This window comes from Pinus tabuliformis, chromosome 6, assembly GCF_031772625.1.
Source record: "Pinus tabuliformis cultivar Carrire ecotype Pingquan chromosome 6, CPIR1, whole genome shotgun sequence".
Classification (NCBI taxonomy): Eukaryota; Viridiplantae; Streptophyta; class Pinopsida; order Pinales; family Pinaceae; genus Pinus; species Pinus tabuliformis.
In genome coordinates, this window is record NC_142292.1 from 1,624,344,266 (window position 1) to 1,624,488,444 (window position 144,179).

Consider the following 144,179-nt stretch of genomic DNA (forward strand, 5'->3'; position numbering starts at 1 on the left):
GTTACTCATAGCGGCAGTCCAAATCCAAACTTATCGAAATAACTTAGCACTGGGGAGAATTGAACAAACACTGCAGGATATGAAGAGGAGAGAGATGCTGGGTTCGATTGCCAAAGCGCCAGCCCCAGTGATATCCTCGGACGAGGAGTAAAACCGAGTTCCAGCTACATTTTGCTGAATTTCCATGACGAATAGTTTTTACTTGTTAAAATTGAATTGCAGTGTAGATAGTATAGATAACGTTGTTAGGCTGATAGAGAAAGACTTATTTAAATTTTTGGACAGCTTTTAATGCTGATAGGGGGCCACTTGGTTTCCTTCGGGCAGGTTGAGGCCACGAAACAAATAGAAAAGTTGAATTTGGACAGATAATATAAATAGTGAAAGTACTACCAAGTTTACAATTTTTTTTGACAATTACCATCCTCTTAAGTTTTAGAAAATTAACAGGATAAGATATGCACACTTCGCTCTATCAAAAAAAAGAGAGATATTAAATACCCAACTAAAATCTGACTTCTAATCTTAAAACCCATATTCCTCAAATTTAACTTTGCGAATTTCATACATGACAGGATGGTCATTCAAGAAGGAGAGGCATTCGAATCCCATGCGGCCTGGGAACTGTTCGCCGAAATCAGAAAGGGTTTGCCCACGAAAGTTGAATTTAAAGTCACAGATAATACCATCATAGAGACGATAGGTTACGAGGTCGAGTTGCATCCTCGACCTCCTTCACATTCCCAAATTTTCACAGCCTACAAACCCCGTAAGTAGTCGATCCATCAGATTGTGGTTCGGTGTTATATTTTCAAAGCCCAAGAGGAAATGTATGAGAATGGATGTAAAAGAGATTTTATAATGGATGTATGTGTGCCATCTATGCTCATAGAAAAATGACACAATTCTATGATGGATCAATGAATTTATGTGAACCCCTAACAAAAGTGCTTGGAAATTTCCAAACACCAGTGTGCCCATCCCATCAAGTATCGACGTTCTGGAGTTTTTGGAATTTTCCATACATTACATTCTTTAGATGAAGATGGGAGCCTGACTCCTTCTTAAAGGTGATAGTGAAAAATCCCTTTGGTACTATATGTTCCATCATCTCTAAGTTATATGTGTAATTGCAAGTCCTTCTCCTCCAAGTTTCCCTTGAACTCCTTACTTTCTGTCATATGATATGAGGCACCAAAGTCTAAGTACCACTCACTCCCTCTTACTGTGCTTTCCATGCAAGCAATGAGGGTGAATTCCAACTTGAATTGTGATGTGAGAGCATCTCCTCCTACTCCCGCTGCATGCTCCTTACTGGATTTCGTGTGTGGACACTTGGTTGCATAGTGTCCATACTCATGGAAGTGAAAGCATTTAATTTTACTGAGGTCTTTCTTCTTGCTATGGTTCTGGATGAATTATGCCTTGCCTAAGGACTTCATGCCTTTAACATTCTTTCCTTTGCCAACTAGAGCACAATATTCTTCCTCATCATATATGGATGTGACACAATCTCTATTGTTTCTTCTAATCTCCTCCTACACCAAATCAGACCAAATTATCTCCTAATATGGTAGCTTGTCTCTTCCATTAAATGAATCCTGATAGTTGTGCCAGGATTTCAGAAGGCCAAGGATTGTTGAGCTCACAAGTTCAAATGATGGCACATTTTCTCTTACTCCTCCAAGTTCATCTCAAACATGAGTGAATCTGGATGGGTATTTAGGAGTGGTTTCATTTTCTGCATTCGAATGTTTATGAGTTTATCTCTTAATCCATTTTGTTGGCATCATTGCTTCAATCTATGTGGATTATAATAACCGAGGTGAAAATTACATGTAATAAATGTTAATAAAGGCCAAATAATAAACATGATTATGGGACACTTATTCCAAGCTGATAGTTGGGTTAAACATCCTAGTGTGTGTGTTCATTTAGTTTATTATGGCTAAGGAAATTGGTAAAGGCAATGGCAAAGACATTTGAAAGGGAAAAATGGCATTTTATTTATGAAAATAATGGAAATTAGGAGAAAAGGAAGGTGAAAAGTCACAAGTTACATGTGAGGAGGAAAATGAAGGAAAATAATGGAAAATTGAAGAAAATAGAGACCTGATTAATAAAAAGGCTTGTGAGGATCAGTTGGTACCTTTTGTCAGTTCTGTTTTGGAGCTCTCTCTCTATTCTCTCTCTCTCTCTCACATTGTTGGACACTTAGAGTTTTCTTGGAGCACTTCAACATTGGATCAAGAAAATAAAAGAATGAAAAGAGGAAGCAAAGATAAAGAAAGGAAGAGTAGGATCAAGCGGCTACAATAGGATTATTTGCAGGTATCGAGTTGCATGTATGATTTCCTTGCTAGTTTTGGCATGCATGGTTATGCATGTGTGTTCTTGGTTCTCTTGCTATCATTGGCATGGGTATTTCCAGATGTGATAGTGTTTTTTAGCCTTGCCTTGCCATTTTCGGATAGCCATGGTGTGGTGGGTTCTCTTGTCTTTGGTTGAGATGGATTTCTGGATGAACTCGAAGCTGAGTGGGGTGGTCTCAGGATTATTCACAAGGCATAGGAATCTCAAGATGGGATACACAGTAAATCATGGATGTGAACACCTCGATCGAGCCTAGAAATCCCTTGATCAGAGAATTTCAGGATACATGATAAAGCTCAGTGGTGAGTACCCTTGATTGGGCCTAGGAATCCCGGGATGGGATACACAATAAATTACAGAGGGTAGAGACCTCGTAGGCCTAGGAATGCCTTGAAAAGTAATGGCGGGATACATAGTAAAGCCGAGAGGTTGAGACAAACAAATACCTCATGGTTTATGTGGAGATATTCGGAGGCATCCATGCTTGTTTAGGGCATAGTAATCTGGTTTGGATTGTGGTAAAGCTTGGTTCTATTGATGAGGGTGAGGTGGTGTAGCCTAGGGAAGCCTTAGTTGATTTTTGGTTATCAATCCCATATTCATGCTTGGAATATGGCACAGGGGTGATTCACTAAAGAGAGATTTGGGTCAACCAATCTATGGTTGGGTGGAATGTGGAAGTCTCGAATATGGTTGGCCTAATCATTCATTAGTAAGAGTTTATTCTCCTTGGTATTTTATGTGCAAATGTACTGGTTCATATGTGGTATTTATGACTGTCATATCCATGTTATTTTTGTTGTTTATATGTTGGTTAAGAGTATCTTTTATGACAATGATGATGTATGGATCTCATCATGTTTTGATTCGTAAATGAATGAGCAATGAATATATGACCTAATAGCTGATAATGCAGCTAATGTGATAAGGCATCAATGCCTCCTAGTGAATCTTAGATAAGTATGAGACCCATATAATCAGATCTGTTGTTATAACCTGTAGGATGCATATTTGTGATGTGTTTGATGAAATTTCTGTCATGGCTAGTAGGGGTCCAGTCAATTCCTTGATCAAGTTTGTTATCAAAAGCATTGTCTTCATGTCCTTTATGAATTCTGGAAGTTTCATAAGTTTCTAGACAATGATTGGGTCCTATCCCTGGAGAATAGCCTTAAATTTTTCAGTCACTAGCATAACACAAGAATAAAAAGGCTACAATTAGACCCAGTCATGCTCATGGGAGTGGCTAGGGCTCTCAGTCACTTGGAGGGCTTGGAAAGGGAGTGACTTGGGCTCCAGGTCAGTAAAAATGTTGATTTACCTCATGAGTTGGTCACCTGGAAGGGTGGGTTGGCTCCTGAAGGTTTTGTTGCATGTGTAGAAGGTTAGTTTGGTTCGGTTCTGTCTGTTCCACTTCCACAACTATACATGGGGAGTCAAATCACATCATAGTAGCCTCTCGTCACATGTTTACCCCAATGGACTAGGTAGCTTGGGTAAATGTGGGAGGAGAGTGTTGCAGGGTGGTATCATAGCATGATTCACCCCTTGGACTGGATGGGTGGTGTGTTGGTCATGCATTCATGTTGATTGCATATGTGTTACTTATACTTTTGGTCTATGTGCTTGTTGCATATGCATGGTGTTGGTCATGATTGTAGTTGTGTCACCATGTGAAAGTTGATGGTGTTGTTGTTGAATGTGTCAGCATGAGTGTATGTCAGTTAAGCATTGTTTATGCATGACAATGTTTACATGTTGTTAAGCATACATTGATATGGTTGTAGTTGGCATGCCTGAGGTCATGATGTGTGGTTGGTATGGTCATGCATTGATGACTGGAATATGGTTAGGATGATATCTATATGTTGCTATGATTATGATTATACATGTATCATGCTAATATGGTTGATCTCTCAAATGGGATATCCTCCCTAAACTATACTAAGCCATGTTGGTTATGCTTATGTTTTTTTTTAGCTGATATGGTATACTTGAAAGAAAGAGATCAAAGATGACTATCAAGGTGGTAGACTATAGATCATGAGATTCACCTTATGGATCAGACAAGAAACATGGTGTTAAGAATTCTTCTGAATTAATAGAAACATTGATAATTTTGAAGGTAGAAATATGAAGTTGCAAAGAAGACAATGATAGAATCATGTAGGAATAGGCGAAACAAGCAGAAGTACAGTAATCCTTTAGAGTTTTTCAGAATTGCAGTGACAGGGGCCACTTCAGATCAACCATGGGTTGGAAGATAAGACTAATGGGGCATTTTGCAGTAGGTCTCATGGCGGTCACAGGTTAGATAGAGATGCCACAATTAGAGATGGGAGGCTCTTGGATACTCTGGATAGGAGAGGTGATGGACACAAGTACTATTCTAGTTCTAGTTCTGACAGACACTATTATCATCATCATTATCACCCTTATAGGAGTGACAGGGGATACTTTCCAAATGATTTTAAGAAAGCTAAGCCACCTACCTTTGAAGGATATTTGAAGAAGGCAAAGGATGCAAAGGCTTTGTTACTTGGTATGAAGAAATTATTTGAGTTGCATAATTACATAGATAATATGAAGGCCAATGTATCTATATTCATCCTGAAAGGTAAAGAAAATATCTGGTGGGAAGATGTAAATTGGTCCAAAGACATCAGGACAGAAGAGTTGATTTGGCATGAATTCAAGAGAATTTTCAAGATGAAGTACTTTTTAGAGAGGTACTATGACAACAAAGCTAAGGAAATCTATGAACTAAAAATGGGATCAATGATAGATGAGGAGTATACGACCAAGTTCCTGGGGTTGTTGAGGTATGTACTATACCTTAAAGATGAAAAGACTAAAGTTTATTGTTTTTTTTAGTGGATTTCCATTAGCATTTAGAGATCGGATTAAGTATGATGATCCTCAGTCACTTGAGGATGTCATTGGGAAATTGAAGCACTGTTATGAGCATTCAAAATGAAAGACAAAATATCAACAAGGTTGGAAAGGGAAAGACAAAGATAAAAGTAAATGGTAGCTGAAAAGAAAAAGGCCTCAGAATGTAGAGGAGAAAGAAAATATTACACCTTACAAGAAGTTCAATGTAGCTAGATAGGGACATGGGTCACAACCTAGAGGGCAACAGAATAGAGGTGATGGTACCCGATGGTTGGAGTGTTGGATATGTAGTAAGGAGCATATCAAGAGAGATTGCCCACAATATTAGGGTGGTAGGCCTCATATTTATGGTGCATAGGAGGCGCATACTATTGGAGATTTCAGGTAGAGAATTCCTCGTTTCTATGCAACACCGCATAACATGCACTCATATCACAAAACATCTATCATTGAGATGGACGTTAAGATTTGTGATCAAGTTGTTTCTATTTTGATTGACCCTGGATATAATTATAGTTATGTTAGTCCTAACTTGGTGGATAAGTGTGGTTTGAATAAAGAAGTGCATGCATAATCTTGGTTAGTATAGTTGGCTACAGGTACAAACAAGAGAGTTCATCATTAGGCAAGATCTTGTGCATTTGAACTGAATGGTATGCCTACATCAACACATTTGAATGTATTGTCATTGGGATCATACAATATTTTGTTGGGAATAGACTGGTTGTATATTTATAGGACTAAGGAACTGATGTCAGCTAGACTGATAAGAATGTGTGCTGCAACAAATGTATGGCTCAGAAGGATTCCTATGGTAGTTGCAGGATTCATGTGGAGGATCATCATGGTGGGTGTGATTTCATTTGTACAAAAACTTAATGAGCAGAGAAGTTTGTAGTCATATTCTAGAAAGTGGTATGACTCAAAGCCTACATTGGACCCTCTCCATAGTAAAGTGCTCAAAACAAGCTTTCCAATGATATGTGGAAGTCCAAAAATGGACTCCTGGATCAAAAGATATGGTCTGTTGAAGTTTCAAGTATTTGAAGCCTTAGGAAGGAAGGAATATCAGAGATCGCAATATCAAAGGTCCATAATATCAAAGATTGCAATATCAAAGGTCCAACGCATTTTACATCACAATATTGGAGGTCCAATACATCGAAGCAGGCAATATCGAAGGCTGGAGGAGCATCGACACATCAGAACATCGACGTATCACATAATCAAAGCTTCTTAAAGTGAGAACCTTTAAAAAGTTGCGATATCATAAAGTGTTGATAGTATTAGTGAGTGTCAAGGAATGTCAATAAAGTATTAATGAAGGATTTCATTGCAAAACCAAAGGTTGACAGGCCATTTTCTCTCTCCTCTAGTGGGACACATGGTAGCATATGATTGGCTTCGATAAAGATACATGGCAACATATGATTGGTCCTGATAAAGCTACAGTGGCATCTGCCGTCAGTATGACGTGGCGATATGATAGGACACATGGTAGGAAGTTTTGTTATTTTGAGGGGCCTAAGGGAACAAATCTGGATGACACATGTCACCACTTATGAGGTGACACGTGGAGTGAAGACATCATATCAGGGGTCGACATATCGGAGGTTGAGGATGCTGGAACTTTAGAACAATTGGTATTTTAAAAAAATTTGATGAGATGGGTTATGATATTGGGCTAGCACATGGCATCTCGAACACCACTAAGGCTACCCCAGTTGATCGCTCCCAACTCTAGAAAGTGGGGAATTCAAGTGGTTAAGGGGAAAGTGACAGGCGAATCGACCGAGTACCTAAAGAGGAACATTGTGGTTAAAGATGTGGCATGAATGGAGGCACTCACTGGCATGGCATGGAGATATTTTTCTTGACCATCATTCAATTGTTCCAATTTGTTATTTTTTTGTATTTTAAAGAAAGGAATCAAATTTGTTGCAATGATTTGGATAGTAGAGCCTTTGGACGTAGAGACAGATGGAGCTCAGCTGAGATATTTTGTAACTGTTTCTCAAGCTCCCCCTCCTCGTAAAAAGAGGGAAAAAACACTTAAATAAGGTTCAAAATGTTTGGAAAGAACTCTTCGAAAGGACCTTTTCTTGGTTTCATGAAGACAATGTTGTGAATATCGATGTATGTATGTTTCTCAGAAAATTAATGCAATATTTTTGGTCATTTAAACTTATTGGATTGTAGTATGTTCATCTCCATTTGTGTTTTCATATATGTTGAATATTATTCTCAGATTGCATGTCAAGTAGCTTCCAGATATATTTCTTATTAGATGCAGATTCATTTCAGTCAAGTTATTGATAGATAATGCCTAGATAAGATTCATTTCGATCAAGTTATTAATGGATAATGCATGTACGGATGTGGAAATTAAGTTTTTAAAAATAGCTCCATGTATCTTAGGATTCCATAAACATTTACTTTCTCTCATTTCTCTCTAAATCCAAATATACAAAATTCTTAAGGTTTAAGATTTGGATGATGGATTTCTCCTTTACTTTCTTCTACAATTACATGTATCTTAAGAACTGATTTGCTACAAGCTCTCAATTTGATTTGGCCACCACTGATAGAGGATCATTTCCTGTGTATTCTTGTGTGTGTGTGTTGGTTCATACATTGTATCTTTATGAATGGTTTTGAATCAAGCTTATTTGAATTACATGAAAAACTATGGTGCTACAAGTCCTTAAGAAAAATTTGACAACACTAATTAGGATGTCCTAGGCATCGGTCTCCTATCAACCCAGAGATTGTCTCTAGGAGTGACAATAGACTAGTTGTATATTCATAGGACTAAGGTGGATTGTTATGAAAAATCCATTGAGTTCTTGGATGACAATGGGGAATAAAGACTTTTATAGAGTAAGAAGAAAGAAACATTAGTTAGAATGGTGACAACTATGAAGGAAAAGTACAGTAGCAGAAAATGATGTGTGCTATTTGTAGTGCATGCTTCTAGCGATAAAGCTAAGGAGGATGAGAATGCAGAGATATTAAGTAGGTACCTAATTTTATAGTAGTTTTAGGATGTGTTTCCAATAGAGATTTCAGAGTTTCTACCTCACAGATAAGTGGAATTTTATATTGAATTAGTAATAGGGGTAGCACTAGCATCAAAGGCAGCGTACAGGATGAGCACTCCAAAGTCGGTAAAGCTGAAGTTTCAGTTGAAGTAAATGCTTGACAAGGGATACATTAGGCCAAGTGTATCACCATGGGGTGCATCAGTATTTTTTTTGAAGAAGAAGGATGGGACTCTAAGGTTGTGCACTGGTTACATGCATTGAACAAGGTGACCATCAAGAACATGTATCCATTGCCGAGGATTGATGATTTTTTCCTTCAGTTGAAGGGAGCAACAATGTTCTTGAAGATTGATTTGAGATCAAGATATCATTAGGTACACATCAAGGAAGAGGAAATTTACAAGACAAATTTCCAGACTAGGTATGAGCATTATGAGTTTGTTGTAGTTCCATTTGGTTTGATTAATTCTCCAACTAACTTTATGTCCTTGATGAATAATGTGTTGCATCCTTATCTGTACAAGTTTGTTATTGTGTTCATATATGAAATCTTGATATATTCTAATAATGAGGAAGAACATGTCAAGCATTTAGCAACAGTGTTGAGACTAGTAAGGGAGCATCATTTGTATGCCAAGCTTAGCAAATGCAGTTTCTTTGAGACAGGGGTACATTACTTGAGACATGTGATCTCCAAGGAAGGTATAACAATGGATCCAGAGAAGATAAGGGATATCATGGAGTGGGAAACTCCTATAAATGTTGATGAGGTAAGATAATTTATGGTGCTAGCAGGTTAATATAGGAGGTTCATCAAGAACTTCTCTCATATTTCATATCCTATTACGTCACTACAGAGGAAAGGTAAGAAATTTGAATGGACAAAGGAATGTGCAGTGAGTTTTGAATAGTTGAAGTAGTTGTTGACAAATGCTCCAATGCTAAATATTGTAGATCCAAACAAAGAGTTTGTGGTGTGTACAGATACATCTAAGAGAGGACTTGGCAAATGCCTTATGCAGGAAGGACATGTAGTATCCTATGAGTCACAGGAAATGAATGAGCATGAGTAGACTTATATGACACATTATCTTGAGTTGGCAGCAATCATCCATGCATTAAAGATGCGGAGGAACTATCTTCTTGGCAGGAGGTTTGTACTGATGAGTGGCCATAGTGGATTGAGGTATCTATTTGACCAGTTGAATCTGAATTCCAAACAGACTAGATGGTTGGCTATGACTAGTGAGTTTGACTTTGATATCAGGTACATCAAAGGTAAAGAGAATAGGGTTACATATTCTCTTAGCAGGAAGATATAGGTGAATCATATAGTAGATGTTGTAACATGCATTTTTGTTGCTTGTAGTATTCATTTTTCATACAAGAACTTGAAAATATTTTAAAAATAGATAAAAGCAAAAGGAAGGAGTAATAATGGTATATCGGGTATGCTTTCTTTGTAAAGGAACAAGTAAAAATAAAAGAATCAACCCCGGTATAGCCAAGGATTAAGCCAATGGTTATATGAATGTATACGTATATATATATATATATATATATATATATATATATATATATATATATATATATATCGCAAAGCATATTGTGTATCAGAATCGCAAAAGAAACAAGTTATAAAGTGTCAAGGATCCGGACCCAAAATATATATATTATATTTAAAAGCCCGGCGGGTCCGTAAAGCGCCGAATGCATATGTATTGGTTCATTCACCGATTGTCGATTGCGATTCACGATAGCCGGACCTGAAAAGATATATATTGCGTTTATAATGCCGGCGGGTCCAAAATAACATAGAGCACTTATTATATATGTATGTGATCCTGCCGATTGCGATCCGCGATAAGGGCACCCGAAATATATATATATATATATATATATATTTGTAAAGTCCTAGCGGGTCCGCTATATCGAAAAGCCCTGCATTTTTATATGTATTTATATTATAAAGGATTGTAATAGAAATAAGCACTGAACAGGCCGGATCAAGGCATATATATATTATGTTTTATAAGCCCCAACGGGTCTGCGAGGCGTACGAAAAGGCGGATTTAAAGTTACAAGTGGGATTTTGGGTGGAGAAAAAATGGTAAGTGGTTTTTATTGGAGCTCACCCGATCCCACTTATCATTCGACATGTAGCAGCCGGGTGGAGAGAGAAAACCGCCCATTTCGGGCGGGTATTCTCTGGGCTTATGTCCCACCCGAAATCTTTATAGACCGTCTGATCCGAAAAGCACAGATCTACAATGGGGATATATCGGTGGAAAAGGTATGCCTCGATAGTTGTGCGGAGCCCATATTAAAAGCGGAAAAAGCATGTTTTATGGCATATTTCTATTATAAAAGGTATATAATGGAAAAAGCACAAATATGAAGGATTTATGCATAAGTCCAATATTACCATAGTTATGCGGCTTAAGGGTGCGTAAAGTTAAGTTTTGCAGTGATATATCGGGCTGATTGCGATTTGCGATGGAAGTCAACGGAGCGCTAAACAGGCAGATTTGACAGATTTATAAAGCAAGATTAACTCTTTTGAGTTCCGTATTAATCAAAGGTTCGCGTTAATTTCACTGTGTAAAGTGGAAAATCAGGGTTAGAGCCGAATCTGAAGAGGAAGACAATCAGGTATGTTTTCTTTGTATTTTGGCCAATCAAAATGCCCATGTAAGCCCAAGATTACACAAGCTAAACGCATTTCATTACGGCTAAAACGAATTAAGCATCATTAGGGCATTTACAGAGGAATTCGGCAGTGGATTAACAGAGCAAGCCAACAGTTATCGTCCCCTTCTGAATTCAGTTATGTTCCTGTTATTTCATGTTCTTTGAGGTGTCTTTTACCCTCTGTAAAATCCTGTAATAGTTTTTACTTCATATAGTTAGAGAAGCAGTTAAATAATTTTGGCAGTTTCAAAAATCAACAACCGTTCCACAATGTATAAAAAGAGGAAAATTTACAAAGAAAGGGTTCGAATTTTGGAGAACCTGGAGACTAAGCCACTGTATTTGTGATATAGCTGTTGATTAATGAAAGAATCAGAAGTTTCCATGAATTGTTGGGTATAATTTTGTAACTTCTCTATTATGTGTCATCTAATATTTTCTTCTTTCAAGTATAGTAATGAAGCTGCAGGTCTTTATTTGCTTATGTAGATAAAGTTAAAATTCCTTAAAAGAGCGCTCCTATACTTGAATTTTTCACCTTCCTTTCTAAGTTATATAGAATAGTTTCTATGAAATACCAGCATATTATCTTTAACTTCTCCAAGAGTCACAGATAGTAGTATCTGTGTTAAACAACATATTGTCTATGATTCAGTTCTCAGTTTCATAATTCTTCTAAGTTATAGATAGTAGTTTATGTGAAAGATGAGCATATTATCTTTAACTTCTCCTTCAAGAATTCTTCATTCATCATTTATATCTAGCAACAAATGGCATTCTGATATGTTCTGGTCATACATGTATTAAGGGTTCAAGACCAAGTTCTCCAGGTCCTTCATTTGAGGACACGACAAACAATAAAGTGACAAATAAGTGACAGTAAAATAATATTTATTAATGTCTTAAGCACAATTTCTCCACAGTTAGGAAATTGGTTTCTTAAGGTAAAAATTAATTGGCGCCATTGTCGGGGAGAGAAGACAAGAATACTTTTCCCTGGGTTTTCAATATTTTCCTCTGGTTGTTCAGTGAGGAGGAAATATTTGGCTGTTTTGAATCAAAATAATAACTCTGGCTTTAGGAAGACCGCATACAAGATCAGAAACTTCATAACAGAAGGTTCAAGCTCTTTCAAATCCTAAAAGGCTAGTTTCTAGGAGGGTTGGAGGTCTAAGATTCCAAGTACACCAATTCCTATATTTTCTACATCAGGCAGCAATTCACCTGGACATTCATATGATAAAGAGTCATATTTTTCATCATCTTCATTTCAGGAACCTAACTGTCAAGGCAAATCTTTAGAATCTGTTTCTTTTCATTTATCTACTATAGTCATTCAACCTCAACCAACAGCTACATTACCACCTCTACACATTCCATCTACTTCTCAGTCTGGTTCCACATCTATTGGTAATCAAAGTTCAATAAACATGGTAGTACCTGCAATCGTGATGAATAGGTATGCACCCCTTCAACTGCCACAACTGTTTAATCAAATGCCATAGGATTACCTCAAAATTCTTCCTCATTTTACAGGGGAAGATGAACAAACTGTAGAGAATCATGTGTCAGTATTTTGCAATTTTGCAGATAGCCTAAACGTTGAACATTTAGATGTTATTCTAAGACTTTTTGTTCAGTCCTTGGATGGAGAAGCAAGGAAATGGTTTAAAGGACTTCCTAATAATTCTATTCCTTCTTGGGAAGAGATGGAACGTTTATTCATCCAGAAATGGGGAGAAAAAAGAGACCATGGGTATTCATTAACAGAGTTTAATGCCATAAAGAAGAAGTCTGATGAAACTGTGGCCAAATTTGTCAGAAGATTTAACAAATTGTACAATAGACTCCCAGTGGAGATTAAGCCTCCTCCTGCTGGTGCAAAAATAACTTTTGTAGGGGCTTTTGAATCAAATTTTGGATTCACATTAAGGGAAAGAAGATCTCCAACCCTTGATCAGATCCAAACAGATGCATTAGAGATAGAAGCAAATCTGGTGGCTGCAGGAAAAGCACCAGAGACACAACCTACCCAAGACAAGGGAAAGGAAAAGATAGAATCCTCTCAAAGTCAAGCATTGGAGGATATGTTTAAAACTTTTTCAGATAAGTTAAATAAATTAGAGTTAGAAAATAAGAATTTGCAGAAGAAAACACAGTATAATAAGAACTTTAATCCCCAATACAGAAGACAACCTTTGCAAATCCTGCAAAGGGAAAGAAAAGATCAAAATCAGATTCAAGCACCATTATATATAGAAGCAGATCCTGGTGAAGAACAACCTGAAGATCAAATTTCTACGTTATATGCAGTAGATGAAGATGAACTTGGTATCAAAGGAGAAGAATATGTATATGATGAAATAGATGCCATTCATGATGAAAATGAAATTGATGAATATTGGAAACAATTTTCTGATTTTATGCAGGCTGAACTACATAAGAAGTATGACTTGAGATCGAGGAAAAGATCAAGAAATCAAGAAAATGAAAGTGAGTAGCAAGTTTCAACTTCCTCACCAAAGGCGACTCCACAAGAATCTCAGCCTGCAAAACAAGTAAATAAAGGAAAGCAACAACAGAACGCAAATGGCAAGACACAGATACTTCAAGGTGAGTCTTCTCAAGATCAAACTGAAAAAATTCCTTTGGAGAAACTTGTTTCAATTCCTCAAGTAATTCCAGTCATGAAGAAAGGTGAAGATGAGAACGAAAGGACTACTAAATAGGGTCACTTGTTTAGTCTTACTAAGGAGTTGGAAAAGGTAAGAATACAAGTTCCCCTTACAGAGTTGGAAAAAACACCTATTTATCAAAAGGAGATTGCTGAGTTTATTAATTTAAAAGAAAATGAGAGTATAAATGACATTGTAAATCTGCAAGAGGATAAACCAGTAGTGGTTTTTGGTCCACATGTAGAGGAAGTAGATTCTTCAATACCTCCTTTTTATATTTCCTTATTGGTTCATGATTTCCTCCTACATAATTGTATGTTTGATTCGGGAGCTTCACATAATCTTATGCCTTTGTCAGTGATGAAGCAACTAAATCTACAAGTGACCAAACCTTATATGGATTTGTATTCTTTTGATTCGAACAAATTCAAGTGTTTGGGGGTTATTAAGGATATGGCAGTGTCACTAGCCCAAATTCCAGCTAGAAGCTTGGTCATGGATGTTTTAGTAGCAGATATCCGTACTAGATTTGGAATGCTTCTATCTAGGTCCCGGGGGGCTAAATTGGGAGGTGTTTTGAAGCTAGATTTTACATATGCTGTTATACTGATTTTTGGTGGGGAGGAGAGGAGATTGTACAGAGAAACTAGGTTTGTAAAAACAATTACAAAAAATGGAGCAAGAAATTCACCTGTATATAGTCAGGAGAAGGATGACTTTGCTTGTTTCACATTGCATGATAATGCAGAGCTGGCTGAAGATAATCAGAAGCAGCTTGCTTCAGCCAATGTAATTACAGAGCTGCAAACTGAAGAAGTGTGGAAATGTTTCTTTGATGGAGCTTATTCCAAGGAAGGAACAGGTGCTGGTTTTCTTCTAATTGCACCTGGAGGTAATATGTTCCCTTTTTCTTTTAAATTAGAGTTCGAGGCAACAAACAATGTGGCAGAATATGAGTCCTTGATTATTTCTCTACAAACAGCTAAACAGATGGGAGTTAAGTCAATTTCTGCTTTTGGAGATTCGGAGCTAATTATTAAGCAAATAAAATATCACTACCAAACAAAGCATCCTAGGCTCAGGGCATACAGAAATGAGGTATGGGATTTGATTGAGAACTTTTTTGAAGCTTTTAACATTCAATTCATTCCAAGAGATGAGAATAGATTAGCAGATTCATTGGCTATGGATGCCTATACTTTCAAGCCTCCTATTAATCCAAGACTAAGATATGAGGTAGAAATGAGACACAGACCTTCTATTCCTCATAATGTTAAGAACTGGCAAGTTTTTGAGGATGACCAGCAGATTAAGGAGTTTTTGACTATGGTGGAAGAGTTCTAGGGCATAAAAATTGATCAGGATGAAGAAGAGACAATAGAAATTGCAGAAGTCAGTGGTTTAAAAGATTCAATAGCAAATCAGAAGATCTTTCAATTGAAAGATAATATTCTTCCAAAGGGACTTGTTCCTCTTGAAAGGATTTTTAATTCCAATGATGTGGCTATGGACTTAGGGAAAATTTCACAGGATGAACATATTCACGATCACAACATTGGAACTAAGGAGAATCCCAGGTTAGTCAAATTATATGGTGGAGTTTCACCTAATTTTCAAGAAAGATATATTAAACTTTTCAAGAATTATGTTGATGTCTTTGCATGGTCCTATGAAGATCTCAAAACCTATGATGTAAATATTATTCAGCATAAGATTCCTTTGAAGGAGGGAATTAAACCCTACAAACAAAAGCTTAGACAGATAAATCCTCTGCTTCTACCATCAATTGAAAAGGAGGTCAAGAAGTTGCTTGATGCCAAAATAATAGTCCCACTCAGGGATTCTAATTGGGTGGCTAATTTAGTACTTGTGAGAAAGAAAAATGGAGAAATAAGGTTATGTGTGGACTTCAGAAATCTCAAAAGGGCTTCTTTGAAATATAACTATCCATTGCCTAAGATGGATCATGTGTTGCAAAAGGTAACATGATCTTTTAGAATGTCAATGCTAGATGGATTTTCTAGTTATAACCAGGTGGCTATGGATAAGGAGGATCAGAAGAAAACAACGTTCAAAACTCCATGGGGAACACTTATGTATGGCAGAATGCCTTTCGGATCGATGAATGGAGGTGCTACATTTCAAAGGGCTATGGACATTGCTTTTGTTGGAGATAAGTTTGTAGTAATATATTTGGATGATATTACTATTTTCTCAAAGTCTGATGAAGAACATTTGGACCATTTGAAAAGGACTTTTGATAAATGTAGAAGATTTGGACTTTCCTTAAATCCCAAGAAATCCATTTTTGCTCTAGAGGAAGGAAAACTATTGGGACACATTGTTTCCAGAGATGGAGTGAAGATAGATCCAGCCAAAGTACAAGCTATGCAAAAAATACCATTGCCTAGGAGTAAAAAGGATATTCAAAAGTTTCTGGGAAAGATAAACTTCTTGAGAAGATTTGTATCCAACTATGCAGAAATTGTAAAAGAAATTACTAATATGATAAAGAAGGAGAATGAAGTGAATTGGACCAAAGAAGCTAGAGAATCATTTTCTAGGATTAAAGAGGCATTATAGGCAGCTCCAGTCTTAATCAACCCTGATTACCAAAAGCCTTTCCAAGTTTTTTCATTCGCATCATCAAGTTCAATAGCTGTTGTCTTACTGCAAAAGAATGATGAAGAGAAAGAGCAGCCAGTTGCATTCTTCAGTAAGATTCTTAGGGATTCTGAGCTGAAATATAATATTCTTGAGAAACAGGTGTATGCTTTGGTAAAAGCCCTAAAAGCTTTTAGAACTTATGTGCTGCAGTCACAAATCATTGCTTATGTGCCAAACGCTGCAACGAAAGATGTATTATTGCAGGGAGATGTAAAAGGCAGAAGAGGAAAGTGGATAGCCAATATCCAAGAATATGATTTGGACATAAAATCCACAAAGTTGGTGAAAGGACAAGGATTGGAAAAAATGTTGACAGAATCAAACTTTCAGGCATTGGGAATTAACTTGTTGGCACCTGTGGATGAAAAAGCAGCTGAAGAAAATGAAGGAGAGCAAGATCTAGGTATGAAGATCAGGTATAAATTTTTGTGTTCAGAATGGTATAAGCATATAATTCATTATTTGTGTTTTCTTTCTTGTCCCCAATCCTTATATAGAACAAAGTATAGGGCACTAAAGATCAAGGTACAACCATATGTGATTGTGGAAGGCAGATTGTACTGGAAGGATCCTTCTAGAATTTTATTGCCATGTTTAATAGAGGATGAATTTATAGAAACAATCAAATATTATCATGAGGGGTTTTGTGGAGGACATTACAGTTGGAAAGTAGCTGCACATAAGATCCTTCAGGCAAGATTTTATTGGCCGACTTTATTTGGTGATACATATAAGTATGTTAGAAGTTGTCAGAAGTGTTAGATTTTTGCTAAGAAAAAGAGATTAGCCCCTTTACCTTTGATTCTAGTTTTCATAGAGGAGCCATTTAGACAATGGGGATTGGACTTTGTTGGAGAAATCAATCCACCTTCAAGTAGACAACACAGGTGGGTTCTCACAGCAACTGATTACTTCACCAAATGGGTAGAGGCAATTCCTACTAAGAGAGCAAATGATTAGATAATAATGAAGTTCCTGGAGGAAAATATTTTCAGCAGATTTGGATGCCCCATTAAAATTATAACAGACAATGCTCAAGTCTTCAATTCAAGTAAGTTCATTGCTTTTTGTCACAAGTATAATGTTATTTTGTCCCATTCAACAGCTTACCATCCTCAGGGAAATGGATTAGCTGAATCTACTAACAAAACTTTGATGAAGATCCTTAAGAAAACCATTGCAGAAAATCAAAGAGATTGGGATTCTAAGTTAAAGTTTGCTCTGTGGGCTGCTAGAGTAACTACAAGAAGATCTATAGGGAAATCACCTTTTGAATTAGTATATGGAACTCAGGCTCTGTTTCCAAGTCAACTTGTGAAGCCGGTGATTGCAATGATTCAGGAGGCAAAAGAAGAACCAAATGCTTTGATAAGAAGAATGAACAAAGTGGTGGAGCTAAATGAGAACAGGGACAAGGTAAGAGACAACTTGATTATGTATCAATCCAAGATGAAAAATATTTTTGACAGAAAAGCCAAGGAAATTGATTTTAAAGTTGCAGATTTAGTATTGAGATGGGATACCAGAAGAGAAGATAAGGGTAAACATGGGAAGTTTTATCCTCTCTGGTATGGCCCTTTTAGATTTCTGAAGTAAGATCCAATAATACCTTCATTCTTGAGAATCTTGATGGTGAAACTCTACAACTGCCTGTCAATGGGAAATACTTAGAGCATTACTTCGAGTTTTGAAGAATAAGAATCATTTCATTGTAAATACCAGAGTGAAAACAGTGTACAAATGCCATAGCATTTCAATTTATGCAAAGAAATATATGACTCCATGCCCAAGGTGAAGGCACTACTCTGCAGTTCTTAGTGCTTCTGTGGCAAAAGCACTATCCCCTGGTGGAGCCAGATGTTGTGACATGCATTTTTGTTGCTTGTAGTATTCATTCTTCATACAAGAACTTGAAAATATTTCAAAAATAGATAAAAGAAAAAGGAAGGATTAATAATGGTATATCGGGTATGTTTTCTTTGTAAAGTAACAAGTAAAAATAAAAGAAACGGCCCCGGTATAGCCAAGGATTAAGCCAATGGTTATATGAATGTATACGTATATATATATATCGCAAAGCATATTGTATATCAAAATCGCAAAAGAAACAAGTTATAAAGTGTCAAGGGTCTGGACTCGAAATATATATATTATATTTAAAAGCCCGACAGGTCCGTAAAGCACCGAATGCATATGTATTGGTTCATTCACCAATTTCCGATTGTGATTCACCATAGCCGGACCCAAAAAGATATATATTGCGTTTATAATGCCGGCGAGTCCGAAATAACACAGAGTGCTTATTATATATGTATGTGATCCCGCTGATTGCGATCCGCGATAAGGGCCAGACCCGAAATATATATATATTTTGGTGTAAAGTCCTGGTGGGTCCGCTATATTGAAAATCCCTGCATTTTTATTTCTATTATAAAGGATTGTAATAGAAATAAGCATTGAACAGGCCAGACCCAAGGCGTATATATATTATGTTTTATAAGCCCCGGCGGGTCCGTGAGGCGTACGAAAAGGCAGATTTAATGTTACAAGTGGGATTTCAGGCGAAGCAAAAATGGTAAGTGGTTTTTATTGGAGCTCACCCGATCCCACTTATCATTTGACACGTAGCAGCCAGGTGGAGAGAGAAAACCGCCCATTTCGGGCAAGTATTCTCCAGGCTTATGTCCCACCCGAAATATTTATAGACTGTCTGATTCGAAAAGCGCAGATCTATGGTGGGGATATATCAGCGGAAAAGGTATGCCTTGATAGTTGTGCAGAGCCTGTATTAAAAGCAGAAAAAGCATGTTTTATGGCATATTTCTATTATAAAGGTATATAATGGAAAAAGTGCAAATATGAAGGATTTATGCATAAGTCCAATATTACCATAGTTATGCGGCTTAAGGGTGCGTAAAGTTAAGTTTTGCAGTGATATATCGGGCCGATTGCGATTTGCGATGGAAGTCAACGGAGCGTTGAGCGGGTGGATTTGACAGATTTATAAAGCAAGATTAACTCTTTTGAGTTCCATATTAATGAAAGGTTCACATTAATTTCGCTGTGTAAAGTGGAAAATCAGGGTTAGAGCCGAATTTGAAGAGGAAGACAATCGAGTATGTTTTCTTTGTATTTTGGCCAATCAAAATGCCCATGTAAGCCTAGGATTACACAAGCTAAATGCATTTCATTACGGCTAAAACGAATTAAGCATCATTAGGGCATTTACAGAGGAATTCGGCAGTGGATTAACAAAGCAAGCCAGCAGTTATCATCCCCTTCTAAATTCAGTTATGTTCCTATTATTTCATGTTCTTTGAGGTGTCTTTTACCCTCTGTAAAATTCTGTAATAGTTTTTACTTCATATAGTTAGAGAAGTAGTTAAATAATTTGGGCAGTTTCAGAAATCAACAACTATTCCACAATGTATAAAAAGAGGAAAATTTACAAAGAAAGGGTTCGAATTTTGGAGAACCTGGAGACTAAGCCTCTGTATTCCTGATATAGCTATTGATTAATGAAAGAATCAGAAGTTTCCATGAATTGTTGGGTACAATTTTGTAACTTCTCTGTTATGTATCATCTTATGTTTTCTTCTTTCAAGTATAGTAATGAAGCTGTAGGTTTTTATTTGCTTATGTAGATAAAGTTAAAATTCCTTAAAAGAGCGCTCATATACTTGAAGTTTTCAATAGTTTCTGTGAAAGATCAGCATATTATATTTAACTTCTCCAAGAGTCACATATAGTAGTTTCTGTGTTAAACAACATATTGTCTATGATTCAGTTCTCAGTTTCATAATTCTTCTAAGTTACAGATAGTAGTTTCTGTGAAAGATCAACATATTATCTTTAACTTCTCCTTCAAGCATTCTTCATTCATCATTTATATCTAGCAACAAATGGCATTCTGAGATGTTCTGGTCATACATGTATTAAGGGTTAAAGACCAAGTTCTCCAGGTCCTTCATTTGAGGACACAACAAACAAATAAGTGATAGTAAAATAATATTTATTAATGTCTTAAGCACAATTTCTCCACAGCCAAGAAATTGGTTTCTTAAGGTACAACAGTAGCTATGAGTTCCTATGGGATAGAATTACAGGATCAGATCTTACAAGTAGGAAGACGAGATAGTAGTATATGGAGGTTATGCACAGGTTGCAAGAAGGTACATGTGCTCGGGATGTGGATTGTCATCTTACAACAGATGGTTTGATCAGATTTAGGGAAACAATATATGTACTAGACAATAGTGAGCTCAAGAATACTATCTTGAGGGAATTTCACACGAAACTGTAATCAAGTCACCCAAGATACAAAAAGACATTGACATTAGTGAAGAAGTTTTATCATTTGCTGAATCTGAAGAAGGACATGGCAGATTTTGTGGCTAGATGTTTGGATTGTCAGTAGTGAAAGGTAGAGTGTAAATATCCAAGTGTATTGCTATAATTGATTATGATTCCAAAGTTGAAATGGGAGGTCATTTCCATGGATTTCATCACAGGTTTGCTCAGGACATCTAGATAGCATGATTCCATCATGGCTGTAGTAGACAGGTTGATAAAGGTAGTGAAATTCATTGCAATGAAGCCTACATATTCAACTAATGATGTAGCACATGTATTCATCAGAGACGTAGTGAGGTTGCATGGTATCCTAAGGAAGATTGTATCAGACAACGTTGCTAAGTTCACTTCCAAGTATTGGAAGGAGATGTTTTCAGGTTTGGAGATAGAGTTGGCCTTCAGTGAAACATATCATATGTAGAAAGAATGACAGACATAGAGAGTTAATAGGATATTGGAGGACATGTTGAGGATGTATGTGAAGCATCAAAAATATAGGTGGGAAGAGTATCTTCGACTGGTTGAGTTTGCTTACAACAATGGTTACTAGGAGTCACCGAGGATGAGTCCGTTCAACGCATTGTATGGGTGGAGTTGTAATACTCCCATTAGTTGGAGTGATCTAGTGAATATGGTGTTAATAGGACCATATATGCTGGTAGAGGTGGAACATGAAATGTAGTTAATAAAGAAGAATATAAAGGCAACATAGGATAGAAAAAAAATCTATGCAGATTAGAACAGGTTGTTTAAGGAGTTTCGGGTTGGAGGATAGGTGTACTTGTGCATCAAGCACAAGAAGAGATCCTTGAGGATTGGATCATGTGCCAAGTTGGCACCTCAGTTTTGTGGACCTTTCAAGATTCTTGAATGGATTGGACCAGTATTCTATCAACTTACACTGCCTCCAACAGTGAAATTCCATGATGTTTTCCATGTGTCATTGCTTAAGAAGTATGTTAAAGATGTTGATCATGTGATTGATAGATTTGTATTGCAGATGGAGCTCGAAGGAGAATTTCAGCTAGAACCACAATGTATATTGCAGAGAAATATTCTCATGCTCAAGAATCGAGCAAATGAGCAGGTTAAAGTGCAGCGGAAGCACTTTGGGCCTGATGAAGCTACATGGGATATGGCGGATAAAATGTGGGATATGTATCCTTCTCTATTCATTGGTTGAGAAATGCCCTTCATATATGTTTTGTTATATGCTTTGGTATATGTACAAATGTATATGGATGTAAATTCTACCACGAGTTGTGTTATAAAGCATAAGCAGTATGGGTGTCATGTCATTATGGTTATCATGTCAGTTTTCTTCTCAACCGGTTGATCATTGTAAATAATGCAACGAGCTAAGTTATAAAGCTCCATGGGCAATGTGTTTTTCTTTCAGCAGTATTTTTGGTTGTAGGTATCATTAAACACCGAGGACGGTGTTCCCCCAAGGGGGAGGGTTCTGTAACAACCCTGGTGAAAATTCCATGTAATCATAAAGTTAATAAATGTAAAATAATAACCATAATTATGGGACACTTACTCCAAGCTTAATGTTGGGAAAAACATCCTAGTGTGGGTGTTCATTTGGTTTATTATGGCTAAGGAAATTGGCAAAGGCAATGGAAAAGGAATTTGAAAAGGGAAAATGGAATTAATTGGCATTTTATTTATGAAAATAATGGAAATTAGAAGAAAAGGAAGGTGAAAGGTCACAGGTTGCATGTGAGGAGGAAAATGAAGGAAAATAGTGGAAAATTGAAGAAAGTAGAGGCCTCATTAATAAAAAGGCTTTTGAGGATTAGTTGGTACATTTTGTTAGTTCAGTTTTGGAGTTCTCTCTCTATTCACTCTCTCTCACACTCTTAGACACTTAGAGTTTTCTTGTAGCACTTCAACATTGGATAAAAAAAAGAAAAGAAGGAAAAGAGGAAGCAAAGATCAAGTAAGGAAGATTAGGATCAAGCGACTACAACAAGATTATTTGCAGGTATCGAGTTGCATTTATGGTTTCCTTGCTAGTTTTGGCATGCATGGTTATACATGTGTGTTCTTGGTTCTCTTGTTGTCATTGGCATGGGTTTTTCTTGGTGTGACATTGTTTTTCAGCCTTGCCTTGTCATTCATGGATAGCCATGGTGTGGTGGGTTCTCTTATATTTGGTTGAGCTGGATTGAGAAATGGACTCAAAGCCGAGTGGGATGCTCTCAAGATTATTCACAAGGACTATGAATCCTAGGATGGGATACATGGTAAATATTAGATGTGAACACCTCGATTGAGCCTAGGAATCCCTTGACCGGTGAATAACGAGATACAAGGTAAAGCTCAATTATGGGTACCCTTGATTGGGCCTAGGAATCCCAGAATGGTATATACGATAAAGTCCAGAGGGTGGATAGTTTGTATGCTTAGGAATCCCTTGACCGGTAATGGTGGGATACACGATAAAACCAAGAGGTTGATACCGAAAAATTCCTCATGATTTAGGTGGAGAGGTCCGGAGGCATCCATTCTTGTTTAGGGCCTAGTGATCTAATGTGGATTGTGGAAAATCCTGGTTCTATTGACAAGGGTGAGGTGGTGTAGCCTCAGGAATCCCTGGTCGATTTTTGGTTATGAGTCCCACATTCATGATTGGAATATGACACGAGGGTGATTGGCTGAAGAGATATTTGGTTCATCCAATCCTCGGTTGGGTGGAACATGGAAGTCTCGAACCTGGTTGGCCTAAGCATTCATTAATAAGAGTTTCTTCTCCTTCATATTTTATGTGAAATTACATTGGTTCATATGTGGTATTTATGGTTGTCATATCCATGTTATTTTTGTTGTTTATATGCTGGTTGAGAGTATATTTTATGATAATGATGATGTGTTTCTCTCGTCATGTTTTATTTCATAAATGAATGGACAATGAATATATGACCTAATATATGATAATGTAGCTAATGTGATAATGCGTCAATGCTTCCTAGAAAATCTTATTTAAGTATGAGACCTCTATACTCAGATTTGTTGTCATAACCTATAGGATTCATATTTGTGATATGTTTAACGAAAAGTATTTCATCGCTAGTAGGGGCCTAGTCAATTCCTTGATAAAGTTTGTTATCAAAATAATTTTCTTCATTTCCTTTATGAATTATGGAAGTTTCATAAGTTTCTAGGAAATGCCTAGGTCTTAGCCCTAGAAAATAGCCTTAAATCTCACATTCACTAGCAGAAAAAGGCTACAGTTGCACTTAGGCAGGCTCATGGGAGAAACTGGGGCTCTTAGTCACTTGGAGAGCTTGGCAAGGGAGCGACTGGGGCTCTAGGTCAGTAAAAATTTTGAGTTCCCTCAGGGGTTGGTCATCTGGAAGGGTGGGTTGGCTCCTAAAGGTTTTGTAGCATGTGAAGAAGTTTAGTTTGATTCAGTTTTGTTGGTTCCACTTCCTTAACTGTACATGGGGAGTCAAATCAAATAATAGTAGCCTCTCGTCACATGTTTACCCTAGTGGATAGGGTAGCTTGGGTAAATGTGGGAGGAGGGTGTTACAACCACTTCTTTAATATAGCCACTTATTTAATGTGGAAGGATTACTACATTGAATTCTGGTTGTTTCTCCTATGATTGTATGATTCTGTCATTGTCTGCTTTGAAACTTCTTATTTCTACCTTCAAATTTCTCTATTTGTCTGCTAAGTAGGAATAATGGCCAACAATATGATACTCATATGATCCATAAGGAGAATCTCGTGAAATTTAGTCTAGCATCTTGAAAGTCATATTTGATCATTTTCCCACAAGTATACCATACCAGCTAAAACAAAACTAAAATATAACCAACATACCTCAATATAGTTTAAGGGTGGATATCTCATTTGCAAGATCAACCATATTAGCACGATATATGTATAATCATAATCATAACAACATATAGATATCATCCTAACCATAGTCCACTCATCAATGCATGAACATACCAACCACACATCATGACCTCAGGCATGATGTTATGCTCTTGACCTGCGAGAAATTCTAGAATAGTAGAAATGTGAAGATATATAGCCTAGAACATAGAATAAAATGAGAAAAACAACAAGTATTTTATTATTCAGAAATAGATTCAATGTTCACTTGCCTCTTCGAGGGGGCAACCTCCAGCAAAATAGATCTCGATTAAAATAAGACTCGATGATATTTCCTTTACTAACAAAGAATATTTATAGGTAAATGACATCCAAAACCCTAACTACTAGTGGTCCCTTGCATAATACAGGTTAACCACTTTATTGATTAACTGTGGTTTGTTTACAACTAACTGTTGTCCCTTTTCTCTAATGCGGGTCAACCACTTACAATTATTAATGCGGGCTTTATTTACTCTCTAACTAACTATGACTATGACTCGTCCCATTGGGCTTATTACATAAATAAAGGGGTTAGAGTTGGACCCTAACATGCCCTCCCCCTTGAAAAGAAGCCTTGTCCTCAAGGATGAAGCTACGAAAACCATTGAATAATAGTGGTTGGTTCCTAGGTCACATCTTCTGGAGATGTGTCTTTCCACTTGACAAGGAATTCCTTGATCGTGCGGTCACGGATATGTCTTTCACGAGTATCGAGAGCCTGTTATGGTTGGAGCTAGAGTGAGCCTTCCTCATCCAATTCAGGTAGACTGGTTTGAATTCTGCAATTTTTCCCCACCACTTTCTCGAGGCATGATACATGGAAGACCAAATGGATTTTTGAAGTTGGTGGAAAGGCCAGTTTGTAAGCGACTGATCCTATGTGCTAAAGTATTTGATAAGGTTCATAGAATTTTGGTGCTAGTTTCTGGAAGCCCTTTTCTTTGAGATATGTTTTCTTATATGGTTTCAGTCACATGCATACTTGATCGCCTTCTTGAAATGTGTGCTCAGAATGATGCTGATCTGCCTGTTGCTTCACTCGATTATGAGCTTGATGTAGATTATATTTGAGATGAGCTAGCATGGTGGCATGGTTCCAGAGGAGTTGATCATCTACCTACACCTTAGAACATCCAAGGATATAAGAAATAGGTGACGGTGGGAGTTGTCCATACACTTCCTTGTATGGAGTCATCTTGGTGGCTTTATGATAGTTAGTATTATAACACCATTCATCTAAAGGTAGCCACTGTACCCATTGATTGCTTTCATTTGATCATCGGTTTGGGGTTGATAGGCAGTACTTAGTTGGAGTTGTGTGCCTTGTAGCTTGAAAATTTCTTGCCAAAATTTGTTGGTGAAAGTGGGGTTGCAATCAGACACAATGGACGTCAGCATGGCATGCAGTTTGAAGATCTGGTCCATGAAAGCTTGAGCCACCAAAGTGGGGGTAAATGGGTGGGGTAGAGTGCAAAAATGAGCATATTTAGAAATTCTATCCACAATCACCATGATGACGGATTTTTTGCCCGAGTTTGGGAGACTAGTGATGAAATCCATGGAAACATCCATCTAGAGAGAGGCAGGGAGTGGAAATGGATGTCAGGTTTCCGATAACTTGATGTTTCTCCTTTGTTGCATTGACACACATCACATTCACCTACAAAAGTAAGAATGTCATTTTCCATGCCAGTCCAAAAGAAAGAATGACGAGCACAGGCATAAGTCTTCTGAAAGCTTGAATGCCTTGCGGTTGGAGATGAGTGCCAATCTTCCAAAATGCAGGTTTTTAGGGTGGATGTTGGTGATATAACTACTCGATCCTTGCAGCAAAGAATATCATCCTTCCAAGAGTAGTTGGATGAGGAATTAGGATCTTCTCTCAATTTATTAATAAGTTGGGGGAGAGAGGGGTGTGAGAGCCATTCCCTACGAGCCTCTTCAATCCAATCTGGTACGGGAAGAGAGATTGATAGTAGGGTTCTTTCATCCTCAAATTGGTGCAATAAAGCATCAATTACTACATTGTCATATCCTAGCATTTTGGCCAGCCATTTATTTTGTTGTGGCGATGATAGACATTGCTCCAAAAAATATTTTAGGCTTTGATGGTCCGTGCGGATTTGGAAACGTCACCCCAACAAGTATGGTTGCCAGGTGTCTACTGCATGTAAGATGGCCATCATTTATTTCTCATCAGTAGATTGACCCAGATGTTTTCCACTCAATTGTTGGTTGGTGAAGGAAAATATTGCTCGACCTTCATACATTAATACAACACTAATACTAGTACCAGAAGCATCACATTCACATCCATTTGTTCTACCTCAAAATCAAAAGCAGTAACAACAGATAAAAGTAATCTAGCAGAAGTTACCTTGGCAAGAGGAGAAAAAATATCACCAAATTCAATTCCCAACACCTGGGAATAACCTTTTGCTACCAACCGAGCTTTGTATTTCTCCACCTTTCCTTCTGCATTTGTCTTCTTCTTGAACACCCATTTTTTGCCAATGGGTTTCCTTCTAGCTGGCAACTCCACCAGATCCCAAGCCTCATTTTTGTGCAAAGATACCATTTCATCAACCATGGCCTCTTTCGAGAGTTTTCCATCCTCTGAATCTACTACTTCCTTCACAGTTCTGGGATCATCATTAGTAACAGATAAAGAAAAATTTGAACAAAAAGCAGATGGAATATACCTTTCTGGCTGGCTTCTTTCTTGAACTGATCTTCTCACACCCAGAGTTTGTGGCTCTTCATCTTCTGATTCCTCCTCTGTTGTAGAGTTCAATTCTTCCTCCTTCAGCTTAAACTCTATCTTCTCAGGTTCCTTTGGTTGGACTTCATGTTTAATAACATATTTTACCTCTCTGAACACCACATCTATATTGTACACAACCTTCCTTGTTATGGGGTTCCAAAGCTTATAACCCTTTAAACCATCCTTATACCCAATAAAGATGCACTTTTTAGATTTACTATCCAACTTGGTTCATTTCTCCTTTGGAACATGTACATATGCATCACATCCAAATACCCTCAGATGTGAAAGAGAGGGTTTCTTACCAGTCCATACCTCTTGTGGAGTCTTATCCTCCAACGCTGATGAAGGTGATCTATTGACCAGGTAACATTCTGTCTCCATCGCCTTTGCCTAGAATTCCTGTCCTAACCCGGCACCACTGAGCATGCTTCTTGCCCTTTCCATCAATGTCTTGCTCATTCTTTCTGCAACTCCATTTTGCTCAGGCATGTATGGAGTAGTCTTCTGCTGTGCTATACCACACTTCATACAAAATTCTTCAAATTCCTTACTGCAAAACTCTACACCATTATCTGTCCTCAACACCTTTATCTTCTTCTCTGTCTGGTTTTCCACCAGAGCCTTAAATTCTTTAAACCTGTAAAATACTTGAGATTTCTTCTTAAGGAAATATATCCATGTATTCCTTGAGAAGTCATCTATAAATGATACATAGTACACAGACTTACCCAGTGATGGAACCTTCACAGGTCTAAACACATCACTATGCACATGTTCTAATATCCGTTTCACCCTCTTACCACTAGAGGGGAAGCTCACCTGATTCTACTTTCCATATACACAATTTTCATAGAAATCAAAATCCAGAGAGTTATTACTCATACCTTATACCATACCTTTACCATGAAGTATTTGAAGGCCCTTCTCTCCAATATGTCCAAGCCTTTGCCACAGCATGGTCTTCTCTCCAGAGACCACTATATTTTCTGCTCCACTTTTAGAAACCACAGAACTGTTGCACCCATCAACAACAGTGCTACCTTGCAGCTTGTACAGAGTTCCAGATTGCTTACAGAACTGTTGCACCCATCCCCAAACCATCTTGTAGGTATCCTTCTCAAACATTGTTTTTACACCTGCATCATCCAGCTTGCTTATAGAAATCAGATTTCTGGCCAATGCAGGAATATGTAGAACACCCTGAAGTGTTCTAACCCTTCCACCTTGCAACTTCAACTTTACTTTTCCACGACCAACAATTATAGCCTTCCTATGATCCCCTAAGAATACATCACCACCATCATATTTCTCATACTCACAGAACCACTCTCTATGGGGAGTGAAGTAAAAGGATGCACCTGAGTCAATCAACCATGCCTCATGATCTACATGTGTACTTGAAGAAGCCAAGTACACATCCCCACCTTCATCTGAGGTGGTTTTCGCCTTTGTAGAAGGAGCATCATCAGATCCCTTTCCTTTTTCAGGAGCTTTAGATTTACAGTCCCTTTTATAATGACCTTCCTTTTCGCATTTCTAGCACACCACCTTTACAGGTTTTCTTGGAGATTTATATCTCCCTCTAGATTTAGATCTCCCACTCGATGACTTATTTTTGTTTCTATTCTGGGACCATCCTCGTACGGACAAGGCATCACCATTATGGCTCTCCATATTTTTCCGTCTCATCTCCTCCGTCAGCAAGGATGAGACTATTTCATCAAACTGCAAGGTAGTTGCATTGCTACCTATTGCAATAACCAGACTATCCCGTGAATCTGGTAGAGAACACAACAAACTGATGCACTTATCTTCATCTGAAATTTTAATATCAACAGACGATAACTGACTTACCACAGTATTAAATGCGTTCAGATTCTCTGTCACCGAGTCTCCATCTTTCATCCTCAGGTTATACAACTTTTTCCGTAGGAACAGTTTATTCACCAGAGACTTAGATTGGTATAAAGTCTCTAACTTGTCCCACAAAGCCTTTGTCGCAGCTTCCCCTGATACATTCAGCAATACTGAATCTGAGGCACACAATCGTATTGTGCTCTTTGCCTTCTGATCCAACTTCTTCCATTCTTCATTAGACACTCCCATTGGTTTAGTATTTGGATCTACAGCGATCCACTGATCTTTATCCACCAACAGATCCTGCATCTTGAGTTTCCATAACTCAAAACTCTGATCATTAAATTTCTTGATCTCTATCTTTCCATTGCTTGCCATATTCTTTCACTACCAGAATCGATCTTGCATATCTCCCATTAAACAAGGTCTACCACAGGCCTGAGCGAAACCCATCAGCAACAAAGGCATCCCCTTGAAGCCAAAATAACTTTGATACCAAATGTAGGTTTTAACCCTGTATAGAAATTACCTGCATACGAATTCTAAAACAGAGAAAATAAACAATGCGAGAGCATAACACATAAAAAACATATACACAGAGATTATCCCCTGGATCCCAAAACCTGGACTACCAGCTTTATTTTTCATTATATTCCTTTCAATGTTACAATACATATTTATACATGTCGAAGCATCCAATACCATGGACCGAAAACCATAGTGTCCAAAACCATGGATCGAAAACTATCGCGTCCAAAACCATGTATGAAAATCATGCACAAAACCACAGGTAGGTCCGTCCAACCTAACATAGGGTCTAAAACCAAAATTTTCCGCGGCGCTGCCCTGGACCCCATAGAGTGGGGTTACCTGCACCCCTCAAACCCCCTGTGACCCCCTCCGCTACACAATCAGTGCAGCGAAGGGGGGGCTCCGCCCCCCTTCTAACCCCCCGGTTAACTACGTGGGCTAGTCTTGGAAAGAATATAACACAACCCAACACCTGAATCTTTTTTGGATCAACCCTCACTCCTTCATGACCCACAATGTGTCCCAAATCCTTAAATTCATCCACGCCAAAAGAGAACTTGGACAATTTGACAAACAATTTGTGATTCCGGAGAAATTTCAAGATTAGGCCTACATGCTGAAGATGTTTGTCCTAGGTTAGGTTGTAGATGAGAATTTCATCAAAGAAGACGAGGAAAAATTTTCGAAGATTGGTTTCAGCAGGTGGTTCATGAGGCTTTGAAAAGTAGATGGAGAATTGCAGAGACCAAATGACATGACCAAGAATTTATAATGGCCTTCATGAGTTCGGAAGGCAGTCTTGGGAATTTCTACTTCCTTCATGTGTATTTGGTGATATCCGAAGTGAAGATCTAGCTTGGTAAAGAATTGAGCACCATGTAATTCATCAAGAAGATCATCAACAACCAGAATAGGAATTTTTTCTTTGATAGTTAGCTTGTTGATGGCCTGAAATTTAGGATACATGCATCATTCTCCATCTTTCTTTAGCACCATGACCACTGGTGATGAATAAGGATTGATGTTGGGACGAATAACACCAGCTTTGAGGAGTTCCTTGATGATTTTTTCAATTTCATTCTTTTGGGCGAAAGGATATCGGTATGGGTGCACATTAGGTGGTTGGGCCCCCGGGACCAAAGGGATGTTATGATCATGTTCACCCCTAGAGGGTGGAAGCTCTTTAGGTTTGTCAAATACCTACTGGTGGCAGTTTAAGACATGTTGCATCTCAAGATGAATATGAGTAGTGGATCAATGGCCTGGATGACATTAAATTGGGCAATGACTACGTGATGGCCCTTTTTCAAAATATTTTCCATTTGATGTGAGTTGATGATAGTAGGAGCACCTTCCTGGAGTCCACGTAATGTATGAATGTGGTCATTCTACTTAAATCTCATATATAACTCCTGGAAATCCATTGTGATCAGGCTAGTGTGCGAATCCATTCAGCACCCAAGACAATGTCACAACCACCCATTTCAATAACAAACATGTGGGTCTTTCGGTGGTACTCTCCCATCTGAAGTTTAATATTTTCACAATGGCCTTCACATTTCATGGTCCCCCCATTAGCGATAAGGACTTGGAAATTAGAGACTGCTCGCACAAAACAATGAAAAGCTTCGGTGACTTGCTTATATATAAAGTTATGGGTGCTTCCACTATAAATCAATACCACTACTGTTTGATGTTTAAGAAATCCTCGGATTTTGAGAGTTTGAGGTGAAGAAATGCCTGCCAAAGCATGTAGTGAGATAAATGGTTCCTCTGGCGTAGCTGTGAGATCATTGTCAGGCTGGGTTTCCTCAACTTCATCCTCAAGCCCCCCAAGGGGTGGGGCTTCCTCAGATGAGATGTTATCAATAACATCAATTTGAAAGAATTTTTGTTCCTTGCATTTATGCCCCGAGGAGTATTTTTCATCATAGTAGTAGCACAATCCTTGTTTTCTTCGTTCAGCCATTTCTACTGGAGACGGCTTTTGAACCTTAAGTGTATGGGTAGGGCCCTGACCCTGGGTGGGGGACACCCCTTGGCTATGAAATTTGGACGAATGGACTCAACAGCTTAGGCGAGTTCTACCTCGATGACCTTTTTGCAGGCATCCATCCACGTAGTTGGGTGGTGCATCCAGACATGGGCTTGGATGGCTTCTTTGAGACCACTGATGAAACACTCTAAGTAGAAGTCATCTCCTAGACCATTAGTTCTGATGGCCAATGTCTCAAAGGATACAATTTAGTCTTTTACTGTGCCTATCTATCGAAGCTTAGTGTGACGACCCAAAATATTAGATTCCTTGTCAAAGCGGTCATATAGGGATTTTGAGAACATGTGGCAAGTTATGTTCCTGGGATAACATTTCTGATGCCATTGCCACCATTTCCATCTCTCTTGATCTAAGTAAATGGCTCCAACACGTAGTTTAGTTTGATCTTTGGAGATATCATTAAGGGGGAAATATTGTTCCATTTGTGCTACCCATACTACAAGATTAGAGCGTTCAAATTTGTACATGTCCAGCTTGGGTGGCCGAGGGTGGGAATGTTGGTGATTTCCATGGAAGTGAATGTGATGGCTAGATTATCCTTCAAGGTGTTCATCAACACTATGCTCCTCCCGATGGGACCTCTACATCTTATTGGTGAGCTGTGAAAGTTGTGAGGTAATTCAGTCCATATTGCCCTGGAACTCATCCAACCTTTTTTCAAGGCTCTCAATATTCTCATAGGCCATGACTTGAGATCTAATACCATACACAAACCCTGGTCAATTACTTAAGAGTAGTATTCTTGGAAAGAAGGCGAGCTCAAGAATCTATTGGCAAGGGTCACTTGAAGTCACTTCAGAAAAATTTGGGACCGCTGGAAAATTGAGGCTGACAAGTGAATGGTACCACTATGATCAGCTCGTCGTCTTGAAGCTTATGGGCTAATTATCTTGCAAGCGTGTTTTTTTTTACTCTGTAAGGAGTTTTACTCCCCGCTAATCAATACTGCAATGGCCAAATTTCAGAAAACTTGATCCTGGCCAATTTCTGGTGAAAATAGGGTATGGATTGTAGTCGCAGCAAGCTTCACTGCACAAAGAGTCAAATAGGCAATGTGAAACTCCAACTGCTGAATGTGAGTTGCACGGCAGTGGCAGAACCCCAACTATTGGATCTAATTTGTATGGCGGAGTAAAAACCCCAATTGTTGGATCTGATTTGTACTGCGGCGATAAAACCCCAAATGATGGATTTGATCTGGAAGATAAGGTAGTGGGCAATCTTCATATAGCAGAGGGAACTATGATCACAAAAGCATGTTAGGTGCTACAGATCACAATATACACAGGGTTCCAACAATAGTACTCGTCCCAATATTTTATGCCACTAACTAAGGAGGATTGACGGCACCCTTAGCCATAATACTCGACTACCCTATCATACAAGTGAGTAATCTCCTTGAGTATTGTTCTTAGTGTATTGTAGTAACAAGACGGTCAACGACTTATCTAAGGCTAGGTTTCAGGTGAGCTTTGGGGGCTTCCGATATACCCAAAGGTATGTGGAAGTGCATTCTATGCACGGTTCTTTCTAATGCGCTATTACTTGAAGGGGTACCCATAGGGGTTACAAGGGAGTCCAACAAGTGTGACCACCTCTTGTAGTTCCTACATGCATGCCTCCCTAAATCCGCAGGTTTATGTGCTCAATGACAGATCCCAGGGTTTAAAGATTTTAGAACACGTCGCTAGCCTAAAACAAATTCTGTGAAAATTGGAGGTATAACCAACCATGGAAAATGCTCTGATACCACTTGTTACGCTCTTGACCTGGGAGAAATTCCATAATACCATAAATGAAAAGATATATAGCCCATAACACAAAATAAAATGAGAAAAACAACAAGTATTTTATTTTTAGATAGAGGAGGAATGACTTGTTATAAAGTTTTATGAACCCAAAAAACTCTATAACAGGTCATTCCTCCTCTATCTAAAAGTATTTTATTATTTAGAAATAGATTCAATGTTAACTTGCCTCTTCGAGGGGGCAACCTCTATCAGAGAAGAACACGATTACAATAAGACTCGAAGATATTTCCTTTACTAACTAAGACTATTTATAGCTAAATGACATTCAAAACCCTAACTACTAGTGGTCCCTTACATAACATGGGTTAACCACTTTATTTGTTAACTATGGCTCATTTACAACTAACTGTGGTCCCTTTTCTCTAATGCGGGTCAACCACTTACATTTATTAATGCGGGCTTTATTTACTCTCTAACTAACTACAACTATGACTCGACCCATTGGGTTTATTACATAAATAAAGGGGTTAGGGTTGGACCCTAACACATGACAACTACAACCATATCAATGTATGTTTAACAACATGTAAAAACTATAATAAATAAACAATGCTTAACTGACATACACTCATGAAAACGTTCAACAACAACACCATCAACTTTTACATGGCGACACAACTGCAACCATGACCAACACCATGCATTGCAAGAAGCTCATAGACCACAAGTATAAGTAACACATATTCAACTGACATGAATGAATAACAAACACAGTGCCCATCTAGTCCAAGGGGTGAAACACGCTCTGATACGACCTTGTATGACCCTCCTCACACATTTACCCAAGCTACCCGGTCAACTGGGGTAAACATGTGATGAGAGGCTACTATGATGTGATTTGATTCCCCATGTATAGTTAAGGAAGTGGAACCGATGGAACTGAACCAAACTGACCTTCTACACATGCTATAGAACCTTCAAGAGCCAACCCACCCTTCCAGGTGACCAACCCCTGAGGGAACTCAACATTTTTACTAAAGTGGCTCTATTAACTATTGAAAATAACTTTATTTGTATTAGGGGTCAAGGGATAGACAGGCGGGGGAGGGCGAGGCCACTATCCCATCAAGAATAAATGATGGATATGTGACCATCCATCCCCCCATTTCATTAACATAGAAGATTGTATGTGAGATGGTAGAGGATTTCAATCTATGTGGACCCAATGATTATGCACTATTAAGGATTAATATTGTATGCAACTGAAGATGTCCTAGAAAATCGAGTATTGCATTAATGCAAATGTGGTGGCTTCTATGGCTTGTTGGGTTCTTAATACCAACCACACCCATCACTGAAAAAACCAATACTTACACACTATTGAATTATATTGGCATATAAAAATGCTATTTGGAAAAGTCATCCATGTGAGGAATTAGGATAAGAGAGTTTCTCCTTCAGCTTAATGACCTCTAAGCATATCATAGCAACATGTCTCTGGAACACCATGATATGGCTCTAAAACTAACTTGCATTGAGGTCATCCTTACACGTGGGAAGGCCCCAGTGTATCTTCGCACTTCGATGGGTCCAATTCAAGTCTCTACCTCCTTTTGATTTTCTTTGATATGACTACATGTTATTGTTTGAATAGTTATCTTTCCTCTAATGTTCTCACTATTTCTAAATTTTGTGTAGGTCAAAAATTCCTTAAGTTGCTCTATAATGGCGTTATCAGTGAATTTTATTTTATATTAACAATAGTACTAAAGACTAAGTAAATTTTATTTTGTATTAAGAATAGTACTAAAGATTAACGAATTAGATGGTTTAGGTTCATTATATTTTCGACTAAAATACTTTGTTTTTGTTGTTGGTCTGATTTCTCTATTTACAAATTGCAACAAAATCAAAATTTAGACTTTATACATTAATAGAAAGTTCTATAAACTTAAAAAAAAATTAATTAAAAAAAAGAATTTAATAATAAATTACTTAAAAAAAGATTATTATAATAAATTAATATTTAAAATCGATAGTATCAAAGTTTCCATTATAATTATTCTAGTATCTGATTCTACTAATGGTTATAGTAGTATAATTTAATCCACGTTGATGGTGACTTGTTAATATATATTATTACATCATATTTCTTATAATATATAAAATTACATTTCATTTCTATTGATGTGAATGGTATATATTTAATTTTTGTTTATAAATAATAAGTTTAAGAGTTGGTTGACATAAGAATATAAGTAAATAAGACTGAAACATCGGGGAGCGCGGGCTAGGGTTTTGCCGTTTCGGCTCTGGTTGCTGTAAGCGCCTGCGGCGGCAGGGCTTCCTTGGGTTTCAGGCCGCCCCCCTACCGAATTTGCTTGGTGCTCCGACGGGCTCGCTGCACCTGGTGGGGTATCAAAGTTTCTGCGGCTCCAGTATCTTGTGACGAGGTTTCAACTTCGGTCACCGCTACCCTCTTTCCTGCAGATCTTCCTCAGCGCATCTCTGGTTACGGTTTTGCCTTGAGCAGTGCATTTGGGCGGCGGCGGAGTGAGACCAATCTCGGCGGCTTTCGGCTCATCTTCTGCGATTCTGCTTTTGCATATTATAAAACAGAGTTCTGGTTTTAGTGCTCTGTTTTTGGGCGGCGGCGGAGCTGCTTTCATCCTCTTCTGGTCTTCGGGGTTTTCGGCTCTCTTCGGACCCTCTATTTTGCGGGTTCCTCCTAACCAGTGTTGATCCTTGGAGCGGGAGCGGGGGCTTGTTTGGCCTTATGGGGGCGAGGTGGCTGCCCCAGCCGCCTCTGCCCCCAGATCCGAATCACCATAGCTCCTGATGGGCCCTGATGGGTTCACTTGCTGAGCTATGGGGTACTATTTTTGGTTTTTCGCTGGCTTACCTGGACAGTTATTGGAAGCGTTGAGGGATTGTGGTGTGGATCTGTCTCTACACCGATTCGTGCTGTCTCTTCAATGGCTTGTGCTGGATGGCCATGTGTTATGGCTTCTTTGGACATGGGCGGTATCTTCCTCTGGCTACCTCACAGCAGGAGAGTTGAGGGGGTGGGGGGTGTGGCTATCCTGGCTGCCCTTTTTCCATTTCGTGCCTCTCCTCTTTGTCTTGGCGGTCATTCGAATTTTCTGCTCTATATACAGGAGCCTTTGTTATTTTTTTTGTTTTTAGAATGAGATGGGTTGTGGTATCCTCCTGTTGAGGTTTACAGATCCATTCTTCTTGCTGCCCTGTTTTGAGGGTTTTTGAGTCAACGTTTATTTATTGTTATTATTAGTTATTAGCTTGTTGGGTAGGCGTACACTCTTGTTGGGGTTTACATAACCTGTTTCTGGATGCCCTGTCTGAGGGCTTTATCTGCATACTTCCCTGAAGTATTGGTTATTGTAAGTGGTTTTCCCACACTACAGCATATGCGTTTCAGCATCTACAACATGTAATTTTCTGAAATTAATGGAAATTACGCGCTCTTTTCTTCGGAAAAAAAAAGTTTAAGAGTTGGTTTGGTAGATAATATAATATCACTAATCATTTATATAATGATTGATATTATTAAACTGGGGAAGTTGCAAAGTAGTGAGTCTCTACTACTGAGTTGGGCGTAGATTCCAAGCTCATATATACATGATTTTTCAAGTGCCACGCATAGATTCCAAGCTCATATATACATGATTTTGCAAGTGCCAATTTGAAAATTATACTGTTGAGATTGTTGTAATGGTTGTTGTTGTAATTGAGATATTTATTATGGAAGCACATGTAAACATTGTTGATGCTATTGTAGAATACATTACATAATATGTTGTTAATTCATATGTGTTTCTTGCAGTTGTATTTATTTATATGATTTCTTTGAGAAACAATGGATTGCAGAGTATGAATTATGGTGGATTGTTGTCTCATTTTGTTACTAATTTTGGTGATCTCATCCTTTGGCCTTGGCCTTGTGGAAAGGGAGAAGGGGAGAGATGAGATTAAACCTAAAAGTGAGCCATGGGAATAGAGAATATCTATGGCCTTAGCCTTGTGGTAATGTAGCAGGAGAGAAAAGAGATTGAAGTTGAAAGTACGATTACATTTTTGCATGACAACACTATCATGACCTGAAACAGATATCAATGAACAACCCAAAAGAACCATCCAAAAAGGAAGAAATTGCAACCATTGTGTTAGGTGAATAACATAATCCATTTAGCTGGATAGATTTACAATCAACACCTGCTCCACATGCATAGTTTATAACCTGATGATGTAGAGGGTGTGCTGGGAGGATAAGGTGAGTAGGGAGTTGTTGGGTGTGGAGCCTGATTATCTTCTGTATTCAAAGGTTTCAGCCAGATGTATACCCCAGGAAGACTGTACACCCCTCCACGCAGGGGGGACTTGTCCCCCCCACGGGGGTCCAGCGGGGCTACGCCCCCCGGCTGGGGGGTCCGGGGGCCAGCGGTCCCCTGGCGGGGGTTCGGTGGCAGCGCCCCCGAAGCCAAAAATAGATGTAAAATTTCCTTGTAAAAGTCTAGTAATTTCTAGTCAATCTGGGCTGTTCATTAGGCGGATGATCTGACGGTAGATGTTATGTTTAATTTAAGGTTTTTTTTCCCTAGAAGGCAACCCCTCACTATATATGAGGGAATTGTACTGCGTCTATGTAGATTTGTATTTTGAGTGAGGAAGAGAGAGGAGATTGAGAGCAAAGAGGGTGTTAAATCGGATTTGTTGTAGGTTGTATCTCTTCAGTTTGCTGGATAATATAAAAGGAAGGATTGGTTGTTTCTCTGTGGATGTAGCCCAAACTGGGTGAACCGCGTATATCTGTGTCTCTCTTGTTTTATGCATTTTCTATGTTTATATTTCTGCAATATTTTATGTGTTCCATTGCTCCGTAATATATAATTTTCTAACAGGAGTAGTTTATGGGGAATTGGGAGTGTATGGAACTGTGGGATTTGAAGGTGGATATGGCATAAATGGAAGCGTAGTAATAGGTTTTTTAGGAAAAAGCATATAGGGTGCATGTTTAGGAGGATAGGACATACAGGGGGTGGATAGTTTACAATAGGGAGAGGAAACATAGGAGGGCTTGTAGAAACAGGATATGGTGAGTATGGTGGCATGGGGGAAGTTAGATGAGGATTAGAATGTACATAAGGTTTTGGAGAACTGAAAGGTATATTATCATCACCAGGTAAAGCCACTGGATAATTGACTAATGTAGGGGAATTAGAGTAATATGAGGGAACATGACTTGGATAAATTCTAGTTAAAGGGGAAGGCCTATTAATAGATGAGCTGATAAGAGTTAATTGGGTAGGGAAAGGCCTAATGGACTTGAGGGATTCAAATTTCAAATCAGTAAGTTTTCCAATCATGTCTACAGAGATACCTGAGACCCATTTGGGTACAACAAACCCCAGTTTCTTGTTGTGCCATGTTTATTATTATCTGCATTAGACATAGAAAAGAGATAAGTGGGTACAAAAGTTCTAGGCCTTTTAGGAGTACGCAAAGGTGGATTTTCAAGCATTCTTTCAATTATCATTCTATTATATGTGGATTCCAAATCAACATTTGCTCCAAGACCTCCTAATGTAGTGTTGTAGCGGCTACAACCACCCTCCAAAATTTTTCCTTAGCTTTGTTTTGGAGCCTTCCTACCGCCCATCCTCAACAACATGTCTTGCACTGTCAAGCACATCAGCTTCAACTGTTTCACAGAGTCTTGTCAGCCTATGCATGTAAGTTTGTTCCACCCCCTTCACAGGCAACTTTCCGGACTTAATTTCAGTTGCTGGCTGAGCAGCTCCCTCTGGGAATTACGCAATTCTAGAGGGGAACCAGCCTTCCCTCCAGAAATTGCGCAAACCTAGCTGGGCTTCAGAATTGCACAATTCTTCCTAACAGTGTTCCTCTCAAAAATTGCACAATTCATCCCAAGAAAGTTACTCAACCCAGAAATTGTGTAATTCTAGGTAGCAGTCAACTGCCACTCCCAGAAATTGCGCAATCCCTCTAGGACAACCAGCTTAGCAGCTAGTAGAAATTGCACAAATCTAGCTGGGCAACCTGCTAGGCTCAGAAATTGCATAACACGGTCAGACAGGATTCCTTGAGAAAATTGCGAGGTCTAACCCAGGGCAGCTGCTCAGCCCAGAAATTGCGTAATCTTGGGAGACAGTCACCTGTTCCTCCCAGAAATTGCGCAATCCCTCTAGGGCAACCATCTCTGCTTAGCCCAGAATTTGCACTGATTTTCATCCCAGGCTCGCAAACCAATGGATCTGCCTTCAGGTTGATTGGTTCCCTTCGGGACCGAGCAAAACTAATTTTCATGCATGGATTGTTTCTCCCAAGGAAGCATGCAAAGACATCCCTCAATTCAGGGATCTATTTTTAACAGCTGGAGGTTATATGCAAGGATTGTTTTAGAAACCTCCCGCTAAGTGTCGCTTTTCCTGGATTTGTGGCATGCACATCACAACCTTGATTTTATCAAAACTCATCAACTAGACACTGTGGAAATCTGTTATGAAACCAGCTCAAAAAAAGATAGAAAAGAGAGATTCACACCTTAGAATTCAGCCTCTTCGAGGGGGCAACCTCCTTTACATTACATAAATGAACAATTCTTCGATGATACAAATGAAAATACCTCCTTTCTATATATAGGAGTCTAAGTGGTCCCAATACAATCAAAGCCTACATAACAATAATATTGTAGGGCACAACAGTAACAATGGTGGGCTTCTATGTGGCATAATAGTAACAATATGGGCACTACATGGGTACATCAATATAATAAGTGGGTTATACTAATAACAATAAGGGGTTACACTAGTAGTATAGGGGCCTAACATGCCCCTCTCCTTCAAAAAGCGTTGTCCTCAACGCTTGAGTAGTTCTTGATGCTTCTATATAAAATTCTTGTCCTCCCATGTGGAATATTCAGCGGGTAAGTTCTTCCACTTGATGAGATACTCTGAAATTGATCGATTCCGTAGCTGTCGGGTTCTTGTTTCTGTGACTGCTCCAGGTTCCAATATGATTTTTCCTTCCTCTTCAATTTCTGGCAATATTGCTTGAATTGGGATCTTTTGCAACTTTTGAATAAGTGGCCATACTTCTTCGTTCTTCTTCCATTCATCCGTTGCTTCGTTTATCCAATTTGGTTGGATAATATAAATAGCACAAAACAATGCTTCCACATCCTCATCCTTGAAACATCTTCCCATTCGGTAAGGTCGCCATTTTTTAAGTGCATGTAGTATTGCCAACATTTCCTTCTCATAAATAGCTTGCTTGAGATGTAGCAGTAAAAATATCCAATCACTCACATCAAAACATTTTTCACTACGATGTTGATCTACCTGTTGTTTCATTTGATTTTGCACCGAAGTGGCGTTATCCTTTAAAAGTTGGAGAACTTGCTGTTGATGCTCGATATGATCTTTCTCTACTTGAACCTTTTTCTTCTTGATATGTCCTTCTATCTTTTGAGGAGCGGTAATTTCTTCCAGTCCTTTACAAGATATGGTCGGATTCATTTCTTGATGCTCGATGTGATCTTTCACTTCTTGAACATTTTTCTTCTTGATGTGTCCTTCTATCTTGATAGTTTGAGGAGTGGTAATTTCATCCATTGAATTACAAGATATGGTTGGATTCATTTCTTCTTTCTCGATGTGATCTCTCACTTCTTGCACCTTTTTCTTCTTGATATGTCCTTCTATCTTGAGAGTTTGAGGAGTGGTAATTCTTGCCAATGCTTTACAACATATGGTCTGATTCATTTCTTCTTTCTCTGGGGTGGTGTCCTGACGTATATCCTCTTCTTTTGATGTTTCTTGATCCTTTTCTTCCTCCTCTTCATATTCTATGTAAAATAATTTCTTCTCAGCACACCTATGACCTTTAGTGCATTTGCTATCACAATTGTAACAAAGCCCTTTTTCTCTTTTTTCTTCCAATTGTTGTGGTGTAACCCTTGTAGGTTGTGGAAGGCTGGGAGAAACAACACTTCCATCTTTATAGTTGTGAGGGGTATGCTTCCTGGTTTCCATAATTTTGCTTTCCATTATGTCACAAAGCCCTTTTACTCTTTCCAATTGTTGTGGTGTTGCTCTAAAGAAGGTGTTGCTCTTTATATCCTCATAATGTGCTATCATTTCCTCCGTGAAAATTGACCACGTAACAAGTTTTTTACGAGAACAAAGCCCTTTGTACCATAAAAAATGATCTGGTTCTAAATATGAAGATGCAATACATACCTTTTGTAACAGTTGTACACCATGTATATCAAAATATTGCTCCATCTGAAGTATCCAATTTACCGGATCCTTGCCATCAAACTTCCTCATCTTGGTTTTTCTTGATTTTAGGAGCTCTACCTTGAAACGACTGTAACTCTGTACTTTTGGATCTTTAAGTTCTGAACTTGTGACCTATAGTAGCCCTCTGTGTCCTCTTTCGAATGCCACAAGTATGATCCAAATTGGATTCTCCAAGAAAAAGTTATTCACAATCTCCCGCAGTGACCTGATTATAGACTAGTTCAATAGAGAAAACTTGTATGAAGTGACACGTGTCACTGTTTCAACCTTTGACTCTGAAAAATATATAAACCGAAACTAAAGTCCGTCCTCTTTCTGTACCTTCTTACGAAATTTCAATCCGATGCTCAGAAAGAAAGTTATGACGATTTTCCCCAGGTCACCTGTTTTGAGTGTAATTCAGGAGTCTGCAAAAAGACCAACTTCCGCAGATAATATCTCCAAAAATATCACGCGAAAAGATCTGAAATTCAGACCCAAGGTTCAGCGCCAATTATTCTCAAATGGGTTTCTTTCGCGACTTCTGAAACGTCACAAAAAAAACGTTATAGCGAAAATTCCACGATGACCTGTTTGGAGCAGCTAAACCCTAGAATCCAAAGCTCTGATACCAAATGTTATGAAACCAGCTCAAAAAAAGATAGAAAAGAGAGATTCACGCCTTAGAATTCAGCCTCTTCGAGGGGGCAACCTCCTTTACATTACATAAATGAACAATTCTTCGATGATACAAATGAAAATACCTCCTTTCTATATATAGGAGTCTAAGTGGTCCCAATACAATCAAAGCCTACATAACAATAATATTGTAGGGCACAACAGTAACAATGGTGGGCTTCTATGTGGCATAATAGTAACAATATGGGCACTACATGGGTACATCAATATAATAAGTGGGTTATACTAATAACAATAAGGGGTTACACTAGTAGTATAGGGGCCTAACAAAATCATTCCTCACATCGAACTTACATCTCTGACATCTCACATTTCATCTAGGAGTCGTCGGCACATTCAACTCAGCTGTCTTGGGGTAAGCCTAATTCTCATGTCTCGCGTTGCGTTTCTCTCCCTTTTTGTGTTTCGCTTTATGTGAGTGCTATTTTCTTGATTTCAGTGAACACATTTTATCGTTTTAATGTATGTTAGCTTGTAGAAGCACCGTTTTAGTTTTCGTCCACATCTCACTATTGTCGCGTGCATGACACTTTTATTCACAGACGATCGTTGTTGCGGCAACTCGCTTCACACACATGAATGCTTTCCCATTTTTTGAATCTTTCACTTGTTGTTTGCATGTATGATCAGTCACTCTTGTTTGAACTCATCGCATCATGCATTCAGACTTCTCATGTTTTCAGTCGCCCGTCGGCCATTCTAGGTTGCCTTGGCTCGGACCATGCCTTTCCCGCCTAGCATTGCGCATTTTTGAAAGCAAAGGCTCTGCCTTCCCTGCAAAAATTGCACAAGTCTAGCCTAGTACTGACCTCCAGGCTTGCATTACACAATTCTTGGAGGCAGTGTCCTGCTAGCCCTATAAACTTTGCAATGCAGTTTGCTGGTTGCATGTCATTGCTGACTGAAATTGTGCATTGCACAGTTTCAGTCCTCAGCAGGCCAGGATGGACTATACTTTGCGTAGTTCTAGTAGTCAGTCATCCTCCTGATAGCCCGAACTGGGCCATGCATAGTTTTGGCAGTAAATCTCCCGACCTCCCGACACAAATTGTGCAACCTTCACGATTAATCACACAGGTATGTTGCAAGTTAGTCCTCAAGTTTGTTTTGGTTTTCGACTGACGGATTTCTTTCCATGAGTGTTTCTATGTTTCTAGGCATCATAGGTTTTTGTCTATCTCTCAGTAGCACAAGTAAAATGACTTCCAGAAGAGGAGAGTCAAAGACACTTTTAGGAACGCAACTGGGAATGCAGTCGATCAAGTGTCTATGAACTTGCCTTTCCACAAATACATCAAGTTGTTCATGGACAAGGATATCAAGATCAATGGCAACAACATCACAATGAGCAGCAACAGAAGGCAACACACTCATGCACGACAAATGGAAGAGGAAGGTTGTTGACAGCATAAAGGCAGAGCAAAGCTGCAAGTTGAAAGAAGATCCAGTCATGAAGAAAGCAACTTTGGAGATTGAGGCTATGAGGTGACAATGTGACATGAAGATTACACAACGGCAAAGAATGGAACAAAGAAGGAGTTTCATGCATTGAAGCAACAACTCAAGGAAGAACAGGAGCTACATAGATGAGATAATGAGTTGCAGCAGGAATAGGTACAACAAGGCACGCAACATGGATAGGCGGATGAAATTATGGCCATACAAGTTATAGATCCATCCCAGCAACTGGCACGAAGCAGACAAGGTGAGCAGTGTTGTTGATCTCATGCAAGGGAATTCAGCAACATGCATGTCATTTTGCATATGCATGCGATCCCACCCATCTAGCATACTCACCAAGGCGAAGACACGAAGCAAGTCCGACTGGAGCTGAACATGTATTTTGACAAGTTGATGTGCATGGTCACCAGAACACACTTGGAGATCAGCACAGACACTATGCATTAGTATGTTATTGGTCCAGCTGCACTCAAGACAACCATGCACATGTTATCAAATGAGTTGGACAGAGGGACCATATCAGTGTACCCGGATGCAACAGAGGCAAGAGTTTGCTTTCAGCAGGATGTCACCATTGAGCACACAGACACCATCACAGATGACCAAGCTTGGCATCAGTTCACCACCATTGACCATCACAAGGATGTCAAAGAGTTGGTCTCACCACAACAGTCCGAGTGTTAGTGATGTCTTACATGGCTTGCTCAAGCCATTTTGTCTCACATGGGTACATGTGCAGATTGTATGTACGTCTTGTCAAGTGGAAGTTCAAGTGTCGATAGTTGAATGTAACAGTCATAGAGTAGTTGAAGAGTCATGAGGATAGATGAATGGTCACAAAGGGTAATGTCAAGGGTCACCCCACCCTTTGTTATAAATAGTCCCTCATAACTCATTGTAGAGGATTTTGGTAAGCCAAGCTTCCAATAGGAGTATCTTATAGAAAGCTTGGACAGTATTGTAATGAGCCTTGGCTTCTCCACTGCGCAGAACTAGTATATCTCTTTGGAGGAGCAGGTGGTAGTGACTGTAACGTTCCGATGTCAGAACTAGTGGTTGGTCATGGTTGTATTGTATGATTGGAACTTACACTTATTAATATAACAAAGCCAACACATTTGATGCATATGTCATATCATATTCTAGCTATCTTGTGTACTCTAAATGATATATGTATCTATTTTATTGCGCATGCATGTGTAGCTATTTTCTGTATATGTATGTATGAATCTCACTGAAATGTGTTGTTGGTTTAACCATCACTTTGGATTGTTAGATAACTTTCCTTCCATGTTGTGATGCATCTTTGTTCGTGTCTTCCCTTCTTAACTCCGTGATATCACATGTTTCCAAGGGGCGCACTCACCTCACCCTCCATGTGTTAGAACCGCTCATGCACCTTCCTTGACTTGCCACAATTGTCACATCCTTGCTACCAATAGGGACATCTTACTTGCCTTTGTGCGGAACCGCAATCAAGGCGATACTGTACGACCCACTGCTGGGACTCCTACACCAAACTGTCTAAGGTCTTGTTGGGACATCTTACCGGGGAGATCCCCTGATATGTTGGCGGGTCTAGAAATGTCAACATTTTGGTGCTACAAGGAGGGCCAAATGAAAAGCTGAGTCCTCACATCTGTTTTGATTCTTTGCAAGTCCATCAAGACTAACTACAGAGTTTCTCTTCCGGAGTGTATGTCTTGTGGAGACGACTTTGAAATCTTGGAAGAGCTCTCAGATAACTTGTCACACAAAACATATGATGGTGGAGGCTACGTAGCCTTGGTTAGGCATGCGGTCGGAATTGTAGGCTCATGTGAAAGACATGGAATATTTGAAGATTACATGGGTTGTGTGCTGTTCGTCTACATGCTTCGAAGGCACCCAATGCACTGGTGTGCCATGCTGCCCAAAAAATATATTCATTCTCTTGCTCATCTGGTCGCAAAGATATTCCATGCTTTCAATCACTTTAACCGTAAAGCACTCAATAATTTTTTTTTGAAATTATGAAAAGCACCTGATGAATCCATTGAGTAGTTTTACATATGCTTTTGTAATCTTGCATAATGATTTCCTGAAGATGAAATTGATTTGCAATTTATTTATGGAAGATTTGAGTATCTTCTTCACATATCCGAAAATCCACAATTCTTGAAATCATTCGAACCCCGCTCAACACACTTCGGGTATGGAGCTACGCAATCACAAGAAGGCACAGTTATTGTCACAAGTGGTTGTCTGCCTTCACCTCATCAAACAGCTCCACCACTGCAGAGTGATGTGGGATATTATGCACACACATCTGTTGAACTTTCACATTCTCCCACCCCACCTGCTCTTGATATCTGTGTAGATTTGGCTTGCAAGCTTGTTGGTTGTCATGTGGATTCATTCCCTCAACCTCCATCCCCACGTTCTTTTGATCCTCCAGATTGTACTGTCTTGTGTTCTTCCATTCTGGACTCCTCACCTGTTGTGAATGAGGATCAAGTTGTTGACGAAGTTAGTGTTGTGCAACCAACCTGCACCATCATTCATGATGACTGCGTGTGGGAATATAAAGAATAAACCATGGTGAAGGATGAATCCCTTCTAGTCGTGCCTCATCTGCTTTATCTTGAAATCCCTTGTGATTCTACCACTGTTGATTTCCCCTGTGAAAACTCATTTCCAAATGTTTCTACTTCCGATCGTTCACAGGACACATTGGATGACAGTATATCATTACATTGCGGAGAGGGCATGTCTTCCTCCAAAAATCTGTCCAATCTATCATCGATCATTTCTGAAAACACAGAGGGTAAACATCCTTGCTTCTCATCTACCCCTCTGCACGATTCATCAAATCATGATGATGCTGACAAACATCCTAAATTTTCTGATCTTGGTTGTCGTGATCTCTCCACTTCTTCATTTGATCACGTTGTCGATTCAATTGTTGTTAATATATCTAGGACGCTAGTCTACGATGATCTATCTATCGATGAAGTCAAAACCCCCGAGACTATCAAGGCACTTCAACCTGAGATGATGGTTATGTCAGGACCTCACTGTCCTGAGGTTGGTTTGACTTCATCAGGAAATTATTGAAACATGTAAGGCTCCTCATCACTCTCTTCTTTGCGTTGAAGATCAACTAAACACCTAGATTTTGCTTCCTCCACTCGAACTACACGATCCCATCACTCATGCATTGGAGGAATATTACACAACAAGAACACTTGCACAATGTAAGTGGTCTACCTTTCTCACATTTTCTTGCATGTCACAGTCAAGGGAATGCATACACTCATCATATGCACGTAGTGTAGCACAACACCATGGAAATTCCACCATGTGCATGTCATGCGCTTTCACTCATTTTTGTTATGTGGATGCTTGTAAGCTCATATTGTGTATGTCTTCATTGTTGTATCTTTCACATCTGCTAGCTCGCACAACTATGTTTTTCACGAACCATTCCTTCACCAACATGGGTCAACCAATGTGTCAGTGGCTGCATTGGAAATATCACTTCATGTAAGACGACCCATGCACGGTTAGTTTAGGAGTAGGAGTAGTGTTTTCTTTTTGAGTTGTTTGATTGCATGCATGTTTCCTTCTTCCTTTGTGTGTTTTTTTGTTTTCTTACTCACTTTTCTTTCGCATTTTCTTCTACTTCTTGCTTTTTGGTTTGTTTTCCTATTATTGCCCGTAGGTTAGTTTCACCTGGACTATGTGCGACTCTTGAAACAAGTTGGGTAAAGTACAAGAGGACTTGTACAACTATCAACATTTGGTTATTTGTTGTCTACTCTCTTATGTAAGAACTTATTGTTTTCATTCCATGATACATCAATGGAAAATACATATTGTTCGAAGTGAACCTTGGTGAAAACACAACGCTTGCATGCTAACTAGTATCGTCTATTCTAGTCGGTTGTTTTTGGGTTTCCTTGTCAGCTCAATCAAGTAGAGTAAGTTGAGGGGGGAAACCTTAATAAGCACGTCAGAGGTATATATAAACTACTTCTCTTAAAGAACAATTTCTTATGCTCTCAGTAAGTCAGGATCCCTCTTCTGCCTCTGAAATGAATAAGTGTTCTGCACAGTTAGGAAAATCAAAATTGAAAAAATGAAAAAGTGAAATTTTCGAAAAAAATGAAAAATGAATAAGGTGAAAGAAGAGAAAGGCTTCCTACATAGAGAGGTGATGCAGGTAACTCTGCCAGGGTACTGACCAGGGTCGCTAGTAGTGAAGAGATACTTGTGTTCCTGTGTGACTCCACCGGGGTACTATCTAGGCCTGCTAGCAGTGGAGCAACACCAAAGATGAAACTAAAACTCAGACAACTATACTGCTTGTACAACAATATACCCCTCATCCCCAATCGAAAAAATTGCGTCGACTTGGATTGGAATGTGTGTCGACCGACCAAGGGCTTGGCAGATGCTGCATCTTACAATCAAGAAAGTGTGGAAACCAATATGAATAGAGAACTAAACAATACTTCCAGAGGTGTTAGACTTGCTTTTCATGAACAAGGTCCATTCGGAGAGCTAGAGTTCTACCAGTGTGTCGCCAAGTGTTGTAGCAGCTACAAACACCCTCCAAAATTTTTCCTTAGCTTAATTTTGGAGCCTCCCTACCGACCATCCTCCGTAGCATGTTTTGCACTGTCAAGCACATCAGCTTCAATTATTTCACAGAGTCTTGTTAGCCTGTGCATGCAAGTTTGTTCAACCCCCTTCACAAGATTCTTTCCAGACTTAATGTCAATTGCTAGCTGAGCAGCTCCCTCTGGGAGTTATGCAATTCTGGAGGGGAACCAGGCTTCCCTCTAGAAATTGTGAAAACCTAGCTGGACACCCAGTTGGGCTCCAAAATTGCGCAATTCTTTCTGACAGTCTTCCTCTCAAAAATTACCCAATTCATCCCAAGGCAGCTGCTCAGCCCAGAAATTACGCAATTCTGAGCAACAATCACCTACTACTCCTAGAATTTGTGCAATCCCTCTGGGACAGCCAGTCTAGCAACTATCAGAAATTGCGCAAATGTAGCCAGGAAGCCTGCTGGGCTCAGAAATTGCACATCACAGTCAGACATGATTCCTTGAGAAAATTTTGAGGTCTGACCCAGGGCAACTGCTCACCACAGAAATTGTGAAATCTCGGGAGATAGTCACCTGTTCCTCCTAGAAATTGCACAATTCCTCTGGGACAACCATCCCTGCTCAGCCCAGAAACTACGCATATTTTCATCCTAGGCTCACAGACCGATGCATGTGCCTTCAGGTTGACCGATTCCCTCCAGGACCGAGTAAAACTAATTTGCATGCATGGAATATTTCTCCCAAGGCAGCATGCAAAGGCATCCCTCAATTCAGGGATCTATTTTTAGCAGCTAGAGGTTACATGCAAGGATCATTTTAGAAACCTCCCGCCAAGTGTCGCTTTTCCTAGGTTTGTGGCATGCACTTCACAACCTAGATTTTATCAAAACTCATCAAGCGCACAATTTAGAGCTCATTCCTCACATCAACCTTGCAGCTCTAATATCCCACATTGCATCTAGAATTCATCGACACATTCAACTTAGATGTCTCGGGGTAAGCCCACTTCTCATGTCTCACACTGCATTTCTGTCGCTTTTTGTCTTTCACTTTGTGTGAGTGTTGTCTACTTGATTTCAGTGAACGCTTGTTGTCATTTTGATGTATGTTAGCTTGTCGAAGCACCATTTCAATTTTCGTCTGCATCTCACTTGTAGGTTTTAACCTTGTACAAAAATTACCTGCATATGAATTCTAAAATAGAAAATAAACAAAGGCGAGAGCATAACGCATAAAACAAATTATACATAGAGATTTTACCCTAGATCCCAAAACTGGGACTACCAGATTGATTTTTCATTATGTTCATTTCAATGTTACAATGCATATATATAAATGTCGAAGCATCCACAAACCCTAATCCATTAACCCTAGATTAGAACATAACTATAGTTCCCTCGACCAAATCTACATAATACCATCGACCGAAAACCATCGTGCCCAAAACCATGTAAGAAATTCATGCACAAAACCATAGGTAATGTAGGGTATTATTTTTTTTTCCCCAGGGCGCTGTCACCTAGAGCCTATGCAAGGGGGACCCCTGCATACCCCTTGACAAGGGGGCTGCCAACCCCCTATAAGCCCCCACTAGTTGTGGAAATAATATAACAAAACCCAACATTCTCCCACTTATCTTTTTTCTTTCCATAGGGGGCCACAAGAGAGCTTAGTCATTTATCCAACCTTGCAATGCCCATTGTTTCTCTACACCAAGAGAAGTTGTCAGAGCTCAAATATTTTGTCAATGCATCTACAGTATTCTTCAAAGTGTCCACCTTTACCAGCAACACCTTTTTGTCTTCTATCATATCCCTCACAAAGTGATACTAAACATCAATGTTCTTTGTCTTTCAATGATAAGCAGGGTTCTTTGCCAAGAAAAATCCACTTTGGCTATCACAATCTATCCTTATATCTCGTTGTACTAACCCCATACTTGAACACAATCTCTGCAACCAAACTGATTCCTTTCTTGCATGAGTGGCTGCAATGTATTCTACCTTTGTAGTTGAAAGTGCCACTACAAATTGTCTCTTACTCATCCAACTGACTGCACCTCCAAATAGGTTAAACACATATCCACTTGTAGGTCTTCTCTGATCCATATCTCCAACCCAGTCTACATCAACAAAGCCATGGATATCCAAAACTCTGTCCAATTCTAGTCTTCCTTGGTAGCACAAACCATAATCACTAGTGCCATGCAAATACCTAAAAACCTGCTTCACTGATGTCCAATGCTCCTTCTCTAGTTTTGACATAATCCTGCTCAATACTCCCACTACACGTGCAATGTATGGTCTAGTACAGATCATCACATACATCAAGCTACCGACTACACTTGCATATGGAACACGGGACATTTCCTCTTCCTCTTCTTGTGTCTTGGGACACTATTCAATGGATAAATGTACACCTACGAGAATAAGAACCTTCATCAGTTTACTATCCTGCATATTAAACCTTTGCAGTATTGTCTGGACATACTTCCTCTAGTTTAACTAGAGCTTCCTCTTTACCCGATCTCTTTTAATTTCCATGCCCAAAATATAGTTTGCAACACCAAGATCTTCCATGTTGAATTTGGAGGACAATTGGGTCTTCAAATCTTGGATAATTTCTTTGTCATTTCCAACCAGCAATATATCATCCACATACAAGAACAGATAAATAACACGGTCACCAATTAATTTAAAATACACACAGTGATCTCCCTTGCTTCTGGTGAAGCCAAGTACCCGTATAAATGTATCAAATTTATGATACCACATCCTTGGTGACTGTTTTAACCCATACAGAGACTTTTTTAACTTTCGTACTAGTTCTTTCTTACCCTTCACCGCAAAGCCTTCAGGTTGCTTCATGTAGATCTCTTCTTCAGGATCCCCATGAACAAATGTTGTCTTCACATCCATCTGATCTACCTCAAACTAAAAATCAACGACAACAGATACAAGTAATCTAATAGAAGCTACCTTGGCAACAGGAGAAAAAATATCACCAAAATCAATTCTCGACACATGGAAATAACCTTTTGCTACCAACCGAGATTTGTATTTCTCCACCTTTTCTTCTGCATTCATCTTCTTCTTGAAAACCCATTTGCTGCCAATGGGTTTCCTTCCAGCCGACAACTCCACTAGATCCCAAGCCTCATTTTTGTGCAAAGATGTCATTTCATCAGCCATGGCCTCTTTTGAGAGTTTTCCATCCTCTGAATTTACTGCTTCCTTCACAGTTCTGGGATCATCATCAGTAATAGAAGAAAAATTTGAACAGAAATCAGATGGACTATACCTTTCTAGCTGCCTTCTTTCTCGAACTGATCATCTCACAACCGGAGTTTGTGGTTCTCCATCTTCTGATTCCTCTTCTACTGTAGAGTCTGATTCTTCCTCCTTAAGCTCAAACTTTATATTCTCAGGTTCCATTGGTTGGACTTCATGTTTAATAACATCTTTCACCTCTCTAAACACCACACCTCAGCCGTACACAACCTTCCTTGTCACTGGGTTCCAAAACTTATATCCTTTTAAACCATCCTTATATCCAACAGAGATGCACTTTTCAGATTTACTATCCAACTTTGTTCTTTTCTCCTTTGGAACATGTACATATGCATCACATCAGATTTGAAAGATAGGGTTTTTTTCCAATCCATACCTCTTGTGGAGTCTTATCCTTCAACACTGATGAAGGTGGTCTATTAACTGGGTAACATGCAATCTCCACCGCCTCTACCCAGAATTCTTGTCCTAACCCAGCACCACTAAGCATGCTTCTTGCCCTGTCCATCAACGTCTTGTTCATTATTTCTGCAACTCAATTTTTCTTAGGTGTGTACGGAGTAGTCTTCTACCATGCTATACCACACTTCTTACAGAATTCTTCAAATTCATTCTTGAAAAACTCTCCACCGTTATCTGTCCTCAGCATCTTTATCTTCTTCTCCATCTGGTTTTCCACCAGAACCTTAAATTCTTTAAACCTGTCAAAGACTTCAGATTTTTTCTTGAGGAAATATATCCATGTATTCCTTGATAAATCATCTATAAATGATACATATTACACAGAATTACTCGGTGATGGAACCTTCACAGGTCCAACCACATCATTGTGCACAAACTCTAATATTTGTTTCACCCTCTTACCACCAGAGGGGAAACTCACCTGATTTTGCTTCCCATATACACAATTTTCACAGAAATCAAAATCCAGAGAGCTATTGCGCATACCTTCTACCATACCTTTACCATGAAATATTTGAAGGCCCTCCTCTCCAATATGTCCAAGCCTTTGATTCCATAGCATGGTCTTTTCTCGAGAGACCACCAGATTTTCTGCTCCACTTTCAGGAACTACATAACTGTTTCACCCATCAATAACATTGCTACCTTGTAGCTTGCACAGAGTTCCAATCTGAACTCCCCGCATCAATACCAGTGTTCCCTGAACCAACTTGCAGGTATATTTCTCGAACACTATTTTTACACCTACATCATCCATCTTTCTTACAGAAATCAAATTTATGGCCAATGCGGGAATATGCAGAACACCCAAAAGTGTTCTAATCCTTTCACCTTGCAACTTCAACTTTACTTTTCCACGACCAATGATTCTAGCCTTCCTATCATCGCCTAAGAAGACATCACCACCATCATATTTCTCATACTCGTGGAACCACTCTCTATGGGGAGTGAAGTGAAAGGATGCACTTAAGTCAATCAACCATGCCTCATGATCTACATGTGCACTTGAAGAAGAAGCCAAGTACACATCCCCACCTTCATCTAAGGTGGTTTTTTCCTCTGCAAAAGGAGCATCATCAGATTTTTTTCCTTTGTCAAGAGCTTTAGATTTATAGTCCCTTTTGTAGTTCCCTTCCTTTCCGTATTTCTAGCACACCTTTACAAATTTTCCTGGAGATTTAGATCTCCCTCTAGATTTAGATCTTCCTCTCGATGACTTATTTTTGTTTCTATTTTGGGACCATCCTCGTATAGACAAGGCATCACCATTTTGGCACTCCATATTTTTCCGTCTCATCTTCTTCGTTAGCAAGGATGAGACTATTTCATCAAACTGCAACGCAATTGTATTGCTACCTATTGCAATAACCAGACTATCCCACGAATCTGGTAGAGAACACAAAAAACTAATGTACTTATCTTCATCTGAAATTTTAATATCAATAGATAATAACTGGATTACCACAATATTAAATTAATTCAGATGCTCTGTCACCAACTCTCCATCTTTCATCCTCAGGTTATACAACTTTTTCCGTAGGAACAATTTATTCACCAGAGACTTAGATTGGTACAAAGTCCCTAACTTGTCCCATAAAGCCTTTGCCGTAGCTTCCCCTGATACATTCAACAATACTTAATCTAAGACACACAATCCTATTGTGCATTTTCCCCTTTCGATCTAACTTCTTCCATTCTTCATTGGACACTCCTATTGGTTTAGTAACCGGATCTACTCTGATCCAATGATCTTTATCCACCAACAGATCCTTCATCTTGAGTTTCCACAACTCAAAACTCTGACCATTAAATTTCTTGATCTCTATCTTTCCACTACTTTTCATCTTCTTTCACCACTAGACTCAATCCCGCAAATCTCCCACTGAACAGGGTCTACCACAGGCCCGAGTGAAACCCCTCAGCAACAAAGGCGTCCACTTGAAGCCAAAACAGCTCTGATTCCAAATGTAGGTCTTAACCACATACATAAATTACCCACATACGAATTCTAAAATAGAAAATAAATAAAGGCAAGAGCATAACACAACCCAACATTATTGATGTCGCATGCATGACATTGTTTTTGCACGGACGGTTGTTGTTGCGGCGAATCACTTCACACACATGCATGATTTCCTATTTTCTGAATCCTGCACTTGATGTTTGCATGTATGATCATTCACTCTTGTTTGCACTCATCTCATCATGCATTTATACTTCTCATTTTTCCAGTCGCTCATCTGTCGATCTAGGATGCCTTGGCCCAGACCATGCATTGCCTAGCTAGCACTGCGCATTTCTGGAAGCGAAGGCTCTGCCTTCCCTCCAGAAATTGTGAAATTCTTGGCCAACACTATCCTCCAGTCTTTCATTGCGCAATTCTTTCCCAACACTATCCTCCAGTCTTGCATTGTGTAATTCTTGGAGGAAGTGTCCTGCTGGCCCCAAAAACTACGCAATGCAGTTTGTTGGTTGCATGTCACTGCTGACTGAAATTGCGCACTGCGCAGTTTCAGTCCTCAGCAGGCTAAGCTGAACTGTGCATTGTGTAGTTCTAGTAGTCAATTAGCGTCTTGAAAACCCAAACTGGGCTTTGCGTAGTTTTGGCAGTCAGTCTCTCGACCTCCGGGTGGAATTGCGTAACCTTCATGATCAATCACACAAGTATGTTGCAAGTCAGTCCTCAAGTTTGTTTTGGTTTCTGACTAACAGATTACTTTCCATGAGTGTTGCTATGTCTCCAAGCATCATAAGTGTTTGTCTATCCCTCAGCAGCACAAGTACAATGACTTCCAAAAGAGCAGAGTCAAAGGCATTGTTAGGAGATCAACTAGGGATGCAGTGGCTCAAGTATCTATGAACTTGCCTTTCCAAAAAGACATCAAGTTGTTCATGGACAAGGATATCAAGATTAATGGAAATGACATCACAATGAGAAGCACCATCAGCATCAACAGAAGGCAGCACACCCGCGCGCAACGAATGGAAGAGGAAGGTTGTTGACAACACAGAGGCAGAGCAAAGCTGTAAGTTCAATGCAGATCCACTCATGACGAAAGTAGCTTTGGAGATTGAGGCTATGAGGTGATGGCATGAGATGCAGATCGCGCAAAGGCAAAGAACAGAATAGAGAAGGAGTTGCATGTGTTGAAGTAGCAACTCAAGGAAGAACAGGAGGTGCATAAATGAGAGAATGAGTTGCAGCAGGAACAGGTACAACAAGGGGCGGAACATTCACAGACAGATGAAACTACACCCATACAGGTTATAGATCCATCCCATCAGCTGGCACGGAGCAGATCAGCTAAGTAGCATTGTTGATCGTGTCAAAGGGAATTCAACAACGTGCATGTCATTATGCGCACACATGCAATCCCACCCATCTGTCACACACACTGAGGCGAAGACAAGAAGCAAGTTCGGCTAGAGATGAGCATGTATTTTGACAAGTTGACGCGCATGGTCACTAGCACACACTTGGAGATCGACGCAGACACTATGCATCAGTATGTTGTTGGTCCAGCTGCACTCAAGACAACCATGTGCATAATATCAAATGAGTTGCATCAATTTCGCAGACAGTGCTTGTGTCTATATTTTTTCTAGCAAATTCTTCTTTTAAAGTCAAGAAATTATAGATTTGAGTGTTTTTATCAAAATATTTCCAATTTTTTACATTGTCTGGAACAGTTGGTCTGTGTTTAATTTCAGCAGTAAAATGATAGTTAGTCTCAAATGGCAGCTTACAAGTGCTGGAAAATGTTGCCAAACTGTGAGCATGCAAATTGTGGTTCCGAGGAATTTTGGTAAGCTATGATTCTAGAAAGATATTGAGTATTTCAATTGCCGCCCCTCTATAAGCTTTTAACTTGAGGTCATTTGTGACAAATTTGCCTTTCATTGGTTGAATAACCAAATCAGAGTCTCCCAAAGTTGATATCCAAACTGCCCCTAGACTTTCGATCAATTTGAGTCCTAGTAGGAAGGCTTCATATTCAGCCATGTTGTTTGTACATCTAAAATTCAACTTGTATGCATGTCCTTCAGCATGATCATTTTGCATATTATGTATCCAAATCCCTGCCCCAGCTCCTAGTTTATTAACTGATCCATCAAACTCTAAGTACCATAGGATTTCTTGACTACAGCTAGCATCAGGAGTTTTAGAAACTTGCTTGGTGGGCAGATTTGGATTTACAAACTCATATGGTTTCCCTTGTGTGTCTGTTGTATCAATTATTTCAACAATTTCTAGATCTTGAGCAATGGATTCTTCATTTATGCTTCTTCCTTGTGCTGATTCTAGAACCCTGTCATCAGTTTTGGGGCAAATTTCAGCATTGTATAGGATGAAAGAGTCCATATCAGAATGTATGGAATAGATAGGGAAGTTTTGGGGTTTCTCTTGACTGCTGACCACATATTTCATTAATGTTTCTTGGTACAATCTCTTTGGCTAGCCAAAGACTGAGATGGTAGCATAAGACATGTCCAACTGCAAAGATCCCTGGAGCTTTGCACCCCAAGATCTGGACAAAAGCATTCCATACTTTGGTGGGATATCAGCTACCACTACATCCATTAAAATTGTCTTGGCAGGGTATTGGACTAATGATACACACAAATCTTTAATTAGGCCTAGACACTTGACCTCGCTAGAATTAAAAGAGAACAAGTCTTTGTATGGCCTTGTGATATCTAGGTCCAATTTTTCCATCACCGACTTAGGCATTAGATTATGGGAAGCTCCCGAATCAAACATTGCATTGTGAGGTCCTTTGTCATGAATGTTCAGACTCACATAGAATGGAGGAATGCTTCCATCTACTGATTTACCATTTACTTCAGGGCCAAAAATTAATTCTGCTTGGTCATCTAGGACATTCACTGCATCTCTGTTTTCTGAAATTTGGAGTAACCTGCTGATTTGTTTTCTATAGACCTCATGTTTATCCAATTCGGACAGTGGAATGGCTATTTTTAACTTGCTTATTTTGGTTTCAAGATTGAAAGGTTTTTCTATTTGAATTCTTGCATTTTGGGCAACAAGCTTTTCTTTTTTTGCTGCATTTTCAATGTTTTTTCCTTTATCAAGAGTGCTGTTAATAACTGAATCTATTTTAAAATTAATTTTAGGAGATTGCTTTGCATTTTCTTTGGGAGGAAAGGAGGTGGAAGGCTGACTGTTTAGTGGTGGGGCATCTGATATGTCCTCAACTGTGGTTTCTTTTGGGTTAGGGTATGTTCTAGCAGGGAGTTCTATAGGGGAAGTTTTATCCTTTGCTTTTTTTGGCTGCTTGGTATCTTTCTTCTTGTTGGTTTCAAGGACATCTATTGTTCTGCTCCTCAATTTGTATTGTTTATGAACCTCATAGACAGCTGCATCATATCCTTCTCTAAAATCTAATGATTCTCCGGATTTGGTTTGAAATTGGTTAAAGGTATGAGCTTCTTGATCATCTTGGGTCAAAAAGATTTGTTGTTCACTGTTTAGACCCATTAGGTTGATTTGAGTATCCTCGGTTGGCTCGCTAGAAGTTGAAGCTTCAGCATAGTTTTCCTGGAATGGAGGTCTAATGTTTTGGTCAGGACCAGCCTTTCCAGCATTGGGATTCTGATTTTTCCTGAAGTTTGGATTTCTTGCGGTGTTACTTGGTTGACCATCCCAAGAGGATTTCCTTTCAATTGTTTCTACTCTATCACCCAATCTATCAATTCCTTTGATAATTGCATCCAGTTTTTGCTAAAATGCAGAAGGCTCTTCTTTGAACGGAATCCTTCTTTCAGCTCTAGCTCTAGCTCGTTTAGAGATCAGATTGGCCTCTACACTGACAGCTATGCTCTGCATGTCTTCTAAGCTTGGAGGAGCTCTTTCCTTGAGCTGGTAAGCCATGTCAGAATCAAATCCATCAGGGAATTTGATCAAGGCCAAGTCTGGTGGAGGTCTAAGGTTCTGAGGAATAGCATTGTACACATTATTGAATCTGGCACAGTAATCTTGAATAGTTTCTTGTGGGCCCCTTTTCAAGCTCTCATATTCTGATAGGATATGTAATGGGTCCTTCTTCTTTTCCCATCTATTTAAAAAAGTTTGATAAAGGGCATCTGGGTCAGCAATAGTGTTTACAGGAAGTGCCCTAAATCAGGTCCTTACATCACCGGTTAAGCTTTGGACAAAATTTTCATTCTGACATCATTATCATCAATTTCATAGTTCTCAAAATAATCCATCATTTTCTTAGTATGTTGTTGTGTTGTGTAGGTGCCAATACCATCAAAATAAGTAATTTTGCTTTGATAATCTTGAGGCATAGCCCCTGGATTTGCAGGTAACTGTAGGGGAGCATATCAATTTGCCATATTTATAGGTATAAATGGGACAGCTGGAAGAACAGGGATAACAGTGGAAATATGTGATGTGGATGGTGGAGTGGAAAATATGCTTTCAAGTGATGATGGTGAACTGGAAGAAGCTGCAGCAATGGTAGAAAGGACTGCTGCTTTCTGGGAGTAAGCTCAGATTAGGTAAAGTTCTGCTACTGTGTGTCAAGGTTTAAATCAGTAGGATTTTCTTGATTTTCTTAGCTTCTAAGGTTCTTAGGGATCAAATTGGGATTTTGAAAGATAGCTGGAGGATTTGGATCTAGATTTGATCTAGTGTAACAGATTTTCTTCTTTGTAGCCAGCTTTTAAGTATATTTTTGGTATTTTCTGGAAGTATCTGAAGAACACAGCTTTTGACAATATCTTTCTAGGAAATTTTGAATTGTGAGAATCTTGAATTTTCCTAAAGATCCTTTGAATAAAAAAGGAAACTGATCAAATTTTTGAGACAGTCGTTCAAAGCCTAAAACTAAACTGGAGATAGACTGAAGTAGCATTTATTTACTACTGTAATTGCATAGCAAAAACAGTTTCAAAGGCTACCTGGCTAACTTCAGGCTCCATCTGTAGCTTTATGTTATAGACAATTTTGTGCCTTACAGCAACAAGCATGAATTGTCAATAATCCAAGGGATCCAAAGTTCCCTAAACATGATGTTCCTACCCCTAGAGGAACAAGGTCAGCAAACCAACAGCTCTCAGATCAGTTCTCCACCTGAAAACACTCAAAAACAAGCAATCCTGAAATCAAAGCAGGTGCTCCACTAGGCTTCTGCGCTGAAACTCAGATCCTCCATGGTGTACCTGCGTTGCAAAGCAAGTGGAACAAAGGCCACCTACGCTGAGCGAGATGGGACAAGTGGCACACTGAGTCATTGCTCCAAAAATGACACTTGGATCAGGGATTTCGCCTTGTGATGAGTCAGAGGCTCTGTTTCTCCAAGTGGAAGCAAGGTTCTCCAAGTGGACTCAAGAATTGAAGATCAACTAAAGATTAACTGAAGAGAGAGAGGACACAAGGCAGCTACACATCAGTTGCAAGCTGACTCATCCTTTCTCAATTCATCTATATATTGAGCTCTCTCCTATGAGTTCAGGAGGCTGGAATTTTGTGCAAAGTAATGATATGTTGTTGGTTTCACTATAGAGCTATTGGGTGATTTCTTGAGAGAGGTGAAGAGGAGAAATTCTTTCTGCTGGGAAGTGTTGCTGGATTGGAGCCTTCAATGGTTGTAACACTCTCAGAACCTTTACTTCTTCATTAATAAAAGCTATTGAGGTTCTTCTATATGCTCTTGTTTCAATAATATATTGTGATGATTGTATATTTGGTTTACACTAATCCTTGAACCAGTTATGATTGCATGCTCCTTGTAGTTTCCTTCTTTGTTATTTTGCAGGATCTCACTGTAGCTGGGCCAGCAAAAGAGCAAGGAGCTGGGATCAAGCAGCCAAAGAGAAGAGTCTGGATTCGACATTAAGCGCAAGGCAAAGGTTAGTGCATTTCTCCATTCTCTTTTGCTTTCATAAAGAAGTAAACCTTAAGTAGTTTGTTTTACAGTTGTTGCTGAGGTACTATCACCCTTAGAGTGGGATAGGGTCATCCGAATCGGATACTTTTCCCTACAACAAACTGGTGACTCCACTGGGGATCGTATCTGTTTGATTGTGTTTGTAGTATTTTTCTATTCATTTCCTGAACAAAAGAGTACCAAATCGAAAAGCTTTTGACTATATCAAAAGCGAAGTAGAGGGCAGCTACTCTAGCTCATTTCTGAGCAAGTTCATGATATGAAGAGCTGATCTACAAGGATCCTTGTAAGCTCTTAGTGATATCTTTTCACCTTCCTTATCATCCCTTTGAGTGTGCTTGACTGATTGCTTCTGATTTGAGCAAAAACTGTGCATTTTTGAGAAAATTATGACCCGGAAACTGTGAAAACACAACTTTCGTTTTCCAAAGCAGGTAGTACACAGGCTACCTGCTTTGCAACGCAGGTCCTGAAGGGGCTACCTGCGCTGAGAGCCAGAGTGGCTGTGCAGCACCTGCGTTGGCCCAAATTTGCCTAGTGCATTTGGGGTTTCCTCCCTTTCTCTTGCCTGTTTTCACTTAGATTTTGCTGCTAGGTGTCAGTCTTGTGCCTATTCTGAAACCAACATTACTTGCCATCATTCTGCCTCTATTATATAACGAAATTGTACTTTTTCTTTTGTATTTCTTAATCATTTACAATTTCCCATAACGAAGAGTAAACTAGTCTTGCTTTTGGCCTCTTAGATCTGAACCTGTGTTAGGCATTTTGCTGGTCTAAAGAGTTAGCTTGTTTGTTGTCCATAGCTGATTAGTCATTTTACTTTCGTCATTATGGTTTGATTTCATGCATTTCCAGTGATTAAACAAGTGAATCTTAAGGTGTCTTTTGATTTTGGACAAGCTTGTTTTTTTTCACTTTAAATCGAAATCAAAGTTATATAACAACTTTCTTTTTGTAACCCATCTACATTAAGAAAGGGAAAAGAAAATACATGCATTGTGCATTTTGCATTTGACTGTTTGCTTGGCGATTTAGGAAAAATTTGCATTTAGTGTGTGCTCTATGATCTGTGTGAAAAGATTTGCCTTTCTTTTCCCTCAGTAGTTAAGATTTTCAAAGTTGAAAGATTGAAAAGTTTGCTTCTCATCTTAGACTGCATTCAGGAATTTGTTACATACATCTCGTGGTGATCCTTAAAGGCAAATTGCTAAGCAAGATCAACATTAAAATAAATCCAATTTACATAACAACGCTTTGTAACATAACGCAAACACATAGAGGTCTAGGTAGAGACGTGTTCCGGCGTCGTTAAACATAGTGACTGTCGATCTCTACGAAGGTGGGTGATTCCTCCTGAGAGTCGGTGGCACTAATACGGACTTGTGCTCCCACGTACCGTCGCGTATATATTGGGAGACCCCTATAGGCAATTATCCTTTATCCATAGGAAGCCGTGTCGGCCGCCCTACTGATCGCGATGCAGTGAACACAGCATTCACGAAGATCAACCACCCGTACCGTAAAATGTATTCTGTGGTTTCACGAAAAGTTTGGCACACCCTCTGCCTAGAACTCCAGAGAAGTTTCTTTTGGCCTTTTTCAAACTCTATAACTGAAAAATTCCATCCGAGCATTTGTCACTTCGGGCTCGTTAAAACATCGAAGGCGACTAGAGTCATCTTTAGCTTTTTCTCGACTCTTAAAACATGAAAAAGCAAGTTTGTGTCTAAAAGCGTCGTTAATAAAATTTATTTTAAACGGAACATAATCACCTGTTATTCCCACGTTGATCTTTCAGTTGAAAAGTATGGAGCCCACCAACCAAGGAAGTAACCTTGGTGGAAGTCCAAATCCCTTCTCCTCTTGGGGAGATGTTGGTGCGCCTCATATGGCCACATTGTCACTTCCAGGATTGACAATTGGCCTACCTGTATGGCTCTTTTCAACTAATGTAGTTCAGATCGCCACTAATCCTGAACAGTCGAATCAACAGTCAGAACAGTCTAGAACTACCCACCAGCCTTCCACTTCTTACAATTCTTCCTCTGATCCTTCATCTTCACAAGGTAGAGCCGGCAAAAGTCAGCCTCCCATGGAGAAGAAGGAAAAGAAGAAAAGAGAAAAGAAGCAGAAGGGGCCTATGGCGAAGGCGACTGGGGGCAAGCAAAAGACAGCTGACAAAAATCCACACACTGCACTGGCCGGGCCTAAATCGCCATGTGTCATTTGTAAAGGGGCCCACTTCCATCGTGATTGTCCTTGTATTCCCCGGATACTAAGGGACTGGTCCCCAAGGTTGCACAATCCGGTAGCATCAACCTCTGGTAGTCATGTTGATTGCAGTCCGTCAACTAGCGAGAGTGAAGGACGAAGAGGGAGACCAAGATCACCCTGTATGTTGTGTGAAGGTGATCATGCCATCCACCGATGTCCATTCTTAGATGAGGCAAAGAGAGTTTTAGAAGATCGTCCGGTTTCACCGTTACGACTTCCTCCTGGATACCAAAAACTCGCGCCTAATCCCTCGATAGTTGAAAATCCGGCTGACCCGCTCAAGTGGTCGGCTGAAGTGTCGGTCATTGAGAATGAACCTATTGAATCCAGACCAGACGAAAGTCTAAAGGTCGAAACGGCAGTTGACCCGGTTCTTCCTTCAGAGGTTTCATCCTCTAATGACTCCGTCATTGAAGACCCATCTTCAAATGACACCCTCACTGAAGAGGATAAGGATGACACCGTCCATATTCTTTTCATCAACACAGACTCTGATGAGCATCAGGGCAATGCCCCCATTCCTTTATCGCAGGAAGGAACATCGTCAGGGTCGTATCCGGCCGTATATTCGGTCCCACCACCAAGCAACCTAGTTGTATCCTTTGATTGGAATCAACTAGGCAGACCCCGGTTACCGGCCAGTATCCCATTCAGAATCATAGTCCAAATTTACAGAATGGTGATGGCTGGAACTATCATGAATGAAGGGGCATCTGTGAGTATCCTTTCCTCTATTGCTTGGAAAGCACTGGGTTGCCCGGCGCTTTTACCTGAGATGAGAAATCTATCAGGTTTTGATAAAGGAACCAGTCACCCGTTAGGGATTCTCCCCAATGTTCCAATTACATTGAAAGGGAAGACAGTTCATATGAACATCATGGTCGTCCAGGGACCCTTGGTTTATAACTTACTCCTTGGACGAGACTATATATATTGCATGGAGGCAATAGTGTCCTCGCTCTTTAGAGTCATGTGTTTTCCGCACGAAGGAAGAATGGTCAAGCTCGTAGACCAACTTTCATTTCCAGGATCACGCATCGCAAATAGTCAAATACCATACCTTAACGGTTTATTCACTCAAGGAATGCCACCACCCCCGGTTCTACTTCCCGATGAATGTGAGTAATTCGGAAAGAAAGAATTGGGACCCAGGGGGCATGCACCCTGGCCTGCCTTGGGTAGAGAAAACCTTGGGTATAAAGTTAATTTCCGCAGAAGAATGGACTAGTCCGTACCCCGTCCGAAAAAGGAAGAGAGGGTTGTTCTAGGATAAAATTCTTTTGTCAAAGTTATGTGAGCGAAAAGATCGTCTCCCTTTGTCTAAAAAAGTAGGCTCTCCTAAGGAGGAGATCCATTTGTGGCAGCAAGTAGCCACCATCTTTGAATGTCAAGCCTCACCCATTAAAACAATATGTTTTGAAGGATAAGTAGGGGCAGTCTTCAAAGAAAGAGATGAAATTGCTGCCACAAGTAGTCACCATCCTTAGCAACCTGATGATAGACATCGTCGAAAAGAGAAGTTTAGTTTGCGGCAGCAAACAAAACCATTTTTCGGATAATAAGTAAGAGGACAGAATCTCGAAATTATACTTTATACCTGGGGGCATGCGAACCTTTTGGAGTGCAAGCACGGGACGACTATTTATTGTTTTAAATTTTTAGGTCCTCCCTTTAAACCTGTAGGTCTAACCCGTTAAACTCGTAGGATTAGCCGTTTCCAGCCTGCATAAAGAAAGGATGAAAGGCAAAAGTTAAAACCTGCCAAAATGGAGTAATTAGTGAGGTATCGCTCCTTAAATAAGATTACCTCACCTAAGGCATTCCTTGTATTAAGACTGGTATAATCGAGCAGTTTTAGCAATGTTCATGCTCGTTAAAAAATAAACGCAGGAATCGAGCAGTTTTTGTACAGAGTTCATGCTCGTTAAAAAATAAACATAAATTGTGCGCAATCTTTCCCTACAGTTCAAGCTCATCCAGAAAAAATGAACCGGTAAATAACCTTGAGAAATGACAGCCATATTAAAAGCCCTTGGTCGTGTTTATATACCATCACCTCCATCCGTTCATTTGGCCAATCGTTCATCTCCATATGTTTGTTTACCCATTTTGAGGAACAGCTGCGAAGAGTGATTTCACTTAGCCATCCTTGTGACACTGCCGTGATTGGAAAATTCCAACCTGTACCTGGAATCTGCTGCTATCCCTGTTTATCACTCGTTCCTCAAAAGACGAGTCTTCTCTGAGCTCTTTTCACTGACTCGTAAAATATGAAAAGTTTGCCGAGTTTTGGCCTTCCAGCTCGTTAAAAGGACCGGAAGAGCTATCCCTCCTCTAGATTTTAATCTTTTTGGACCTGAGGGATTATTGCACAAAAAGATCGAGCGCTTGTTTTGTTCGGCTCGTTAAAGAAATCGAAAATTCATCCCTTCTGTATTATTTTATACTTTTTCGGACTTAAGGGATTAGATGACGAAAAAGGAATTTTGGAGTTAACTTTCCGTACCTTTTCAGACTCTCTAAAAATGAAAAGGACCAAGTTTTCCTTGTCGTTAGACTCGTTAAAATGATTAAATAGCGACAAACTTGTCTTTAGACGAGAACGAGTTTCCCTGTCGCTAGGCTCGTTAAAACATAGCGATGGGCTTGCCCGAAGGGTAGGTTATAGAACAAGCATATGTTATCCTCCTCAAGCTTGACAAAAATAAAGAGGTACTGGTCAGCAATGACTGGGGAAAAATTGGGAGAACCTCACAGCATTAATGGTAGCAAGTCGCTCTTGAACATGACACTTTGTCCTCCATGTCACATCGGGTTGGGTTGTTTCATTCACCGGTCTCATAACCATGGTCCTCGCCACACCATCCACAATTGGGGTAATGCTACCAATCCATCACATCAGTGTCGTTATATGTTCAAGAGATGTGGTTCTGCAAAGAGTCAACCGTGTCCCATCCACTGCCATACATTATCCTTCATCCACTTCATGGCCGCCACCCTGAATCATACATCACAGTTTGTTTTCAACTCATCACAATCACTAGCTCCGTTCCGTGTCACTGATGTGGGATTCATTAAGGCCCTCCTTTGACGGATCACTCCTTGTCGACATCAGCTCATTATCCAAGGAGTTGATCTAGGAACACCCCCTTCAGTACTTTGAAGCTTGCATGCATCAATGGCAAGTTTCTCACTTCCGGCGACAGGTATACATCAATGACCTTCGACCAGAAGATTTTTCATGGTGGTCGACGACAAGTCCTTTATTCCCACCATGTGAATTGTACTGCCGTACCTTGAGGGTCATCATCCTTATCAGTGATTCCTCTCGCGCTTGTTAACGGTTTACATCATTGACCGGTAATCAAGCGATGTCTTTCCATGTTCGACTTCAAGAAATTCTCACATGGATCGACTTGTACATCGAGTGAAGATCGGAAGAGATTGAAGACCCCGGATCTAGTTTCATCCATCCGGGCTGCGATATATATTCAGGATATAAAGACATTTGATATGTACATCATTACAGCAGATGATCATCCTTCTCAAAGGATGATAATTTCAGCAGAGAATTATCGGTCTACAATCAGACGATCGTCTGTTCTATGTACCAAAATGTATTTATAAAGTTGAGCATGGGAATGCCCGCCTCAGCTAGATCATGAAAATGTATGAAAAATAATGTATTGTATTGTATCTTATTACAGGACACTTCTCAGCAGATTGAATGAACTTCGGATCCTCTCAATAAAGCATTTCACCCGATAAACGACCTCATACTTTAGGGGGCATCTGTTATAGACAATTTTGTGCCTTACAGCAACAAGCATGAATTGTCAATAATCCAAGGGATCCAAAGTTCCCTAAACATGATGTTCCTACCCCTAGAGGAACAAGGTCAGCAAACCAACAGCTCTCAGATCAGTTCTCCACCTGAAAACACTCAAAAACAAGCAATCCTGAAATCAAAGCAGGTGCTCCACTAGGCTTCTGCGCTGAAACTCAGATCCTCCATGGTGTACCTGCGTTGCAAAGCAAGTGGAACAAAGGCCACCTGCGCTGAGCGAGATGGGACAAGTGGCACACTGAGTCATTGCTCCAAAAATGACACTTGGATCAGGGATTTCGCCTTGTGATGAGTCAGGGGCTCTGTTTCTCCAAGTGGAAGCAAGGTTCTCCAAGTGGACTCAAGAACTAAAGATCAACTAAAGATTAACTGAAGAGAGAGAGGACACAAGGCAGCTACACATCAGTTGCAAGCTAACTCATCCTTTCTCAATTCATCTATATATTGAGCTCTCTCCTATGAGTTCAGGAGGCTGGAATTTTGTGCAAAGTAATGATATGCTGTTGGTTTCACTATAGAGCTATTGGGTGATTGCTTGAGAGAGGTGAAGAGGAGAAATTCTTTCTGCTGGGAAGTGTTGCTGGATTGGAGCCTTCAATGGTTGTAACACTCTCAGAACCTTTACTTCTTCATTAATAAAAGCTATTGAGGTTCTTCTATATGCTCTTGTTTCAATAATATATTGTGATGATTGTATATTTGGTTTACACTAATCCTTGAACCAGTTATGATTGCATGCTCCTTGTAGTTTCCTTCTTTGTTATTTTGCAGGATTTCACTGTAGCTGGGCCAGCAAAAGAGCAAGGAGCTGGGATCAAGCAGCCAAAGAGAAGAGTTTGGATTCGACATTAAGCGCAAGGCAACAGTTAGTGCATTTCTCCATTCTCTTTTGCTTTCATAAAGAAGTAAACCTTAAGTAGTTTGTTTTACAGTTGTTGCTGAGGTACTATCACCCTTAGAGTGGGATAGGGTCATCCGAATCGGATACTTTTCCCTACAACACTTTAGAAAATAGATAGCAATAATAAACACAAACACAGTCATTCAGATCCCCATTGGAGTCGCCAATGATGTTATCACTCAGGTTGTTCCCCAAAAGTGGTAAGAAAAGAGAATACGGCCGAGGTAACCACTAACCAATCTTTTAGATGCAGATTCTAGCCAATCTGCATCTAGAGAGGGCTCTCTCTTTATGATTTAGCTTGGTTTTTGTTGGTATATTAGGCTAGTTATGAAGTACAGATATTTGTTTGATTTTTGGATTGTAATATTCTACAGAACAGGGATGTGAGCATGAGAAGTTCAGTCCATTGGGCTAATGGAGTCTATGAGGATGAACTGCTGGATATGGTTTCTTTTACAGTGGGGGGTACTGCAGAGCAAGGTAATTAATCATGAAACAATTTGTAAGCTGGAATCAGGTGAAATGGGGTTAGGGGGTGAAGGGAAATCAAGAATCCTTCATCATGTTGACAGAGGGAAAGTGGATGAATATTGCCAGGGAGCAGTTAAGGATTCCTCAGCTATATTCAATATGTAAGAACCAAGGGAAACAAGAGCAGTTAAGAATTCCTGCTTATGCTAATTCTGAAGAAAACATAAAAAATAACAGAGATTGAACACAAAGTACAGTTAAGTAAGTTCTGGGTTATTCTTTTTCCTTGTTATTCAGATAATGAACATAGATGATATATAAAAACATAGAAACTGTAAAACATGAGTTAAAAATACTTATTGATCCATGAAATAATTCGAGAATTCTGCAACATAGTCCTCTGCCATTAAATCCACAACCAGAGAGTTCAGCAACAACACATTCCAGCAACCTTTTATTCAGAAGAGTTCTCAGAGTTACAGCGCAGTTCCAGAAATGTATCACCAACCCATAATACTTTACTTGGGGAGGTATTTGTACAAAAATGTTTACAAAATATCTCAAAGAGATAATATCTAGCAATAACTTTTTCTACCTACTCTACAGGAGAAGTAAATGATTTTGGGAACAGGAAGAAATAAATGCAAAAGTGAATGTTGATGTGCTAGCCGCTCAGTTGGAGAGATTCATTAACTGTTTGCTCGGTGAGTCGGCTGGTGGGTATTTCAGCTGATATTGCGCATTGTTGTTCCGGCTCTCTCGGCTGCATCTGGACCGTCTTTACTACACTGTTACTCCAGCTTGATTCTCGTCCCTTCCTGTTTTCCAGTTTATGGAGTGTGATATGAACTTTTGATTTCCCAAAGATATAAAGAAATCAGAGATACGCCTACAGGATCTTTAACACGCTTTGCCACCATTGGTCATCTGGTAATTGGTGTCTACGCATTTTTATTAGAGTTTCATCAGCATCCGTGTACCTGAAGAAAGTAGGCTAGACTGTGAAAATATGTCTCACTTCATGCTCAATAAAAAATAGATTTTCTAAATTGTCATACAGGCTCTGTCCAGATGGGAGTGCCTTCTCTCCTGCAGAACTGGATGACGTTGTGACTTGATTATCCACATATGTATTCAACTTGTGAGCATAGTCTGCATGTTTCATCAGTCTATAGTCATTGGTTAATAAACTGGGCATCCCGTTTTCCTCCAAAGTTGTAAACTTCTATGTGAAAGCATTTATCTCCACTTGCATGTCCTGGCACTTCCTCTCCATATTTTGTGTGAAGTTCCTTATGGTCAGAACTCTTTTGACTGTTAGAATGGTGTCTGTCCTATCTCTGATATCCATTGTTGCCAGCTCTTCCTTGGTGTGGGTGTTCAAAAACTGTATTAGCCTATTGGCCTGTTCGGGCATGTGTCCCAATAAATCCCTGGCCTTTTGAATTTCCCCTTGGGCTGCTGTCACCAAATCAATCTGCTCATGAATTATCTGTATTGATTTCCATACATCAGTGAGGGATTGGCCAATGTTGGTCCATAAAATTGTTTTGATTTCTACCAAGGGTTTATGCAGGGAGAGATCCTTCTCTAAGGCTCTTACTTTATTTTCCAATGCTTTTACCTCCCTTGATTTTTCTGCCACAGTCATTTTAGATTTGTCATAACTTATTTCTAACTTGGCCAATTTCTCTTTAGCCTCTTTTAATTCTGATACTTGGAGTTTTAAATCCTCCATAGCCTTTATCAATTCCTCAGTGGTCATGGTAGTGTTGTTGCCTGTTGCTGTTGTTGCCAGGACATCGGAAGGGACTGCTGTTGTAACTGTGGTAGGAGCAGTTGTAACTGTTGGAGCTGTTTGAGATGGCTGGTTGGTCGACACTACCTGTTTTTCCTGTAATGCCTTCTCCAATTCCTGCTCCGTCTCATTTAGTCTTTGATTCATTTTCATTAGCAGGTCCATCATGTCTTCTTCTGCTTTCTCTTGCACAACCTCTGTGGTTTGTGGATGCATAGTAATTGAAAATTTCAATTGTTTCCTGAGGGCAACTATGTCATCCTCCTTTTCCTTCATTAATGCCTTTATTCCCTTGGCATGCTTGGGATCATGTCCCAGCTCAATGATAATTTCCTCCAAGGACTTTATCCTGCTGTCCTTGGCCAAAGAGGATGCCTTTTCCAACTCTAGTTGGGCAGATGTGTTGTTCAATGAATTCTGCAATTGTTGAGCTAGTATGGCTTTGTCTGCCAATGTGGAGTAGACCATTTCACCAGTTTGCTTGTGCAACTCAATCTAGTCCATAGGGTGAATGTCTTTGGCAAGAGCCTCCAGATTTGTTCTAATATAATCAGCAGCTGACTATGGTTGTTGCACTTTAGGCTTGAAGTGGGTTAAGATCATTTTCCCTTCTTTAATATCATATGCAGACATCAACCTTTGCTATTTGGTGGGGGTCATTTTGAGAAATTGATCATAAAGCTGCAGTCTTATTGGCTCATTCTGTGCCTTGATGTCTGTGAATGTTCTTTTAATATCAGAACCTTGCTTGCTCTGTGGCCTTGCTGAGGAAATTTCCACACTATGTTGTTTCCCCAATTGCTGCCCATGAGAACTGGTGGATGTTTCTACTACTGGAGATGTCTGTGGGCTGGTTGCCCTCTCACTTATTGGACTTTCTATGATCTCCTCTATAACTTCCTCTTCAGGTAGAGGATCCACTCTCTGCCTCTTTGCCTCTGGTTGCTCTGCTGGCCCACTTACAGGTGTGGTCTCTTCTCGGTCCCTTTTTCTGCCCTTTTCCTCATTGAGAGGAGTCTGCAATGCTGGTATCTCTGGTGCTTTGGTCTGGGTAGGAGGAATTTCCCCTTGGCCTTGTTGTTTTGATGATGTTGGCTGATCTGTCATTATGTGTTGTTCTGAATCCAACACTTCTTTGCCCTTTGATGTCCCTGCAGCTGGTGTAGTGCTTTCTTGGGCTGGTTGTTGTGAAGTTGTAGCAGATGATGTGCCCACTCCGGTTTGCTGAGGCAATTTGAAAGAGACCTATCCAAAAGAGTCCAGGTCAAGAGTCTTTTCAAGATTTTTCATTGCTTGTTCCATCTTTTCTTCCTCAGTAATCTGTTCTACCAATGTGCCCTCTACCCACTCATCTTGATTAGCATACTTCTCTAATTCAGGGATTCTACGATGATCATAGCCTAATAGCCTATTTTTTACCTTTCTATCGCAGATAAATCCATTTGGGTCATAGGGTACCCACCAAAAGCTACTTTTTAATTTGAGTTTTTCACCCAATTTTATAGCTTTTGGAGAGCTGTAAAATTTTCTGCATGTCACCAGAGAGTCTGGGAGGAGTAGTTCTCATTAGCAGAGAGGAGACAGGGTGTATGCACAAATAAACGAATTCACAGTAAGTGTAAGGAGAATTATGAACTTAATGGAAGATTAAGGTCCAAAATATCACAGGCCTCCTTTCTCCTTTAGCATCCAATTTCCTGATAGGGACCTGAAAACTATCTGTTTGATAGTATAAGAACAGATGATATATATATATGATGTGTACTTGAAGACTCCTTCTCTGTTTAGACTTATGAATTGTTCATGGATTTTGTTGGTGATGAAAGTAGAAAAGTCAAATTTGACAGTAGGAGGATGTCCTGGAATAAATATGGACATCAGAGCTAAAATGGTTTCATCAACATACTCACTTGTGTTAAATCCCAGGACATAGGATATCATATCAATAACAAATCTTCCAGCTTTATTGAACAAGACATGGTGAAAAGGAGGTGAATCTCTGGGCTCGCAATCTGGTTCCATAAACAACTTGGCAATTCGGCCTATTTCTGCATTGGATAATTTAGAGCCTTGGTCCAACAAATATTTCATGGACAGAGGAGCCAGAGGCTGAGTGGGTTTAAAGTGCAACATTTCATTTATGGACCCAAGAGTTACATGAAAAAGGACAGTTCCAGATGGAGTCATGACTGCTCTTTGAGTAGGCTCATAGTTGTCACAGCACAGACAGATTATGTCTAGGAATACATTTACTAATGGGAGATAGTATATGGGCAAATTGGATTCCCGTATCCCCTAGAGATCAATTTTGTTTAGGTAACTGTTCCTAATCTCACAAAATGCTTGCAGATGGTCTTTGTCGCAAATTAAATCTTGTATTTGGAAGTCCCTATCAGCTAAGGGCAACCACTCTAACTCCTTGTTAGGTGCATTAAGGGGAGCAACATTGAGGGCCACTGGAGCCTCCATTACTCAATCTTTTGTGATTTTTCAATTGAAATTTGGGCTTTTTCAAAAACAGTAGGTAAAATAACACTTTTGGGTCCTTTCTGTGGAAATTGGAGACTGAGGCCAACTTGAATTTAGCTCAGTGGGTGAAATTTGCAAAGGAATACAAAGTTTACGGGATTTTTTGGTAAAAAATGAGCACAAACAGTGGTTCTGGTGCCCAGGTTTGAAGGCAGAACGGGGTTTTTAATTCAAATTTGGGTTCTCCGGGCAATTTTTGCAGAGAAAACTAAAAAAATGGGGTTTGGGAGTGAAATTCGGGTAAATACCTATTTTAATGAGCGCCCTGTGCGAAATGCAGGTGGCGGACCGAGCTAGAAGACCAGTTTGCGGGCTTGATTTGGCCTGGTGGCGGATGGTGTGTTTAAACACTGCTTTGGACGTGAAACAACATGCAGAGGTCGCATAGAGACAATAAGTAGAAATGAACAAAAATGTCGTTTTTATGCCTTTTTGACAAAAAATTTGATTTTGGCGGGTTTTGGCGCGCTTCGGTCGGGTGACGTCAGCATGACGCAACATTTGTCGTGTAGCGGGGGTACGGAGGCTGACTTGGCGGTGACGTGGCGGATGACATGGCGGATGATGCAGAGGTGAGGTGGCGGACGACGTGTTGGATGACGTCAGCAAGGGGGAGCATGGGCGGTAAGCGGTTTGGCCCTCGCACCGCTTTTGGACGGGAGTGGTATTGGAGGGGGGGCAGGGATCATACCGGGCGGGTGCCACATGTTTTCTGTATGGCGGAAATACCGCCCATTCCCCGGACGCTAATCATCAGACGCAGGAGGGCTTGCGATATGGATTGGAGCCGTTGGATGGGCGGGCCCCGATCCAACGGTTGGCGGCGAACGCGAAATGGTGGAGGCTACGGCGCGGGGACCCACCATAATATTTAACGAATTTGTAATGTTTCGCAGTGTATTTGTTTTAGGTTTGTCGGGCGGGTTGGTTATTTATTTAACCAAATGTTAAATAAATCCCATGGTATGCGCACGCAGGGTTATTAATGGCCCCGGATGAGCCATTAACCCCATAAACATTGGTATATGGCTATATTTAGCCGAGGGTCGGGATATTAAAGTTTTGTTGGGGTTTTCATATATAAATATAGTACGGGGGGGAATTTTATGTAGGAACTATATAATAGAGTTAATATGTTAAAATGAGAAACATGCCTTTTAACCAAAGCGCTAAGTTATAAAGTTAAACTTAGGCTTAGAGGAGTGAAAGGTATCCAAGTTATGAATTTGGAAAACCTAGTAAAATGGAAGAAAAGCATTTTTACACAAGAAATGTGGCTTTATTATCCTAAGTAAACACAGAGTTTCACTTAGTCTTTTCATGAAATGAAGTGTTTAGGAGCACTGAGCAGATCTCAATGTCCTTGTGGGGAGGTTAGTGAATGTTCTTGGAGAAATGAGGAGGGGAGTTAGTCATGCTTCATCTGTTTTATAGCCACCTTGCCATGGCACTTGTGATATCCATGAGATAAATCATCTTCAAAAGACAAAATTGCTCGCAAACCTGCTTTTGCAACATCAAAACTGCCTACCCAGCCTATCACACCTAACATTTTTTCTTCCTTTTTGATTGGGTGCATTTGAACTAGCAAACCCTTACTCTCTTATTTTCTTTTAGCTGCAATCCTATCTAAGTCTACCCTTATTTTTTCCAGGGGCTCAGATTTAACTGTTGAGCATCCTTGCTTCTCTACCTGACTGTTGGCATTATGAGACAAGTGTTGTCCTTGATGGCAAATCACACTGATGACAAATCATAGTGCAGAAGGACAACAGCAAGGAATTGATGATTAGTCTACAAGTATGAAGAAAAATATATACACGTTGGTTCACTATATACCAAGTCGCGTATACAAGCAGGTTCACTATATACCAAGTCGCGTATACACAGGTTCGCTATATACCAAGTCGCGTATACAAGCAGGTTCACTATATACCAAGTCGCGTATACGCAGGTTCGCTATATACCAAGTCGCGTGTACACGCTGGTTGGCTTCAGTAAAAGCGCGTGTATGTGGAAAACTTATCTTTGGTCCACGACGGTTATTCCTTGGAAGTTGTGCCTATGGTTTTGGACCTTGGTGTCTCGACGAACGTGTTGATCCCTAGTTTTGAAAATGATGGTATTGGATTTTTATGGTTTTGGCCCTTGGTATTGAACAAGGCCTAAGGCTATATAAGGAGAAGGAAATCATTAGGCAAGTGTATCTGAAAAAGTCTTGAATATCTGATGAAGTATTAGATCCAGTATGCAGGTTATGGGTTGATGATGCATTGCTTGATCTGAGCTAAGGAGAGATCTCACCAGTTGATAGAGAACAAGATCTAAGGAGAGATCGGGATCAAATGGTTTGAAATGAACTATCTTCATATGGTTGATTATGCTTATTCTAGATCTGCATACTGACGCAAATAATGTTCTATAAGTGTTATAGTATGATTGATGTCTGGTACGGCTGCAAAGTTATAAGGAAATATTTTTAGATCTGTACGCGGGTTGACCTTGGAAAAAGAGCGTATACACGCAGATTGGGTTCATCCAAGTAGCGTGTACATTGTAAAGCTTGATATTTGAAGTTGCAGATGGGTCTGATGGTTATTGCATAGTTTTGTGTCTGCTCTGTGTTCTGGTGACTGTGTTGTTGACAGTGTTTTAGTGTTTCAGTGATCAATGATGCAGGTTGTACTACAATGATGATTTTCTTATGGATCTAGTATGAAAATGTATGAAACGTGGTCCCGGGTAGATCGTAGGCCAGCACCTACGTACTGGTAATCATATCAGCCAGTACAAGAGCAAGGGGAGTAAAGATTGGAGCATTCTGTAGGTAGGCACCTACGTACTAGTAAATGGATCAGCTAGTACAAGAGCTAAGAGGGTTGTAGCCCTCTGCAGGTTGTAGCCTGCGTGCTGGTAAAGGACTGCACCAGTACATTGTAAAAGAAGTTTCTTATTAAAGAAGAAAGAGACGAATTGCAGCAGGTGGTTTTCACCCACATTGGGTTTCCACCTTATATCATGGTGTTCATGTGTGTGGCTCTTGTGTGATGATCTGTTCTGGTATACTGCACCTGTTTACGGTTAATATGGTTAATAATGTTCTGCTGCATTTACTTAAGATAAGCTAACTAAATCATAAGATCTCTTGATATATGCTAGTTGCAATAAACACAGTAGCGTGTACACGCGGGTTCACTTAACTGAAGTAGCGTATATGTTTCTAAGTATGAAATTGAAAAGTTTTATCTGATCTGATAATAATGATTCACCCCCCATCTCAGTATTATTTCCAACAATTGGTATCAGAGCAGGTCCTTTGGTAGAAGCTTGATCGCTTGAAGGAGATCCGTGGAACAATGGGAAAGAAGCTTAAGAAGAAAGCTCATAAGAAGAAGAAGACATCTCAGAAGATCTATGACAGTGGGAGAGTCAATTGGGGATTAGGTATAAGAAGTTCTTCAGATTCAGAATCATTATCAGGTATGAATGTGTTATCCTCTGATGTTCCTGCTATATTTCCTTGTGAAAGTGATGGAAGTGATAGTGAAACTATTGAACATGCTTTTATGGGTGAGCAGGAAAAGTATCAAATAGAGGCAGTATTTAGAAGGCTTACAGACAAAGTTAAAGATCAACAAGATCTATTGAACAAAAGGGAATGTGCTTTCAAAGAAGAAGTTACCAAACTAAAAGCTCAATCAGAGGAAGGAAACAAGGTAAGAAAGTTACTCAAGGACAAAGAAAATCAATGTCAAAAGTTGCAGGGTGAAGTGACATCATTAAGAGATGAAGTCAATGAAAGAAGCACAACCATCAAGAAACTCAAAGATAGATCCAGCTACTATGAAAATCTTGAAGTTGCAATCCTCTCACTAAAGGGAGATCTTGAAGAATCAAGGAAGCAGAATGAAGATCTACATCAAGCAACTGAAAAACAAGAAAATGAAGTCATCAGCTTAAAATCCCAGCTGGAATGTGCTTTCCGAGTTCGAAAAATGCAGTAGGATCTGAATGAAGAACAAGAAAAGGATATTCTCAAACTAAGGGAGAAAATGGAAGAAGGAAGAAAAGCTGAAGAAAATTGGAAAAAGCAATCTCTTGAAAAGGAAGAACAGCTTCAGGTTGAGGTAAATATCTTGAAAGGTAAAATAGAAGAAAAGGATAAGATGTTACGATTTCAAGATAGCTCTAAAGTCTTGGATGATATTCTTAGTAGTCAAAGGTCTCCTGCTATCAAGACTGGTCTTGGTTTTCATGAATCTGTTGAATGTGAATCTAGTTCACAAGGTGAGGCAAGGAACTCTAAAGAGAAATCTAAAATGATCAACAAGGAGATGAAAGGTCAACCCCATCAACAATCAAGGAAAGAGATTCCTCAAAGAAGATCTTTTACTCCTCCTATGAATAATGTTGAATGTTATGTATGTCATAATCTTGGACATGTTGCAGCTAGATGTAGAAGAAGAAGGGTTCAAGACCATCATGCAGAAAGATCATCACACTCAAGGTACTTTAATGGATATTGCTTTGCTTGCAATATGTTTGGTCACAAAGCTGCTGATTGCTACAGGAGGAATATGAAACATGTAAGATGTTATGCATGTAACAAGCTTGGACATATAGCAAAGGAATGCAGGAACAAAGGATGGACATCACACCAAAAGGAGAAAACCTCATCACACTTTAAGATATGGAGGAAGAAGGAAGTACAGTCAGCACAATGTACTGAGACACAGCACAGCACAGACATATCAGACTCAGGGAGAGCTGAAAGTGTAAAACTTCAGCGTTCTGAATCTCATGCGCAAGTTCCTTAAAGGGAAGTCGCGTACATATGCGAGTTAGACACTGCAAAGTCGTGTATATGTCAGTCTGAAGAAAAGCAGTGGGGACAGGATCAGAAAAAGGATCTGATATGATTCAGTCTATTATTTTCTCTATTGGTTACATTCTGCTGAGGATGTGTGGAAATGTTTTGTTACTTGTATGATGTCTAGAAGTGTTTTGATCCTAACTTGAGGATGATGATGTTTTGATGCTTATTGTTGATATATGCATGATCAGATCTAACAGATGGCACTGGTTGAGGGGGAGCATATGCCTTTAGTAATTCATCATTGGCATTATGGTTAATAATCCTTGGTGATGACTCTTATATGGCTAAATGATATATCTTGCTATGATAAACTCTCATATGATTCTTGAAGTTACATAGTAGATGTTCAGATCAGATTTATGGTTGATCCTTTGATGATGCTTACATGGTGATCTTCAGAAGGATAAGGAGAAGTACAAAGCTTGAATACACATCTTCCTCACTTGATGATGAGTCACTCATATACTGCTGTTGTCATATGCATAAAGATCATACAGTTATGATGCAGGCACTCTTGTGGATAAGGATTTTTGCTGTTGATGATATCAAGAAGTTTTGTCAAATGAGCTTGAGCTCAAGATACATAGTGCTGATATATGGATGACTACTCAAAGTTGCTTTGTTGGAGACATGGTGATGAGTTCTTATCTATATGATGATAGGTTGATACTTACATATGTTGATTGATGCAGATGTTCCCAAGTAATGATACTTGGATCATGTAGATCTTGACTTTGATGTAATGGCTATGGTGGTTTCACATGTAATGCGAATGATTTCATGATTATGTTTAAAAGGAGGAGTTGACATCTATGTTCAGACATACCTTGCTGCAGGACATTTACAGGTTGCTGATATGAAAATGGTTGTACGCGAGTTTCATAACGCCTATCCGCGTATATACGCTTGTTTATGTGGATGCAGACGCATATATGGAGTTTTGAAGGAAATCAGCAGGGACAGATGTTGGTTGCAGAAATTCTGATATGGGTCCAACAGAGATCATCTGGCACAGGTTCAGGGGGAGCAGATAATCTTCCAATGATGCATTGTTGGCATTATCTTAAAGCTTTTGGTTCTAGTTCACATTTGTTGTTGGTTTCAAGTGGAACAAAGGCGAAAGGAGAACAGAAGGATCTCTTGGTTGCTGATCTGAATGGTGATTATCAGATGCTGCTGGTAACTTTCATAAGTCTTGGTCTAGTTCTTTCGTCTCTATGTCATATATCTCTTTTGTGGTATCTCTTTCATGGTGTCAAGGTCATGTAACGGCCTATTTTGGTTTCCCCACTATTCCTGGGATGATTGATGCAATATGATTGGTTGTCATATGTAAACTTTTGATGTATCCCCACTTGGTTGGGTGGATGAGTCAATTTTTGTATATCCTCACTTAGTTGAGAGATGGATGTATGTATGAGTCTTTGGTGATAGGAAGGTCTTTTATGATGTATAGAGTCATGTTCTTCTTGAAGAACATCTTTTGCAGATCTTGCCTACAGTCAGGAAGAGCATGAACAGCACACTTCAGCAGTACAAAGACTCGGCATGTACTCAGGGGGAGCTTTGACAGATTGGTACACTTTGGCATATACAAAGGGGGAGATCATTCAGAGATTTTAACAGATACTCAGGGGGAGTATGGACAGTGAAATGTTCAACAAAGGAAGAGAACATCTTGGTCCACCCTTTGCCCTTGATGTCAAAGGGGGAGAGTGATTTGGTGTTGTTGCCATCAAGTCCAAAGGCGGAGATTGTTGGCATTATGATGCATGTGTTGTACTTGATGGCAACCCTCTCATAGAAGAATATCTCACTTATGTATAACTGGATGAATCTTCAGAAGAGATGTCAGATGTGACTGATGGAGGACAGCTCAAAGGAATCAGATGATAGTTCTAAGTGTAACAAGTCAGCTTTGCCATCAAGTCCAAAGGGGGAGATTGTTGGCATTATGAGACAAGTGTTGTCCTTGATGGCAAATCACACTGATGAAAAATCATAGTGCAGAAGGACAACAGCAAGGAATTGATGATTAGTCTACAAGTATGAAGAAAAGTATATACACGCTGGTTCACTATATACCAAGTCACGTATACAAGCAGGTTCACTATATACCAAGTCGCGTATATGCAGGTTCGTTGTATACCAAGTCACATATACAAGCAGGTTCACTATATACCAAGTCGCGTATACATAGGTTCGCTATATACCAAGTCGCGTGTACACGCTGGTTGGCTTCAGTAAAAGCGCGCGTATGTGGAAAACTTATCTTTGGTCCACGGCGGTTATTCCTTGGAAGTTGTGCCTATGGTTTTGGACCTTGGTGTCTCGACGAACGTGTTGATCCCTAGTTTTGAAGATGATGGTATTGAATTTCTATGGTTTTGGCCCTTGGTATTGAACAAGGCCTAAGGCTATATAAGGAGAAGGAAATCATTAGGCAAGTGTATCTGAAAAAGTCTTGAATATCTGATGAAGTATTAGATCCAGTATGCAGGTTATGGGTTGATGCATTGCTTGATCTGAGCTAAGGAGAGATCTCACCAGTTGATAGAGAACAAGATCTAAGGAGAGATCGGGATCAAATGGTTTGAAATGAACTATCTTCATATGGTTGATTATGCTTATTCTAGATCTGCATACTGACGCAAATAATGTTCTATAAGTGTTATAGTATGATAGATGTCTGGTACGACTGCAAAGTTATAAGGAAATATTTTTAGATCTGTACGCGGGTTGACCTTGGAAAAAGAGCATATACATGCAGGTTGGGTTCATCCAAGTAGCGTGTACATTGTAAAGCTTGATATTTGAAGTTGCAGATGGGTCTGATGGTTATTGCAGAGTTTTGTGTCTGCTCTGTGTTCTGGTGACTGTGTTGTTGATAGTGTTTCAGTGATCAATGATGCAGGTTGTACTACAATGATGATTGTCTTATGGATCCAGTATGAAAATGTATGAAACGTGGTCCCGGGTAGATCGTAGGCCGGCACCTACGTACTGGTAATCATATCAGCCAGTACAAGAGCAAGGGGAGTAAAGATTGGAGCATTCTGTAGGTAGGCACCTACGTACTAGTAAATGGATCGGCTAGTACAAGAGCTAAGAGGGTTGTAGCCCTCTGTAGGTTGTAGCCTGCGTGTTGGTAAAGGACTGCACCAGTATATTGAAAAAGAAGTTTCTTATTAAAGAAGAAAGAGACGAATTGCAGCAGGTGGTTTTCACCCACATTGGGTTTCCACCTTATATCATGGTGTTCATGTGCGTGGCTCTTGTGTGATGATCTATTCTGGTATACTGCACCTGTTTACTGTTAATATGGTTAATAATGTTCTGATGCATTTACTGAAGATAAGCTAACTAAATCATAAGATCTCTTGATATACGCTAGTTGCAATAAACACAGTAGCGTGTACACGCGGGTTCACTTAACTAAAGTAGCGTATATGTTTCTAAGTATGAAATTGAAAAGTTTTATCTGATCTGATAATACTGATTCACCCCCCCCCCCCTCTCAGTATTATTTCCAACACTGACTACTTATCTGCCAAGCTTGAACTGTTTGGACAGAATTCACTCTCTATCTCTAAAATAAGAAATTTAAACATGGACTAGCCAAGATTGAGCTGTTTGGCTATCCATCAACTGTGACATAAGTCACCTAAGTGCACACATTGAACTTCTTTGCAAAAATAGGATAGTAGTGGCATTTTGGACTAGCACACTTTCCTGGTCCTTTCTTTGGGGTTCATTTTCTTTCTTTTTGACCAACTCATTCTTTTTGCCCTTTGATCTTTCTTTTAGGGCATACCCTCTTTTCATTTTTTAAATTTTTTGATTCTTTCAAAATATGGAACCTTTGCAGCATGGAAAGGATGAACATATTTGGCACTTCATCAGTCAATCATGAAATATGACACCTATTGGTATAGGAGCATAACACTGGCTCCACTTGGGGATGGCTTTTCCTGGTGAAAAGCCAAGAACAACAGGTCAGATGGCCTCACATTCAATTCTTGCTGCATTCTGAAATTTCTCCTTGGGTGTAAATAAACAGCAGTGTACCTCTGCAACATATATATATTTTTCATAAGCTGATTCAAACAATTGCAGCTCTGTTTTTGATAGTTTATCTGAATGTTTGCCATCATATTTACAGCTCCCAAGTCTTCTTCTTCAGCTCTTCTGATGAACTAACAAGGTAATACAAAAAGGTGGCACAGTTCCTTGCTTTTTTCTCAAAATTTACTACATATTCCTTCCTATCTTATTTATGTAATGAACTGCAGAAAATAAACACTCTTATGTACAAGTTAGAGTCCTGTCATCTCAAAAAAGTGGATCAAAATAATGCTTGAGCATCCGACCATTGACTGGCCCATCTTCTGCTTCTGTACCATCTAGGCTTTTCAAAAGGTAGGTGTTGTTTCCTTGTACAGCCTAAATGGCAAAAGACCCCTTCCATAGGAAGTCAAACTTCCCATGTTTTCCTTTATCTTCCCTTATGGAATCCCATTTCAGCACTTTGTCTCCTATGAAAAAATCCTCTGCCTTTGTCCTCTTGTCAAATATCTTCTTAAGTTTTTCTTGCAGAAGTTGAGACCTTTGATACACTTCTTCTCTAGTCTGCTGTAAATGAATTGTTTGATTGATTCTTCTCTGAATGTCATTGGGTTCTGCCTGCACTTCTTGCAGCAATTTTATTACAAGGATTCCCAAAGATGAAGGGAATACAGCCTCCATGCCATAAACCAATTCATAGGGGCTTGTTCCAATGGATCTCTTTGTTGTCAATCTATCTGCCCAAAGTGCATTGATAAGCTTCTTATGCCAATTTTTCTTGTTTTCCTCCAATACTTTCTTAATGATATTGATTAAGCTTTTATTGGATGATTCAGCTAGACCATTACCTTGAGGGTAATAGGCTGTGGAGTGGCCTAAGGTAATATGGTATTTGTGACAAAAATTGATCATTCTTTTGGATTTAAAGGCAGCAGCATTGTCAGTTATAATCTTTTCCGGACAGCCAAATCTAGATAGGATATTGGTTTCTAGGAATTGCATGATCACTGAGTCATTAGCTTGTCTACAAGGGATGGCTTCTATCCACTTGGTGAAGTAGTCTGTGGCAGTCAAAATCCACTTATGCTGGCCAGAAGAGGAAGGGTGAATTTCCCCAATGAAATCTAAACCCCATTGTTGAAATGGTCTTTCAGTGGAAATTGGTTTGAGGGGTAGAGGTAAAAGCTTTCTCTTGCCTTCAAATATTTGACATTTATGGCAAGAAACTACAAATTTCTTTACATCAGCAAACAAGGAGGGCCAATAAAATCCTGCCCTTAGGATCTTATCAGCAGTTGACTTCCAGTACAAATGTCCACCACAATCCCCTGCATGAAATTCTTTCAGTACTTTGTCAGTTTCATCCTTTGTTAAGCAGCTTAGTAAAATGCCTTCATGATTTTTCCAAAATAACACATTATCTATAATACAAAATTTTGAAGCTTTCATTTTCAGAAATCTGTTTTTAGTTCTGGATAACCCTGGAGAAGCCTGCAGGTTTAACAATACATAGACTATATCAGCATACCAAGGTGATTGTAAGAAGGCTTGATTGATCTGTGGAGTCGTCGTCTCCTGTTCATTATCCAGTTCATTGATGTCAAAGGCTTGAAAATTGGTTTCAGTCATAAGTTTAGCTAATCCTTGTCCTTTTATCAGCTTTGTTGGTTTAATTTCAATGTCATATTCCAGAATGTTAGCTATCCATTTGCCTCTTTTGCCTTCAATTCTTTCTTGAGTTAGAATATCCTTGACCACAGTATTTGGTACATAAGCTATCACATGAGAGCATAAGATATAAACCCTAAAATCCTTGATAGCTTTTACCAGTGCATAACCCTGTTTTTCGATGATTTGATATTTTAAAGGTGCATCTCTAAGTGCTTGGCTGAAAAAAGCTATGGGTTTTTCACACCCTTGATAATATTTCTGTAATAGGACAGCAGCAATAGTATGTTCAGATGCAAAGGAAAAGATTATGAAATATCTGTCAAATTTTGGGCTTGTGAGGACTAGTGTTTTGGTTAAAGCTATTTTGATTTCTTCAAAGGCTTGTTTAGCTTCTATTGTCCATTTTACTTTGGAGTCCTTTTTCAGCATGTTATTCAGCAATCTTATCAGTTCAGCCAAGTTGCGTATGAATCTTCTTAGAAAATTGATTTTCCCTAGGAAAGCTTGAAGCTCTTTGATATTTCTAAGGTGAGGAACTTGTAGAATAGCTTGTATTCTATCTAGGTCAATTCTAATGCCATATTTTGAGATTATGTGACCTAATAGTTAACCCTCTTCTAGGCCAAATAATGATTTCTTTGGGTTCAGTGATATGCCATATTTTCTGCAAATTAAAAACACCTGTCTTAAATGTTATAAATGTTCTTGATCTGATTTGAAAAAAGTAGTGAGATCATCAAGATATATGACTAGAAAATCATGAATCTCCTTTGCAAAGGCTATGTCCATGGCTCATTGAAATGTTGCCCCTGCATTCTTGAGTCCAAAAGGCATTTTTACATACTTGAAGGTTCCCCAAGGTGTTGTAAAAGCAGTTTTATCTTGATCATCAGGGTGAACTAGGATCTTATTAAAGCTTGAGAATCAATAGTGAAATTCTAGAAGCTCCCACTACCCTTTGTAAAATGTGATCCATCTTGGGTAAGGGTTAATGATATTTTAAAGAGACTTTATTCAGATTTCTCAAGTCAACACACAGTCTTATCTCTCCTGTTTTCTTCCTAGTGCGCACTAAATTTGAGATCCATTCTGAAAATCTGATGGGTGCAATTATTCCAGCTTTATACATTCTCTTGACTTCTTTTTTCAATGAGAGGAAGAAGTACAGGATTGAATCTTCTGAGTTTTTGTTTGAAACGTTTTTGCTTTTCTTTTAAGGGTATTGTCACACGGAATAAGTCGATCTTGCGGACAAGATAGACCTTCCTAGAATCTAAAGAAGACCTAATGACAAGCAAACCAACCAGACACTATCTTTCTCTAAATATGCTTTTATAAACAATGGCAAACAAGTGTTTTTAGGGCCTACCTTAGGTCCAACGCAAGTTTGTGGATGCCCTCGCTCCTTCGATCCAAATGAGCTCCTTTGTCGCGAATCTGCAAACACAAACAAGGCAAACAAATTAAATAGCACCTGAAAAGCCAATATCATAAAACATATTTAACATGAAAGTCAAGGATTCCATGAAACAAATAACATGAGGTACTTGTTGAGAAAAATGAGTTTGATTGTATTAATTCCAAAGAAGAAGAACTTTACAACCTGTGCCTTGACGCTGTACAAGCTCCTCCCAAGGTCCAGCAAGAAGTCTCCTCTACTTTGACAAGTTTCACTCACTCCCAAATGAATCCAAAAAGGTATGTGATCTCTCCTCTTAAGCTCAACTATGAAGTCTTAATTTCACCAGCATTTACCCTCAAAAATGTTCAGCTTCTAGCCTCCCCAGCAACCAGCCCAATGCCTGAATTTATAGTGCAATGGAGAGAGGTTACTAGGTCCTCCTTCAAAGGGATAAAGCCCTCCTTCAAAGCGATATCTCCTCTCATCAAGGGATTAGCTCCTTCTCTTTTGGGATGCATGAACCACCTAAGAGCGCCAAATCCACGTCAAAATTCCTTCTAGAATCATCTAGAATTAACCCAAAGTGAGTTTTTTAAGATAAAACTTGCGCCTTTTGACTTTCACAAGGGTCCGCACCCACACCTTTAGGGACAGAGTGGGCAGGTCTGTAGTTTTTGTAAACAGAAGGTGTGGGACCGCAGGTAATAGTGAGAGAAAGTGCGGAACCAGAGTTTCATTGATTTTCAATGTCTTTCTCCCATTTTCAAAGCTTGACTTGAAGAGCTGAGGTTTGAGACTTGCTTAGGAGGACAGTACAAGTGATGATAGACCCATACTGACTGCAAATAATCATGGTGACGATATTTTTGTGTAACATGTATTGTATGCTGGATTACTAAAGTATCATAAGACTTAAGGTCTTCATAGCTCCATGCAAAAACATCTTGAAATTCTTTGAACAATTCAACATATTTCAACTTTTGGACAGGTGGCAATGTCTTGGACAGTTTTATCATCTTTGGATTTTCTGCAGTTCCTATATTACAGTCCTCACTTTGTACGTTTAATGGCTGCATTTTTGGCTTTCTTGGAATATCATTAGAGTCAAAAATGTCCTCCAGAGGAGTCAAGCCTGTGGGTAAAAAATTATCCTTTAAATCAATTACTTCAGACTCTCCTTCAGCAATTTCATCAAATTTTATTTCTTTCAGCTCTTGTAATTTTTTGCTAGTAAATATTGTTGGATGCAAAATCTGATTTGTTGTTTCAGCTGAAATGTTTTTTTTAATTTTGTCTATTTGATCAGTTTCGCAGACAGTGCTTATGTCTATATTTTTTCTAGAGAAATCTTCTTTTAAAGTCAGGAAATTATTGATTTGAGTGTTATTGTCAAACACTTTCCATTTTTTTACATTGTCTGGAGCAGTTGGTTTTTGTTTAATTTCAGTAGTAAAATGATGGTTAGGCTCAAATGGCAGCTTACAAGTGCTAGCAAATGTTGCCAAACTGTGAGCATGCAAATTGTGGTTCCTAGGAATTTTGGTAAGCTGTGATTCTAGAAAGGTATTGAGTATTTCAATTGTTGCCCCTCTATAAGCTCTTAACCTGAGGTCATTTGTGACAAAGTTGCCTTTCATTTGTTGAATAACCAAATCAGAGTCTCCCAAAATTGATATCTGAACTGCCCCTAGACTTTTGATCAATTTGAGTCCTAGTAGGAGGGCTTCATATTCAGCCATGTTGTTTGTACATCTAAAATTCAACCTGTATGCATGTCCTTCAGCATGATCATTTTGCATATTATGTATCCAAATCTCTGCCCCAGCTCCTAGTTTATTATCTGATCCATCAAACTCTAAATACCATAGGATTTCTTGACTACAACTAGCATCAGGAGTTTTAGAAACTTGCTTGGTGGGCAGATTTGGATTTACAAACTCATATGGTTTCCCTTGTGTGTCTATTGCATCAATTATTTCAGCAATTTCTAGATCTTGAGCAATGGATTCTTCATTTATGCTTCTTCCTTGTGCTGACTCTAGAACCCTGTCATCAGTTTTGGGGCAAATTTCAGCATTGTATAGTGTCATGCGGAAAGAGTCGACTTTGCGGACAAAGCCAACCTCCCTAGAAGCTTAAGGCTTTCTAGTGACAAACAAGACAATTAAGAGCAATCCTTCTCTAAATATGCATTTACAATATGAGTAATCAAGTGTTTAGATCCTACCTGTAACCCAACACTGTTGTAGTAGTCTAGCCTCGTTGATCCGGATGAGCTCCTCCTTCTCTTCGAAACCTGCATTCACTAACAATCAAACGATTAAATAGCACCTGAATATCTCATAAAATAAAACATATTTAACATATAGACCAAGGAGTATATGAAACAACTCATAAATAACAAATTGTTGAGAAGAATGGACTTATTAGTAATAATAGGAAACAAAAGAAACCATTACAACCTGAGCCTTGCCGTTGTGCAGGTCCCTCCCAGGGTCCAACAAGAGTTCTCCTTTACTCTGATCAGCTCACCCACTTCCAAATGAAACAAGAAAGGATGGGAATCTCTCCTCACAAGCTTCTACAAGGAAGTCCTAATTCCAACAGCATCTACCCTTAGGAATGTTCAGCTTTCAACCTCCCCTCCCTTTGGACCAATGCCTGTATTTATAGTGCTTTGGAGGAAGTTAATTAGTTCCACCATGAATGGGATAAGCCCCTCTTTCAATGGGATAGCTCCCCTCTTCATGGGATAAGTTCCTCTTTCTTTGGGTGCATGAACCATCTGGAGGCGCTCAATACACGTCAAACCATCTTCTAGAATGCTCTAGATTTGACCACAAGTAACTTTTTTAAGATGAAACTCGCGCCTTTTGACCTTTACAGGGGTACGCACCCACCCCTTTACATACAGAGCGTACAAGTACGCAGGTATTTTGAACTTGGTTTGCGTACACACAGGTAAGGCTAAGAGAAACTGCGTACCAGAGATAATTGACTTTAAATGACTTTTCTCTCTTTCTTGGAGTTTGACATGGAGAGCGGACGCATGAGACTTGCCAAGGAGGATAGTATGACAGTGGATGGAGCCATACTAACTGCAAATAGTCATGGTGACATTTTTTAGTGTAACAGATTGCCCCCTAAAGTGCGAAGCCTATAGTAGATTAGGGTTTTATATGATCTAGGAAGGGTGAAGTACTTTATCATTTCAAGGAGTATCCTGCAGAGAGCCCGGTCAAAACCTGCAAATATTCAACACAAAATACATATATAACATGATATCATTGCTGAGGTAGGCATTCCCATACTCAGATTGAAAACTTTAACTAACAATCTAACTGCTGCTCTGATACAAGAATGATTTTGCAGTACATTACAATCATAGACTCATTGTAGACACAGTATGGACGCAGCTGAGCCTACGCTGCTAAAGCTGCTTATACTTACTGAAGCTGAAGTTAATAAGCCGAAGATAGAAGGATGGAAGGACGGAAGGATTGCTGGCTGGCGGGATCGGGATTGTTTTTCGATTGCTGGCTGGCTGGATCGCATGGGGCTTTACTATATAATGAGTACAAAACTCCTTGCAGCCTGGATGGTGGAAACTAGATCCAGGGTCTTCATTTCTACTTCCCGAATTGGTACGATTCTATCCATGCGAATAAATGAGTTGATGTCAAACATGGCAGAAACCACTTGATTACCAGTCGATGATGTAAACTGTTAACAAGTGTGAGAGAGACCACCAGTGATGTCAATGGTTCTTAAAGTACCCAGTACAATCCATGAGATGTGAATAAATGGGTTGATGTCGAACACGTCATGGAGCCCTTTGATTGAAAGTCAATGATGTAAACTGTCGTCAAAGGCGAGAAACCTGCCATTGATGCATGCAGACTTCAAGGTACTGACGATTTCTAAGTCATCTTTCTAGATGATGTGCTGATGTCGATAGAAAGTGACCCGTTGCAGGCAAGCCCACAACACGAAATCATTGTTCAAGTTGAAGAAATGTCGCTGTAAGGACTGACTCAGGGATGGTCAAAATGGATGACAAGTATTTTGCATATGAATGGTTTATTTGCAGAGACATCTTGAACACATAACGACACAACAGATGGCTTGGCGACGATTGACCCAAAGTTAATACCCAGAAACGGTTGAAGACTTTCAAAGTTGTTTGATCAACTTTAAAGGCAAAGGATTTCCCAACCCAGGTGAATGAAAAGTGTCATGTTCAAGAGCGGTGGTAAGGTTCTTCTGTAACAAAGGATAACAAATAGGTTCATTCTTCTCTCTTTTCCCCTACCATTTCTGGCAAGTACCTCTTTATTTTTTACAAGCTTGAGGAGGATAACATATGCTTGATTATAAGCTCATCCTTCGGATCAGTCCAACTTAGTTTAGATTCGGACCCTAAGAAGGAGTGGTATGTTCCTGTTTGTAATCGAACAGGTCCTTTACTGTGAAATTTTAACGAGTCCAGTATAGGAGAAACTCGGTGTTTTTCAATTTTAGAGAGTCTGAAGAAACTAAAGAAGACTCCAGGGTTGAACTTTTTCGTAAATTTGTGTCTCTCAAGCCCGAAAAAGTATAAAATAATACCTGAGAGAACCGCTTGATCTTGCGACCAAGGATTACTTTCATGATTAGTGCCTCTGACCTGAAAAGTAAAAAGCGATCAAGGGCACGTCGTTTTATTTCCAGTATCGAATTTGAAACGACAAAAATCCGGCAATCTTTTCTTGTTTTTACGGTCAGAAAAGGGCTATAAGAGGACCGTCTTTTAATTCCATTTTAACGAGTGTAAAAGAAATGCTCGGCAATCTTTTCATGTTTTAGGAGTCAGAAAAGGGCTTAAAATATGACTCTGATTTCTTGGTTCGTGAAAAATGATAATTTACCCTAAAGTCCCTTTGTCCTGCACAAAAACAACACATTACTCATACCTGTTTAAGATGAGCAAAAATACATTGAAAAATATCCTTTTACGGTGAAAAATAAACAAACTTAGCATTCATTTATCCAAAAAACCTATAAAAAGACTTTTTACCATGTCATTTTTACCATTTCACTGTTGAGGGAGAGAAAAGGGATTTTGACAAGAAACTCCCGTGGACTTTGCAGAGAATCCGACCATCGGAATCGAGCGCCGTCTCTTTCAGGTATTTCACAACATCCTCCTCTTCAATTTCATCCATTTAGAATTTCATTTTAAGCTTTAGTTTGATTTTTTAGAGGTTTTGGGGTTTTAGGATCCGTTTTTCGGGGTACGCAAGTGCCCCATGGGTGACCTGCGTACCCTGACATTTTCGTTAATGGGAAAATGGTCGGAGTACGCAGCCCACCTTCAGAACAGCTACATACCCACGCTCTGTTTTCTGAACGTGGGGTGCGTACTCCACGCAAAGCGGTTTTCCAAACCCCAAACTCAAAACTAGACCATCAATTCTTGATTTAATGAATTCTAATGAATGTTTTCTGGTGTGTAGATTGCCCACCATGCTGGATTGGCGCGAAAGAGAACACGAAGATGTCGATTTGGCTGCAATAGGTCATCAACCTTCTATTGATGCTTTAAAGGCATGCGGTCTCTACAAGTACTGGGCCATACCTGGCATGAGGGCTCAGGTGCCATTCTTAGAGTGGCTGGTTGAAAGGTGGAACATTCAGGATCAATGTTTTTACATCGGAGAGCACCAGCTCGAGATAGAGCCCTCCGACATATATTTTCTCACTGGCTTGCCTAACAGGGGCGAGAAACTGTCTCTATTCGGGACTAGGCCGGGTGGCCAATCCCTTGTTAGTCTCTGGCTAGAGTGGTGCAACAATCAAAACCATGAGAAGGGGATAGAAATCAAGTACATATCCCGACCTGAACTTATGGTAATTGCCTTTACAGTTGCCAGACTTTGCGATGCTGCTTCTTTTCACATAGCCACTGGTTCCCAAATGCGGATGGCTATAGATTGCTTCCGAGGCACCATTTTCAACTGGTGCGACGCTGTGTTGGCCAATATGAAGGGCCAACTGACTAGGGAAAAGAACGGGCAATTGAAGACCTTTGGGTATGGGCCTTTAGTTGTGAGCTTTTCCCTAGAGAGAGTTCCAATGCTGATCCCCCAGCATCTTACTGTTCCAGTTGGGCCTCCTCGGGAGCCTAAGTTGACACGGTGGGTTGCAGTGATGGCCCGACATCCTGATGAGGGAGTGGGAGTTGTCCGATTTCCTGCGGGTTACTTTCACTGGTTGGAGAACCAGGTATTTGCGATTCAGGATTTTCCTTATGCCGAAATGGATTTTCGCAATGATCCGGACATGGTTCTTCCACAGGGAGAACAATGGGACGACAGAGGTACTTCATTTTTCACAAGTTTTTAAATTATCTATTATTTTTGTTTTTTATATATCGTCTCAAAACTGACAGTAAAAATTTTCAAAATGCAGATGTAGGCCCATGGCGTCCAGCCAATCTCTGGGCTTTTGAGAGGAGACATCCAGCTGCACCGGCACCGGCCCCACAGGACGCGGCTGCAGAGACACTAGCTGAGTTGGAGCAGGATCTAGAGCGTCTGACGGCGGATATACCAGAGACTACTATAGATGATATTCCTATCAGACTTCAGCGCTATGTAGTCGCAGTCCCAGGACCTTTTAGGAGGTTTTTGTGTAGGGTAGCCCGTGCAGTGGTGTCGTATAGGGAGCATCACCAGTGATTGGATGGTCACTTTGTAGACACATGTGACATTTTGGTTTTTTGTACTTATCATTTTTGCCGATCATAAGGTGTTTTTCAACCTATGATCGAAGACGATGTATATTTTTTGACACACTCCTATCTATATATATCATTATTACCGGCTTATTTTGTTAAACATGTGTGATGAAATGTTTGTAAATTTACATTTATGATTGTTACAAATGTCTATTTAACATTCGAGACACAATTGCATCTGCTAATGTATTTAAAGACCTTGGAATATGCTGATATTCAATGTAATCAAATTCACGTTCCAAGAGACGCACCCTCAAAACCAATCTCAATAACACTGGATTTCTAATGGCATAGACTCTATTAAGTTGTAATACAACGAGTTTAGAATCTAACCTCACTATCAAACTCCGAATCCCAAATGAGATAGATTCAGATAATAACTCAATCACTGCACTGTATTCTGCAATGTTGTTTGTTGTTTGACCGAGGCTCACCCCATGCATAGAAACTAACTCGTCAGAGGGCGAATAGATAACCCAAGCTGCGAAAGAGATATTCCGTGTACTACAACAAGCACCATCAGCAAATCCAATGTACGTTTGGAGAGGCGTCGACATCTGCAATATCAAGATTAAAACCAAGATAAGCCAGAATAACGACGAAAAACACACTTTCTAAACTAAGCACACCGTCTAAACTAACAAACACACCAGCTAGAAAGAGAAAACTAACCTAACTAAAATCTCCATACCCATCATTTAAGCATAATACCTCTTTAGGTAAAGTCCATTTCTGGGTTTACCCAAAGAGTCCCCGTCAAAGTCTACCAGCTCATAGGCCCCTTTTGCTAGCTTTCGCTTGACAATGTAGGGCCCATGCCACATAGCAACAAATTTTCCAGCACCTAATTTATCATTAGCTTGATCATATAACAACACTAGGTCTCCTTCCGAAAAATTTCGAGGGGTGACATTCCGGTCATACTGAGCTTTCATTCGTTTTGTGTGAGTCTCGATTACTAAAGCAGCTTCACGTCGAGTCTCATCTAATTTAGCTAAGTATAACAGATGCTTCTCCTCTTCGGAAGTAGCTGGGAGTAATTCAATGGCCATTTGCAGTGACAGGATTTCGCATTCAATGGGCAGAACGGCTTCCAAACCATAAACTAGTTGGAAAGGAGTGAACCCTGTTCATGTTTTCACTGAGGTTCGGTATGCCCAAAGCGCTGAAAATAACATGTTGTGCCAATTCGAACGATGAATACCAATGATTCGTCGGATCATGATAACTAGAACTTTGTTGATAGACTCAACCAGACCATTTGCTTGGGGATAATAAGGAGTAGAACTATCGTGACGTAAACCAAGCTGGCCTGTAAGTTCTGTCATCATAATGTTTCGAAAATGGCGCCCATGGTCAGTGATTATCGCTTGTGGGATACCAAACCTAGCAATAATGTGATTGAATACGAAAATTGTTGTTTTCTTGCCGTCTGCCTCGAATGTAGGCATCGCCTCGGCCCACTTAGTAAAATAATCAACCGCAAGGATGATATACGCATGCCCCCCAGCCGAGTGAGGGTTACAAGTAATAAAGTCGATACCCCATTTGGCAAAAGGACCAACGAAAATTATAGGGTGGAGAGGAGCAGGTGGCGCGTGCATCTTGCGATCAAACACTTGACAGTTGTGGCATTTTCGGACCGCAATAATATAGTCTTTAAACAAGGACGGCCAGAAATAGCCAACGCGCAATATCTTTTGGGCTGTGGCATACCCAGACATATGACCGCCACACGCTCCAGAGTGACAGTCATTCAAAACCCTTTCAGCTTCCTCATGAGTTAAGCAACGTCGAAAAATCAAATCCGCCCCACGACGATAAAGAGTATCTCCAATAATTTTGTATTGTTGGGACTGGAATCGAATTTTCCGACGCTCCGACTTTGAGATTTCGGGCCGAAAGGATTGGGTCTGGAGATAGACAATTATATCCCCATACCACGGATCTAAAGTGCTGATAAGAAACAAAGATTCATCCGCAATGGGCTCCTCTGCCACTGTTTCCGTGTCAGCATGCGGGAAATCACACATTAACTCGGCAAAGACTAAGGATTTCTTAGACTTGGATTTCTCGAACTCCAAATTGAACTCCTGCAGGATAACAATCCGTTTGGAGTACTTGCCCCCTAGCAATTGTTTAGTCAGAATATAGGTCATAGGGTTGCAATCCGAAATCACTGTAGGTTTACGGAGAATAATGTAATGACGAAATCGCTGGACAGCTTGAACGGCTACCAGTGCCAACTTTTCCACATGTGAGTACTTTAGCTCGGTTGGATTTAACGTCCGACTAAGGTAATATATCACATGTTCCGTTCCGAATTCATCTTCCTGAACTAAGACCATTCCAATGGTGGAGTGGGAGGCGACGAGATACAAAAAGTAATCCTGGTTGTAGTTGGGAGGATGCAGCAACGGTGCATGGGTCAACGCGTGCTTAAGTGCATCAAAAGATTTCTGGGCTATCTCATCCCAAGAGAATTGAGCGTTTTGTTTCAACAACCGAGTGAAACCCTTTGTAACCTCGGCGTAGTTAGGAATGAATCGACGTAAAAAAATTTCTTTCCCCTGCAAACTTTGGAGTTGGCGCAGACTCGAAGGAGGAGGCAATTTGATGATAGCTTCTACCTTCGAGGGATCGATGCGGATACCGGCTTTTGAAACGAAAAATCCTAGCAATCGTCCCACTTCTATGCAGAAGACACATTTGTGTGGGTTCAACCGAATTCGATAATGCCGACACCTCAGAAAAATAGCTCGTAAGTGGACAAGGTGATCAGCTCGATGTAAAGAATGAGCAAGCAAGTCATCGAGATACGGTTGCGCAATGTGTTTGATGTCGTGAAACGCGTAAAACATTGCCCGTTGGAAAGTGGCTCCGGAATTCTTACGTCTAAAAGGTAATTTGCAGTAAGCAAATGTCCCCCAAGGACAAATGAAAGCCGTTTTTGGTTGATCAGCAGGTAGAATATTGATTTGGTTGTAACCGGAAAAACCGCCCATAAAGGAAAATATTTCACTCCCGGCACAATCATCAATTATTTGATCGATATAGGGCATGAGATAGTTGTCTTTTGGACAAGCACGATTTATATCCCTATAGTCGATACATATTCTTATTGTTCCCTGTTTCTTGTTAACCGGAACAATATTCGATACCCAATCCGTTAACGGGATCGGATAAATGAAACCTGCTTTCAACAGCTTCTCTACTTCTGCTTTAATTGCAGCCGCTTTCCTAGGGTGTATCTGACGCAGACGTTGCCGAACGGGTTTAGCGTCCGGGTAGGTCTTAATCTCATGAACAACAATGGAGGGATCAATTCCTGGCATTTCCTCATAGGACCAGGCAAACACGTCGCGGAATTCTTGAAATAGGGCCTTGTATGTTTGAATTTCGTCATCTGTACACGAGGCACCTATATGAATGTTCTCAACAATTCCGGTTTTGACTGAAATGTCAATGGCGATAGTTTGGGAAATGTTTCCCAAATTCAACTCTGAATTAGGATGTTTCATGGGATGCTGAGCGTCCTTGACATATTCAGCTGTAAAGATTGATGAAAAATCATTTTCAAAGTCATCACCCTCAGGTAAAAACGAAGATCTATGATGGAGATCTTCCCATGGTAGATCATCTACACTTAGGATTTCGCGAAGTTGTTCGTCAGATGACACGACTTCGGGAAATGCTATCCATTCTGAGGTTGATATGAAAAGTGATTCTTCACCGACCACATTCATTTGGTCGATTTGGGTTGAACGCGAGTCGGTAAAAGACTGCACAGCTTCATAAGCAATTTCATATGGACTCAAAGGCATAGCATCACCGAATGAGTCTATCTCAGATTCAGATGGGACAATCCAAGGATCATCGTAAATAATAGTATCTGATGTAATCATATGAATGAAAGCAAATGAAGGGTCTGCATTGAGTGGAGGGAAATGAAAAGTTCCCAGTAAACCGGAATCTTTAACTAATCCTACACCAACATCCTTATAAGGGATAGTCGTTTTACCGACATGCTGGATACTCTCTGAAGAGGCTGGGTCGGATGAAAAGTAAGCTAGCTGGTCTATTGTCAAGATCTTTCCATTGTGTGGAAACTTTATAACTCTGAAGACCGATGACACGACCGCTGTCATAGCGTAAGACCAACTGCGACCCAAAAGAAGGTTGTAGTTTAGAGGGGCATCAACCACCTCCACATCTAGACTAACGGTTTTTCCTTCAACCCCTATAGGCAAATCCTGTAGAATTCCAAACGGATGGAACCCACGGCCATCAAAGGCCTTAAGAATAGTCGGGGATTGGTTCAGTGAAGGAGAACCAAGCAATCTCCAACACTGAATCGACATAATACACGTAGGAGCTCCTTCATCAATTACAGTCCGATGAATAGGCCTGTTTTTTACTATCACTGGGATCTGGAAAGCCATCTGATGAGGGAGACGCGGTGTACTATTTTCTAAATCAAAGATTATCAGGTTCAGGTCCTGAATATCAATAGCTCCTTTAGCCGACAAAAGTAATTTTCGTTGTGCTGGACATGATTGCAGCACTTCCAAAGCCGACATTGTTGAGGGTGAAACAACTAAGTCCTCAACAATGTTATAATTCTGAGCTGCTCTCGCATGTGGATTGAAAGCAGACTTTTGAAGTATACCCTTAGCGGGCGGTTTGATTACCAAGTCCGGGTTAGGTTTCTCGATATGTAGTGGATCGGAACCAGGAGCTGAGGTTGATGGATTAGAATGGGAAGATTCTGCTTCTTTGCCATCAACAGGACTCTTACTACCATAATCTTGCGATCGATTCGCAATCCGTACATGAGACATCATCAATATGGGTTCTTCACTAGCATTCGAGGAAGAACCTATCATTTTACTCTCCTGGTTTGGAAATGGATCTTTCAAAACAGCAGGAGTTGGGGAACCTTTAACGATTTTCACAACCTCTGCCCGATGAGGGCAATCTCTTGTAAAATGATTTTCTTCACAAATTAGACAAGGATAGCGAGGTTTGCGCTTTTCATCATTGGTTTTCGACTTTTCTTTTTTCTCCTTTGGAGCCTTGTCTGCTTTATCCTTCTTCTTGCCTTTCTTTTTACCACAGTTTTTTGATTTAGCCGTAGATGACTCTACAGCGTGAATGTCAGCGGTAACTTCAGGAGAAGATTCTCCTGTCGGGGAGTCTGGTAAGGTTATTATTGGCGAAGAATTCTTTGAGGATTTCTTCTTACTTTTAGTGTTCACCGTACCAATCATGCCATCAGCAGCATGAGACCCCGAAGGAGGAGCAGCGATTTGATTTGACTTAGGAAGATCTGGGATCTTCTCATGTAACGTACCCGACTGAGTGTAAACTAAGTCAAGGTACTGCGCTTGAGCAATGACTTGCTCCTCAGTAACTACTCTGGCCTTAGCTACGTCTTCAGTAATATTCGGTAACAATGATTTAACAAACCATTCAGCTAAGATTTGGTCCGGGATAAAAACTTTCACTAAACGTCTTCGGCGTCTCCATTCATGAATATGATCGGAAATATAAGTGGACGTCGATTGTTTTAATGAAGTTAGTAACTCAGTACCATTATCATATCTGACCGGCAACTGAAAATGAGTTAGGAACGAGGTAGCTAACTGGCTAAAATTATAAAAAGAGGACCGTGGTAACTCAATGTACCACTTGGCCGCGAGACCAATGAGTGTACGCTGGAAAAGACGTAAGCGGATCGAATCATCCGAGATGGAATTTGGGGCACACCAGAGGTGGTAAGTCATCACATGATTTGACGGATCCTCTCCAGACTTACCTTCGAACTTGGGTATGTCACTGGGCAACTTATTTGGCATTCGCGGCCAAAATGGAAGATAATTGATTGGATCGTTCGTTAGGCGCGACAAGTCGGGTAAATCCAAAGTTGCGATAAATGGTAATTGCCGATTAGGATCTCTAAAACTCTGGGTCACAAGACCAGTTCCAGGAGGAGGATATCCAGGATAACTAGGAATAGGAATCGCGTTCGGGATATTGTATCCTCCTGGAAAACTAGGATTAATCGGACCGTACTAGGGTTGTTGAGGATGTTGATAAGTGTACCCAGGATACGGTTGATACTGGTAAACTGGTTGTTGGACAACTGGACCGAATTGGTACTGTCCCTGGTACTGTTGATAAGTGAATTGTGGTTGACTTGTGACAACAGTACTTAAACCAGGTTGCCCTACAGGTATCTGAACCGTGGTTTGAATCGTAGATCCGGACAACGGTAAAGATGTCTAAGGAGTGGTTGCAGAGACAGTAGAAACCGGAGCTGTCGATACTCCAGAAGTAAGTGCGGTAGACTGAACGGATGTTGCGGTAGTTGCAGCAGTCGTTTGAGATGGAGTACTAGGTGCAATTGGCGACTGAGTAACTACCGAAGTTACAGAAGTTTGAATATTTGACTGGACAGGTTGCGGTTGCTGGGGTGAACCAAAAACTACGGGTTGCCCAGTTTGAGGTAACAACTTTATACTTGGCTGCAACACCTGTTGACCTTGTGATGGATCCCACACTATCATTCCGGGGTATTGACCCGTAACAGGTTGAGGATACTGAGATCCGTAACCAGGTTGAGGGTAGGATTGATAATTGACAGGTACATTTCCTATACTTTGAACATAAGCTTGACCTTGAGGTGGTAGATAACCTTGAGTTGAGTACTGACCTTGGGGTTGATACCCTTGAGGCATGTACTGATACTGGGGTTGACCTTGACTCGAGTACTGACCTTGGGGTTGATACCCTTGAGGCGCGTACTGATACTGGGGTTGACCTTGGGGTACATATTGAGGATGGGGTTGACCTTGAGGAATGTATTGTACCACAGGTATATACTATCCTTGAGGTTGCCCCGAGACGCAATTTGTGTACCTTGAGGTTGCCCCCCAGGCGTTACTTGAGGTTGCCCCCCAGGCGGTAACTACGCACCTTGAGGTTGAGAACTAGGATTTGAACCTGACATCATGTAAATGTCTCCTACACTCAACGGCTTATTACCATTGTTTCCAGTTAATAACCCATATTCAATGGGTTGAGGAGATGCTCCCGCAAAAGTACCAGTAAGTGACTGATACCCAGTAGGAACAGAAGGACCGCCATACAAAAATGATTCAGGCGATTGAGTGAACATGGATAACTGACCAGACATATTTACAGGAGTATAAATACCTCCAGGTGGAAAAGGAGTACGAGGTGGAGAAAAACTTGACCCTGAGTTGTCTAAATAATTAGTTAACAAAAGATACCAAGTAGTACTTCTAGGAGGACTGTAAAAAATAGATTCACGCTCCCTTAGATCAATAGTAGGTTGATGTTCAGGGATAGGGACGCCTATATCTTCTTCTGGAGCAAGTTCTTCAATAGCTATCAAACCAGAAGGAAGATTTTCGGTGATGACTCTTTCTACCCTAGGTGAATCTGGAGCACTAGAAGTCGGAGTAACAGGTTCGGATATTTCAGGTTCCTCACCTATATCACTAGTAGATGAAAAACTACCAGCAAGCTCGGAAACTGTAACAGCTTCAGGATTATAGCCTGTTCCTAGACTTTGGTAATCCGGATGAACTACCAATGAAGACTCTCCTTCTTCAGGTGACCCTACTTTACTGCCTTCAGGAGTTACAAGGACTTTCAAACCTTCGTAATGACTCGGAACCTCTTCGGGAGGTTGGCCTCGAAGTCTACGAGACCTCCTCAACAAATCGGCCACGGTTACAACTTCAGGAGACTTGCCCCGAGATCTAGGGGACTGTCTCGGTAATTCAGCCACAGTTAAATACTTTTAACTACTGCACATGCAAACAAAGTAAAATCTCAAAGCAAATTGCCTAAAGTCTCTAAAGAACCAAACAAATTTGAATCACTCGCCTAAAGAATCTAGGGCGTCAAACCAAGCACAAATAGTAGCCGTCTGGACCAAAAACGCTAGTTGGAGATGAAGCCCAACATCGCCGAATTCAGTACAGAAGTGGCGGGTGGAACAGTTACCCCGGCAACCTGCTTAATGAATAGACCGGCACAAGTTCCTCCACTTTAACCGTCTCGAGTGAAGTGAACCCCCCGGAAAATCCAAGTGAGTCTAGCCGACGTCTGCTCCAGGTACAGTGGGATCTTCCCTCCACCGACACCTCGGTAGAATCCTAAAGATAATGGTCACTAAGGTTACCAACAGCAACAAATATACCTGGGGGAACAGTCTATGACCCGATAGCACGCAAGGGCAGAGTAACAAGCTCAATCCCCTTGCCGGCTCCTTGACAATAATCCAAGGTTTACCGACAAGTGACCCCAGGCTCCTCGACAATAATCTGAGGTTTACCATTTGTAGTACGTGCGTATATGGCGTCTTTCCCAATGAAGGAGGATTGATCCCCTCACTGGTTCGGACACAGTCTCGTGCTTCTCCTTTAAGAGGAGCTTTCCCAGAGCATAAATGAAACAGCTGGATTTATTCTATCACAAGATAAGCTACTTGTTTGGTTTTGTTGTCTTGGAGAGTTTATTACTCTCCTACTCCAAGACACTAGCTTGATCTATATTGGTGTTTTAGAGCCATAGTAAATAAAAAGTTACTAAGTTGATTTTACTTTAAGCGTTAATTTTATGGATTTTCTTTAAGACAAAAGGTAGTGGAGATGAAACTGTTGGTGTGTAGACTCGACTCGCAACCACTACAAAGATGCACTTAAGATGATTTACGCTACTTTTCCTTTTCAATGAATCTCCTAGCTAAGAGAGTTGGAGAATGCAAATTTTATAGAAAACAAATTTCTTGGCAAAGACAATCAAAGAAACAATCTCTGTATCTTTTCAAAGCATACAACACCTGACCACTAATTATTTCACGAAATTTCCTTTCTCTTTCAAAGACTACAAATGCTACCAAAGAAAACTTTTTTCCAAAAGAATTTTTGTATTTTTCCTATATTAATAAAGCATGTAAAACTACTTATCAAAAATCAAATTTAACAAATCTAAGAAAATCAAATCAAAATCACACAAAAGCAAATCAAAGGGAAATTTACCTAAAAAGAAAAACTAATGAGGACAAAAGCCTACAAAAAATAATTCCCGGATGTTTTACTCAGTCAAAATGCAACCAAGGATCAGTTCATGCAGAATCATAAACTAATCAAAAACAAAATCGAAATATTTTTGTTCTTTTTCTCAAGAATGAAATTCAAAGCTTTAATCAACAAACTTTCTCGAAATTCGCAAAGAGACAACACAAAGGTAGGTTTCTCACAAAGGTGGATTTTATGAAAGGTCTGACCTCTAAGAAAACTGACAAGACCAGGGATATCCAAGGTTTTTACAGCTCCTAAAGCCAAGGTCACTACAAGACCAATGCAAAAATCAACCCTAGGGCGAAACTTCTATGAATTCCACTAAAACCCTCGACACTAACGGAACAAGTTCAGGTGAAGATATCTGACAGTAAACCAATGGATCTGGGCAGTAAAAACAAATTGAAAACAAAATCTAAAGAGCAAAAAGGAAAAAATTGAAATTTTCTCAAATTTGACAGGGGTACGCAGGTGATCTGTTCACACAGGTGCGGGTACGCTCTGTGCACAAAGCCACAGTGCGTACAAGTACGCACTGTGCCTAACTCAGAGGCTGCGTACTGCTGGCAAAGCTAAGAAAAATGAAAATCTAATTTAACCCTAAGCTAATCCACCCAAATACACAGTCAGACAGCCAAAAACCAGAAAGCAATCGACTTTTCTCAGATCAAGATATCAAATCAAAAAGAACTCAAACACATTCATGGATTCCCCAGTGGAGTCGCCATTTTGTCATGCGGAAAGAGTCGACTTTGCGGACAAAGCCAACCTCCCTAGAAGCTTAAGGCTTTCTAGTGACAAACAAGACAATTAAGAGCAATCCTTCTCTAAATATGCATTTACAATATGAGTAATCAAGTGTTTAGATCCTACCTGTAACCCAACGTTGTTGTAGTAGTCTAGCCTCGTTGATCCGGATGAGCTCCTCCTTCTCTTCGAAACCTGCATTCACTAACAATCAAACGATTAAATAGCACCTGAATATCTCATAAAATAAAACATATTTAACATATAGACCAATGAGTATATGAAACAACTCATAAATAACAAATTGTTGAGAAGAATGGACTTATTTGTATTAATAGGAAACAAAAGAAACCATTACAACCTGAGCCTTGGTGTTTTGCAGGTCCCTCCCAGGGTCCAACAAGAGTTCTCCTTTACTCTGATCAGCTCACCCACTTCCAAATGAAACAAGAAAGGATGGGAATCTCTCCTCACAAGCTTCTACAAGGAAGTCCTAATTCCAGCAGCATCTACCCTTAGGAATGTTCAGCTTTCAACCTCCCCTCCCTCTGGCCCAATGCCTATATTTATAGTGCTTTGGAGGAAGTTAATTAGTTCCACCATGAATGGGATAAGCCCCTCTTTCAATGGGATAGCTCCCCTCTTCATGGGATAAGTTCCTCTCTCTTTGGGTGCATGAACCATCCGGAGGCACTCAATACACGTCAAACCATCTTCTAGAATTCTCTAGATTTGACCACAAGTAACTTTTTTAAGATGAAACTCGTGCCTTTTGACCTTTACAGGGGTACGCACCCACCCCTTTACATACAGAGCATACAAGTACGCATGTATTGTGAACTTGCGTTGCGTACACGCAGGTAAGGCTAAGAGAAACTGCGTACCAGAGATAATTGACTTTAAATGAATTTTCTCTCTTTCTTGGAGTTTGACATGGAGAGCAGAGGCATGAGACTTGCCAAGGAGGATAGTATGATAGTGGATGGAGCCATACTAACTGCAAATAGTCATGGTGACATTTTTTAGTGTAACATATAGGATGAAAGAGTCCATATCAGAATGCATGGAATAGATAGGGAAGTTTTGGGGTTTCTCTTGACTGCTGACCACATATTTCATTAACGTTTCCTGGTACAATCTCTTTGGCTGGCCAAAGACTGAGATGGTAGCATAGGACATGTCCAACTGCAAAGATCCCTAGAGCTTTGCACCCTAAGATCTGGACAAAAGCATTCCATATTTTGGTGGGATATCAGCTACCACTACATCCATTAAAATTGTATTGGCAGGGTATTGGACTAATGATACACACAAATCTTTAATTAGACCTAGACACCTGACCTGGCTAGAATCAAAAGAGAACAATTCTTTGTATGGCCTTGTGATATCTAGGTCCAATTTTTCCATCACCGACTTAGGCATTAGATTATGGGAAGCTCCCGAATCAAACATTACATTGTGAAGTACTTTGTCATGAATGTTCAGACTCACATAAAATGGAGGAACACCTCCATCTACTGATTTACCATTTACTTCAGGGCCAAAAATTAATTCTGGCTGGTCATCTAGGATGTTCACTGCATCTCTGTTTTCTGAAATTTGGAGTGACCTGCTGATTTGTTCTCTATAGACCTCATGTTTAGCCAATTCGGACAGTGGAATGGCTATTTTTAACTTTCCTATTTCGGTTTCAAGATTGAAAGGTTTTTCTATTTGAATTCTTGCATTTTGGGCAGCAAGCTTTTCTTTTTCTGCTGCATTTTCAATGTTTTTTCCTTTATCAAGAGTGTTGTTAAGAACTGAATCTGCTTTAAAATTAATTTCAGGAGATTTCTTTGCATTTTCTTTGGGAGGAAAGGAGGTTGAAGGCTGACTGTTTAGTGGTGGGGCATCTGATATGTTCTCAACTATGGGATCTTTTGGGTTAGGGTCTGTTCTAGCAGGGAGTTCTATAGGGGAAGTTTTATCCTTTGCTTTTTTTGGTTGCTTGGTATCTTTCTGCTTGTTAGTTTCAGGGACATCTACTTTTCTGCTTCTCAATTTGTATTGTTTATGAACCTCATAGACAGCTGCATCATATCCTTCTCTAAAATCGAATGATTCTCCGGATTTGGTTTGAAATTGGTTAAAGGTATGAGCTTCTTGATCATCTTGGGTCAAAAATATTTGTTGTTCATTGTTTAGACCCATTAGGTTGATTTGAGTATCCTCGGTTGGCTCGCTAGAAGTTGAAGCTTCAGCATAGTTTTCCTGGAATGGAGGTCTAATTTTTTGGTCAGGACCAGCCTTTCCAGCATTGGGATTCTGATTTTTCCTGAAGTTTGGATTTCTTGCAGTGTTACTTGGTTGACCATCCCAAGAGGATTTCCTTTCAATTGTTTCTACTCTATCACCCAATCTATCCATTCCTTTGATAATTGCATCCAGTTTTTGCTCAAATGCAGAAGGCTCTTCTTTGAAGGGAATCCTTCTTTCAGCTCTAGCTCTAGCTCGTTTAGAGATCAGATGGGCCTCTACACTGACAGATATGCTCTACATGTCTTCTAAGCTTGGAGGAGCTCTTTCCCCGAGCTGGTAAGCCATGTCAGAATCAAATCCATCAGGGAATTTGATAAAGGCCAAGTCTGGTGGAGGTCTAAGGTTCTGAGGAATAGCATTGTACACATTATTGAATCTGGCACAGTAATCTTTAACAATTTCTTGTGGGCCCCTTTTCAAGCTCTCATTTTCTGATAGGATATGTAATGAGTCCTTCTTCTTTTCCCATCTGTTTAAAAAAATTTGATAAAGGGCATCTAGGTCAGCAATAGTGTTTACAGGAAGTGCCCTAAACCTGGTCCTTACATCACCGGTTAAGCTTTGGACAAAAATTTTCATTCTGACATCATTATCATCAATTTCATAGTTCTCAAAATAATCCATCATTTTCTTAGTATGTTGTTGTGCTGTGTAGGTTCCAATACCATCAAAATAAGTAATTTTTCTTTTATAATCTTGAGGCATAGCCCCTGGATTTGCAGGTAACTGTAGGGGAGCATATCGATTTGCCATATTTACAGGTATAAATGGGACAGCTGGAAGAACAGGGATAACAGTGGAAATATGTGCTGTGGAGGGGGGAGTGGAAAAGATGTTTTCAAGTGATGATGGTGAACTGGAAGACACTGCAGCAATGGTAGAAATGACTGCTACTTTTTCGGGAGTAAGCTCAGATTGGGTAAAGTTCTGCTACGGTGTTTCAAGGTTTAAATCAGTAGAATTTTCTTGATTTTCTAGGCTTCTAAGGTTCTTAGGGATCAAATTGGGATTTTGAAAGATAGCTGGAGGATTTGGATCTCGATTTGATCTAGTGTAACGGATTTTCTTCTTTGTAGCCAGCTTTTAAGTATATTCTTGGTATTTTCTGGAAGTATCTGAAGAACACAGCTTTTGATAATATCTTTCTAGGAATTTTGAATTGTGAGAATCTTGAATTTTCCTAAAGATTCTTTGAATAAAAAAGGAAACTGATCAAATTTTTTAGACAGTTGTTCAAAGCCTAAAACTAAACTGGAGATAGACTGAAGTAGTGTTTATTTACTACTGTAATTGCATAGCAAAAACAGTTTCAAAGGCTACCTGGCTAACTTCAGGCTCCATCTGTAGCTTTAGAAAATAGACAACAGTAACAAACACAAACACAGTCATTCAGATCCCCAGTGGAGTCGTCAATGATGTTATCACTCAGGTTGTTCCCCAAAATTTGTAAGAAAAGGGAATACGGCCGAGGTAACCACTAACCAATCTTTTAGATGCAGATTCTAGCCAATCTGCATCCCTAGAGGGCTATCTCTTTATGATTTAGCTTGGTTTTTGTTGGTATATTAGGCTAGTTATGAAGTACAGATATTTGTTTGATTTTTGGATGGTAATATTCTATAGAACAGGGATGTGAACATGAGAAGTTCAGTCCATTGGGCTAATGGAGTCTATGAGGATGAACTGCTGGATATGGTTTCTTTGACAGAGGGGGGTACTACAGAGCAAGGTAATTAATCATGAAACAATTTGTAAGCTGGAATCAGGTGAAATGGGGTCAGGGGGTGAAGGGCAATCGAGAATCCTTCATCATGTTGACAGAGGGAAAGTGGATGCATATTGCCAGGGAGAAGTTAAGGATTCCTCAGCTATATTCAATATGTAAGAACCAGGGGAAACAACAGCAGTTAAGAATTCCTGCTTATGCTAATTCTGAAAAAAACATAAAAAATAACAGAGATTGAACACAGAGTACAGTTAAGTAAGTTCTGGATTATTCTTGTTCCTTGTTATTCAGATAATGAACATAGATGATATGTAAAAACACAGAAACTGTAAAACATGAGTTAAAAAGACTTATTAATCCATGAAATAATTCGAGAATTCTGCAACATAGTCCTCTACCATTAAATCCACAACCAGAAGGTTCAACAACAACGCATTCCAGCAACCTTTTATTCAGAAGAGTTCTCAGAGTTACAGCGTAGTTCCAGAAATGTATCACCAACCCCTAATACTTTAATTGGGGAGGTATTTGTACAAAAATGTTTACAAAATATCTCAAAGATATAATATCTAGCAATAACTTCTTCTACCTACTCTACAAGAGAAGTAAATGATTTTGGAAACATGAAGAAATAAATGCAGAAGTGAATGTTGATGTGCTGGCCGCTCAGTTGGTGAGATTCATTAACTGTTTGCTCGATGAGTTGGCTGGTAGGTATTTCCGCTGATATTGCGCATTGCTGTTTCGGCTCTCTCGGCTGCATCTGGATTGTCTTTACTAAATTGTTACTCCAGCTTTGATTCTCATCCCTTCTTGTTTTCCACTTTATGGAGCGTGACACGAACTTTTGATTTCCCAAAGATATAAAGAAATCAGAGATACGCCTATAGGATCTCTAACATGCTTTGCCACCACTGGTCATCTGGTAATTGGTGTCTACGCATTTTTATTATAGTTTCATCAGCATCCGTGTACCTGAAGAAAGTAGGCTGGACTGTGAAAAGATGTCTCACTTCATGCTCAATAAAAAACAGATTTTCTAAATTGTCATACAAGCTCTGTCCAGATGGCAGTGCCTTCTCTCCTGCAGAACTTGATGACGCTGTGACTTGATTATCCACATATGTATTCAACCTGTGAACATAGTCTGCATATGTCACCAGTCTATAGTCATTGGATAATAAACTGGGCAGCCCCTTTTCCTCCAAAGCTGTAAACTTCTGTGTGAAATCATTTATCTCCACTTGCATGTCCTGGCACTTTCTCTCCAGATTTTGTATGAAGTTCCTCATGGTCTGAACTCTTTTGACTGTTAGAATGGTGCATGTCCTGTCCTTGATATCCAGTGATGCCAGATCTTCCCTGGTGTAGGTGTTCAAAAACTGTATTAGCGTATTGGCCTGTTCGGGCATGTGTTCCAATAAATCCCTGGCCTTTTGAATTTCCCCTTGGGCTGCTGTCACAAAATCAATCTGCTCATGAATTATCTGTATTGATTTCCATACATCATTGAGGGATTGGCCAATGTTGGTCCATAAAAAATTTTTGATTTCTGCCAAGGGTTTATGCACGGAGAGATCCTTTTCTAAGGCTCTTACTTTATTTTCCAATGCTTTTACCTCCCTTGATTTTTCTGCCACAGTCATTTTAGATTTGTCATAATTTATTTCCAACTTGGCCAATTTCTCTTTAGCCTCTTTTAATTCTGATACTTGGAGTTTTAAATCCTCCATAGCCTTTATCAATTCCTCAGTGGTCATGGTAGTGTTATTGCCTGCTGTTGTTGTTGTCGGGACAGTGGGAGGGACTACTGTTGTAACTGTGGTAGGAGCAGTTGTAACTGTTGGAGCTGTTTGAGATGGCTGGGAGGTCGACACTCCCTGCTTTTCCTATAATGCCTTCTCCAATTCCTGCTCTGTCTCATTTAGTCTTTGATTCATTTTCATTAGCAGGTCCATCATGTCTTCTTCTGCTTTTTCTTGCACAACCTCTGTGGTTTGTGGATGCATAGTAATTGGAAATTTCAATTGTTTCCTGAGGGCAGCTATGTCATCCTCCTTTTTCTTCATTAATGCCTTTATTCCCTTGGCATCCTTGGGATGATGTCCCAACTCAATGATAATTTCCTCCAAGGACTTTATCCTTTTTTCCTTGGCCAAAGAGGATGCCTTTTCCAACTCTAGTTGGGCAGATGTGTTGTTCAATGAATTCTGCAATTGTTGAGCTAGTATGGCTTTGTCTGCCAATGTTGAGTAGACCATTTCACCAGTTTGCTTGTGCAACTCCATCTAGTCCATAGGGTGAATGTCTTTGGCAAGAGCCTCCAGATTTGTTCTAATATAATCAGCAGCTGACTGTGGCTGCTGCATTTTAGGCTTGAAGTGGCTTAAGGTCATTTTCCCTTCTTTAATATCATATGTAGACATCAACCTTTTTTGTTTGGCGGGGGTCATTTTGAGAAATTGATCATAAAGCTGGAGTCTTATTGGCTCCTTCTGTGCCTTGATGTCTGTGAATGTTCTTTTAATATCAGAACCTTGCTTGCTCTATGGCCTTGATGAGGAAATTTCCACACTATGTCGTTTTCCCAATTGCTGCCCATGAGAACTGGTGGATGTTTCTATTACTGGAGATGTCTATGGGCTAGTTGCCCTCTCACTTATTGGACTTTCTATGATCTCCTCTATAACTTCCTCTGTAGGTAGAGGATCCACTCTCTGCCTCTTTGCCTCTGGTTGCTCTACTGGCCCACTTACATGTGTGGTTTCTTCTCGGTCACTTTTTCTGCCTTTTTCCTCATTGAGAGGAGTCTGCAATGTTGGTATCTCTGGTGCTTTAGTCTGGGCAGGAGAAATTTCCCCTTGGCCTCGCTGTTTTGATGATGTTGGCTGATCTGTCATTATGTGCTGTTCTGAATCCAACACTTCTTTTCCCTTTGATGTCCCTGCAGTTGGTGTAGTGCTTTCTTGGGCTGGTTGTTGTGAAGTTGTAGCAGATGATGTGCCCACTCCGGTTTGTTGAGGCAATTTGAAAGAGACCTGTCCAAAAGAGTCCAGGTCAAGAGTCTTTTCAAGATTTTTCATTGCTTGTTCCATCTTTTCTTCCTCAGTAATCTGTTCTACCAATGTGCCCTCTACCCACTCATCTTGATTAGCATACTGCTCTAATTCAGGGATTCTACAATGATCATAGCCTGATAGCCTATTTTTTACCTTTCTATCACAGATGAATCCATTTGGGTCATAGGGTACCCACCAAAAGCTCCTTTTTAATTTGAGTTGTTCACCCAATATCTTTTCAGCATCCTTCCATCCTTCCTTTTTGTTAATGATGAAGGGGCCTAATTGGTTTCTCAATTTCAGCTGAGCCTTTTTCTTGGCAGCATAAAAATGAGTCAAATCTGAGCTAATAAATTGCCTGAAGTATTCAAGAGCAAATAGTCTCATAGGCACATATTTTGGTAGTTTATAGGGGCATAGCTCACAGCCATATATCTTGATCTCAGTGTGATTCTGGTAAAAGTACCAGTCACCTATTTTATAGCTTTTGGAGAGCTGTAAAATTTTCTACATGTCACCAGAGAGTCTGGGAGGAGGAGTTCTCATTAGTAGAGAGGAGACGGTGTATGAACAAATCAATGAATTCACAGTAAGTGTAAGGAGAATTATGGACTTGATGGAAGACTGAGGTCCAAAATATCACAGACCTCCTTTCTCCTTTAGCATCCAATTTCCTGATAGGGACCTGAAAACTATCTGTTTGATAGTATAAGAACAGATGATATATATATGATGTGTACTTGAAGACTCCTTCTCTATTTAGACTCATGAATTGTTCATGGATTTTGTTGGTGATGAAAGTAGCAAAGTCAAATTTGACAGTAGGAGGATGTCCTGGAATAAATATGGACATCAGAGCTAAAATGGTTTCATCAACATACTCACTTGTTTTAAATCCCAGGACATAGGATATCATATCAATAACAAATCTTCCAGCTTCATTGAACCAGACATGGTGAAAAGGAGGTGAATCTCTGGGCTGGCAATCTGGTTCCATAAACAACTTGGCAATTCGGCCTATTTCTGTAGTGGATAATTTAGAGCCTTGGTCTAGCAAATATTTCATGGACAGAGGAGCCAGAGGCTGAGTGGGTTTAAAGTGCAGCATTTCATTTATGGACTCAGGAGTTATATGAAAAAGGACAGTTCCAGATGGAGTCATGACTGCTCTTTGAGTAGGCTCATAGTTGGCACAGCACAGGCAGATTATATCTGGGAATACATTTACTGATGGGAGATAGTATATGGGCAGATTGGATTCCCATATCCCATAGAGATCAGTTTTGTTTAGGTAACTGTTCCTAATCTCACAAAATGCTTTCAGATGGTCTTTGTCACAAATTAAATCTTGTATTTGGAAGTCCCTATCAGCTAAGGGCAACCACTCTAACTCCTTGTCAGGTGCATTAAGGGGAGAAACATTGAGGGCCACTGGAGCCTCCATTACTCAATCTTCTGTGATTTTTCAATTGAAATTTGGGCTTTTGCAACAACAGTAGGTAAAATAACACTTTTGGGTCCTTTTTGCGGGAATTGGAAACTGAGGCCGACTTGAATTTAGCTTAGTGGGTGAAATTTGCAGAGGAAGACAAAGTTTACGGGATTTTTTGGTAAAAAATGAGCACAAACAGTGGTTCTGGTGCACAGGTTTGAAGGCAGCACGGGGTTTTTAATTCAAATTTGGGTTCTCCAGGCAATTTTGTAGAGAAAACTAAAAAAACGGGGTTTGGGAGCGAAATTCGGGTAAATACCTGTTTTAATGAGCGCCCTGTGCGAAATGCAGGTGGCGGACCGAGCTAGAAGACCAGTTTGCGGGCTTGATTTGGCCTGGTGGCGGATGGTGTGTTTAAACACTGCTTTGGACATGAAACAACATATAGAGGTCGTGTAGAGACAATAAGCAAAAATGAACAAAAACGTCGTTTTTACGCCTTTTTGACAAAAAAATTGATTTTGGCGGGTTTTGGCGCGCTTCGGTCGGGTGACGTCAGCATGACGCAACATTTGTCGTGTAGCGGGGGTATGGAGGCTGACTTGGCGGTGACGTGGCAGATGACATGGCGGATGATGCGGAGGTGAGGTGGCAGACGACGTGTCGGATGACGTCAGCGAGGGGGGAGCATGGGCGGTAAGCGGTTTGGCCCCCACACCGCTTTTGGATGGGAGTGGTATTGGAGGGGGGGCAGCGATCATACCGGGCGGGCGCCACGTGTTTTCTGTACGGCGGCAATACTGCCCATTCCCCGGAAGCTAATCATCGGACGCAGGAGGGCTTGCGATATGGATTGGAGCTGTTGGATGGGCAGGCCCCGATCCAATGGTTGGCGGCGAACGCGAAACGGTGGAGGCTACGGCGCGGGGACCCACCATAATATTTAATGAATTTGTAATGTTTCGCGGTGTATTTGTTTTAGGTTTGTCGGGCGGGTTGGTTATTTATTTAACCAAATGTTAAATAAATCCTGTGGTATGCGCGCGTAGGGTTATTAATGGCCCCGGATGAGCCATTAACCCCATAAACATTGGTATATGGCTATATTTAGCCGAGGGTCGGGATATTAAAGTTTTGTTGGGGTTTTCATATATAAATATAGTAAGGGGGGGGGGGGGGGGGGGGGGGGGGGAATTTTATGTAGGAACTATATAATAGAGTTAATAGGTTAAAATGAGAAACATGCCTTTTAACCAAAGCGCTAAGTTATAAAGTTAAACTTAGGCTTAGAGGAGTGAAAGGTATCCAAGTTATGAATTTGGAAAACCTAGTAAAATGGAAGAAAAAAAATTTTACACAAGAAATGTGGCTTTATTATCCTAAGTAAACACAGAGTTTCACTTAGTCTTTTCATGAAATGAAGTGTTTAGGAGCACTGAGCAGATCTCAATGTCCTTGTGGGGAGGTTAGTGAATGTTCTTGGAGAAATGAGGAGGGGAGTTAGTCATGCTTCATCTATTTTATAGCCACCCTGCCATGGCACTTGTGATATCCATGAGATAAATCATCTTCAAAAGACAAAATTGCTCACAAACCTGCTTCTGCAACATCAAAACTACCTACCCAGCCTATTACACCTAACATTTTTTCTTCTTTTTTGATTGGGTGCATTTGAACTAGCAAACCCTTACTCTCTTCTTTTCTTTTAGTTGCAATCCTATCTAAGTCTACCCTTATTTCTTCCAGGGGCTCAAATTTAACTGTTGAGCATCCTTTCTTCTCTACCTGACTACTTATCTACCAAGCTTGAACTGTTTGGACAAAATTCACTCTCTATCTCTAAAACAAGAAATTTAAACATGGACTGGCCAAGATTGAGCTGTTTGGCTATCGATCAACTGTGACATAAATCACCTAAGTGCACACATTGAAATTCTTTGCAAAAATAGGATAGTAGTGGCATTTTGGACTAGCACACTTTACTGGTCCTTTCTTTGGGGTTCATTTTCTTTCTTTTTGACCAACTCATTCTTTTTTCCCTTTGATCTTTCTTTTAGGGCATACCCTCTTTTCATTTTTTAAATTTTGATTCTTTAAAAATATGGAACCTTTGCAGCATGGAAAGGATGAATATATTTGGCACTTCATCAGTCAATCATGAAATATGACACCTATTGGTATAGGAGCATAACAGTAGGCATTGATAAGATTCTGCATACTTTCCTTTCCTATTTTCCTTCCTCTTTTCCTCGGAGGTTTGCTTGTAGATGCCTCTAGGTCATTCATTTTTTGCTTCGTCTTTTCTGTTCGTCTGTTCCCTTTCCTTCCCTGTTTTCTTCCTTCCTTAACCATTTTTTTCTGCTCTTTGCTCTTATAGTTCCTGCACTCCTGGACTGGGGCTTGATGAACACTGGCTTGATGCAAATTCTGTTGCGTCAGGGCCTTTTGAACACTGGCATTTATGCTACATGTAATGTAAACCATAATTAAGGCATTATAAACCCTAATAAGGTTATCCTTATTATACTTATAATGTTTTATGATCTGAGTTTTGGCCCTTGTTTTTTCAAATTTTCCCATATTCTTCCCCTCACTATCTGTTTGAAACCTTTCCGTGACAGTGTCTATCCTCGACGCTATGCCTCCTCTGTTTCGCATTCCCCATAAGGAGCCGAGATAACCCCCATCATGCTCGTGATCGAGATGCCATAGATTTTACTGAAATTAGGGTAGCTTGACTTTATCGGCAATTCCACCACCAAGATAGACTGCCCTTGATTTTATTGCCAGTTATAGTATCTATCCTTCTCCCCTACTCGATCCAAGGGGCAACAACTCCCTCGACACCTCACATAGGCCTCCAAGCCTTTCGTCTTCACAATTCTATGTCGGTTCCTACAAGCAGGCAATCTATAGTTTTTTCCAGGCTTAGATTTCCCCCCATACCTCTTACACTACCCATTTTCCCCACCCATCCCCATGGAGTAGCCCTCCCTTGATGCTGAGAGATTTTCCTCAGGTAATTACAAGGGGAGACACATATAGTGTCGCTTATGTCAACATTTATAGGTCCCAATAATCTTGTTCTCCCCCTTGGCCGGTCGACCTTCCTACAGGGTTCAAAGTTCCTTCCACCGTTCCCAGAGAGCTATAAGGACGAGCCCATGCAGGTTTACCAAGCAGTTATTGAGTAACATAGAACCAGTAACAGAGAACTGGAATTTTCTAAACTTTTCATGGCATTTCTCTTCAGATTCCCTCTTCATCTCCATTTTCCATAGCATTGTGACCCTAGCAACATAGGGGTAGGCTAAGAGGACATACCAATATTTCCTTATGAAGGTCATATGTTGGTCTTTGCGCCCTGGTTCACGGCTTTCACCAGCTCTGTCTAGTCGTTCCTCCTCTTTAGCCTGCATGCAATTACCCTTCACCCTTTCCACCTTTTGCCTTAACTTGCTTTCACACCTAACTAACCTCAATTCTGAGGTACCTTCCACATGCGGTGCTTTTTTGTATGCCTCCATTTCCTTCGTGCATAGGTCTTGGGTTAAGTGCCCACTTACTTGCCATTCATTACCCTTCATCATAGCCTTACCATTTCTATCTCCTCCTACCGGCTTCCATTTTTCATTTCCCTTCAACACCTTACATGTAGGTTTTAACCCCATACAGAAATTACCTGCATACAAATTCTAACAACAAAAAATAAACAATGTGAGAGCATAACACATCAAATACACAAAGATGTAACCCTTGATCCAAAAATCGTGACTACCAGATTTATTTTTCATTATGTTCCTTTCAATGTTACAATACATATTTATACATGCCGAAGCATCCAATACCATGGACCGAAAACCATTGCGTCCAAAACCATGTCTGAAAACCATGCACAAAAACATAGGTAGGTCCACCCAACCTAATATAAGGTCCAAAAAAAATTTCCCCAGGGCACTGCCCCAGACCCCGTAGAGGGGGGCTAACCTCCCCCCTCTAACTCCCCTGTAAACTACGTAGGCTAGTCATGGAAAGAATATAACACAACCCAACATTCTCCCACTTGTTGTTTTCTTTCCATAAGGGGCCATAGGAGAGCTTAGTCATTTATCTAGCCCTAAAATTCCCATTGTTTCTCTACACCAAGGGAACTTCTCAGAGCTCATAGATTTTTTCAATGCATCCGTAGTATTCTTCAAAGTGTCCACCTTTACCAGCAACAACTTTTTTTCTTCTATCATATCCCTCACAAAGTGATACTAAACATCAATGTGCCTTGTCTTTGAATGATAAGTAGGGTTCTTAGCCAAGAAAATTGCACTTTGGTTGTCACAGTGTATCCTTATAGCTCCTTGTACTAACCCCATACTTGAACACAATCTCTGCAACCAAACTACTTCCTTTCTTACATGAGTGGTTGCCATGTATTCTGCCTCTATAGTTGATAATGCCACTACAGATTGTTTCTTACTCATCCAGCTGACTGCACCTCCAAATAGGTTAAACACATACCCACTTGTAGATCTTCTCTTATCCAAATCTCTAGCCCAGTCTGCATCAACAAAGCCATGAATATCCAAAACTTTGGCCAATCCTGGTCTAACTTGGTAGCACAAACCATATTCACTAGTGCCATGCAAATACCTAAAAACCCGCTTCACTGTTTTCCAGTGCTCCTTCCTTGGTTTTGGCATAAACCTGCTCAATACTCCCACTACATGTGCAATGTCTAGTCTAGTACAGACCATTGCATACATGAGGCTACCGACTGCACTTGCATATGGAACACGGGACATGTCCTCTTCCTCTTCTTGTGTCTTGGGACACTGTTCGGAAGATAACTTTACACCTACAGGAATAGGAACCTTCATCGGTTTACTATCCTGCAGATTAAACCTTTGTAGTATTGTCTCGACATACTTCCTCCGGTTTAACCAGAGCTTCCTCTTTGCCCGACCTTTTTTAATTTACATGCCCAAAATATAGTTTGCAGCACCGATATATTTCATGTCGAATTTGGAGGACAATTGGGTCTTCAAATCATGGATAATTTCTTTGTCATTTTCAACCAGCGACATATCATCCACATACAAGACTAGATAAATAACACGGTCACCAATTAATTTAAATTACACACAGTGATTTTCTTTGCTTTTGGTGAAGCCAATTCCCCGTATAAATGTATCAAATTTCTAATACCACATCCTTGGTGATTGTTTTAACCCATATAGAGACTTCTTTAACTTGCATACTAATTCTTTCTTACCCTTCACCACAAAACCTTCAGGTTGCTTCATGTAGATCTCCTCTTCCAGATCCCCATGAAGAAATGATGTCTTCACATCCATCTGTTCTACCTCAAAAACAAAAGTATCAGCAACAGATAAAAGTAATCTAATAGAAGCTACCTTGGCAACATGAGAAAAAATATCACCAAAATCAATTCCCGGCACCTGGGAATAACCTTTTGCTACCAACCAAGCTTTTTATTTCTCCACCTTTCCTTTTGCATTTGTCTTCTTCTTGAACACCCATTTTCTGCCAACGGGTTTCCTTCCAACCGGTAACTCCACCAGATCCCAAGCCTCATTTTTGTGCAAATATGCCATTTCATCAACCATGGTCTCTTTCGAGATTTTTCCATCCTCTGAATCTACTGCTTCCTTCACAGTTCTGGGATCATCATCAGTAACAGATAAAACAAAATTTGAACAGAAAGCAAATGGACTATACCTTTCTGGCTGCCTTCTTTCTCGAACTGATCTTCTCTTAACCGGAGTTTGTGGCTCTTCATCCTCTAATTCCTCCTCTGCTATAGAGTTTGATTCTTCCTCCTTAAGCTCAAACTCTATCTTCTCAGGTTCCTTTGATGGGACTTCATGTTTAATAACATCTTTCACCTCTCGGAACACCACATATTGGTTGTACACAACCTTCCTTGTTACTTGGTTCCAAATCTTATAACTCTTTAAACCATCCTTATACCCAATAAAGATGCACTTTTTATATTTACTATCCAACTTTGTTCTTTTCTCCTTTGGAACATGTACATATGCATCACATCCAAATACCCTTAGATGTGAAAGAGAGGGTTTCTTACCAGTCCATACCTCTTGTGGAGTCTTATCCTCCAACACTGATGAAGGTGATCTGTTGACCAGGTAACACGCTGTCTCCACCACCTCTGCCCAGAATTCCTATCCTAACCCAGCACCACTGAGCATGCTTCTTTCCCTTTCCATCAACGTCTTGTTCATTCTTTTTGCAACTCCATTTTGCTCAAGTGTATATGGAGTATTCTTCTGTCGTGCTATACCAGACTTCCTACAGAATTCTTCAAATTCCTTGCTACAAAACTCTCCACCATTATCTGTCCTCAGCACCTTTATCTTCTTCTCTGTCTGGTTTTCTACCAAAGCCTTAAATTCTTTAAACCTGTCAAAGACTTTAGATTTCTTCTTAAGGATATATATCCATGTATTCCATGAGAAGTCATATATAAATGATACATAGTACATAGACTTACCCAGTGATGGAACCTTCACAGGTCCAAACACATCACTGTGCACAAGCTCTAATATATGTTTCGCCCTCTTACCACCAAAGGGGAAACTCACCTGATTTTGTTTCCCATATACACAATTTTCATAGAAATCAAAATCCAGAGAGCTATTACTCATACCTTCTACCATACGTTTACCATGAAGTATTCAGAGGCCCTTCTCTCCAATATGTCCAAGCCTTTGATGCCACATCATGGTTTTCTCTCCAGAGACCACTATATTTTCTGCTCCACTTTCAGGAACCATAGAACTGTTACACTGATCAATAGTAGTTCTACCTTGTAGCTTGTACAGAGTTCCAATCTGAACTCCCCTCATCAATAACAGTGCTCCCCGAACCATCTTGCAGGTATCCTTCTCGAACACTCTTTTTACACCTGCATCATCCAGCTTTCTTACAAAAATTAGATTTCTCTCCAATGCAAGAATATGAAGAACACCTGGAAGTGTTCTAACCCTTCCACCTTGCAACATCAACTTTACTTTTCTGCGACCAAAGATTCTAGCATTCCTATCATCCCCTAAGAAGACATCACCACCATCATATTTCTCATACTTGCAGAACCACTCTCTATGGGGAGTGAAGTGAAAGGATGCACCTGAGTCAATCAACCATGCCTCATGATCTACATGTGTACTTGAAGAAGCCAAGTACACATCCCCACCTTCATCTGAGGTGGTTTTCGCCTCTACCGAAGGAGCATCATCAGATCCCTTTCCTTTGTCAGGAGCTTTAGATTTATAGTCCCTTTTGTAGTGCCCTTCCTTTCCGCATTTCCAACAAACCACCTTTACATGTTTTCCTAGAGATTTAGATCTCCCTCTAGATTTAGATCTCCCACTCGATGACTTATTTTTGTTTCTATTTTGGGACCGCCCTCATACAGACAAGGCATCACCATTCTGGCTTTCCATATTTTTCCGTCTCATCTCCTCCATGTAGGTTTTAACCCCGTACATAAATTACCTGCATACGAATTCTAAAACACAGAAAATAAACAATGCGAGAGCGTAACACATAAAACACATATACACAGAGATTTTCCCCTGGATCCCAAAACCAGGACTACCAGCTTGATTTTTCATTATGTTCCTTTCGATGTTATAATACATATTTATACATTCCGAAGCATCCATACCATGGATTGAAAACCATCACGTCCAATACCATGGACTGAAAACCACCGCGTCCAAAAAACATGTGCAAAAATCATGTACAAAACCATAGGTGGGTCTGCCCAACCTAACATAGGGTCCAAAACCAAAATTTTCCAGGGCGCTGCCCTAGACCCCATAAAGTGGGGTTACAGGTACACCTCAAACTCCCTGTGACCCCCCCCCCCATAACCCCCAGTTAACTACGTGGGGTAGTCATGGAAAGAATATAACACAACCCAACACTCCATCAGCAAGGATGAGACTATTTCATCAAAATGCAAAGCAGTTGCATTGCTACCTTTTGCAATAACCAAACTATCCCACGAATTTGGTAGAGAACACAAAAAACTCATGCACTTGTCTTCATCTAAAATTTTAATATCAACAGATAATAACTGGCTTACCACAATATTAAATGTGTTCAGATGCTCTATCACCGAGTCTTCATCTTTCATCCTTAGGTTATACATATTTTTCCATAGGAACAGTTTATTCACCATAGACTTAGATTGGTACAAAGTCCCTAACTTGTCCCACAAAGCCTTAGCTGTAGCTTCCCCTGATACATTCAGCAATACTGAATCTGAGACACACAATCGTATTGTGCTCTTTGCCTTCCGATCCAACTTCTTCCATTCTTCATCGGACACTCCCATTGGTTTAGTACCCAGATCTACCGTGATCCACTGATCTTTATCCACCAACAGATCCTCCATCTTGAGTTTCCACAACTCAAAACTCTGCCCATTAAATTTCTCCATCTCTATCCTTCCACTGCTCGCCATCTTCTTTCACCACTAGAATCAATCCCATAGATCTCCCTCTGAACAGGGTGTATCACAAGCTCGAGAGAAACCCCTCAGTGACAAAGGCGTCCCCTTCAAGCCAAAATAGCTCTGATACCAAATGTATGTTTTAACCCCGTACAGAAATTACCTGCATATGAATTCTGACAACCGAAAATAAACAATGCGAGAGTATAACACATAAAACACATATACACAAAGATTTTCCCTTGGATCCGAAAACCGGGACTACCAAACTGATTTTTCATTATGTTCCTTTCAATGTTACAATACATATTTATACATGTCGAAGCATCCAATACCATGGACCGAAAATCATCGTGTCCAAAACCATGTGTGAAAATCATGCACAAAACCATAGGTAGGTCTTCCCGCCTTAATATAGGGGCCAAAAAAAAAATTCCCCAGGCCACTGCGCTGGACCCCGTAGAGGGGGGCTAACTACCCCCTGCTGCGCAGTCAACATAGCGAAGGAGGGGATCCGCCCCCCCCTCTTACCCCATCGTAAACTACGTAGGCTAGTCATGGAAAGAATATAACACAACCCAACATTACCCTCCCTCCTGCGATCTGTCCTAACCTGCTTCCCTCTACCCTCCACATCTCGATCGGGGGTAATTACAATTTACAATTGAATTAGTCAAACTTTCAAAATTTTATCCAATAATCATCAAAACAAGCCCTCTTGGTTTACAGTGATGATTCGTCAACACATAATAAACCCCTTTTTTTAATTGTTTTAATATTTCAATTACAAAACAATAATTACCTCCCCCCTTTTAAAAAAAATTAAATGTTTCATGCCTCCACTTATTAAGCTATGAAAACATATTACAATCCTCACAATTAAACTCAAGTAGATCCCTTAAGTATCTAAATAAAATCATAGATGCTTGATAACCATACACTACTAATTGATTTCTTCCTAGATTGTAGATTTGAGCCTTTGGTATAGAAAATAATAATAGCCTATCATTGGATGTATGTATCATTTTTTTAGGTTCCACCAATGTTTTCCATATACCTTCCCATGGGCACTGCAAATGATAATCTTTATCATCAATACCTCTACCTTTTTTTTCACACAAAGAACAAAAATTAGTACTACCTTGTCTACATGATAGTTTCATTCAGTGTTGGTCAGATAGCTATGTAGCAAAGAGGGGTAGTAGATATTATCATAAAATTAGGCTAGCCTATTGATTGCTAGACCATCCTCCATGTATAGTTTTAACCATGTTATGATCTAACACCTCAATTTGAAGCCTAGGGCACATGGAAGAAAGGTATATCCTACAAACACAACAACAAGTCTCTCTCCAACATAAATTTCACAGTAATTATCCTCTTTTGGTGGAGTGATGTCATGGCTCTAGAGAAACAAATATAAATCTTCTCCTCCCCTAGATTTTTCCTTATCAGGCGTAAATCCACCACCTACACTTCCAAATTATAGGACCAATGAAAACCATTTTCACAACCATTTCCAATGGTCTCAAAGCCAATTGAAACCTCTTCAAAAAAAATGGGAGGGGTTGGTTCTTTCTCTGTTGGTGGCACTAATCATAGGAAGGAACTCTCCATTATATCTCCAGGTTTTGAATGAATATCAACAATTGCAATCATTTTTTTCTTTCAATAATGTGTACAACAATAATGCCTTTTTGGCATTCATGCAACTATGATGATTTCAAATTCAAGTGAGTGAAATGTGGAAGAATCATATGGGATCAATATATAATGAATTCCTTCACACTTTTCATGGATTCTAGCTCTTCTAAGTGAAAAACAAATAAAATCAAATAGAGCCCTAAGAATGTGAATTTGGTGGTGGCTCTTGTTTAAAGAATGTGTGTGGAAGATGATTTGTTGCGAAGCATCATGCTAAGATTGTATATAAGGTTATACATTTATCTCATGCAAATGTTGACCATAATCATGGTTTAGATGGTGATTCTCTAATTATTAATGAAGCCTTTGTCAGTAAAGGCCTCTTTCGCATCGTCTTATATAATATGTATCAAATCTGTTTCTTTAAAAACTTAGATGAAGCATGTAAATTTTAACAACATGTCGAACATTCTCATAAATTTTGTGAGTAGACTATTAATGACTTTCACAAAGTTTACAACAAACAATCAAGGTAGTGGTGAGAAATGATTTTTATTCCTTCTTCTTTTTTTATTTATAGAAAAAAATTATATTATGGATGTGCAAATTTACAGATCTACAAATTTACTTGAAAAAATATTGAACATTATTCATAAAGTAGTAGATCTAGCATATCTAAATCATATCATAACAAATTCGATAATAATTTCATTGAAGCAAAGTACCCCCCTAATGCAAAATTTATTTTTTTGATGAAGAAACCAGGTTGAAGCATTGGAATCTTCTTCCTCATGAATCGACCATGACCTCCTAACTACCACAATACTCTCATTATACAAAACTATGACCTCACTCTAATACCATGATAAAATTAGCAATAATGTCCTCAAACACGTAATTTTATTATTTAGAAAACAAAACTTACATAAGGGGCGAGAGACAACATATATATAAGCTCTCTAACCAAATCTCAGCAAGCCATTTATCCATGATCATCAAATCAAGGATAATCATTATGACAACGTTGTGACAAGGCTTATCTATCACCTAGGAAATACAACACTTCTAGAATTCGATTTATTATTCTAGAACTAATACATTCTAGAATAACTTTATTATCTAGAAAAACTAATCAACTAATTATCTAAATAAATTTTAGGATTAGGTGGTTAACAACTAGTGAGTTTGAATTTGGTTTATTTACATAGCATAACACATTCTATTATCTTAAATTAAGAAATTGATCCATGCTACTAATTTACATCAACTCTAATACCACATCTTATATATATATTTTTTTTTTCCTAGGCTCAATTTTCTTTTGATAGGATGAATAGTTGTGTACAATAAAATTTGTGGCACTTAAATCCTATGATTCCTAATCTATATTACACCCTAGTCATTCAACCAAGATCAGTTCTACCAATAAGGTTTGCTTCCATATTTTTGGTTTTATAATGTATGCAAATGCAATGTAGCATGAATTTGTTCATAAACATAACAATAATAACAAATATTTTCCAAAATTACTTCTTTTTTAGCCTAGAAATTTGTTCCCATTTCTAATACTACCATTGTCTTCATCTCATAAAGAGTCTTCCATTGATATGGATTTCGTTGTATTATAAGTTCCATATAATAAGTTAGAGACCTTTGAAGATTCAACAATTTGTGCCAAGTAACATGAATGTACTTCTAGCATGTGGTAGATGGCAAGGCATTTTAGGTCCAATTATCAGCTTGATGATAGTGCCTTATTAGCACTAAGGCATCGCCCTACCATGTCATTCCTAATGTATACATAATTTCATTATAATAATACTGCACACAAACATATATTAAGCTAATATCCATGTAATGATTTTCATGTCATTATTGTGTTGGCATTATGATACAAGTGTTGTCCTTGATGGCAACTCACACAGATGACAGATCATAGTGCAGCAGGTCAGTAGCAAAGAGTTGATGATCATACTACAAAGAATAAAGAAAGAAGAGTATATACGCAGGTTCACTATATACCAAGTCACGTACATATGCAGGTTATACGTAGTTTCACTATGTACCAAGTCGTGTATATACGCAAGTTCGCCATATACCAAGTAGGGTATACAAGCAGGTTCACTATATACAAAGGAGCATATACACGCGGGATTGCTGATCAAAAGTCGCGTATGCATATGCACACACTTTCATGCACGGAAAAGCGCGTACATTTGGGTCCGTGGTATTTAGACCTATGGTTTTGGTCCTTGGTATTGAGTCCGAAGTATTGAACCCGGGTATTGGGTCCCTAGTATTGGTTCTCAATGGTTTTGGACCATGGTATTGAGTAAGGCCTAAGACTATAAAAGGATAAGAAGATCATTAGGCAAAGGTATGGATAAAGTCTTGAATATCTGATGAATTATGAGACCTAGTATGCAGGTTATGGGTTCAGGATGCTTTGGAGGAATTTCAGCGGTTGATGGAGAACAAGATCTAAGGATGGATCAGGATCTTAAGGCTTGGAATGTTTATCATTATATGGTTTGATTGTGGATAGACTAGATCTAAATTATTGACGCATGTTTTATTGTATGAATGTTATGATCTGGGTATGACTGATGTCTGAAACAACCGCAAAGTTATGAGTAAATATTTGCAGATCTGTACGCGGGTTGGCTTTGGTGAAAGCGCATATGTACGCGGGTTCGGTTCTTCATAGTAGCGTATACATTATGAGATATGATAACTGAAGTTGTAGTTGGATTTGGTTATTGTTGCAGAGTTCTTTTGTCTGTTTTGTGTTCTGGTGACTGTGTTGTTAACAGGGTTTCATTGTTTCAGTATTGGGTAATTCAGAGATTGATGATGCAGGTGTAGTTGATGGGTGTATTGCTGTGATGATTAATTTTGTGCTTCAATGTTGTTGATGGGTCCAGTATGAAAATTAGATGAAACGTGGCCTTCAGATTATGGTGTTGTGCTTCAGGAGTATCCAGTCTAAAAATTTATGAAACGTGGTACCTGAAGGAAGAAAGAGAAGGTTGTAGCCTTCTGTAGGTCGGCACCTACGTACTAGTACATCAGCTAGTACAAGAGCTAAGGGGGTGGTAGCTCCCTTCCAGTAGTAGCTAGAAAACGAGTGAAGGATTGGAGCATTTAGTAGGCTAGCACCTACGTACTAGTAAATGGATCGGCTAGTACAAGAGCTAAGGGGGTTGTAGCTCCCTTCTAGGAGAGTCTGGAGAACGAGAGAAGGTTGTAGCCTTCTGCAGGTAGAAGCCTGTGTACTAGTATAAGATTGCACCAGTACAGAACTATTGTAAAAAGAAGTTTCTTATTAAAAAGAAGATTGAGACGACTTGCAGCAAGTGGTTTTCACCCACATTGGGTTTCCACCTTACATCATGGTGTTCATGTGTGCTTCTTGTGTGTGATGATCTGTTCTATTTTACTGCTCCTGTTTATTGTTCATATGGTTAATAATGTTCTGATGCACTCCTTAAGGATCAACTAACTGAATCATAAGTTTACTGGATGTACGCTTGTTGCATTACACATAGCTGTGTATACACGCAGTTTGCCTTAACTGAAGTAGCGTATATGAATCTTAATATGGAAATGAAAAAGTTATATTGATTTGATAATACTGATTCACCCCCCCTCTCAGTATTATTTCCAACAATTGGAATCAGAGTAGGTCCTTTGGTAGAAGCTTGATTGCTTGAAGGAGATCTGTAGATCAATGGGAAAGAAGCTTAAGAAGAAAACACCTAAGAAGAAGAAGACGTCTCAGAAGAGCTATGATAGTGGGAGAATCGATTGGGGAATATGTGGAAGAAGCACTTCAAATTCAGAATCACTTCAAAATGAAGATGAACAAGCAAAAGAAATAGCAGGTATGAATTTGTTATACTCTGGTGATACATTTATCCATCCATTTGAAGATGATGAAAGTGATAGCGAAACAACTGAATTTTCTCTTATGGGTGAGCAAGAAAGATATCAAATAGAGGCAGAAATTGAAAGGCTTACAGACAAAATTAGAGATCAACAAGATCTATTGAACAAAAGGGAATGTGCCTTCAAAGAAGAAGCTACCAAACTAAAAGCTCAACTAGAGGAAGGAAACAAGGTAAGGAAGTTATTCAAGGACAAGGAAGATCAATGTCAAAAGTTGCAGGATGAAGTGACATCATTAAAAAATTAAGTCAATGAAAGGAGTACAACAATCAAGAAACTCAAAGATAGATCCAGTTACTATGAAAGTCTTGAAGCTACGATCCTCTCGCTAAAAGAAGATCTTGAAGAATCAAAAAGGCAGAATAAAGAACTACTCCAAGTTCTTGAAAAAAAAGAAAACGAAGTTCTTGAACTAAGACATCAGTTGGAAGAAGGAAGAAAAGTTGAAGAAAACATGAAGAATTAGTATCATGAAAAGGAGGAGCAACATCAGGTTGAGGTAAATATTCTTAAAGATAACTTAGAAGAAAAGGATAAGCTCTTACGATTTCAAGATAGTACTAAGATCTTGGATGATATGCTTAGTAGTAAAATGTCTCCTGCTATCAAAATGGGTCTTGGTTTTCATGAATCTATTGAAGGAGAATCTAGTTCACAAAGTAAGACAAGGGACTCTAATGTAAAATCTGAAATGCTCAACAAGGAGATGAGAGGTCAATCCCATCAACAATCAAGGAAATAAATTCTTCAAAGAAAATCTTTTATTCCTAACTATGGAAATTTTAGTTAGTCAATTCCTCAAATGAATAATGTTGAATGTTATGTATGTCATAGTCTTGGACATGTTGTAGCCAAATGCAGAAGAAGAATGGTTCAAGACTATCACTCAGAAAGGTCATCACATTCCAGGTATTTTAAGGGATATTGCTTTGCTTGCAATATGTTAGGTCACAGAGTTGTTGATTGCTATAGAAGGAATATGAAACATGTAAGATGTTATGCATGTAACAAGCTTGGACATACAGCAAAGGAATACAGGAAAAAAGTACGAGCACCATACCAAAAGGAGAAAACATCATCACACTTGAAGATATGGAAGAAGAAGGAAGTACAGTCAAAAAGATCTGGCACAGCACAATATACAGATATAACAGACTCAGAGGGACCTGAAAGTGCAAAACTTCAATGTCCTAAATCTCATACACAAGATTCATAAAGGGAAGTCACGTATATACGTGAGTTGGTTACTGCACAGTCGCATATATGTTAGTTTGAGGAAAAGCAGTGGGACATGCTCAGGAAAAGGGGTCTGATATGATTCAGTCCATTATTAGATCTGTTTCATAATGTTTAAAATCTTTTGATGCTGTGTGGAAATGTCTTGATACTTGTAAGATGTTTAGGAATGATTTGATCTTAACTTGTGGATGATGATACTTCTTGCTGATATATGCATGATCAGATCCGACATTAAGCAAGATGGCACAGGTTCAGGGGGAGCATATGCTTTTAATAATGCATTGTTGGCATTAAGGATAAGGAGAAGTACAAAGCTTGAATACACTTGATGATGAGTCACTCATATGCTGCTGTCATCATATGCATAAAGATCATATAATACAATTATGATGCAGGATTCCTATGGTTCTTGGCGCTCATGTGGATGAGGATTGTTGTTGTTGATGATATCAAGAAGTCTTGACAAATGATCTTGAGCTCAAAATACATAGTGTTGGATACATGAATGATTACTCAAAGTTGCATTGTTGGAGACATGATGATGATGAGTTCTTACCTATACGATGACATAATTCTGTTCAAAAGGATGAGTTGATATCTATATCCAGACATACCTTGTTATAGGTTGATGACTTATACACTAATGGACATATACAGGTTGCTGGTCTATATGCTATTGACAGATGCTTATGGAGCAGATCATACATTGTGTATGATAGTTTCTGATGACTATCATGGTCTTATTTAGATGTTTGGTCTCTGTTATAAATTTCATGTAAAGGTCATATCAAGACTCATGATGTAATAGTTTGTCTCTATCTGTTGTAGTCATTTGATGAATCCCTTTTGGTCATATGATGTAATTTGTACCCCCACTATGCATGGGAAAGATGATGTAATATTTCAGTCATGTATAAACAATTGGTATCTGGTGTATCCCCACTTGGTTGGGTGGATGAGTCAATATTGGTATATCCCCACTTGGTTGGGAGATGGATGTATGTATGAGTCTTTGGTGATAGGAAGGTCATTTATGATAGAGTCATGTTCTTCTTGTAGAACATCTTTTTGCAGACCTTGCTTACAGTCAGGGGGAGCATGAACAACACTCTTCAGTAGAGCAGAGATTTCAGCATGTACTCAGAGGGAGCATGGACAGATTGGTACAACTTGGCATATACAAAGGGGGAGCTCAATCAGAGATTTCAGCAGGTACTCAGGGGGAGTATGGACAGCGGAATGTATATCAAGGAAGAGAATATCTTGGTCCACCCTTTGCCCTTGATGTCAAAGGGGGAGAGTGACTTGGTATGGTTGTTGCCATCAAGTCCAAAGGGGGAGATTGTTGGCATTATGATGCATGTGTTGTACTTGATGGCAACCCACTTGTAGTAGAACATCTCACTTATACATAACTAGATGAATCTATAGAAGAGAGATCAGATGTGACAGAACACATGGGATGTAGGGCAGCTCAAAGGAATCAGTTCAGATGTAATGTACAATGACAACTCATTAAGTTGACAGTTCTTAGTATGGCAAGTTATCTTTGCCATCAAGTCCAAAGGGGGAGATTGTTGGCATTATGATACAAGTGTTGTCCTTGATGGCAACTCACACAGATGACAGATCATAGTGCAGCAGGTCAGTAGCAAAGAGTTGATGATCAGACTACAAAGAATGAAGAAAGAAGAGTATATACGCAGGTTCACTATATACCAAGTCGCATACATATGCAGGTTATATGCAGGTTCACTATGTACCAAGTCGCGTATATACGCAGGTTCGCTATATACCAAGTAGGGTATACACGCAGGTTCACTATATACAAAGGCGCGTATACACGCGGGATTGCTGATCAAAAGTCGCGTATGCGTATGCACGCACTTTCATGCACGGAAAAGCGCGTACATGTGGGAAAGCTTATTTTTGGGTCCGTGGTATTTAGACCTATGGTTTTGGTCCTTGGTATTGCATCCGAAGTATTGAACCTAGGTATTGGGTCCCTAGTATTGGTTCTCAATGGTTTTGGACCATGGTATTGAGTAAGGCCTAAGACTATAAAAGGAGAAGAAGATCATTAGGTAGAGGTATGGAGAAAGTCTTGAATATCTGATGAAGTATGAGACCTAGTCTGTAGGTTATGGGTTCATGATGCTTTGGAGGAATTTCAGCGGTTGATGGAGAACAAGATCTAAGGATGGATAGGGATCTTAAGGCTTGGAATGTTTATCATTATATGGTTTGATTATGGATAGACAAGATATAAATTATTGACGCATGTTTTATTGTATGAATGTTATGATCTGGGTATGACTGATGTCTAAAACAGCCGCAAAGTTATGAGTAAATATTTGCAGATCGTATGCGAGTTGGCTTTGGTGAAAGCGTGTATGTAAGTAGGTTCAGTTCTTCATAGTAGCGTATACGTTATGAGATATGATAATTGAAGTTGTAGTTGGATCTGGTTATCGTTGCAGAGTTCTGTTGTCTGTTCTGTGTTCTGGTGACTGTGTTGTTGACAGGGTTTCAGTGTTTTAGCATTGGGTAATTCAGAGATTGATGATGCAGGTGTAGTTGATGGGTGTATTGCTATGATGATTAATTTTGTGCTTCAATGTTGTTGATGGGTCCAATATGAAGATTAGATGAAATGTGGCCTTCAGATTATGGTGTTGTGCTTTAGGAGTATCCAGTCTGAAAATTTATGAAATGTGGTACCTGAAGGAAGAAAGAGAAGGTTGTAGCCTTCTGTAGGTCGGCACCTACGTACTAGTACATCAGCTAGTACAAGAGCTAAGGGGGTGGTAACTCCCTTCCAGTAGCAGCTGGAAAATGAGTGAAGGTTGGAGCATTCAGTAGGCTGGCACCTACGTACTAGTAAATGGATCGGCTAGTACAAGAGCTAAGGGGGTTGTAGCTCCCTTCCAGGAGAGTCTGGAGAACGAGAGAAGGTTGTAGCCTTCTGCAGGTAGAAGCCTGTGTACTGGTATAAGACTGCACCAGTACAAAACTATTGTAAAAAGAAGTTTCTTATTAAAAAGAAGATTGAGACGACTTGCAGCAGGTGGTTTTCACCCACATTGGGTTTCCACCTTACATCATGGTGTTCATGTGTGCTTCTTGTGTGTGATTATCTGTTCTATTTTACTGCTCCTGTTTACTGTTCATATGGTTAATAATGTTCTGATGCACTCCTTAAGGATCAGCTAACTGAATCATAAGTTTATTGGATGTACGCTTGTTGCAATACACACAGTTGTGTATACATGCGGTTTGCCTTAACTGAAGTAGTGTATATGAATCTTAATATGGAAATGAAAAAGTTATATTGATTTGATAATACTAATTCACCCCCCCTCTCAGTATTATTTCCAACATATTGCATTGATGATTTTCAATATTATTATTATTTACCATTACTACACTAACCCCTTTTTATCGAAGGAGATTCTTTGCATTTTCCCTTCAAACATTTTCAGACCCTTCCAAAAAATATTTATCATTTATCAATTATGCCAAGTCAAATAATTGGACCAATTTTCTAAAAAAATATTATATTATTACCTTCATTTTAGGCTCCATCTATTGAAACACCAAGGGACCAAATGCAATTGGGATGTAAAGAAATATTTGTGTGAATCCCATTCATGCATGGTCTCCTCCTTCCACACCATATTCCTACATTATTTATCCCAACAAGTGTTGTAATTGTATTAGATATGGTTATCCTTGGATGTGTATGTGGGTATATACCACTTGATTCATCACCCCACACTCGATATCATGCATTTATTATCATTATGAGCTTTAGAATTAATTTATATACCATTGTCATTGGATGCCCATGCAAAGGTATAGATATTGATTCATCAACCCCCACTCTACATCCAACATTGATTATCCATATGAGTTTTTGGTTTGGATTATATTCCATTATCCTTGGATTCTCATTCAGAGGTACAACAGTTGATAATACCTCATTGACTATGATCAGTATTTCTGAACATAGTGTATTTTATGAAGAAAAGAACACTCATCCAAGGCATTGAGCTAAATTCCTTTGAAAATTCAACATTTGGTGTCACATTAGCATGATTTTTTTTCCAATATGTGGTGGATGACATGCCATTGTATTTCCAATTTCCACTCCCATTGGTAGTGCCTTTTCAACATCAGGGCACAAACCTGCCTTGTCATTTCTCGGTTTCTACATATATTTGTTGAAATAATAATGTGTGTAAAAAATTATCAAGATACTAATTATAGTAGTGAATTTTACAATCACTATTACATTAATGTTTATTAACACTATTATTATTTAATAATTATTCGAGTAACCCCTTTTTATTTTATTTCAATTTTCCCTTAAAATATTTTCAAGCTCTTGCACAATTTTTTTATTGTTTACCAATTCTGTCCAAATTAAATCATCAGACCATATGTTAACATAAATATTATTATATAAACTTTATCTGGGGCCCCATCTATGTAGAAGACCACAAAATCAAATACAATGGAGATGTGGAGAAATATTTCCACAAAGCTTACTCTTGAATGGTCTCCTTTTTGCACAGCCACATTCTCCCATTGTTTATTCCCATGAGTTCGCAACTTGTCTTATATTACATTATTCTTGGATGCATATGAGGATATATACCACTTGTTCCATCACCCCACACTCTGCTTCTCTCACATTATCCCTATGAGTATTGGACTTAGCTTATATTGCATTATCATTCGATGCCCATGTGGAGTTGTAGCACTTTATTCATCATCTCATAGATTATATACACAAGTTTTGGAACTGGTTTACATTCCATTATTCCTGGATTCCCATGAGACGTTATAACACTTGATAATTGTCCCACACCTTAAATCTTGCAATGATTATACTCACCATTTCTAGACATTAAATTATTTTCCATGCCAAAGAACACATGTCACATAGTCTCATAAATGAAATTATTTGAGTCCAAAGCACCAATCTAGTGCTTTGAAGATTTAGAATTTGTGCCATGTTAACATGGCCATATTTACAACATGTGGTAGATGACATAGTTTCATAGATCCAGATGTCATTTCAAAGGGTTGTTCCTTGTGAACATTGGTACACCACCCTACCACACCATTACTGGTTGTCTATATAAATTCATCATAATAATAATGCATGCAAACGTATATTAAGCTAGTAATTAAGGTAGTGATTTTCATGTCATTATCACATTAATGATTATTATTATTATTATTATTATTTCTTCTCTAAGAACTTTTATTAAAGGGTATTCTCTCAATTTTTCCCAAAAACATTTCATGCCCTTCCACATTTTTTTTTATAATTTACTAATTACGTCCACTCAAATCATCACTCCATTTGTCAACATAGATATTATTTTATTACCTTTACTTTTCACCCCATATATGTGGAATACCAAAAAACTAAATGTAATGGAGATACACACAAAGGTTTCCACAAGGCTTATTCCTACATGGCATCATCCTTCAGTAGCTACATTCCTACAATGTTTATTATAGATAAAGGTTTTTGCAAGGTTTATTCCTTCATGGTATCACACTTCATAAGATGCATTCTTGCACTATTTATTTCTATGTGTCTTGGAGTTGGTTTATATTACATTATATATGGATTCATATGCAGACATATACCATTTAATCCACCATCTTGAGCTCCACATTTTGCATTGATTTTCCCTATGAATGTTTTACTTTTCCTATAATTCATTATCATTTGAAGACCATGTGAAAGTATAACAATTGATTTATCATCCCACACTTCACATCCTACATTGATTTTCCTACTTAGCTATATTCCATTATCTTTGGATGTCATTGCAAAGGTATAACACTTAATCCATCCTCATGCACTCTGGATCCTTCATTGATTATTCTTGTTATTTGTGGAATTCATGTATTTTCCAAAGTTATTGCAAGCCATTTTCTCACATTCAAACAAATGGCCCTGAACCTGAATCTATCATCATCCATTTACAACTTTCAATCATCCCCTACAAAGCCAAAAGCATTTTATTTCCAAAATTTACAAGAATCATGGGTTACATTGGCTTAAAACCCTAATATGTGAGGTCATTTCACTTACCCTTAAGACAGTATGCAATGGCACACATGAAAATCGCATTGGTCATCGTAGGTTTCCTTCACAAAAAGTGTGATGACACCTAGAAATGAGTTAAAAAAATCGAAGTTTCTCTCTCTAAAAGCTTTGAGAGTGGATTTAACCATTACTATTGGATCTTATCTTGAACTTCTACTAAAAATGTCTTATCTCTTATCTCAAAAAAACTTACTTCATTCTAAAGTGGATCTAAGCCCTAGTATGGTAAATCCAAAACTACCTCATTTACCATATAAATGCAGCACCCACCATAGAGTCTGGGTTGTTTTTTGGAGACTTTGATTATTCCCTTATGCTAATCATTTGTGTCTAGAGCTCCATAATGCTTTAGGTGTGATTGAAGGCTTACCATTGTGGCAAAGGAAGGACAAGATAGCTACAAGAGATTCACGAGGTCAAGCCTACAAGAGTGGTAATATTTTCCTAACATTATTAATACAAAAGTGAATTGTTTCTCTTATACATTATGTCTATTTTATGCATATGTAGAACATGAATCCTTGACTTCTTGTTTAGATTTGTTTGTATATGTTATCGTGTATCTTTTGTTCTCTTACTTGTTTTGGATTATTTGCATGCTCTAGTTTTAGAAATTGGAGTTGGAGTTGGAGATAACAAGTAAGGAGAACAAGGAAGCTTGCATTGGATTCCAAGTAGGTTTTCCTTTCACATTCCAAACATATTTAAGGAAAAACATTGGATTTTTTTCCTGGTTGTTTCTACGTTAAGCCACTAGGTCTAGGGAGATTACTTATGTCCGTGGAAGGAATTTATCCACAAAACAACTTGGCGACTCCACTAGGGAACGAGATGTTATTTAGTGGTTTTATTTTCCATGGCCTTTAGGACCTCTGTAGACAAATCTATTTGTCTTGTTCAAACTATAATTGGATTTAGGAAAGTTTAATTTCAAGCTTAGTTAGGGTTTTTCTTTCGTGTTTTAAGAAAATTTGCCTGTTCACACTTTTTCTTCTAAGACAATGTGACCTAACGCACTTGTCCAATTCAATAAGTGTGACCCATCACACTGGTTCCTATATTTTACCTGTGATTATCCCTAAAAAATGAAAAATTTACATTTCCCCTATCTTGCTCTAAATTTTGTTTTGTTTTCAGTGTCTTCCTGAGTCTCTAGTCTGTCCAAGGTCTCTATAAAACCAACATCTTGTGTGAAATTGAGTGTGATTTCCTTTTTTCTAAGAGATTGCTTCTTCTTATCAATTAGTTTTTTTATTATTTGACTTCGCTATTGATCTATTAAATAAATTTTCATATTACAGTTCCAATCTATTTGAATTCTTTCTGATTCGATAATCTAGTCATATTTTCATTTTTCTTTGTATTAAAAATTGAAATAAAAGAAAGGAAAGTTTCATTTTCTCATGCATTATGGCTTTGAACTTTTGAATTGGAATGGTAAATTTTAAGATCTTGTTAGGAAGTTTTTTTTTTATGCATCATTGTTTGAAACTCCTTCCCTTCTTTAATTAGATCTTCATCAAATGAAAAGAGTTCTTTCTCATGCTAGTTGCATTTTAGGATTTCAAGTGAATTCATTTTGATTCTTCAAAACAAAACCCTAATCAAGATAAACATTAAAATTTATCAATGAATCTAAGGATAATTTGTAATAGTAAAGACACATTTTGTTGGTCTAGGCTAGAAGATGTGTTCCAGTGTCTCTAAATGTCAGATCTATCATTAATTGTATGTGTTACATCCCGCGGATGGGTGGTTTTCTACATACATCAGAGCATATCAAATCTTTCTTCCACATACCCTTTGGTATATTTTAAAGTGCTCCACTTACAACAAGTATATTGAAATACCCCCATCGTAAGGTTACGCATTAGTCAACACTACTACAAACTGTGATTCCACGTACCTTTGGGTATATTTTGGAAGTCCCCATTAGGTTGTAAACCAACATTAGGTAACTAAGTTAGCCACCTTGTTAACTGTGATAAACTGAACACAACATTCGAGAATATTGTCTGCATGTACTTAACTATATATTGCAGTTCACAATCGCTTGGTAATCCTTTTATGCCTAATTACCCATTTTTATTTTTATGTGTGTTTTTGCTTTTAAAAATTAATTAATTAACCATGGAAGAACCTCTTCGTCATTCGCATAAAAAGAAAATATTTCCTCTATTACCTCCATAGGAAACACCTGGTAGATCAAGAAGTCATAAACATAAGAAAACACAAAATACCGAACCTGGTACATCAAAAGCTACCCCATCTGGAACTACATCTGAAATTACTCAACCAGAATCATCACTTCCTAATGGTATCAAACCTAAAGTTACATCTTTGGAAACTGGTGAGTTTGAAGTAGTTGACTCCTCTCAATCGAAAGTTGTTAAAATAGTAAAATCTAAAGTTATAGAACCTAAAATTGTAGACTCATAAGTCTTACAACCTGAGGTAATTCAACCTGAGGAACCACAAGTTACCAAATGAGCCACTTCAGGAATTTATTCTTCCATTTCTTTGCCTTTATCTCATTCATAACCTTTGTCCTTGGGTGTTGAAGTAGAATCACTTCCACTTGGCTTGCTGAGCATATATGATATTCCTAAGGAAGAGCCTTCTTGGCCTCAAACTCTTGTTCAATTAATAGGAACTTATCTTCATTAATTTTTTCCTATTGTTACCCATGATACTCGACTAGAAGCTCCTTTACATCAAACTACATGATATACTTCACTCATGAACTCCCCTAAGAAAACTCATCCACAAACTCTTTTGGGAAGTCTAATCATGATAGAGGTAGCGATAATTACCCAACCTATATTTTTCATTATGAGTGAATTGACTGAAGTTGTGGTGACTTCTATGTTCACCACTTCATCGGAAACTAATTTAGATGGTGGTCTATCAGTACCACATGGATACCAGTCGTTGTCAATGTTATCACCCTAAGAAACTCTCCTAGGTTGTAGCTCATAGATGCTCGGGAACATTACAAACTCAACTTAATGTTGGAAATGGATGAACGGAAGGAATGATGCTTGTTCAAGCCAGATAACCACTTCTACTTTGCTTGACTCCAGACATGCGTGAACACCCCCAGACTACAAGGTTTTAGACCACCAATTACTCACAGTTCAGAGATTGGGTGAATATGGAGAATACTGACCACACCAACAGATGCACAAGACCTTGTGATGGCCGGCTACAACCAGTAAAGAGGTCTGCAAATCTAATTCCCTAGTGTACAGACAAGATGACAGCTCTTTGTCACTAAGTGAAAAGAAACCTGATTAACACATTCACTGATACATGCAAGATTTAAACACAGAGGTAGGATGACAGCTCCTCTAATGCTATGCATCAAGAGTTCAGGAAGACTGCACGTCAGGCACAACCTAGAACAGAAGAAGAATGGAAAGTGAGTAATTAACAGCAAAAGAAGCTTACATTAGCTGAAAATGAAGACAAGATGCTGCAAGTATCAAAGCCGTTACAGTCTCCAGAAGTTGAACCTTACATCAAAACAACAACCATCAACCCTGATTACATCTTGTTTCTGGGTATTTATAGAGTTTCATTACAAAGGCACTCGGCCATTCTAAGTATGGATGGACCATAATTGACCACCAACCGCTTTAACTGCTTGATGGAGTTTCTGGTGCAATTTTCCTGCTTCAGTAAATGATTTGATCTTCTCGGGTGCTCTGTTGTCCTTCTCAGGCAAGTGGAGTGTTATATGTGATGAAGTCCCATAACTATTGAATGCATTTACCTGCTCGGCTCTATCCCTTTCCTTATCGGCCATGTTGTCCGTGGACTGTAGTTTTTGAGGAGGAAATGCTTCTAGTACCGAAAATTGATTACCCTTTGTCCTTTCGGGAGCATAGAATGGTTACAGTACGTGGATTGCACAGTAGGCGGAGTAGTTGGATGGCGGAGTAATATCGGTCATTGGATCGGGTGGATAGACGGCGGAGATGAGCCAACAGGGATGTTGGAGGAGGCGGGAGTGGGGTGATCACATGTCATTGGATCTCGGGCAGGTAGATCCAATGGTCGCCGAGCGTCGAAGATGCGGGGGCGTTACTAAGTGGGAGAATAGGTCTGAGCGGTAAGTGGTATTTGCTCGCACCGGCGTTGGGGGTTGGGTGATAGACATACATTGGCATGCGATACCACTTGGAGTGTGACGCATGGCAGCGGGGAAAGGGAAAACCACCCTCCCATCACACGTTAACATGCCGTCGGTTTGCAGGTGCGGGGAGAGCGATCGTCGTCCGATCGTGGCGGAGGTGATCGGATGGTGGAGGTTCAATCAAGCAAGTTTTTTGTCGGATGTGATAGGGAAACATTGGATTCGGGGTGGCGGAGAACAAAGGTTAAGGTCACGGTAGAGGGTTTGCGAAGGTGTGTGGATATATGGGTTTTTTTTAAGGTTATGTGTATTGACGGTCGGGGCTTTGACAAGGGCTTTTAATATGATTTTCAACAAAAAGCATGGGAAGTTAAGACAAAATGAGGCTGAGAGAGGTAGAGGGGAAGGTGAGAGTAACCACTATAAGCCCCCCTTTTTAGCATGATCAGGGACAAAGTGGCCCCCAGCTTTGAAAAATCCTGATTATATAGCAGAGCTAACACTGGCTCCTTCTGGGGATGAGATCCTCCCTGTGAGGTCTCAAGAACTGCAGACCAATGTCTTCTACATCAGAGCAAGATTAAAAACATTACCTAGTATTCCATTGGGCATGGAGTCTAATCAAGTCTACACTAAAACCTATGAAAGAACATATTTACAACAATAAGGAAAACCTTAAACAACCTAAATTTTCAAAATTGCCCATTTACTGGGCCACCAAAATTGTTTCCCCTTCTCTTGGTCAGTGTGCATGTCAGCTGATTCATCAAAGACTTGCAAAATCAGGTTGACTTGATAATCTGCCTCAAAACGTTTAGGGCATTTGACCTTATCAGGTAGAGATGGTTTATATTTCACCCCTTCTCTGTATGCTCTCATCCTTGGATGTTCTTCGTGGAAGCTTTTGTACACCTGTTGAATAACAATGGCTGTTGTGTACTCGACTGTGTCATTTGTGGCTTGCACAATTAATATAAATGGTGAACCGATGTATTCTTGTGTGGGGGACACAAAGACCTCACCTGCTCCTGTAGCTTTCTTAGAACAAACCCCATCCAAGGAGGTGTCCCAAATCTGCGCACCTTCTTCCTCTGTGATCTGGAAAACTGCCCTTTCAAGCTATGTGGAGGCCACTTGGGCAGGCTTCGGAATATCAAGACTAATATTATCAATATCAGCATGGGGCATTGAGTTATGGCTGGCCTTAGCGCCTAGGGAAAATTATGAGGGATTGTCTCTTGAACAGATGGAGAAACATAAGATGATGGGGAATTGACTTCACCTTTTTTTATCACTGGGCTGGGGATAACAGCAATTTGGTCAATTTGCAGATTTGCAAAGTCATGGGAAGCTTGGCTAGCTTTAGGCTCAGGCTTTCCAAGGGTAGATTTCTTGAGGGGCTCATTCTTCACTGGTTTAATCAGAGGCATATATACTCTTGGCTTCTGAATTTCTGATTGAAAACTTAAAGAAGGGGAACCTTCAAGGCCTCCTACCTTTATGGTTGGAGCTTTGAGGATGATGGGATCTGCTGCTGGTTGCTTCTGCTTATAAGCTTGTTGTTCATGGACCTCATCCTCTTCTTCAAAGTGCTCTTCTTCCATGACTATATCTTGAAAAAGGGTCTTCACCCTTTGGTCTTCGTTTGTATCTCTGTCTCATTGCAAAATCTGCAACTCCTCCTTTTCTCCTCTATACGGATTTGGATTTGGAAGAGCAAAGGAATTAGGAGCTCCTACTTTCCCAGAATGTTGCTCAACTCTTAATTTGGAAACTTCAAAGGCTAATGACTCAATCATCCTGGCCATTTTGTCGATCTTGGGATCTGAGGATGATGAGTGCTCACCCCTCTGTCTTCTCCTATCAGAGTTACCTTCGAGCCTTTCTCCTACCATGATGTTTGATTCTACTTCCAGGGCTGCATCTTGCATATTAGCCAAAGAAGTGCATCTTCTCTCCCTTAGTAGTAAACAGAAACGAAAATCGAAGGCATTGGCATAAGTAAGCTTAGAAGAAGTAGGGGTGGGTTTCACTTCAGCTGGTATTCTGCTATATATGCAGTTAAATCTCTTGTTGAAATCAGACAGCAGCTCACCATTTTCCCTCTGCAAGTTCCCAAATTCAGTATGATAATAGAGCAGATCTTTCTTATTCCCCCCAATGCTTTAGGAACACATCATCTAAGGCCTCAATGTCTGCTATAGACCTAGGGGTTAATTCTCTGAACCATTTCCTAGCCTCTCCATCTAAGCTTTAGACAAAAACCCTCATCCACACATCATCTTCACTGATATCTAGATTATAAGCATAACTATAAAAAGACTCAAGGTGCTCTTCAGCTGTTACTCCCCTGTACCAGTGAATTTGGGCATATATTTCTGATATTCTCCTGCAGGCATGGCATTCAAAGGAACAAGCAAGACCAAGGGTCCATACCTAGCAGCTATGATTCTTTCCATCTTTGTGGGTGCTTTTTGACCTACCATGACAGGGATAGGTGGAAGGATACGGGAAAATTGAATGGTAGGAAGTAATGAAATAGATGACAGACACAAAGGAATATGATGGACTATATGGGAGGCTTTCTTTGGACTGAGATCTAAAGGGGAACTAACTGAACAAGGAGCTTTATGGATCTCTGAGGGTATTTCTTCACTAACAATGCTAGGCTCTATATCTTCAAACTGTATATCCTCAGCTATAATATTTTCTTTCAGAGATGCATAAGATTTCTTAGGCTTACCTGATCCTGATGCTCCTTTCTGTGATGTTTTCCCTCGCTTAGCAATCTTCTCAAGGTCAGGCACTAGGTCAGCTGGTGATTTCTGAGGATTTCTCTGGGTATGCCTCACAAACTGAGCCAAACTTGTAATGTGGAGTCGCCAAAGGTTGGTGTCATGCGGAAAGAGTCAATTTTGCGGACAAAGCCGACCTCCCTAGAAGCTAAGGCTTTCTAGTGACAAACAAAACAATCAAGCACTATCTTTCCCTAAATATGCATTTAAAATAAAAGCAACCAGGTGTTTAAAGCATACCTTTAGTCCAACGTTGTTTGTAGCAGCCAAGCCTCTCCGATCCAGATGAGCTCCTCCTTCTCCTTGAAGCCTGCATTCACTAACAAGCAAACGATTACATAGCACCTGAGTAACTCATATAATAAAACATATTCATCATAAAGACCAAGGAGTTTATGAAACAAATTATATATAACAACTTGTTGAGAAAAATGAACTTAATTGTATTTATTGGAAACAAAGAAACCTTACAACCAGTGCCTTGGTGTTGTGCAGGTCCCTCCCAGGGTCCAGCAAGAGTTATCCTTTACTTTGATCAGCTCACCCACTTCCAAATGAAGCTAAGAAAGGATTGGAATCTCTCCTCTCAAGCTCTATAAGGGAGTCCTAATTTCAGCAGCATCTACCCTTAGGAATGTTCAGCTTTCAACCTCCCCTCCCTCTGGACCAATGCCTGTATTTATAGTGCTTTGGAGGAAGTTAATCAGGTCCACAATGAATGGGATAAGCCCCTCTTTCAATGGGATAGCTCCCATCTTCATGGGATAAGTTCCTCTTTCTCTGGGATGCATGAACCATCTGGAGGCGCTCAATCCACGTCAAACAATCTTTTAGAATGCTCTAGATTCGACCACAAGTAACTTTTTTGAAGTAAAACTTGCGCCTTTTGACCTTTACAGGAGTACGCACCCACCCCTTTACAGACAGAGCGTACAAGTACGCAGGTATTATGAACTTGAGGTGCGTACACGTAGGTAAGGGTAAGAGAAACTGCGTAACAAGAGTTATATTGACTTTTTAAAGACTTTCTCTCTTTCTTGGAGTTTGACATGAGGAGTAGAGGTATAAGACTTGCCAAGGAGTACAGTATGGTTATTGATGGAGCCATACTAACTGTAAATAGTCATGGTGACAAATTTTAGTGTAACAGATTGCCCCCTAAAGTGTGAAGCCTGTAGTAGATTAGGGTTTCATATCATCTAGGAAGGGTGAAGCACTTTATCATTTCGAGGATTATCTTGTGGAGAGCCCAGTAGGAACCTGCAAATATTCAACACAAAATACATATATGAGATCATATCATCACTGAGGTAGGCATTCCCATACTCAGATTGAAAACTTAACTAACAAACTAACTACTGCTCTGACATAGGAATGATTTCGCAATACATCATAATCATAGACACATGTAGACACAGTATGGACGCAGCCATCTTTTTATGATTAGTCTACTATATAATGAATACAAAACTCCTCGCAGCCTAGATGGTGGAAACTAGATCCAGGGTCTTCATTTCTACTTCCCGAAATAGTACGATTCTATCCATGCGAATAAATGAGTTGATGTCGAACATGGTAGAAACCACTTGATTACCAGTCGATGATGTAAATTGTTAACAAGTGTGAGAGAAACCACCAGTGATGTCAATGGCTCTCAAAGTACCCAGTACAATCAGTGAGATGTGAATGAATGTGTTGATGTCGAACATGTCACGGAATCCTTCGATCGAAAATCAATGATGTAAACTGTCGTCAAAGGTGAGAATCCTGCCATTGAGGCATGCAGATCTAAAGGTACTGATGATTTCTAGATCATCTTTCTAGATAATGTGCTGATGTCGATAGAAAGTGACCCGTTGCAGGCAAGCCCACAACACGAAATCATAAATCAAGTTGAAGAAATTTAGCTTTAAGGACTGACTCAGGGATGGTCAAGATGGATGACAGGTATTTTGCAGATGAATGGTTTATTTGCAGTGACCTCTTGAACACATAACGACACAACAGATGGTTTGGTGACAAGTGACCCAAAGTTAATACCCAGAAAACGGCTGAAGACTTTCAATGTGGTTTGCTCAACTGTTAGGAAAAGGATTTCCCAACCCAGGTGAATGAAAAGTGTCGTGTTCAAGAGTGGTGATAAGGTTTTTCCGAGACAAAGTGTAAAAAATAGGTGCATTTTCCTCTCTTTTCCCCTACCATTTCTGGCAAGTACCTCTTTATTTTTTACAACCTTGAGGAGGATAACATTTTCTTGATTATAAGCTCATCCTTCGGTTGAGTCTAACTTAGTTTAGATGCGAACCCTAAGAAGGAGTGGTCTGTTCCTATTTGTAATCGAACAGGTCCTTTACTGTGAAATTTTAACGAGTCCAGTATAGGAGAAACTCGGCATTTTTCAATTTTAGAGAGTTTGAAAAAACTTAAGAAGACTCCAGGGTTGACTTTTTCGTAAATTTGTGTCTCCCAAGCCCGAAAAAGTATAAATAAATACTTGAGAGAACCGCTTGATCTTTACGACCAAGGAGTACTTTCATGATTAGTGTCTCTGATCTGAAAAGTAAAAAGTGATCAAGGACACGTCATTTTATTTCCAATATCGAATTTGAAACGACAAAAATCCAGCAATCTTTTCATGTTTTTACGGTCAGAAAAGGGTTGTAAGAGGACCGTCTTTTTAGTTCCGTTTTAACGAGTTTAAAAAGAAAAACTCGGCAATCTTTTCATGTTTTAGGAGTCTGAAAAGGGCTTAAAAGAGAACTCCAAGGTTTCACTTTTTCGTAAGTTTTAACGAGTTCGAAAAAATGATAAAAATGTACTCATGGTTTTCACTTTTTCGTAAGTTTTAATGAGTTCGAAAAAATGATAAAAATGTACTCATATGGCCGACTTTCAATTTAATTTACAAGCAGGAAAAGACGGAAATAACTCGACATTTTCATTTGTTTTACGAGAATGAAAGATAGCAAAATAATCTCGGGATTTTCATGAGTTTAACGAGTCTTGAAAATAACTTAAATTGACTCGAGATAGGTTTCATTTTTACAAAAGCTTGAAACAGAGAAAAACTATGCTTCAAAGTAGTTTCATTTTTACACAAGCTTGAAACAGAGAGAAAACTGTGCTTGATGCCCCCTAAGCGTAACTGCTAGAGCGCATGCCCCCCAGCTTCATTTCATTCAACTAAGTACAAGATGGATGGAATGAAGGTTCATGTACAAGATCATTTGAAAGACTCGACCTAAAACTGTAAGAAAATTATGCAAAACACTGAAATAACTAACCTAAATATACAACTTAACATTTATGAGATCTAGTCAAACTCTCGACTCAAGTAGAGGAGGATTTGTTTCATTTTTTAACGAGCTTGACACAGGAAAAGAACTATGCTCGGATTCAGTTGCATGTTTACACAATCTTGAAACAAAAACTATGCTTGTTATAAGTTCGCATGCCCCCAGCACAATGACGCCAATCAAGGTACATGCCCCCCAAGCTTCATTTCATTCAACCAAGTGAATGAAATGAAGGTTTACTTTCGAAATCTTGGAAAGACTCGTGGGAGTTGTTTCATTTTTTAGTGAGGTTGACACAGGAAAAGAACTATCCTCAAAACCCTTGTTTCATTTTTTAAATGAGCTTGACACAAGCTAAGGAACTATGCTCATGTCTACTCTCTACAATCTACCTATATAACCTACAATCTACCTGATTCATTTTTTAATGAGGTTGACTCAGTAACAGGAACTATCCTCTAAAATCCTTGATTCATTTTTTAACGAGCTTGACACAAGACAAGGAACTATGCTCATGACTCCTTGTTTCATTTTTTAACGAGCTTGACACAAGACAAGGAACTATGCTCTAAAATCCTTGATTCATTTTTTAATGAGCTTGACACAAGACAAGGAACTATGCTCCAGAAGTTCGCATGCCCCAAGCATAATGATGCAAATCGAGGTACATGCCCCCCAGGCTTCATTGCATTCAACCAGGTGGATGGAATGAGGGTTTACTTTCAAGATTTAACTTGAAAAGGGAGTTGTTTCATTTTTTAAGGAGGTTGACACAAGAAAAGAACTATCCTCAAAATCCTTGTTTCATTTTTAAACGAGCTTGACACAAGACAAGGAAATTTGCTCGAAGCACCTTGTTTCATTTTTTAACGAGGTTGAGACAGGAACAAACTATCCTCGCCCCTGATTCATTTTTTAACGAGGTTGACTCAGTAAAAGGAACTTTCCTCGTACCAACTGATTCATTTTTTAATGAGGTTGACACAGGAAAAGGAACTTTCCTTGTACCAACTGATTCATTTTTTAACAAGGTTGACACAGGAAAAGGAACTTTCCTCATGCTCACTGATCATGGCTTCCAACTGGAAGAAAGACATGTCAATGGACACACCTTGATCATGGCTTCCAAGAGGTCTTCATCAGAGGGAAGAATAGTTCTCTGGAAGGAACACATGTCAAGGGACTCAAAAGGGATAAGAACATCGTGTTCAAATAATCCCATAGAGTTTTCCATGTCAATTACCGGATCTAAATCAAAGGAAGATGAGCAAACAGTGAGAGGCTCGCTTATATTGGTAACTGAAAACATGGGACCATTTGCCACATAATTAACCCGTGGCGGGGTAGATACCGCTTGAGAATCAGGAACATTTAGGGCTGTCATATTATTGGTAGTTGAAACAAGACTAGGGAATGAAATCTGGTCTACAGTCACAATATTTCCATTGTGAGGGAAAGACATCACGCAAAAGAGTGTCGATACGACAGCTTTCATTGCATAAACATAGTCTCACCCAAGGAGTAAATTGAAATCCAAGGGACCTCGAACTACCATAAGATCAATAGAAACAATTTTACCTTCCAAGGTAATAGCAAACTTAGGAAGGATCCCTAAAGGTTCACTAATGGTTCTGTTAAAAGCTTTAAGATTCTGCGTAATAGGCACAATCTCAGGGGAACCCAAAGCTTTCCAAGCAGTTGAGGATAAAATACTAACAGAAGCACCTTCATCTACCTGTGTGCGGTGCATGTCCCTACCACCAGCCTTGGCAATGATTTGGAAAGGGATGGAGGAAGGAAGACGAGGTTCTGTCAGTCTATTCCAATCGAAGGAAAAGACCTCAGTACTTGGAGGGGGTTCTTTAGAAACAGGTGAAATGCCCCCCGGCATAGAAGAATCTGATGTAACAAGAAGAACATGAGCGATATGAAATTCACTCTCTAAAGGGAAAGTGGAATCTACCAAATGTGAAATTGAATCGACCACATGATAAACTAATGGATCATCAACCTGAGTGACGTGAGTTTCACTCTCCAATGGAAGAGTGTGATCGACTGTACTTGAAATTAGATCAATCACTCCGTCAGTTGACGGTAGGTTGGGAGAAAGTTTACGGTAACCAGTTGGAAATTCTTGCTGTGGAACAGTAAGGCTTTCCAACAATTTTGAGGCTTCATCCATGTGAGGGCAAATGTGAGTTTTATGACTCCCTTTGCATAACTTACAAGGAAACCTAACTTTACCCTTTTTCCCAGGAACCTGACTATCACTGGTTGACGGATCAATGGAAAGTTGATGAGATTGTTCTGACCATACTTCCAATACCTTTGGAATACCAGGACAATTGACAAGGAAGTGGTCACCCTTACAAAGCCTGCAAGGGTATTTGGGTTTACGATGCATGTCGGAGTTTTCCTTCACACAACTAACACTTACAGCCATGGTTGGTTGGTTGACTTCTTTCGTATCTTGCTTCTTCTTCTTCTTCCCTTTCTTCTTCTTCTTAGACACATGGTTACTAGCATCAAGGCTTTTACCAAGCAAAGAGGAAGAAATGGAGGAAGAAAAATTAGGGGAAGAAGGTAAAGGGTCAACATAAGGTTGGTGATGTTGAGACAGTGAACTCTGTTGAGGTGAAGCATTCGGTTGAGGTGGAACAATTGGAGTATTTGGGGCCAACGAAGTTGAAAATAACCATATAGGTAAACCTATTGTAAATCTAGGTAATGACAAAGTAGCCATGTAAGGAGGACCAACATTTCCAAAGTAAGGAAAAGTACTAGGATTCTCGTTAGGAGGGGTTCCTAGGTTGATAAATTCCGGAACATTTGCCATTATATTCAACTTCAGTGAATTTTATTAACAATTTAAAACTAAAATTAACAATTCACAATTCACACCTAACAATTAAAATTCACAATTCACACCTATGGTCTCTAAAAGTAAAAACAAACAAATTAACACGCGCTATCAAATCTAGGAGTCAAACCACACACAAACAGTAACCTTCCGGACCGAAAACAATAGTTGGTGATGAAATCCAACATCGCAGAATTCAGTACAGAAGTGGCAGGTGGAACAGTTATCCCGGCAACCTGCTTAATGAATAGACTGGCACAAGTTCCTCCACTTAACCGTCTTGAGTGAAGTGAACCCCCTAGAAAATCCAAGTGAGTCTAGCCGACGTCTGC

General features: G+C 39.5%; 1 pseudogene; it reads left to right on the forward strand.

Moving 5' to 3' along the window:
- The first annotated feature begins 576 nt into the window (after nucleotides 1-576).
- LOC149265126 (uncharacterized) lies at nucleotides 577-119,893 on the forward strand (annotated as a pseudogene).
- Nucleotides 119,894-144,179: the final 24,286 nt, after the last annotated feature.